The sequence below is a fragment of the Chionomys nivalis genome, chromosome 25 (assembly GCF_950005125.1).
Source record: "Chionomys nivalis chromosome 25, mChiNiv1.1, whole genome shotgun sequence".
Classification (NCBI taxonomy): domain Eukaryota; kingdom Metazoa; phylum Chordata; class Mammalia; order Rodentia; family Cricetidae; genus Chionomys; species Chionomys nivalis.
Window position 1 is genome coordinate 35664126 of NC_080110.1, and position 139378 is coordinate 35803503.

The 139378-nt window shown below is 43.2% G+C and overlaps 1 protein-coding gene across 1 annotated transcript; it reads right to left on the reverse strand.

Moving 5' to 3' along the window:
* Positions 1-15751: 15751 nt before the first annotated feature.
* Positions 15752-82215, reverse strand: Wif1 (WNT inhibitory factor 1). Its single transcript, XM_057757884.1, has 10 exons — positions 81687-82215; positions 81094-81233; positions 42039-42147; positions 35857-35997; positions 34928-35023; positions 33683-33778; positions 28675-28770; positions 23645-23740; positions 22922-23017; positions 15752-16603 (listed from the first exon to the last, which is right to left on the reverse strand). Exons 1-10 carry the CDS (start codon positions 81832-81834, stop codon positions 16482-16484), a joined length of 1140 nt encoding a protein of 379 aa, XP_057613867.1. The 5' UTR covers positions 81835-82215; the 3' UTR covers positions 15752-16481.
* Between the last annotated feature and the right edge of the window lie 57163 nt (positions 82216-139378).

The window sequence follows — 139378 nt, forward strand, 5'->3', positions numbered from 1 at the left end:
CTCTCCATGGCATTTGGGATCATCAGCCTTGACTGAGGTTCTATCTTTGATCTTTCCTATGCTGAGGCTTCCGGATTCTTGGACTGAACAGCTACGGACTTGCCTGGTTTTCTGGCTACAGATGGCGCACCCCAGCCCCCAGCTCCTGACTATGTACGCCAATCTATTTAGAATTACATGTATGGTGTATAGGCCTCATTCCTCTAGACCAGCGGCTCTCAACCTTGAATCACAACCCTTCCATAGGGGTCAGCTAAGACCATTGGAAAACACAGATATTTACATTGTTCATAACAGTAGCAAAATTACAGTTACAAATTAGCAACAAAAATGATTCTATGGTTGGGGGTCACACAGCATGAGAAGCTACACTAAAGGGTCACAGCATTAAGAGGGTTGAGAACCACTGTCTTCTAGTTTGGTGAGTAGATCCACTCCAGGACAAATACTGCGTCCTTTTTCTACATCCCCATCACTCTTATGTTTTCCCATGGGAGTTAACCATTTCTCCAAGAGTCACAGGTCTACACCCACCCACATCTCCATCATTGTTTCTGCATCTTGCATTATATGTGGAAAATATCGAGTTTCTAGACGACCTCTGCCTCTAATATGAGAGGGTTCATAATTGTAACTCTGTTCTCATAGCTTGTTGTGTTTTGTTTAGGCACCTCCTTCATCTGTTTGTTTATTTGTTTTTGAGACCAAATCTGGAACTGTAGCTCAGATTGGCCTGAAACTCATGAGGCCTCAAACTTGTGGTAATCCTCCTGCCCCAGCATCCTAGTGCTTTGACTACAACTTAAAAACAACAACAAAGAACAAAAGAACAAACAAACAAAACACCGCTTTGTTTTTGTTATAGGAGGTTGAACACCGGACTCAATCTACTTAATAACTGAAAACAGACACGCTTCAAGTCAATAAAGAGAAACAACTGATTCCCTTTTATACTATTTCCAGAAAAATATTTATCATATAGGTTTCATTTCATCCTGGTTGGGACAAAAAAAAATATGGGTAACAATTCCATGATAGTTGCAGAAAATTCGGGCTTTGGTTTGTAATTTTCAATCAGGGGCAAACACTGAGAATTCAACGTGTCAGCCTTAGTTCTAATTAAAGGATGTTTGCCACATTTAGATCCTGTCTGCTTTTCTGCTGGGAGAGGGTGACGTGAGGAAGGAGTGGGCTCTGTGCTCACTAACAACTCCAGGCAGGGCTGGAGGACTCTGCGGAGGCAGCTTCCTGTACAGAGCATCACTGCCTTCTTTTCCTGCCTTACCTCATCTCTGTTCCATGTCAGAAAGATCCTGCCTACCTCAAGGCCATGCCCAGGAGTTGGGGCATTGAAAACCTCCATCCTGCAGGAACTGCCAGGGAGTCCCACAAGAGTGACTTACTGGAACACACCTCCACAGACCTAAGAACTTGCCAGGGGTCCCAGCTTCTAAATATTCCACTGCCTTCCCAGAAAGCCAACCTGAAGACCCAGCCTGTAACACAGGTGCCTTTTGGGTCAACATCCACGCATGCTCCTTGTGAACTGTGTGGAGAAAGGTTTCCACTCCCTCACAAGGAATATCTACTTTGATTTCAATACAAATGAAAATTTAACTGAAATGGTCTCTGAATGTGTAGGACTTTTTAAAATTACAGCAACTAATTATATCCCAATACTTCCTTTTTTGATCCAACAGGTGGATGGGTAAACTGAAGGACATTTGTTTTGTGGGATTTTTAATCGTGTTTCACCTGGCTCCTCACTCTCTATCTCCCCCTTTACCCTTTATTTCTTTCTTCTTGTAATCACATTTGAATAATTTTTACATTTTGGCCAGAATGAGGTAAGAAAATGGGGAACCCTATTTAAGTTTCCAAGGCCAAACAAGGCCTGTATTAGAACGTCAAGGAACGACATAAATGGGATTTCAGTTAGTCCATTGCATATTTCTTTAGAGTTTGACTTCCGTGGAAACTGCGGTGAGGTACATGGTGGCCAGGATAGACAATTTCTGGATCTCTATTCTGTGATCATAATATCCAAAGACTCAGCTTCCATCTCTGCAAGAAGAAACTCTCACCACCTCCCTTTCCAAACCCGTGAATTTCATATAAAAACTTAATACTGTCTCTCTTTCAAAGAACCATGCCAATAGGAAATCCTCTACTTTGAAGAAACTATGAGACGATCCTACTTGCTAAAAACTCAGATAAAGATCTAAGGAGGGTGGGGGGGAACTGCAATCGGGATGAAATATATGAGAAAAGAATTAAAATGAAATAAGCAATCAACCGTATTTACAAAAGCCAAGGTCATAAATGATGGAAAAGTTTAAAAATTGGCATAACTAGAAGAATCCAGTGTATACAAAGGAGGATCTTTTATCTTTATTAAAGATCTATTTTTAGTTTTAATTATGTAAAAAAGATGACCTTAGTGGTAAACCCCAAAGGAATGTCGGGCATAAGGTTTATGGGTAAACGTGCATGATCTTCACGAGTTGGGGAAACTGCTTTAGTGTTAGCTTATCAGCACAACCGTCGGGTGCTGTTATGGTTGCTCCTGCTACCTCTTCTCCACTTAACTTCTTTGGGAATTAAGTTTTATCTTTTCTGCAGAAGGCAGGTTTAATCACCTTTCCTTCTTTCTGTTCAGGCCAGAATGAGGTATCTCATGCCTCGTGTTCCACAGTTCTTCCTCCAGACATGAGTCCCCAAATGATCCGCCTTACCTCAACCATTTGCTTCTTCATGTGTTTCTTTTTGGTCGCGAGCCTAGCCTTTCACGGCTGAGCCATCTCTCCAGCCCTGTGTCTTTTAAATAATTTGAGTTATGTATATATTTGTGCATGTGTATGCAGGTGCTGAGGCTGGAGATGTGGGATTCCCCTGCAATTGGAGTTGCAGGGCTTGTGACCGGCCTGGCGTGGGTGTTGGGAACGGAGCATGTGTGCTTCTCTGCAAGAGTAGTGTGCTTTCTTCATGGCTGGGCCGTAGCCCCAGCTCCTAGCTCATTGCTTTTCAATGCAGGAACATCATCTACAGAGCTGGAATGTGGCACAGGACTAGATAAACAGCAGCACCTCACTGCAGCAGCCTCTCCTGCTTGAATCAGACACTTGTATTGTTGGGAGACTGAGTTGCACGAAGTTTTTCTCGGGGCCTTATGAAAGGGTGTACTCTTTGCAGGAGGAAGGGCATGTTTTCTAGGAGACCGTCAGATATTTTGTGGAAATCCTATCTTTGCGTACCCCAAAGAACGTTTGCTTTGCTGTTGCCCATTGATCCATATACCCTGTGCCCCCCCCCACTACCCCTGACTCAGAACATTCCTGGTTACCAATGGCAGAAATTCTGCCACGAATTGAGTCCTAGAGGAACTTAGAAGGAAATGTGTCTCTTGGGAAATCTTCCTTCTGCCATCCCCAAGTGGGCTTCAAGTATTTGAGGACATCAGGCCCAGGCACCAAAATGAAATTTAGCAGAGTTGCCCGGAGGAGGATTGGGCATCTAAGCACAGCCTACTGGGTCCAATGAGGGAGCTAATGAGCTGTTTTACGCGATTCTGGCAAACTTAGCCTGCACTCTGAATTTTCTCTCAAGGTATCATTAAAATCAAATGATTGTCTCCTTTTGAGTATCCATTTGCACTGTAATTATCTCCGTCTTCTGTGGTGACTTTTTGTGATTAAATTAGGCAAGTCTTCTTCTGCCTGGGTAGATAATGTAATGACTTTTTAATCATTTGTTTTCTACAGCCGAATTGTTTCCATGATCCCATTAGCAATTCTTCTGTTCTGACTCCAGTGGGCTTATTGAACTACTGGGTGACGGCCATATGGGTGAGCTGCAGGCTGCTCTCTACCAATTCAACTGACGAAGAGTAAAGACCTTGTCATTGCCCTGGAACCCAGAGAGAAACTAATGACTAGGAGGGGACAACTTAGTTCCTTATATTTGTCATAGAAAACATGAAGAATGCAATGTGGTTATGATAACTTTTAGGGAAATTGCACTTACTGTTTTATTCCCATATAAAAGCAATCCATTGCTTTTGTATAAAGTTTAAAAATACAAATAAGTACAAAAATACAATCAAATACGCTGTAACTTAGCGGCTCTTAGTGATCGCACAACTGTCCATGATGTTCACTTGTTCTCCAGATACTCTCTAAGAGTCTACTTTGGGCAAGTGCAGGGTGTGCTTTAATCGTCCAGCTGTTTCTCTTGTTGTGTGAGCTTCTCAATCCCTTTAGAGTGCGTCCTAGCCTAGCTCTTCATTTCAGCCCCTGCTCCTGAGAGTGGAAGCTGGTGATGGCCTTTAAGGCTTGTCCCAGGCCTTCCTCTAGGGCTTCATCTCCTCCTGCCTCCCACTTGCTCTACTCACTCCAGCCACACTGGATCTTCTACTGTTTCTCTAATTGTCACCCCGGCTGTGCCCCTGGGCTTTGGAACAAGCTCTTCCCCATCACCACTCCAAAAGCCAAACAGCCCACTTCTCAGGTAGCTTATCTCCTTCCACGAAGCGATTTCTTCCACGTCTCCCTCTGATCATCTCACATAACCATCATTTATTTGTGGCGGAACACGATTTGAAACTACTCAGTCACTAATATACCCAGATATTAAAATCTTTATACAAATAAGCAGTCATTAGTGATTCGATTAAAACCACATTGTATGCCTTCCCAATCCCATTGTTCAATGCCTTTTGTGTGGTTTTTATGTGTTTCCAAATAGAGCAGGGTGTAATTTTGCCTCTTTGGAAAATGAAACAGACTGTCTGGCCTCTTCCACACTGTATTTAGTACTGTTTCCAAGATGGATCAATAGTTCCATAGCTGTAGTTTTTACTGCTGGATAGCATTCTCTCATGTACATATATGCCATTTATATATCCACTGCTGTGCAGATGGACAATTATTGTTTTAAACAAAAATGCCACTTTCCCCCTTATGATTCTGGAAGCATCACCCCATCTCTGAATGGTGTTTACCTAGGGGAGGAATTGCTGGGTGGTAGAGCATGCGCAGTGTAACGTATCCATCTGTATTCACATTAGCAGTGCAGGGGAATTCTCTTGCTCCACACTTAGAACAGTGCCAGAATGACCAAAAAGAAAGCAAAGCAAAGCAAACAAAACAAAAAGGACCTCAGTTTGGGTTGAATTTGTCTTTAGCCGACACCAACTAAAGACATAACGTGCTCTTTCAAGTGATTATGGGCTATTTATCTTCCCGCTTATTTTCTTTACACTTAATGACAGCCATCATTGTCACAGCTATTGTGGACACTGCGCTCTGTGTTCCAGCTGTCTGCAGGCCATTCTTTTCTTCATCCACCTTATAAAGAAATCACCAGTGTGTTTCAGGGGCCCAGAGAGGCTATTCATAGAGCATGTGTTACAAGTTGACTTTCCTGAAGTCATGATGTTCCCATTGTCCTAACACGGGACCTGAAATCCGAGATAAACCCGTGGTCCTGCTAAGCTGCAGTTTGGTGGTCGGCAGCTGGTGGCTAAAGTCCCTCTCCGGGCACCTTTAGAACTTATCCCCAGCAGCTCTCTGAATGAAAAGGTCCCAGAGTTTGTCCCTGGTGCCATTCCTCTGTCACCTTAGCGGACAAAAGAAGACTATGGCATTTCTGCTTCTGTTTCAAAATTATCTCCGTGAAAATGTCACCCAGAGAAGGCACACGTGTCTCTGCAGGGGACTGTCTTCTGGAGGAACCCAGTATAACGTGTTCAATGAATCGGTAACCACACTGGTCCCCTCACTAAGGTCTCAACTGTATATGATCATGAAGGTGATCACTGAGTCTCTCTCTCTCTCTCTCTCTCTCTCTCTCTCTCTCTCTCTCTCTCTCTCTCTCATAAAGCAGAAAGGATGATTCATTAAACACAACTATTGTTTTAAAGTCTCGTATGGAACACTCAAAGGCTTGCTGGATTGATCCATTGGTCAGTCAGACTCTGGAAAGTTCTTCCAGACAACTGTCGGCGATAGGGTCTAAACCTCTGAAAGGCCCATCAGCTTCTGAGAGGATGACCACAGGCGATGTCTTGAGATTGACCCAGAGTACCATGGAAAGACACCAGCCGATGGCCACTGGGTTGTCGCCACTGTTTGGTTGTTATGAACAATAGTGCTACAAGTATCCATGGGCAAGTCTTTCTGTGAACATAGGCTCAGCCCTCTATCATGATGCTGGCTGTGGGGTGGGGCATAGAAGTCACAGGAACAGAATCCCTAGCTTCAGGGCTTCCCCTCTTAGGATCACATCCATTTACCCATCAGCCATTCCCCATCAACCATTGGGAGTGTGATTACTACCTTTTACTGCTATTACTTGATTGCAGACTCTTTCTACCTGGGTGGAAATTAGGTACCTGATTGATATATGTGTGTGTGTGTGTACATATATGTATAAATAATAGTATATATAATTATATCTATGTATATGTACATACACTTTGTTTTCTGTTTTCTGTTTTGTCTCAGAAGATTCTGGAACCAGACTACCAGTGTTGAGATGCCAGCTTGCTGTTGACTGGCTCTGTGACTTTGGGCATGTTCTTGAGCCTTATTGAGTCTTTTATCTGTATCATGAGAATCATGATTGCACATTTTTCATGAGACTTTTGTAGCAATGGAATATTGACATTTAGCCACTGGCTGTCTATGGGAAAATGTAGCTTTTATATTAATATTTACCAATTGCTGGGGTTAAAATACTCCCTCGTTAGACAGTTCGAAGCTAGCAACATAGGATCTTGGGTGTGCACTTGGGAAGACACATAGAGTGGTCCAGCACCATGTTTGCTGCGCATAAACACAACAGGTGTAAATGACCTCAGTGACACAGATAGTAAAATAATTGGAAAGAGATTAGCTCTCAGCAGTTGTTACATTAAAAATTAATTTATGAAGTTATATCTGTAGAAATTTCTAATGACTAAGCTTAACAACTAGCTCGTTAATTTCCCTAAACTTTTTAACTGTCAACTCTCTTTCTTGAGCTGATGCCCATGGACTCCAGGTTACTTACTCTGTGTTATGAACTTTGAGCAAAGTCTTGTCATCCTTGGGTGAAGTGCAGTGCCCTAATTATTCTGTTACCGTACTGTTCACACTAGTGAGCTTTAATTTATCAAGGCTAAATGTAGATATTTTCCCTTTTCATCTATCAAGCACCAACAGAGAAGCACCCTGGCTGTTCTCCGAAGAAGACTAATTATTGTGAGAAGATACAACTCTAAGGCCATGATCGTTCAAGGGCTGTGCAGAGCTGGAAGAGTATGTCAGGAAGGCTACCGTCTCCATCAGAATGTTCATGTGACCAACTCTGCAGTGTATGGGAGGCAACTTTTACAAATACAAATGAAGCCCAGCTAGGGGGACAAGATGGTCACACCAAAGTTAAGATACACCAGTCTGAGACTCTAGGGTAGGACCCAACAGGGAGAGAATATAAGGTTGAAAGTCAGCTTTTCTTCAGAGTCTTGCATTTCTCCTGGCATGCGATCTGCTTTACTGGTTTTTTGAATGGTGACCTTTTTCCTATGCCCACCCTTTCCACCCTCAATTTAAAGTTGAATAATATTTAAGAGAATAATGATGAGGCAGAGATGAACTCCAGAAGCACGTTCCTGAGCTGGGTTAAAGAAACGTTTTTGTCAGGTAATCAATCCACAGGGCTCCTTGCAGGCTGGATGTCCTTCCTGTACTGTTGAGGTCTGGACATGAAACGTCCTCTCAAGAGTTTTGTATTAAAGACTTTGTCCCTAGATGGTGGCACTTTTGGCAGATAAGTGGTCATGCAGGTATCTCGGTAATGATCAGGGGACCATTAGGAGGTGTCCTGTAGTAAGGAACTAGATCAAACAGAGTTGTGCCTTTAAGGGTATATCTGTGTCCCAGGACACTCCTTTCTCCCCCCATTCCACAACACATGAATCTCCCATTTCTGGGCACCATAAGCTGAGCTGTTCTCCTGTGATGTCTTCCCCACCACATCCCATGCTCATGCCCACAGCAATGGAATTAGCCAGCCACAGCTAAAGCCTCTAAAACATGAGCCAAAAATTCATCTTCCTTTCATTTTTTCTTTCTTCTTTTTTTGTGTTTTCGCCCTGATGGAAATGGTGGCTAAGACATATGCTGAAAATGAATACATTGTAACGATCTATTTATCCTTGAGCTGATAAAATGAATTCCATAAATTAAAATTTTTAATCTAATTTTTTTAAGTACTTACAAACAGGATATGGAGCATAACTTCTTTAGACCCAGCACTTGGGAGGCAGAGGCAGGTGGATTTCTCTGAGTTCCAGGACAGTTTGGGCTGTAGAACAAGCTCCAGGCTAGTCATCTACATAGTGAGGCCTCCACTGAGAAAACTGTACTTACAAGAGTTAGTTTTCCATGGTTCCTATAGCTATAAAAATCTGGAATAAACCAATCAGTTTCTCTTGAATTACATAGTTGGGGATGGGGGAGTGGTGCCGAAAACCAACTGATTTACAATTCAAACCACACGTTCTTTATGCTGGAAATTACAAGGTTCAGTTCTCTTTGCGTTAGCTTCAAACAGTGTAAGAATGAAAACACTGGAGGAGAAAGTCTGCTCCTGACTCAACTTCAGAGACTTCAGACTACTGACTAGGGTGTGCTCCCCAGCATGTGCTGTCTGGAGATGCTCTCAGGGAGACAAAGGCTTGTCTCTATCAAGTAAGTTATGCACCCAGCCTGCTGGTCCTCTCTGTAGATACTCAGCACAGAGTCCTTCAAGGTCTCAGGGAGGAGCTGCTGTAGAGATGCCCTTCAGCCTAATCTTCTATTCATATTTGACCCTGGAATCCTATTTCTATCCAATTCCTGTGAACACACTAGAAGCTAGCACTCCGAGGAGCGGGATTCTGGCATCTCCCTCCACACAGTGTCTTTGGTTTCTACGCTGTTTCATTGTCTCTCACAAACCCTGACTGTCGGCTTGTCTTAGTATATCTTAGCCGTCCTCACAGAGCCGTGTGAATCCACATTTACGTACCTCTTAGAGGTCCGAGATGCTCCTTCTGTGCTGGAATAACAGGGGCAAACTGAAGCCCCTTCCCAGTTCTTCTCTTACTCCATTTGCCAGGAGTCTTAGTCACGCATGTAGCTAGAATGCCAAACCCTAGCTGACGTTCACGTCAGAACGTCAACAGATGCACGGGGCAAAAGCCAAGGAAGCGCCAACTTGCTCCACTTTCAACCTGATGGTATGTTTTAAAGGTTATTGTTTTCATTTTGCTTTCCTTCCCCCCTCCCCCCGCCCCGAGACAGGGTTTCTCTATAGCTTTGGAACCTGTCCTGGAACTAGCTCCTGTAGACTAGGCTGGCCTCGAACTCTCAGAGATTCACATGCCTCTGCCTCCTGAGTGCTGGGAATAAAGGTGTGAGCCACCACCACCTGGCTGGTTACTGTTTCCTTTCAAAGCACAACTGTAACAATTATTTCCTCTGGTGCATTTTAAAGTCACTTCCACGGAGGCAAGTTGTCACGGAATAGGCTGGGTTCCTGTCATGATTTCAAGGGCGGCTTCTATGTGGAGCCAGGATGGCTGCAGTCTGGGACTCACCTCAGCCTGTTACTCTGAAGCTCTTCCTTCAGTCTGGTTTTGGTTTAGGAGAAAGGTAGTGTGTAAGCCAAATAAACAATCCAGGACGGAATATTCAAATGACCAAAAGCAAAACAGCTTTGGGACTTTACCGCAGATCAGCTCCTTCGATGGAAGCCCAGAGTTCTCTGCTTAAGAGGGTGTCCAGGGGACAAGGACGCTCATGGTGGCTTTGTGTCTGAAGAGCATGGCTTGTGTCTTCCCAAAGCAGGCTCCACTTTAGCCCCGAGTTCAAACTCTGAGCAACTAATTATCTTGGGGGGAGGGGGAAAGGGGAGGGCAACTAATTTTTTTTTCTTTTAAGTTTTGGGTGTTTCCTTAATTTGAGGCAAGACTAATTGGGGCTTTGGGGACATTTGTTGTGGGGTTCTGGAGAGTGTCTTGTGGCTCTTCATTGAATTAGGGTTCCGTGGCCAGGATGAACTCATCATCTGTCAAAAGGCATGAGATCTCAGTTCAGCCAGGTTTCCATGCTTCTGTCTTCTAATGAAGAACAGCAGCCGGAAGCTGGAATAGTCCAAACTGATCATTTTAGGTTATAATGAATTATTCTCGGAATTATGTAAAGAATCCCCCACCCTGTGAGCTGTAAATTCAAAACTACATTTTCTTTTTCTTCCTTAAGCAGGAACCAAAGTTCGAAAACTTTCCCTGGAATGAAACCTAAAGAAAATGAGTTTGGTCCCCTTCCCTTGGCTTTTCTGATCCTTTCAGCTTTTGTCTTTGCAACATGAATCCAGAAGAAGTTTGCAGTGGTCACTGACTTAACTCACTTGACGGCTAATAAGTCTTCTGTCTCAAAACCTGGGTTCCCCCTGTCCGCCATGAAACCGAAGGTAGGGTCATCCGGCCAGTTCCTAGGCAGCGGAAGTAAACGCCCTCAGACAGGTGCAATGAAATGACTCAGAATACTTGGGACCGGAAGTACTCCAGACTTGCAAACCTTAAAAACAATTTTTTGGAGCACACATGATGTGAGATCTTAGGGCTGGAAATCAAGTCTAAACATTAAAAAAGGTTTTCTTTGTGTGTGTATGTATAAATATATACATGCATGTATAGAATACACAGATATATAGAGAGAGTATATGTATAAATATATGTGTATACACACGATATATTCTGAAGCTATTTATTTATTTGGTTGGGATCTTACTCTGTAGCCCTGGCTGACCTTGAACTCATGCTCCTCAGTAGGCTCCTGCGTGCTGGGATGATAGACATTGTGCCCAGCTGGGATGAAATTCTGTACAGCTTTTTTCTGTACGCTTTTTAATCGTGGTATGTCTCGTGGAGTCTATTGTAAGGTCTTTCCACTTGTACCATCATGGTGCCTTTCCAAAAGTTCAGATTTGGGATCTTTGAGTTAGTAGTGCCCAGACTTAAGAACTTGCTGTGGACAGGCCAGCTTCCTTTGTGATGAACCGTGTGTCTCTCTCCACAGGGCCCTGTGTTAAGCAGGACCCAGCACTAATGGTAGGGATCTCTTGTGTCCATCTTGAAGCTGCTCACCCTTTTTAAACAAGGAGATCTATGGTTTCATTTTGCTTTGGACCTCTCGAATGATGTCGTTGATCTTCCTCCTGGGTTATAGCTGACTAACTGTCTAGAGTTCTGCTTTCTTCTCGTTCTTCCCTCTGCCTCTACAGTCATAACATCAGGTCCAGCCTCAGGATCAAGCGAGCCCAGGGCTGGAGAGTTCACTGGAGCGGGACGCTAAGCGTTTGCTCTGAACTGAGTCCATTTTCAGTGACTCTCTGCTGGGCTTTGTGGAGTTTTCAACATCTGTGTAACTTTTCTTGTTACTTGCAGACATCTCGTTGCTGTGGACTTACTTTTAAGAAATGCTAGGTAATTTTAATAGCTGGACGTGATTAGGAAGGCAGATCTGTTACTTGGAAGAATACTGAAATCCCTGTGTTTATTAAAATACTTTTCATTTGTAATTTTTATGTATTTATCAATTATAAATCGGTAAACAGGTGAAGAATCAATTTAGATTTGGCATTTGAAGTAGCATTCTAAAGCAGTCAAGAACTAAACGCTTATGGAACACCTGAGTATTTTGCTTTTGTTTTATGGTGTCAGTTTCCTGTGCAGGGTTTCCATTCTTTCCATCTTGAGCCATATGGAGGACATTTATTCAGCGTGCTTATTAAATTTTTTACATTTGCACCAGTCACAAAAACGACCTAGGAGTTATTACAAAACTCCGAAACCAGAGTCTTCGGACAAGCATTGGGTGCTTTTCTTTCTTTTTTATTGCTTTCAGAAAAATCTTTTGAAAGCGCGACATCTCTCCATTACCCATTTGAAAGACTGTTCAGCCGCTGTGCACCCTTTCCTCTGTCACCATTCTAGAGAGGTTCAGTAAATTGTACCTTGCTGTGAACACTTGTGGCTTCGGAAGTCGGGAAAAGGAAGAGCCTGGTTGCTGCTCTATGTGTGTGTAAGCTCTTCAGAGTGTCGTGTAATACATGGTATCCTGACCTCTTTCAGAGAACCCGTAGGGAATGGCTGGGCATGGAGCTCAGTGGGAAAGAATTTGAGTAACACGTGAAAAGCCTTGGGGGAGCCACTAGAATCATGAGAACCCACAGGAGACATTTTTCCCCTCTCTCATTTAGAGCAGACTTAAGGCCAGCATGTCTGGGATCGTTCGGTCACAGGGAAAACTGGGTATGAACTGAGATGGGGAAGATGCCTCATAACCAACTGTCCTTTAAGGAAGACTATGATTGAGAAGAGTAGGAACCATTTGGGGTAGTGTGAGTGTGTGTGTGTGTGTGTGTGTGAATGCACGTGCGCGTGCATGTGTTTTTGTTAAGAGTTAAGTAATGTGTTCAAAAACCAAAAGACTTAGTAAATTCCCCTTGGGGTAGGCTGGCTGAATGTTACTGCAGAGTGTGGTAGAAATCGACAGTCTTGGGACAATGACTGGGAAGCAGAGACCTGAGTGAACCCTTTCTCTTTCACCTCTTCCTCACATAGCTTCTCTACAGTGAACATGGAGGACGTGTTTCCTTTAAAGGATGGCAAAAAGCAGATTTTCCACAACATCCATCGACCCTCTTCTTTCTCCTCTTTCATTTAAACATACTAATTTGTTTTGGTTTCTTGTGTATGGGTGTCTGCCTGTATGTGTGTGTGTCTGTGTTTTGTGCCCAAGCCTGGTATCCTTGGGGGCCAGAAGAGGGCACAGGGTCCCCCAGAACTGGAGTTCCAGGTGGGTGTGAGCTGCCTGCCATGGGTGCTGGGGACTGAACTCTGTTCCTCTGTAAGAGCAGCAAGTGCTCTTAACACAGATACATCTCTTCATCTCTCTTTCCTTTGCGGAAATCTTAACTGTGGCTTAATATCTGAGCAATGACTTTACCTTGTACTTATGCTCTTTGGGACTTCTTGCCTGGTTGGTGGTGGTTTCCCCTGGGCGGGGCTGAAGCAGCTTAGAGGCAGGGGCTCAGGCTTACCCATGGTACTAGCCTCGCTCCCCTCCTCACTTTGTTATCTAAGCTTCATTTTATTTCCTCATTTTCCCTCCAGACGTCATTTTGCCATACGGTCCACGTCTTTTCTGGCCTCTTGAGAGTTTCTTCCCCCTTAGTGCCTTAACTTTTCATCATGTTTACATTTATTATTTTTATATTTTGCGTGAGGAGGGACTCATGCCCCTAGCAAACATGTGAAGGTCAGAGGGTTACAGGGTTGGTTCTTAGCCACTCTTCTATGGCTGTGAAGAAACACCGTGACCAAGACAACTTATAGAAGGAAGAGTTTAGTGGGGGTTTGCTTACAGCTCCAAAGGGTTACAGTCTGCAACCGTCGTGGAGGGAAGCATGTCAGCAGGCAGACAGGCATGTTCTGGGAACAGGAGCTGAGAGCTTACATAGGATGCAGAAGCATGACATGCATTCACACATGTGCATGACCACACACACATGAGAGAGAGAGAGAGAGAGAGAGAGAGAGAGAGAGAGAGAGAGAGAGAGAGAGAGAGCTGGGACTAGTACAAGCTTTAGAAAGCTCAAAACCCATTCAGTGACAGGAGTCCTGCAACCAAGGCCAGACCTGCAAAGCCTTCCAGACAGTTCCACCAACTGAGAACCAAGCATTCAAATGCCTGAACCTCTGGAAGGCCACTGTCATTCAAATCACCACAGCTGTCTCCTCCCACCATGTGACTTCTGGGGAACAAACTTTGGCTGTCAGTTAGCAAGAGCCTTTTGCTACCCCCTAACTCTTAAAATATTTATAGAGGTATTTTATGTGATCACCTCCCTTCTCCTCCTTCCCTGCTCTCCTATTTCCCTAAATGAGTAACTCTATATGAAGAAAGATTCTTTCAGATCCTGTACAGTAACCGTTCTCAGTCACTGTCTTAAAGCCGGTCTCTACTGTTGTGGCTCTGCATACATTGACAAAGTGAGCAAAGGGACGATCTCTGGGTGGAGATTCATAAAGCACCTGGTAGACAGGAACCCTCAACGCTCAACATAAGGATAAAGGCCACGTGTAGGTGAGCAGGTAAGTATCAAAGAGTGCCGATTACATATAGAACCTAAAACCACAAGTGAATAAAACCATAGCTTGTTAAATAAAGCTTTTAGGTGTGTGTGTGTGTGTTTATCAAAAGTGTTCAATCTATAATGAGCATGATTCACTTATAACATGACTAACAATGAACTAGTTCTTGACCTTGAGCACCTCACTGTATTTCCAAGTGTCCACTAGGCATTTCCAACAAGATAATCCAATGGAATTTTAAATCAGACATCTCTGAACACCCTTCCTTCTAACACATGTGTGTTCTTCCTGTGCCCTGCTTCAGTCTGGTGTTTAGGTGTCTCCCTACTGGAAGCCTACGTTTAGCTGGTCATCTAGCCCCTGCTGAGTTTGAAATCTCTTTTGAGTCACTGACTCTAAAGTCATTTCAGTTTGTATTTCTCCACTTATGTGATGTGTCCTTTGGGATGTGCGTGTGTGTGTGTGTGTGTGTGTGTACATTTGGGGTTTGTAAATTGGATAATGAATACTATAGTTTATATTTATCTTTCTCTCTGCCATTTAAAACTTTTCTGGCTTTTATGGTGCACATGTTGGTCTCCTCCCCTTTGAGACAGAGACAGGCTTCAGACTCAGTGTGTGGGGTTAGAAAGACGGCTCACTTACTAAGCGTGCTTGCCGCTCTTGTGAAAGACCGGAGTTCAGTTCCCAATACCCATGTCAGGTGACTCACGACAGACTTCTCTCAGCTCCAGGGGATCTGACACCCTGTCTAGCCTCCCAGGGTACCCCCCCACACACTCAGACGCAGCAGCTTTCTTTATGTATCCAAAGATGACTTTGAACTTCTGAAGGAAACTAACATTTGCTTTATAGGATAGTAAATTAACACATTGTATACTTGGGGTCAGTAGGTTAAACAATGAATAGTGGTGCTTTATACTTGTGTAATTCTGAAACCTTTAACGCGTCTTAGAAGGCCTCCCTTCTGCAGGTGGGATGTAGCTAGGACTTGCAATGACCCCGCCCCCCACGCCGGAGTTCTATGGTGGAAGTGTAATTCCCAACGCAACCGCTGGAGGGGGCACCTGAGAAGCAGTGAGTGCATTCTGCAGCTCCTGCCTTCATAACCACTGGCCAGCGTTCTCACAGAGTAGGTTAGCTGTCTCAGCATTTGGTTGCTGCAAGCACAGGGTCAGCTACCTCTGGCTCTTGTGACGTCCTTCTTTGTCGCTCTTCTGCCTTCCACCATGGCCTGCAGTAGCACAAAGGCTTTAGCAGACGTTGCAGTCATACGTCTGACTTCCCCAATTCCTGAACCACGCGCGTGACTGGTCTCAGCTACTCCGTCACAGCAATAAAACAGAAGATGGAAGTGGAGAATGCTTAAGCCATCCTAGTTAGGGCAGAGTTTTGAAATAAATGACAAGGTGTAGCAGGACTGGGAAGGAGGAGGAAGGAGAGAGAGCTGAGGCCGACCTCTTCCCTTGCTTGTGATATAACTAAGCATCATGAAATAGCGACCACGTTTATTTCCATAAGCTGGCAGTCACACAAAAAATCCCACACAACACAAAAAGAATGCAGTGCCTTTTTTTGTTTCCTACATACAAACAGTATAAAACGTTTATTATGTAAGAGCCATGTTTCGTTTACAATATATTATATTGTTTCCATCCAATGAAAAGACTTCATACATTATATTCCTTATTTCGTTGTGTTTACAATATATTATATTGTTTAAATGCCACTAACACAGTGTAATTTTTTTTTACTTTGTTCCCCCTCAAAACTAAACTGTCTAGAATAATAGTAAGGGCGAAATAATATTGTATGCACCTCAGGATAAGGGAGGGCAATTGAAATATTAACTATTTCAAATATTGTCCAGATATTTGACAATAAAATTTGAAATGCTGTAGCTTTAATACTATTAACTGTTTTATCCAAACCCTTGTGATTTATGTATCTTTGCCAGTTTAACCCTCTAATATTTATTCCCCACCCTCATACCACAAATGCATTTTAATTTTCAAATATCTGCCAACTACACACCAAAAAGACAAATTCTTAATGTGATCAACTGACGTAAGATCTGTTCCAAAGGACCGACGGAGGAAAATCTATACCACCATGCCAGACATACTTAGAAAGCCTAAAAGGAAGAGTAAATATCAGCTCAGTGATTTATAACGAAGCTAATAAAATTCAGGCCAGTATTCTAAAGTGTAGTGAGCATCACTTGAACGTTCAACACATGAAAGGTTAACGAAGCCTACGAACTTAGTGTAACTTGAGCCGTTTCAGCTGGTGGAGTTCACCAGATGTAATTGGATTCAGGTGGATCCTGTGGCTCCTCGGCCTTTTTAAGGGGAGGCGTGTGCTGCTCCTGCCTGGCGCCTGCTGGCCTCGGGGCATGCATGAGGCTGGCTCCGTACCCTGCAAAATTATTCACAGCTTAGAAGAAAAGAAACTCCAAAAGCAGGCTCTTTAGATTCTTCATTAACCATTCATTTTCCTCTTTTAACCCTGAGTGAAACCATAGTGACCACACAGAGCTTCCTGAATAAGGGCAAGTGACAGGTTCCAGTCTCTGGTCACTAAAAACCCATTTTTTTTTTTTTTTTTGGTTTTTCGAGACAGGGTTTCTCTGTGGTTTTGGAGCCTGTCCTGGAACTAGCTCTTGTAGACCAGGCTGGTCTCGAACTCACAGAGATCCGCCTGCCTCTGCCTCCCAAGTGCTGGGATTAAAGGCGTGCGCCACCACCGCCCGGCTATAAACCCATTTTTTTTTTCCTAAGCCCATTAGATCTTCTTTGAACCTGCCACTCACTGTAGATTTTGGCTATGTGGAAACTCTCTGTGTGTCTTTGTCTCTCTGTGTGTATGTGTCTCTCTGTCTCTCTGTCTCTGTCTCTCTGTGTGTATCTCTCTGTGTCTCTGTCTTTGTCTCTCTATGTGTATGTGTGTCTCTCTGTGTCTCTGTCTCTCTGTCTCTGTCTCTCTCTGTGTGTGTCTCTCTGTCTCTCTGTGTGTATGTGTCTCTCTGTCTCTCTCTGTGTGTGTCTCTGTGTGTATATGTGTCTCTCTGTTTCTCTGTCTCTCTGTGTGTATGTGTCTCTCTCTCTGTCTCTCTGTGTGTATGTGTCTCTCTGTGTCTCTGTCTCTCTGTGTGTATGTGTCTCTCTCTGCCTCTCTGTCTCTGTCTCTCTGTGTGTATGTCTCTCTCTGTTTCTCTGTTTCTGTTAGTCTCTGTCTGTCTATCACAAATGCATTTTAATTTTGCAAGTATCTGCCTACTACACACAGAAAAGACAAATTCTTAACGTGGTCAACTGATGTGAGGATCTGTCTCCCTCTTTGCCTCTCTTGGGACAGTCTCTTGTAGCCCAGGTTGGCCTTGAACTCCTGATGCCGTTCCTCTACCTCGCGAGAGCTGTGGATGACAGGTGTGTAACACCAGGTCAGGATTGTTTGGTGCTGGGACTCAAACCCAGTGCTCTGCGCATGCCAGGATCACCCTCTACCGAGTGAGCGTTGCATTCTCAATCCATGACCAAACCAGCCTCACTTATGTTAAAGCAGCTCAACATAACAGCTTCATACAGACTCAAGATGAAGTTATCCTGCTCACACAACACAGGCATCCTATTGGAATAGGACCTTGCTCTGCGTGGGAGAGAGGAGCTGTGATTTGAACTGACCACTGTCAGGAGGACTTGTGAATTTTGCTCCCTCTGGTCATTTATTCATTCCCAACCCTGTTTTTGAAACTTGAGCCTTCTTTCTTTCTTTCTGTTTGTGAACTTCTGGAGGTACTGTGGGCACTGGCTCATTTTTGCCTTCCTAAAATGCGTCCAAGACAGCAATTACATCTAAAAAATCTGCCTCTGTCTTCCGGTGCATCAGAGTCAATCAAATTCAACATTCATATGTTCCTTGTGTTTTCTAAATGCAAGCATGCTGTTGAACAGCTATTGAGAACAGAGCTCTGTTGCTGGATGTGTTTCTTTGAATTGTCAGTATGTAGGCTACTAGCTCGTGGAATGGTCAAAACATGAGCTAACAATGTACTGGAGTAAATCCCTCCAGTGCCGCTTGGCTTGCCACCCATGAAGTCCAACCTCCCTGCTGGGGTGGGAGAGCCGAAGCAGAGAATTGGTCTGTCTCCAGGATCCTCCTCCCCTCCACAATGCCTGGGTGCCTAGGACCTCCCAAAGTGCCACCCCACTGGGAATCTGCTCTTTACCAGAACTCTGTGACTCAGAGCTTCCCTGTCACCTCCCTCTAGTCAAAATAAACCCCAGTCTTTCAGCTTGATTCTCTGGGTTGATGCACAAAAGAGCTGGGTGGCCGCTCCCAAACAGGTTTGTGACAGAAGTGCCAGGCACCTTCTTGAATGCAATGCCTTGCTCTGAAAGAGACACTGGTGGCAGATGAACCAGTGTGGTCTCCACTGGAGTCTTCTCGGTGGTCTCCTCAAGGACAGGAGGCTCCTAAATGTGCTTTTATTTTTGGATGGGCCCAACTCACTGGGCATGCTCCCTGGATTGTATGCACCGCCCCCTGAAAGCTGATCTAGAAAAATATTTGATTTGTATGTGATTTATTCAAATTTGTATCTTGTTATTTTGGAGATGCAATGGGATTGAGATAATTGGTTATTGAAGTGTGACATGACTCAACCCTCCTTTTCCTTCAAGCGAGGTAGGCTGTGGGCACGTGCACAGGAGGCTGTCCTAGGTAAGAGGTGGATGAAAACCCTGCCGTTTTGCTCACACGTTAATTGGCCTCCTCCCCGTCCTGGACCCTGTTCTCCACAAGGCAGGCTCTTTCCCTCCTATCTGCTCATGTAGTCCCAGTGCCTGGGTTCCTGCTTAGCAGAGAGAAAGGGCGGCCATCAATGCTGAAAGGTCAGATTTACCAAGCTTCATTTCATATATAAAATTGTCCTCTGGTTTGTCTACATTGCTCGTTTATTTGAGAGAGTCAGTAAATCTGAAAGACACAAAGACATTAGACTACTTTCCCAGGAAGAGCTTCCACTGGCCTGTCTTTTCTTTCTAAAGGACTCGTAAACATTATATCGGGGGCCATGAAAAGATTTGAGACATTGATGGAGGAAGGTCATTGGTTAATAAAGAAACTGCTTGGCCCTCATAGGTTAGAACATAGGTGGGTGGAGTAAACAGAACAGAATGCTGGGAGGAAGAGGAAGTGAGCTCAGACGCCATGCTCCCCTCTCCTGGGCAGATGCAGGGCAGCTCCTCTCAGAGGCAGACACGATGAAGCAAGCCGCCAGGTCAGACATGCTGAATCTTTCCCGGTAAGACTGGTGCTACACAGATTATTAGAGATGGGTTGATTGGGATATGAGAATTAGCCAGTGAGGGCCAGAGCTAATGGGCCAAGCAGTGTTTAAAAGAATACAGTTTGTGTGTTGTTATTTTGGGGCATAAGCTAGCCAGGCGGCCCAGGAGCTGGGGCGGCAGGAATGCAGCCCGCAGCTCCCACTACAGAATGGCACCCACGTGGATAACTGCATCCACAGAAAGCCTGAGAAAGCTTGGGAAAGAATAGAGTAAAGCATGTTTTCTTGGTAGCAGCAATTTCTCGGGTCTGCTCTGCTTGCTAGAGGCAAGCAAGCGCTCTCATCTAAGAGAGGCTTCCTGACTCAGCTTTAGCTGCAAAATCCTGCAGCTCTCTTAAGAGGTCCTGCCACGAAACACTTAAATGGTATTGATAAAAGCTGACTGCATGCTTGTTTGTTTTCAGCCATAGCAGGAAAAAAGTTGTGCTGTTTTAAAATGCTGGCTTTCTGGTCTGTCCTACCAGGGCAAACTCTGACTCTTTCAAGCAGGCGGTCCTGACTACGGAGCTTTTTGAGTGTTGCTTAATAACTGTTGCAGCTTGTTTGCTGGCAAGGACCTTGAAATGCCATAGAGTTGTGGCAATAAAGATGGCTCCAGTAGTACCTCCGCCATGAGGCTGGAAAGCTAAGGAATGGGCTGGATATAGCTGGCAAAGCCACGGCTTTAATGCTACCCATATTACTCAGTAATTTAAAGGCTCGTGTGGTCAGAAAAAGAGAGTTATACAGTAAAGAGAGATTCAAAGACAAAGAAAACCTTTAAATGATTTACAGTGTGTTTAAAAATATATGCAGGCTAAAAGTTAGAGTTCTTAAAAGTAAAAAAGGAAGAAAGAAAGTAGTTGGGTGTGGTAGTACACACCTTTAATCCCAACACTTGGGAAGCAGAGGGAGATTGACCTCTGTGACTTCAAGGTGTGGTAGCACACGCCTTTAATCCCAATGCTTGGGAGGCAGAGACCGAAGGATCTCTGAGAGTTCAAGGACAGCCTGGTCTACAGAGTTATTCCAGGACAAAGATATATAGAGAATATAAAATAAAAGTAAAAATAAACGAAATAGAGATTAAAACAAAGCTGCACAAAGATGAAAATATACAGAGAATCTTGATACTGTATATTATTATGCTCTCTTTGAATTATTTGAATGCTGAGGAAGGAGCAATAGCTGCTAAAAGATATTTGTTTACAAATGCTGCTGAACTAATCCAACATAGATATTTTCAAAATACCTTGACTTTAAAATTTGAATCTAAGGACATGATGCTTTGGAAAGGAGTTTCTTTTGTTTTCACAGAGGATGAGACTCTTTGGATTACTTCTATCACAATATGGTATGATAGACCACGCCCTCCCGAAAGGTTGCTGTGAACACCTTCAAAAAATTACTTCACTCAACTGCCAACTGAGATGAACCTAGCACACACGTTATCCCATAAAAGACCTGAATAACAGCGCCCCCATTCAGCAGGAAGCAGTTTGGAGAGAAATAACTACGTCCATATTCCCAAATATTGTTTATAAATGTTCTTTTACATTTAAAGGGAATATGATATAGGTATGAATAATTTGCATTGATATGGATTTTGCTTTAGTGATTTAAATTTAAGGTCAATTTTGTTATATGTATATGTATTTCTGATATTGATTAAGGTATTGTGATTGTGTAGCTCATGTAAAAATGTTATGTATATAAGTTGTTAATGAATAGTTATCTATAATAGTCAAGTTTGTAGTCATGTTAGATTTTCTAGATGTACATAGATATATTTTAGATAGACATTCTTCATATCTTTCAAAGACTACGGATAATGCTATTTAATGTTTTAATAATTTAGGACTTTTCATGACAATGAGACACTCTGCTCCTGGCAGCACCAGTCTACTTCAAGAAGAAGATGGGCATCGAAGAGGATCCTTATGGAGTTTGTTAGCCATTTGGACAAGAAATTGCTCTTGCCTGGACTGTTGCATAAACTGGACACAAAGAACCCACAGAGAGAGGACTGCTGAACTTGCCCAAAGGTGAGATGATCTTTCAGGGTTCCTGATTCATGAAAGAGTCAGCGAGACATTCTGCAGGACACAGCAGATAGTGACTGAACTGCCTTTGAAATTTCCTGCTTCATGGAAATGTCTGCTGAAAACTATGGGCCTGTAGGCCGAAGATGGATGCCCCAACGGTACAGAGAAACTTTGGTGACTGTCCAGGCAGCGAGATGTCTCTGTGATTTCTAGAGTTTGAAAGTTGCTTATTTCTTGTTTGCTTAGGTAATATTGTATCTTTCTGGAGTCTTTGATGGAGTTGAAGAACAGTTAGTTATAGTTATAGTTTTCCTTTGTTATGATAAAGATAAAATAGATGTAAATATTGTAATTTTTACTTGATAACTGTTTTGTTATATGTAATTTTGCTATGTTAGAGTTAAAGCCTTCCTTTTTTTTTTTGTTTAAACAGAAAAAGGGGAAATGATGGAGGAAAAAAGAAACTGCTTGGCCCTCATAGGTTAGAACATAGGTGGGTGGAGTAAACAGAACAGAATGCTGGGAGGAAGAGGAAGTGAGCTCAGACGCCATGCTCCCCTCTCCCGGGCAGAGCAGCTCCTCTCAGAGGCAGACACGATGAAGCAAACCGCCAGGTCAGACATGCTGAATCTTTCCCAGTAAGACTGGTGCTACACAGATTATTAGAGATGGGTTGATCGGGATATGAGAATTAGCCAGTAAGGGCTAGAGCTAATGGGCCAAGCAGTGTTTAAAAGAATACAGTTTGTGTGTTGTTATTTTGGGGCATAAGCTAGTCAGGTGGCCCAGGAGCTGGGGCGGCAGAAACGCAGCCCGCAGCTCCCACTACAAGACATGTGTCATGTGTTATATATAAATTGATAAAACGTGGTTTTTGAAACCAGAGGTCATTAGATATTAATGTCCATCTAATATCTTCAGGGTGACTGTAGTTTAGAGCCCAGCACACTTGCCTAGCAAGGCGCATGGTGGTGGGGTTTAGATCTCCAGCATTACCACTAAAGAAAGGGAGGGGGGAAGGAAGGAGTGAAGGAGGGAGGGAATGAGGAAGGAAGGAAGGAAGGAAGGAAGGAAGGAAGGAAGGAAGGAAGGAAGGAAGGAAGGAAGAACTTTAGTTAATCAAATTTTTCCTTCAGTACACTGAATTACTGAGCTACCCTGCATTATTAATTTGACCTAGAGAATATGTGTGACGATGTTTTAACAGATCTGGTGGCATTTTATATGCCTTCTTCTATTCCAAAGCTTAGCTGACTTTGAAGTCGCGAGAGGAGATGCACAGGGGCAGAGGCAGAGAGATTGTCGCTGATAGCAGCCACATAGCAGGGCTGAGCTGCAGGTCATCCAAAGATCTCTACTCACTTTTATTGCAGTGTCTTCCGTGCCAGCCTTCTCGACACTGGCATTTGTTGGGCTCGTGGCAGGTTCCGTGAGCTCCGCAGCCAGGCTCGCAGACGGCTAGAATCAGACAGAGAGAGCCATGCTTCCTCCACTTTCCTGTTCCTTTCTTTTAGAAAATAGCTACCTAGCTGCTTTTCCTTTAGTTCCCTAGAATATGTTAGTTTTGGCTTCTCTCTCTCTCTCTCTCTCTCTCTCTCTCTCTCTCTCTGTCTCTCTCTCTCTCTCCCTCTCTCTCCCTCCCTCCCTTCCTCTCTCTCTCTCTCTCTCTCTCTCTCTCTCTCTCTCTCTCTCTCTCTCGTATAAGTCACTTTCCAGCCAAAAGCCAGCTTTAAAGTTGAGGGAAAATCCTTCTGAATGATCTTTATACTCTGCGTCAGGCTTCTCATACACAAAGACCCTCAGGGAGATTTTGAAACTACTGCATGGTGGGCGATTACTCCTTTCAAGAAATCCCTAATAGATAAAACAAACAAAATTTAAAAATGAAAGAATTTAGCCACATGCATAAATATTTTATACTCAGGGATCCCTACGATGCCCATGGTCTAAGTAAAGGGAGCCTATGAATCAGGGGGAAAAGTCAGCTCTGATGCCCAGACGACATGCAGCACGCATGGACGTTACATCCAAAGACACTAAATGCAGTCACCCTGCATCCATATCGCCATCGTGCGTGGTACTCACGCTTAGAACAGAGGTCTCCTTGGTAACCTTTGGGACACTTGCATTTGCTTTTCCCAATGCATTTCCCTCCATTTCGGCAGGGCTGTGGGCATTTGCCTGCAGTAGAGAGGAAATTAGTTAAAGTAAGAAGGAGCCCGGGGCTTTATTCAATAGTAATTACATCTTTCAAGGGAGTGAAAAGGCTTTGAGAGGAGAAACGCCTCGAAATGACCGTCATTTCCATTTATCTTGGGCCTCCTCTGGCTTTTATATTGCTTTTGTTTCGGAGACAAGCTAATATGTTGACATGATTATACATTATATAACATAGTATTTGAATAATATTATATCCTATTATGTTATATATAATACCCCCTTTCCCACAATGAATATACTTCACAAAACAGAAAATTCAAGCTAGCCTGGCTCATACATGCCTGAAGTTCCACACACACACTGTTCTAGAATTTCACGCGTGTCTGACTCGCTACGAGAAATTTTCTACAACTTCTGCTTTTGGCAGATTACTCTTTCTGGAGGTAGGTCTGTCTGTACTCACACCTGATGACAGCCTTACTCTGGTGTCGTCTATCAGAAAGCAAGTTTGCATCTCGGTAGTTTAACCAGGGGACAGGAACAGGGGCCTGCACGGTGCAGCAGAGAAGGAGGGAAAAGACAACTCAGAGATGTGTTTGTGGGTCAGCCACCACGATGGGCAACTGGATCCTATTCTTCCGGTCTTCCCAAGAATTGCGTCAGAGTCACATGAGAGTTGACTGACAAGAGTGGAGGGGGCATTTGTTTAAGGACCTCTGATGCCCACTGTTTATTGTTCTTCTGAGAGGATTCATCACGTCCCTGGTGGAATGGCAGCTTGTAATATATAGGGACTCAGAGATGCCCCTGGTGGAAGGAACACGGATGGAACAGATCGGATGAAGGTTGCTATAGTAATGGGTGGAGTGAGGGGCTGGTCCCTGGGGCCACACCTATCCATTTCTATGGACTGTCTGAGAGCCTAAGGATGTCCTTGACTTCTTTCTGATCTTCTTACCCCCATCTTCCTGGTGCTGGGTCACAAATATACACCATTATAGACAGTTTTACTCAGTACTAGGGACCAAACACAGGGCTTGTGCACGTTGGACAAGTACTCTTGTCCCAACTAAGCTACATTCTCTGTTCTTTCATTCCCGGTCTCAAAGATCACCTTCTTATTGACCACTAAAAGTCCCAAAGAGTCCCATTTTATGAAGAACACCATTTACATGAAAGACTTTACCAATGAAGCATTGAGGTGCCATCTCGTCTGTACAAATGAAGTTTGCCTGAAGATCAGAGGGTGGAGCTAGTCACAAGCTAACCATAGAGGCCTGGAGGTCTGTACAGATAGACAGGAAGTTATATGGCTGGGCAGAGATATGGCTGGGCAGAGAGAGGAAGTAATAAGGAGGAAGGAAACAGGAACTCTGTCTCCTTTCTGCTGGGAAGTAAAGAGGTTAGGTGGCTGTGGTTTTGCCCCTTTGTCTCTCTGATCTCTCAGATCAGCCCAATATTTGACTCTGGGCTTTTATTATTAAGACCTATTAGAGCTCGTGCTACAGAGCATGTGACCCTGGCAGAGCCACAGAACTGGATCAAGGCAGCTCCAATGTGATCGTTACTCAGCAGAAGCAATCCATCGCTCTTCTGTGTGGACAAGTTGGTGAGCTCTGTGCTCCATGGGGGCCAGGGTGAAGTTGGTGATCTGGAGCAATGCAGGCTGGCTGGTGGAGCCCTCTCCCTGATTCTACTGCCTGATTGTGTTCTTGGTAAGAGGGAAAGGAAGACTCTTAGGCTCCTCTCAGCCAGGAGGGAGGGTAGGAAGACCGAGGAGGAGGATAGGAAGGTTTCCCCGCGTTCTTAGTGCCAGAAACATGACTGTAGGGATCTGTTAGGACAGAGCTGGTTCAAAGACTAAGCATCAGCTATCACCATCTGATTGTTTAGTATTCAGAACACACAAAATGACTTACTACTGTCTTCTTTTGCCTGAAAATACTTTGCAACCACATTATATTGGTTGAAAATAGATCTACCAAAACCTCAAGGAGTGTTGGCTAAGAGAGATTTCACTGAATTTTATTAGTGTTTTAGTGTAACCCATGGAGGAATCCTTGTAACAACGCCAGACCATAAGGTCTCCATAGAGTGAGGACCTCAGATGTCCCCCACCCGGGAAACTGCCGGATAACTTAATGTTGTAATTCTACATCACAGACCACAAGACGAAAGAGATGTACCAGGGTGTGGGCCTTGGAATGTTGAGTGGTTTTTTTGATTATTTTCTGCAGAGAACTTTTATAACAAGGTCCTGTTAAGTTATTTTAAAACTTATTTATCATAGGCTATAAGTAATTTGTGTGACCTTTTTAACTGAAGTTCTATTAAAGATTCTTAGGAAACCTGTAAGCCTTACATAACAAGATGTACGCACAGCTGACATCCAAGACGCCTCTCGGAACAGTCTGGCTGACCCCGTACCAGCATCTCACAAAACAGTCTCAGTGGTGTTTGAGAAGGTGTCATTACTGGCAGAAGTCAGGAGAAATGGAAGTTAGCCTGACAGACAGTAGAACACGTCTCCTTAAGAAAGAAAGGTGGGTTTTGGTGAGAGTGTGGAGAGATGGCAGTGTTGCAGATGGACTGGGAAAGGAGAAACAATCTGAAGACAGCTCCTCCGTGAACTTGTTCCCTTGTGGTCCTAGGTAAACAGCTGAAGGAAATGCAAACTTAGGTCAGCAAGATGGCCCAGCAGGGACGTGCACCTGCCACCAAGCCAGAAGACCCAAGTCCAATCCCCAGGTGGAAGGAGAGAGCCAGCTCTCAAAGAGTTGTACTCTGATCTCCACATATATGTTGTGGGACACACACACACACACACACGGAATTACAAATGCAAACCTGTCTGCATGGAGACATGCACACAAATCTTCACAACCGTATCGTTCAAATAACCCCCATGTGGGAACAACTCAGATCTTCCCCAGCTGGTAAATGAACTGACAAGTGGTGTCTATCCACACAGCTGGATGTTACTCAGCCATAGAAAGGAGCAATGTACTGGCATATTCTGTACCAGGTGTGCAGCCCTGGAAAGCAGTGATCTTTAATGAAAGAAGCGGCGGGGATGCTATATTCTGTATGGCCCCATTTATAGGAGGTGTTTAGAGTAACCAAGCTACAGAGCTAGAAAGTAACTTGCTAGTTGTCAGACCCTGGGATTATGAGGGGACTTGGGAGACTTTTCTAATAAACATAAGTATAAGCATGTATTTAGAATGGTCATAAATTGCTCTGAAATCAGACTGAGGTGATGGCAGAATCTGCAGTATGGTACACTTTAAAATGCCGCATCTTATGGTATGTGAACTATACACCCACTAAAAAATAAGTTCAACTCTGCCTTTAGTCTGTACACTCAGAGAAACTTCAACCACAGACCTGTTTCTGTATTGTTTTGTTTTATTCTAATAATGTTCTATTTTATTGAAACAGGAAGGTTTTTTTTTAAAGGAATTTGAATAAAACTTGTTGGATCTATAATGAGTTTTCAAAACTCTACATTTTTGGTCCAGTTAGAATTTTTAAAAAGACAGAAGAGAGAGGGAAGGTGAAGGCAGGAGAGGAGAGAAGAAAGAAAGAGAGAAAGAGAGAGCAAGCTGTGCCGGAGGAAAGCCCACGAAAACAAAGTCATGAAATGAGGCCACGAACAAAGACTCGTAAACAAAGCATGCCACGTCTGGGGCTGAGCTTCGGGAGAAAATTGAGGGGAGTTAACTCAAGATGTCTTTATCAGGAAAGAGTAATTAATAAGAACAGAAACCACATCCTGGCAATTAATTACATGTTCGATGGAAACTTCAGAGCGATTTCATTTGAACTCTATAAAAATGGTTACTTCATCTACTACTCATTAAAGTACAAGAACCCACAAATAAATTAGAGGTTGAAAGTTAAAATAGAAACATAGCATTATTCAATTTGGAATCTACCTCAGCTTTGGAAACAGTGGCCGCACCAAACACGGTGCTTTAGAGGCAGCGCGGCTGGGAAGGGCTGCCCTCCACACGCATCCGCATCCGAGGGGCAGAAGGGGACCCCTCAGCAGGCATGCCTGATGGCTGCTGTTCTGCCTGGACATGAACCTCCATGCTGTCTTCTGGGTCATAGTGCGGCTTGGACTGAATTGGCTCACTTCTGAGTTTCAAAGAGAGGCCTGAGCGCTGGCCAGTAGGTAGGAGGCAGAGCTGGGACCATTGCTCAGCTATTGGTATTGAAGCATGACAGACAACACAGTGTGGGTGGAATGGTGTCACTTTTAAGTTCTCAGTGCAACCTTTTTTTATCTGAGCACTCAAGAAACACTGCTATTGAAGACAGGCATTTCTAGCACCCCATAAGGTTCCTTTTGACCCCCAACAGCAACCCCAGTTTTTACCACTTCATCCGTTAGTTTTGTTTCTTGATCTTGAAAATTGCGGACTCATTTTTCCCCCCATGTCCGCCTCCTTTTGTATAATGTGTCCTTGGGAGTCACTTAAAAGGCTGGGTTATTGTTTTAATCGCTGTGCAGTGTTTACTTCTCCTTCCTTCCCACTCTCTTAGAGGAGTCAGTCTGTTCTAGGATGACAACGACGAGCAGAAGAAAACCCTCTGTGCTTGTGGGTTTGTCTTCAGCCTCTGGGACAAGGGCCACCTTTCTTAGCCTTGCTTTTAGACAAGGGAGTGCCCGAGGATTCTAGGAAAGAGACACTGGCCTATGATCTCACACGAGGTCTCCATCCTATCTAGGCTTCAGTGGCAAAAGCAGGCATGAGACAGTTTTTCAGCACCCCCCCCCATCAAGAACGTGAGATCTGTACCCCCGCAGGCCATCGAGAACACCGAGATCTGTACCCCCCCAACACCATCGAGAACACTGAGATCTGTACCACCCCCCCCAGGCCATCAAGAACGCCGAGATCTGTACCCCCCCCCAGGCCATCAAGAACGCTGAGATCTGTACTTACTCATCTCACAGTGCTCTCCCTCGAGTCCTGGAGGGCAAATGCATTTTCCTGGGTAGAAGCAGGTACCCCCATTAAGGCAAGTAGTCGAGCAGTTTGCTGTTAGAATGAATGACAGGGTGCTTCGTTAGACAGGCAGGCCTAGCAAGAATTTCACTTCAAGTGAACTATATTTCTCCAGCATATGTCTAAGACGTTCTCATCTACATAATAAACACGCCACTTTACAGTTTGAAAAAAGTTATGACCAAGCACCTCATTATTTGAAATAGCCAATTCAAATTATAACAATCAAATTACAAAGACTCAGAATATAAGAGAGAAAAGGGTATCACACTATGTATTCATTCCAAATTTTTAAAAAGGTATAATATAATTTAAAAAATAGCCTTTTAAGTAAAACTTATGTGCTAAAAAGAAGAATCTGCAAATCCAAGAAAATACCTTTCAAAAGCATCAAGTTGGAAGATAAAGGGGGAAAACTTATTTGGATTAGATAAAGGGGAGAGAGTGTCAAAGTGTCAAGGTTCAAGAAGGAGGAAGCAACTCTCAGAAGAACGGAGCTTCGTTTGAACGATCAGGATTTAGAGAGAGAGATTGTCATGGTACTTGGAGAAAGTCTCCAGTAATTGCATGCAGAGAGACCTGGGAGGTCCCTAGGAAGAGGCTGAGCAGGATGATGGACACAGTGAAAATCCAATAAAGGAGTTGTGACGCATCCTAAGCCCCTCCCTCTTGGTGTCAGTTTCCTGAATTTCATTGATCTTTGGCACTTAAAGTGGAGGATAGGGAAATGGGAATAGGAGAGAGGACAAACTGAAAAGTTGACAGCTTCGCTCACTCGGTAAAGAAGATTAAAATAAGAGCTTGGAGTAGGGGTAAGGTGTACGCTTGTCATCCCAGAATCCAGGGGAGTAGAGGCTGGGTGGTCAGGGTCATTTCTGGCTACATAGTGGTTTGAAGCTGGCCTGTGGCTATTTGGGACCTTGCCTCAAAAAAGCTGAAAACTAAAGATTAGTGCTTAGAATTTTCTTTCTTTTAAATTTCAGTCATATGTCCTGGTTTTGTACTGGTGACTTGTAAAACAGAAAACTAAAGGCTTCCAGTGTGAACGTGTGTGTGTGTGTGTGTGTGTGTGTGCGCGCGCGCGCGCGCGTGCTTTGTGGAAGTCAGTTCGGTTAAAATGTTCTGTGGACACCCGGCTTCTTAAATGCATTAAGGAGCATTGCAAATGACAAACCCTTCCCAGCTGCAGGTAACTGTGCACTTAGCATCCTCATGTCGGAATGATCAGAGTCCCCTTCTGGTACAGGATTTAGAGTTTAGGGAATCCAGCACTGTCCGCCCTCTCTTCGCCACTTGGCAGTAGTATTGTTGGGTTTTTATGAGCGAGTCCTGTCTTCCCACTTGTCCACATCTTCCCAGATTAGGAGAGGGCAAGAGAAGGTTAGGATCAGTGTTTACCTGCCCTCCCTGCCCCCTGCTGATATAGAAAGGGCAGCGGGCTAGACAGCACACTGCAAATAGAACTACTAAATCTGGCTTTATAATCTGACTGCCTTCCACCTATGCCCTTCTTCCCCAGTTAACATACAGTTATGCAGACCCCGCTCGTCCTTCTTTAACACACGATTCTGTCTCAGACACCAGAATGAGGAATTACAAGCACTGATCCCACCTCTATCCTGCCTAGTTCTACGTCAACTCGACACAAGCTAGAGTCATCTGAAAGGAGGGGTCCTCAGTAGAGAAAATACCTCCCTAAGATCCAGCTGTAGGGCATTTTCTTAATTAGCTATTGATGAGGGAGGGCCCAGTTCATTGTCTATGGGGTCCTCCCCGGACTGGTAGTCCTCAGTGCTGCTGTAAGAAAGCAGGCTGAGGAAGCCATGATGAGCAAGCCAGTGAGCAGCACTCGTCTGCGGCCTGTGCCTCAGCTCCTGCCTCCAGATCCCTTCCCTGCTTGAGTTCCTGTCCTGACTCCCTCCCATGATGATACGGAAGTGTGAGCCGGTTTGCTTTGGGTTGTGGTGTCTCATCACAGCAATTCTTAATTTGTCCTTATTCTCGGTATGTTCAAATGCTTCTGTCATCTTGACCAAAGTTTTCAACATTCCTGTCATGGTTTGGCTGTGGGTTCGTGTGCTGCAAGCTTGGTTGGCAGAACACAGCGTGGAGAAGGGTGAACCACTCAGAAGTGGGGTCAGATGGATTGTGGTTAGGTCACTGGGATCGTCCTCAGGAGTTCTTAGGGGGCTGCCCAGCGCTTGAAGGTCTCTGGCTTGATCTTGCCATGGAATCTCTCCTAGGATACTCCCACAATCGTGCTGACTTCAGCACTGTGGTGTAACCTGAGGCCCTCACCAGAGCCACACAGATGGCGCACTGAAACTCCACACTGTGAGGCTAATTGGCCTCACCTTTTTTGTGAACCCCAAGTCTCCAGATTTTGCTATCGCAACAGAAAGTGAACTAATCCAAAAGTTGTTTTGCCGTGAACCAGAGATGCTAACTAAATTTCACTGTGGCTGGACTAGACATTTCCTAAAGTTGGTGGCAGATGTCCCCAAGGCCAATGGACGTGATTCTTTAATGTTTGTTCCAAAGTACAGTGCGAAAGTACAGCTCCGTGCCAGTAATTAAACCATTTTTCATCAGCTCCATATTCTTTCGTGGATAATAAAAGAATCTTTTGTTGAGCCAGTAAAAATTAATGTTTTATGTTCCAAGATCTCCAGTGAGACCAAATGAAGTTTCAACAGATTTTCCAAATGAGTTTTTTAAGAATTACTAGAATTTTTAACATGTAGGAAACTCTTTCATTTGAAAGACAAAGCATTATGGAATATAAGATTACAAATTGTATTACAAATGTATATTTTTGCTTCGTGATTCTGAAGTATTTGTGACACTGTAACATATATGTATGCATATACATATGTGATGTATATTGTGGTTATGTGTGTATGTTTATACACAAATATAGGTATATATTTATATATATGCATACACATATACACCCGTGTGTGTGTGTTTGTGTGTGTGTATCACAATAGCCAGCGCGGTGGTGCAGCCACTTACAAGACAGAAGGATCTCTCGAGTCCAGGAGTTCTATGCAGTATCATGCTACGCCTGTTAGCTGTTTGTATTAAGTTGGGCATTAGTGACCTCTTGGGAGTAGAGAGCCACCAGGTTGCATAAGAGGGGTAAGTCAGCCAAGGTTGGGTAAAAGATCTCAGTAGATTTTTTATCATATAAGCCATGGCAATAATGGCCACAGGTGGACAGGTGTCACTAATCACTTCATTGATTCTGGGTGTGTGTCAGTACAAGTATCTGAAGATTTGCTTTACTTCCAATAGTTCTGCTAGAGTCTGAGTTTTATTCCATTCCAAGAAATGCCTGGTTTTCAAATAGTAGAAATGCTATAAATACCAAATGCTAAATTTGAACAAATAAAGATACACTCTTGAGTAATTTTACTGACTTGCTCTTAAAAATTACCACTGTCACTAGGTCTTAGTCTTTAGGAATATGTATTGAAAATATTTTAAATCTAATTTTTGTGGTTTATCAAAAAAAGAAAGATACAAATGCTTTCAGCTATTATCCCATTCCAAGAAGAAAGATAGGAGGCAAAGAGGAAAAGCTTATGACCCAAGTTATCTTATCTGCTCAAGTCTCAGGTCACTCAGGAGAGGCTGGGACCTGATTAGATGGAGTGATACAGAGGTACAGTGGAGGGGATGAAATCTGGGCCAAGTGATTCCAGCTAGATAATATTCATCAACCAACGAAAGCAACACATATTCAGAAGGACGTCCCACATCACTATGTAAACCTCGGGGCAGCTCTCTGGGAGTGAACTGTGTAATGCTTCCGGGTTCCCAACGGTTGTCAAGAATGTGACCAGACAGTCATGTGACAGTTGTTTGGATAGCCTAAGACACTCAATCACTCCTCAACTCACGCCAAGAACTTCTTGCCTCAACTTTTTTTCCTTTTTAGGAAACTGTGTACGCACACACAAAAAGCAAACCAACCAAACAGAAAATTGAGCTGCAGTAGTGCTCCATGCTGAATGACTGATCACAAGAGACACTAGTTAAAAACAGTATTTGTTATTCTGTCGAAAGCATAGTTTTTATTGATTAAAAAGTCAATAGTCTGTGGCAAATACAATTATGGATATTAGGACACCTTCATTAAATGCATATACTTTCCAGAGTAATTTGAAAAGGTTTACCCACTGAAGAGTTTTGGGCTGGCTAAGTAGGCAGGTAGTTTCAGGGCCAAGTTTGTATCCACTCTCTGTAAGTGAAATCTAATGTACCGTGGCCGTACTTAGAGGGAGGCACCTGACCTCTTGCAATTAGAGTATTGAATGAGGCCCTACACAAGGTCATAGAAACTGAGACTTTAAGTCTGGTTTACTGCTATTTTAACATAAAGTATCTAGGAAGGGAATTGTTTTTGTATGTCAGCAACCTTCTTCATAGCAAATATTAACTGTGCCAGGCCCACGTCTTGCTTCTCAGCTGGACGAGAGGCATCCCTTGTCCCCATATGGATTTTCCCTATCTTTCTACCCCGTCTGGGGACCACAGATGGATGTTGCTCAGGTCACTGACCTGTATATTCTTGCACTGAAGCACTCTGGGAGTAAAAAATAAACTTCCGCTGGGTTAAGCAATACCCCAACTGGGGTCCCACTTAGTAGAGGAGTCATCTTTACTCCACATGACATACCGTGTTTACAAAGGGATGACATCAAGAATGTATCTTTGGGAGGCTGGAGAGACCGTTCAGTGGTTAAGAACACTGTTTATTCTTCCAGAGGACAGGATTGAGTCCCACCACCCACGTGGAGGCTTATAACTCTTGTAACTTCAGCTTTAGGGGGTCCCATTGCCCTTTTCTGGCCTTCACATGCACGTGTACAAGCACACACACACACACACACAAATAAATATTAAAAATAACATAAAAAATGAAACGAAGTCCTGTTACCTTTATCACAGTTGACTCCATAGAATCCAGGTGGGCAGATGCAGAAGCCAGGAGTGACACACAGGCCGCCATTCAAACACCGAGGTATGCAGAGAGCTTACAGGGAGAGGGGACTCTGATTAAGGCCAAACAGGATGCAGGAGCAGGGGCATTTTTGCATTGTCAGTGATTTTACAACTCAGACTTTGTGATAGAGTCAAAATGTTTACTCTTTAGATACACAGTTTTGCTATATTAAAAATTGTCTCGTGGTATTAATTCAGCTATTTTTCAACTTCTCAGCCAATTTCTTAGGCAAGAATTTTCAATTTGTTCTACTTTAAATGCCTGATTAAATCTTTATCAGAATCAGGCCAGGCATGGTGGCACATGCCTTTAAACTCAGCGTTCAAGAGGCAGAAGCAGATGAATCTCTGTGAGTTCGAGGTCAGCCTGGTCTGAAATAATAGAATTTCAGAACAGCCAATTACACAGAGAAACCCTGTCTTAAAAAACAAACAAATAAACAAAAACCAAAAAAATATCTTTCTCAAATCAACTTGACTGTGATGTATTTTTTTTAAAAACTGCAAATATTTTTCTCTGCCCCATTTCCTTGATCTTTAAACTCTAAGATAAGTTCAAATATGAAAATATTCTTATCTCTTAAAAAATTACTTTTTGCTAACTCTGGTCAAACAAGTTCTTTGACTTACTTAAAGTTTGGCATTTAAAGAGCTTGTGATTTAATACTCATTTTTAACTCATCTCTTTTCATATAATGACCTCAAAAATAGTACCTCTGAAATAAATGTGCTTGCTATCCAAATTATTTTCAACCCTTCTTTCTACTTATGATATGGTAGAACCTATACTCAGATACGGATTTAATTGTGAATCGAGCTATTTTTAATTGGAAGAATTTCAATCAGTTGTGGTGTTAGAACCCTAAACCTTTCATGAGAGTATCACAACACACACTGTGCGTATAGGCTGGCCAGAGCCTTGATCACGAAGAGCGGAGACCCTAATCAAAGTTCTCTAGCCAAGGTCTGGCCACGTTTGATAGTAACAGAAACCGATCCACAGAAGTACGGCTTTCCAACTGGCCTTCTGAGCCTATTTAAAGTTTCACCGACACTTAAAATATTACCAAATAATAATGTAATTTCAAGAGATGTGTTACAAACACCAAAAGACCCACGTGGGGCATCTGTGGCTTCCACGTTTGTTGGGAAGCAAGGCCTGACTAACTCCCTTGCTTACCTTTCTCACAGTGAGGCCCGTAGAAGCCATCGGGACACTCACAGACCCGCCTTTTGTTACAGAAGCCTCCGTTCCGACACCCTCCGGGACACTCGGCTGCACCAAAGAGAAACGAGGCAGAAAGCACGCCCTTGAAGTCAGACCGGGGGAGACTTTGGTGGTCATTTCTGTTCAAGTGTTCTCAGTACAATTGATTGAAACCCACAATCTTTAACCTTCCCTCCTCACCCCTCCGTTTTCACTCAGTTCTCCCTGCAATCTTAATTACAACAGTAGGGGACAGGCATGAGGGAGTAAAGCCACTTTTACTTCTTCCCACCGCTGAAAGTCACACCCGAGGAACAAGGGGCATTGCCTCTGGTAGCCACTGCCAGAGCGCAGGTGGCTTTTTGTATGTGTTTAGAGCATTGACTGGCGCCGTAGCTTAAGCCTGAAGCTGGAAGGCAAGGAGCTATTCCCTTGTGGTTAGTGGGCACCTACGGCATGCAATGAGTTGCTGAGGCCCTGTCTGCCTGACAGGATCATGGTGTGATCGTGACTTCCTGTCTTCTGTGGCTGTGAACAACATTTGGCAGGGCATGGGTAGGCAGTGTTGCTGTGACCAGGAGAAATGTGGGTGATGGTTGACACCTGCAGGGAGGAACTGGAACAAGAAAGGGGATGTCTGTGGCCTTGGGTGAGATAAAGATGGGGGCTCCTTAAGGCTATATTAGAAAAGGGGGAAGAAAAGCTAGTCTTTGACAGCACACTGGAGTCTCTAAGGTTCCTACGTGGTGTCGAAGCCTGGGAAAACCTAAGTACCTGTAACGGACCCTGTGTGTACCACGCCTTCCCTCCAAGGTATATATAAAAAGAAAACGAAACAAAACAAGTTATAGGTATGGCTCCCCACCTCCAAAGCCCTCTCTTGAGGGACTCCCAGTGCTCACCTTGCTGACATGTTTTAAAGAAGATAGCATTTTGAGGGGTCTGAAGGATGGTGTTGCCTTCAGAGTTCATGACAATCACGTTCACTTCAAATGCTGCCACACCATCCTGTTTGCCAAGACACGGGAAACCAACCTGCACAACTGAAAGGAAAGAGAGGCTGTCAGTTTGGACAACTCATTCCGGCTTCACAGGAACCACAGGGAGACCAAGAAGAAGCAAAGAGGGGCACGTTTTTGTGATTTTCATGTATCTCCACGGGAGTCGAGAAGGTATTTTGATTACCTGGGGAATCTCGGTGGAACTCATTCACCATGCTAGGAGGTAATGGAATGAATGACTCTTGCTGATGTGTGCTCCACAAATGCAGAACTGGGAAGATTTTGTTGAAAAAACTTATTTTTCTGAGACAGGTTCTTGACTTCTATATCTTTGGCTTATATATTTTAGGCTTAGTAATCTTAGCTTGTAGATTGTTTTAAGATTTTATTTTAATTTTTGTGTGATGTGTGTGTATGTGTGCATATGTGTGTATGGGCACGTGTGTGCAGGCTTGTGGAGGCAAGAGGCTGTCAGATCTCAAGAGCTGGAGTTACAGGCAGTTGTGAGCCACCTAATACAGGAAGCAAACGTGGGTCTCCTTTAAGAGCAGTAACTGCTCTTAACCACTGAGCCATCTCTCCAGCGCCAGTTTTCACACCTTAAAAAGGTGGGTATTTTTTATTTCTTATTTTTTGGTCTGCAAATTAAAGACGCAAAAAGGAGCATAATTATATTAATTAGGGTGAGACATTTGTGATTATATTATATAATTATATTAATTAGGATGAGACAGTTACCATCCCCAAAGAGCCAGAAAAAGGTATAATATATAATATTATATCCATTAAGTAAGCCCTTGGCATAATAGCCCACTAGCTTATTTTTTATTCTTCTGATCTGAAAGTAACAAAGCAAAGTCTTTGAAGATATTCTGCAACTCAACATGGACTCCAGCAGTGGCCTAGTCAACCAGGTTGCTATTTTCTCAAGACACCTGTGATATCACAGAGTGGTGGGCTGAGCTAATGTGGCGGGTAGGCTAAATCTGGTATGTGTTTTAGCTTGCTGATGTAGAGCCACTTCCGGTGCACCTGTTGGGTACTCGGCATGTCCAAGTGTTGACAACAAGGCCACAAGGCAGGACATGGCAACTCAAATGTTTCTGCACGAAGACAATGAGGAGGCCACCAGTTTCGTAATACAAATAACGAGGAGGAATGGGCTCATCAGACATTGGCTGCTGGGTGAGAGTATGATTATGAAACTTTCCAGAATAGACTGGATTATCAGGCCACCCACTGACAGCTAGACTCCCGTTCTTCCATAAATAATAATAATAACAATAATAATAATACTGCCAGTAAGTATGTGTAGAGCTTTAGCATGGTGGGCACAGCCACTAAGCGTGGGCTTATATTAGAGCAGGACAGACCTTCTCCCTTTAGAGTGTGACTACACCTTCCTCCTAGGGTTAGAAGATGAAAAGAACTGGCGATTGCTCCCATCAGCACACAAGCTGGCCACGCAATTTTCTTAGTGAGCTTGCAAAACAAAAGTTCTTTTGCAGCCTCTGGCATTGCCGAGAGATAGGAGAAATAGAGCCGGGGACTTTGGCAGGGTAAGCCCATGGGGTAGAGGTCCACTTTTACCAAAGGCTAAATGAAAACAAGGCCAGATGCCTCGCATTCCAACGCAGCCTGTGCTGTGTAAACCAGGGTGAATGAGAACAACTTCGGAACACCAAAACAGACGAACTCACATGGCGTTCAAGACCACAGCGATGCACAATTGATTGCACATCAACAACACGTACGGAGAGGTAAATGAGCACTTATTCTAACGGAATACCCTTCCACACACAGATGGGCATGGGTTTTACACCCTGAGAGCATCCTGTCATTTGACACACTTCCCTTACAGGAAGGTAGAAAATTAAGAGGCAACAGGAGCTCAATCGCAAGGTCACAGGACACGGAATGGTAAACTGATCCCTGATTAGACGAGTCAGTAAAGTATTGACTTGTAAGGATGGAGGCTCGAGTCTGATCCTCAGAACCCAAAACGTCTGGGAGTGCACAGTGGTGAAGGTCTGGAAAATTATTAATAGACTAAGTGCTCAGCACTAAGAGGGACGTCCCTTCACTCCAGCCTGGGGATCTCCTGGGAAGAGGGCAGAAGGACGATGTAAGAAGGGCCTGGTGGGCGGCTACCAGGAAACCGTGTTCTCTCGACACAACAGGGCGCCTGTGACACCTTGAAAAAAGACCTGCGCAAGCCCATGCCAGACAAGATTCCAGCATCGAAGTGGGAGTGGGCACAAAGTTCCAGCCCTGGCTGAGGAGCTATTGGCAACTGTTAACTTTGGCAGAGGGAGAGTGGGTTTTCTTTAAAGGTATGACCCCCTGAGAGGTTGAGCATGCTCCAAGACAGGCTCTCCATCCAAGACTTGATGGACTTTTATAAAGGTTAGGAAGCAAGAACAGGAAGTTGGGTAGGTGGGAGTGGACTTGGGAGGGGTAAATATGACCAAAACATGTTGTATGAAATTCTCAAAAAACTAATACAAATAATATTTTTGTATGAAATTCTCAAAAAACTAATACAAATAATATTTTTTTAAATGCTGGGTATGGTGGCCTCTGCTTACAATCCCAGCATGGAGGAGGCACGGACAGGGGGATCCCTGAAGCTTATTGGCTGGCTAATTTGATAAATTAGCTAATATGGTGAACTCCAGGGCCGTGAGAGAGCTGTCTCAAATCAGGAGGCTAGTGTTCCTGAGGATACCAGCTGAGATGGTTTTCTGGCCTTCACACTCACACACATACATGTGTTCTAGGATCCCCTGCCCACAGGGGCATGCATGCACACATACTCATACTTGTATATAAAAAGCATTCAATGTAAGTACTCGGGACTTCAGCTGCTGTGGCATTCTGTCTCAGCAAATACTGACCATTCAGTCTGGCCTGGAGCCATGAAGAAGGGGTACACCTCCAACATAAACACATATTTAAAATCTTCTACACACTGGGTTCCTAAGACATACTGCTGTTCTATGGGTTCCGTGCAGAGACAGTGTTCAAAGAGGCCAAGCCCTGACTTAACGGAAACTAGTTATATATTTATGCATATAACTTGGTAGTTTTAGCGAGCCACTCCACAGTTTGTATTTCCTGTTTTTGTTCTCTTCAAATGCCTGAAGGCAGGCACTTCATAACTGTTAAAGATCAAGGGATGTCCGGGCACAAAGGCACCCGTGGGATAAAAGAACAGCCTAGCAGCTTGGGGGCATAAAACAGCGCCGCACAATAATGAACGCTACCTGGATGTTAAGAGCAAAGACCCAACAATTGGGTTACTTTTTAATAATTCGAGGTGCCGTCACTCTTCCTACTGCAGTGACTGAGCCACTGAGGCTAATGAATCGTGGCCCCACAGTGATCTGAAACCCCCATAAACTCTTGCACCTGCAGTTTTGCAAACAAACCCTACATCTGCTTCTAAAAGAAAGGAAAAAAAAATTCACGTACTCACCGAGGTGAAAGAACTTGAGGGGCAAAGTGGAATGTGCGCATACACACACGTGGCCACCACTTTATCTCTAAAGAAAACCTGTGCCTTTTCTTAAAAATCTCACCTTGACCCAAGTGGCATACTCTCTTCCCTCTAAATTTTATTACTTTTATGTATGTGCACGTGTGTCTGTGTGTGTGTGTTCATGTGTGTACAGATAGCAGATGTCTTCCTCAGTCACCCTCCCTCATGTGTTTTGAGACAAGGTCTCTCTGTGAACATGGAGCTTGCCAATTGACTAGACGGGCTGGCCAGCTAATTCCAGGGATCCTGTCTCTTCGGGGATGGATGACAGCTGGGCACTGCCAAGCTCAGCTCTGTGCCAGGGGTCTGTGTGGCAAACACTTTCCCAGGAGGGCCACCTCCCAGCTTGTAAGCTGTGTGTTTCTAGATTTCATAGTACTAGAAAGCAATGTGGGATGTGAGCATTCCCGTGAGGCGTTCTGTCCTCGCATGCGCAATAGGTGGCGTGTCAGGAGCTCCAAAAGTAGAATTTTAGTAAAAACCCTCTTCTAGACGCTAAAAATTGTTGAAGGTAGGAAGATGCGGGAAGTTAGAAATTTAATATGTATTGGAAATGGCAGACGTTAGTAGTACAGTCTCCATGAGGGGGCTCACTTCCTAATCACTCTACAGACCCCACTTAGCTCCGGGAGGGATTCTTATTTGATACCAGACAAGTTTCTTATCACTCCTCTAGGAGAATGAGATTAAAAGTAGGAATCACTATTACTTATTTCAAAAGCCACAGTCACAGCTGGCACCGTGCATGGAGATGAGAAGGACGAGGCAGGACAGTGAAACCTCTGCCCCTACGAGCCGATGGCTGAGCCCACCCCGGGATAGCGCTGTTCTTTCCTTCTACTGCCCGCCCCCCAGGATGATCCTAGGGTTCCAGAGGTATGCTGAAGTGCTCACGTGACGGCTTTCTGGAGCAGGGCTTAATTTTGAAACATAAAAGAAATGGGAAAAAAAAATTTTAAGGAAAAATATGCTTGGCAATATGAATTTTATTCTCCCACCAACTAAATAAATGAGCAAATGAATGGTAGCTTGAGAAAAAGACAGTAAAGGTAAGTCAGCCTATTTTGTATGCCACAAGTTTTGCGAACTAATAAGAACACTACTATCTCGATATATAAAAAAAAATAAGTCGGATGCACCGATATTCCACAGAATCTGCTAAATTCTGGGACGGTGTTCTATCTCAGTGGGAAAATTTAAAAATCAGATTAAAGGACAGTGTGAAAAGTCTGTTTTTCACTTTTTAAATTGGCAAAGTAGTTAATATAATTAGTAATCGATGCTGATGAGATTACGGTGAGCCAACCACACTCTACTCTGGAGCCAGGGTACAAATATGTATAACTTGTAAGAAAGTACTATTGGCATCTGGGCAGTTCCATAGTATTTTAAAGTTAATATCCATATCATGGTCTTTACCACAAAAATATCACTTCTGACAACCTATTATAATAAAGAAGTAGGCACCAAGAGTTTAGTATACATATTAATCCAGCAGTGACGTTCTACGTGATAGCTGTGTGCTGAGCCTTACATTAGGAGTCATGGTAAATAAGACACATGGGACCCCTTCCCTTACAGCAGTGAGCATCTTTTAGTGTCAAAGGATATTTACCATGGTATGTATAGCATGAAGCTCTACAAAAATGTCTTGTTCACAAAAAGTGATGGAACAGAGAAATAAATTATGGCATATCCATGTAACAGAATGCTATAAAAGTTTTGTCTTACAAGGGTAAGAAAAACTTTCAGAAAGACCTGTAAATGACAGGCTTGTCACGCAGTGTCAAATGTAAGAACGTAGATCCTTGACACAAGACTAGAAGGAAATACAGGGGTACTTTCTGTTTCCTACCCACCCAGAAATCCTGGGCTCTGGTCTTGACTCTACTGTGTGTTACTAGTCCTTGACTTTGAATGAAGGGGTTAAGCTGTGTGACCCTTCATTTTCTCAAGCTTGTAAGACAGAGCTGCAATTCTGGTCTTAGTATGATCAAGTTAGGTAAGGCCTGAGTGGCTATCACACATTATGAAAAGGTAGGACCAAATCACATCCATGTTTCTTCAGTCAAACAGGATGGTTACATGAGGACGTTTGAGTTGATGTCACTCCATCCCCTAAAGGCTTTCTGACACCATGCCAACTCTGGAAACTTTTTCTTGGTTATCATCTGCCCCTAACCACTTTGAATCTTTGACACATTTGTGTGTACTGTGCTAATCCACACTCACTGGCTGAATACATCCATTAGGCATGTTTATTTTCTTTTTTCTTTCTTCCTTTATTAAAAAAAAATCTAGAATCATTAATGAATGAGTCTTGTCTGGGCTATCTTGGGCTTTTAGGAAACTATAAACCCATCATTTCTTTATTGTCATCCTAATTCTTTGCCTGAAAGGACAATGACCGAACTGCCCTCAATTCAACAGCTGTCCTCAGGAAACATCCCATAATCGCTCAAATGAGTGGCATATATACCTTATATCTCCTCATCTCCATTAAGTCTTATGAACAAAGTTCTTCAAAGCAAAGGCCACCCACCTGATGCCTTGTGAGGCACTGTTCCCAGCAGAGGGACATTGACAGTTGGGTCTGCCATGATGCCTTTATCCAGGGAGCGAAGAGAGAGGAATTCATAGAAGTATTCTGCCTGCAACAAAAGGCATTGCCAGTCAGCACCAAGGAAACCACAGTGATTGAGAAAAGACTTCTTGACAAACCATCCACGCGATGGGAGAGTGACCATTTTCCCTCTGGGAAGTTGGGAGCCCCCAGCATCTAAAATATCCTGTTAGCATAATGCACTCTTTCTGATTTATACATATGGAACTAAGCCCTGCTTAGAGAAGAGAGTGCCTAAAATGCTCCAAGCATTTATTTAGAGCTTGCTCAAAAGGTCATTTAACTTCTGCAGTATTATTGGTTGCTATCTGCAGAAGGATTTGGAGGAAAAACAGAGGGTTAAGACATATCAAAACGATTAGTGAACAGCCCTTGGAAAACTCATCTCAGCATCGTGGGTCATTATTTCTTAAATCAGAGGGAATTGGTAGAGCTGTGGTAAACAATGATCAATGAATTAGAAGCCTTAAGGGCAAAGAAGACTCTTAAAGGCCAAAATGTGAGAATCCTGTCGTTAATTTTGAAAGGTTTAATAGACAGAAAAGCCCAAAAACTCAAAACAAAATATCACAATGACAACAAGCTGGAAAACTTTACAATGTAAACAGTTTCATCTTCTTGCTATGTCAGTGGTCAAGCAAAAGTTTTGCTGCTCAGGTGCCAATCAATACGGAAAATTGAGGGGGAGTCTAATCATGGAGCTTTGCTAATGGGAGTGTTTATGGGGACTGGAGAGAGAGTGGTTAAGCGCACTTGCTGCTCTTCCAGGGGACCAGAGTTCAATTCCCAGGACCCATATAGGATGGCTCACAACCACCTGATACTCCAGCTCCAGGGCATCTGATGCCCTTTTCTGGCTTCTGAAGACACACATGCTTACACACACACACACACACACACATCACACACACACACACACACACACATCACACAAAATCTTCAAAAAATGGTTTATGCTAAGAACCATCTGTTCTTGCTTAGGAATAATGGGCAGCTAATAAAGAACACACAAGGTAACATGTAAAGTAGGCAAGCTGAGTGCTCCTGCCATTATCCAAAGACATAGCTAGAGTTTTGGATGTTTTACTTATAAAAATAAGTTATAGTACATGCATGTGAACTGACTGGGATTTTTTTTTAAAACAATGGTATTTACATTCAGCATAATTTTTATTTGATAACATGGAAAGCATGAAGAATGCAATAGAAGCCATTCAAACCACTTTCTGCTTTAAATCACCGTCAAATACATCTGTCACCTAGGACTTCGTGGGAGGATAAGATGGAATCTCGGCTTCCAGGGAGATTCTGTCTACACATACAGTGAGCTAAGAAACACGCCCTGAGTTCATGGAGTCAAAATAGCACCTTCATTATTAACAAAATCTCCTTTTTTGGCAATGACTGCAAAGGTCCAGAAGACCTCGATGTTCCTTCCCTTGAAGAGTGACAGGGTTGGGTGAATTCATTTATTAAGTTCATCTGCTAACGGGAGACAGACGGTCAGTTCATGAGACAAATGCTTGCTCCCCTATGGATGGGCAGGCGGAGATCTGAAGGGAGCCCATGAAAGCAACATTGTCAGGAAAGGTAATTCAATTTGCAATGGATTCCTTTGAGATAGAGAATGAATAGGATATCTGTCCCTGCAGGAAAATCAATGGGAAAGACTCCAGTTTCCACAGATCCAGGTGATTCCAATGACTCTGTCAACTGCACACGCCACCCCCATGCTCTGCTCCATAGCCTTTATCACTAGAACGTTTTATTTTAAAACACGGTAAAGTGGTACAGTGAAAGGCCTTGGTGCTGAATGCTATCATAATTAGCTATATTCTGGTTATCGGTACCACCAAGGATAATAAAACAGCAATTAACAATAGCCCAGCAAATCCTGGTGTAATGCCCATCGTGTGTCCCAAGTCAACAGGAACACTTCATTAACAGGACCCAGATGATAGTAAAGACCTGCGTGGGTATCACGAAATACCACGAAACTAAAACTTCAAATCCTACTAAGAAATTACCCTTTGCTGCTCCGTAAGCACTTCTTTAACCTTTATTGCTTTGGAAATTAAAGCTGCCTTCCTAGACACAATACATTTAAAAGTTCCATTTGTGAATCTTTAAGACCATTCTGTAGAAGAAACTAGAGTTTTCACTTTTCAAATGGTTTTATTGGTGAGAAGAGAGTTGAAGTGTCCAGATTAAGACATTGCTGAATATAACTGATAATAACTATGATTTTCTTTTTGTTCCTGCACCTCCACATTTTCACTATGTGTCCTTATTCATTTCATAGTGAAATTTAATTCATTAACTTAAAAAAGAAGCATGGAATACCCACGGTCAGGTCCATGTGGCCAATGGCAGTCACTAAGTCTGTACACTGGAGCTCAAGTTTCTTGGATTTTATCCATAGAAGGTAGTTGTTGGAGCAAACCTTGTCTGTCTGTCCTTCTTACTGAGGATAATAATGGTGCTTAAGTCTCTAAAATATGTAATTTCCTTCATGCTTTTTTTGTTTGTTTATATAAAGTTTTATTATGTTTGAAATTTCTTTTTATTCAGTGTGCGGTGGCATGCAGTACATGTGGAGGTCAGGGGGCAACTTTGGGGAGTTGGTTCCATCCTTCCATCTCATAAGTCCTGGGAATCAAACTCGGGTTGTCAAGTCTGGCTACAGGGGTCTTTACCTGCGAATTGTCTCACCAGTCCATAGTTATTTTCTATACGTGTGTATTTTTGAAGGAATCTTTCCCACTTACTCCTTCAATTGTCTCTTAAATATTCTAACTTGAAAGTTGCTTATAAATTATCCAGTTTTGTCTGATCCTGACACAAAGAAGTCTACCCTTCACTAGCATGTAAATGGTTTTCATAAATTTATATATATCCTTCACTTAAGGACTTATGTTTAAAAGTCACAGAATGGTTGATCAAATGAATGTTAGATTTAGATTTATGTCCTATTTTAGCTTCTAGACAGAACTTTCCATTTTTATCTTATTTATAATATAATACATATTTCTAGACCCCAATCTCTTCATTGGAAAAACTTATTTGGAGGCAAATAAAACCCAAACTCAATACCAAAAAGAACAGAGAACTAGCTTTAAAGTTTGGGAACACGTTTCACAAATTACAGATTTATTACTTAGATAAAAGGAATTCAGAGCATGAACTGTAATAGCAAAGTTCTATTGGAAACTGCTATTAGGAAAAAGTACATTTCGTTTTATTAAATGACATTAGTGGGAATTCAGGTAGAGGCAAGGAGGGCAGTTATTTGGGAAAAGCATGAAAAGAGTGCTTTGTATTCGAACAAAGAATCGGTCTATTCAGAGGAATAATTAATTCACTTTTAAACTAAGTTGCTGAAAAAAATTTTTGCTGGACTGCTTTGCCGCATAGTAAAATTTGTGTGTGTGTGTGTGGAGAAATATAAAAGGCACCCAAATATTATCAAGGGAGGGGTGCTGGAAGCCGTTCATCTTGCTTCCAATGGACTTGGCTGAAGTTTGAGTCATTCCTTCCAAAGAGATGAAGACATCATTTACACAGCAAACTGGAGCAACTGAGAAGGCCTTCGGTCTGAGGCTCCTTGGAGGGTAAAAACAGAGAGGAAGAAACACAGACCCACGATAATATGGGAGGAATTTAGCATTTCTTGTCTACCTTTGATAGCCTGGGCTTGGGTATATGCTTAATCTAGTAAGCATAATAATTCAGAAACCTCTGAGTCGGTCTTTTATAAAAACCATGGTCTCCAAACCTCTCTTGAGTTCTGTCATGATGCTGACCCAAGTGGTCACGGGAGAAAAGTAACACTCTCAAGTGTCATCTTCGTTTCAAAGAAAATCTCAGACTCGTGCAGATACCAAGCGTACGACAGGCAGTGGGTGCGAATTTTTAAACAGCCCTTGCTGAGCGTTTCCTACACCCAATCCCTGCTCTCACCGCGCAGTCTGCGATGACTACAGTGTTCAAAGAGTTCAGATTAGCAGGGTACTGGGTCTGAGAAGCATAAAGCGATATAAAATAGCCCCTGTACTGTATGTGAAGGGCAGGAAGACAGCTACTAAAATAAACAAGAAAAGAAATAGTACAAGGTTAAAAAGCCCAACAAAATGAACAAGCATGCCCAATGCTTAAAATAATCTGCCGCCTGCATGTCTAGACTGAAGGCTGCCAGACCTCACACTCTTCTGAGTTCCTTTAGTTACCTTCATCCTTCAAACCCTGAACTCACTTAACCTTGGATTGTGTCCCCGCCGAGTCTCCTCCCACTGGCTTAGGTCACCGCTGAGTCTCCTCCCACTTCCTGTTTTGCCTGCTGGTCCTTATTGGCTCTTCCCCTCTCTCCTCTGACCCTAGCAAACTGCTAATAAGTGGTCTCCTCTGCGTCCACACTTCAGTGACTTCACCTCTGCTGACCCATGAGCACTTGGTCTTTCTTCCTTTTCATGTTTTGCACTAATTTTTCACCCCCTTTTAGGTGATGCCAATTGTTCTGGTTGAATGAGTGTCGCCTAAAGACAGCGGCAATGATGACTAAAGGGAAGTCTTTAGGTCACCGAGACACACCCTCAAGGAGAACCCTGATCTGCTGCCCCCCTCTTTCTGCTTCCTGGATAGACACATGAACAGTCAACCTCACCTCCTCCTGCCCTAGTATGCTGCCCTCTCTACAGGACCCAGCCATGAACTTGGCTCTCCAGAGTATAAGCTAAATAACTTCGTTTTCTTCCTTTAAAGCCACTTGCCTCTGATATTTTATGGTAGCTACGTGAATGCCCTGATGGCTCAACGTGTACTGCCAACATCCTTCGACCAGAGCACAGAACGTTTCTCCTCCTGTCTTGTATCCATGGTATACTCATGAAGCCAGGTGGTTATCTCCCTGGGCAGCTGATTTCTTCAGCCTGAGAAGGGTACCATCCTTTTCCAATAACAAAGACCCTGCATTTCGTTTGTTGTTGTTCACCGTCATTTCTTGTCTCCCTCATCTCTTCGTAGCTGGGCCCCACAACGTCACCCTCCCTTTCTTACGCTGTCTTTCATTGATTCCTGTCCTTTCACCCCCTCTTCTAAGTCTAACCCAGCCTTTTCTCTCCCATATTGGCATCACTACAAAGTCCTTGCCTTCCTTTTAAAAACATCTACTCCCGAACAAACCCATCACATCTTGTTAAAACATCATTTTGCCACGTATCAACCCGTCCCTGATGCTTCTTGTCTCCAGGATAAGGTCTTCAGCCTTGCCAGTATCTCCACAGTCTGGGTCAAACTTCCTTCATGTCTTATGTTTTAGTGGGTGTCATCCTCTGGAATTCACCTGGCCTGCTGTGATACCACAGTCACGTTCCAGTGCCTTCACCTAGCCTGACTGCTCTGGCCTTTTACCAGCATGGTCCTTAATACAAATACCATTGTGTAATCTTATTCAGCTGCTCACAAATACAGATCATTTTCTCAACTAGAGACAGTTGATGCTAGAGACGGAGCCTAGCTTTACTCATCCTAAGTAGGCTAAGAGTCTAGCCCACGGCAGTTGTGGATTCCTTATGGAAAAGAACAGGACATGGATATATTTTTCTTCAATAGATCGTTGAAGACTCATGCACTCAGTTCTTGAAATATATTTGATGAATGAATGAATGAGAAGGCTCTAGAAGCACAAACCCACTTCATTCCAGGGCACATTGTGCTGGGATTAGAAGCCGCCTGTTTTTTCAACAACCACTGACTTAGCAGTCAAAGAACTTTCCTGATGCTGCAGCATGGTCATTCTCTGCTGTTCACATAGAAAAGACAGAATCATTTCTTAAGGGCAAACAGATAAGCATTGACATTTGATATCCAGCTATTCTGTGTGTAGTTTGTAATTGTTTTGTGCTTATTCTGGAACAAACCCTTGGCAATGAGACTCCCAGAAAGAATATAAATGGATGCTATGGGCAGGGTCTGGTGTTGGAAAATAGCTGTCCCCATTCTCTTCCAGTTCACATTCCCACTTAGATCTCCAGCCTCTTTGCTTTCTGTACTTCCAATGTATAACTCTAGTCATGCTGGGAATTGTGGGATATCAACAACAGGCCTTCTTTTGCAACTGGCTTTCAGAAGTGTGTGTGTGTGTGTGTATGTGTGTGTGTATGTGTGAAATCAAAACAAGAAGAAGCACCTTTCCACACAGAATAGTGGCTTAATTAGTTCACTAACTAAGTACTTAATTGGAATTGAAAGGATTGCTGCTTAGGGAGAGGGCACCAGGCCACCAAGTTCTTCTGTTCTAATAATCATTTTTATGCACACCAAACCAGTGGGCTGGATGCAGGCAGTGAAATTATTGGAATATAATGGTGACATTAAAGCTTAAAGTTCAAGTAAACACATCTGGGACCATGCGAGTTTTGTAAACTAAAATTGGCAAGAGATCACACAGTTTGGCTTCACATAAATCTGAAATTTCTAAGACATTTTCCATCTTTTCTCCTAGCACTTGGAATCACCACTGCCTCTGCAAACCAGAACCAGACCTGGCTGTCTGACAAACCTTTGGCTAGCCGCTCTCTTTCCAACATCCTCGAGATGGGGAGCAAGAGAGCGCTGCACTGATCTTTGGTAGTAAATGACCCCAAAGTTAAGGTGTCTGTTTCTGAAGGGAAAGGCAACAGGGAAGTAGGGGCAAAAGACAAAAGGCATTGGGAGGTAGAAAAGGCTTTGCCCAGTCTGTCTCAAGCTCAAACAAAAAGAAGGAATAAGTAAAACATAGTTAAGTCGGGCGGTGGTGGCGCACGCCTTTAATCCCAGCACTCGGAAGACAGAGGCAGGTGGATCTCTGTGAGTTTGAGGCCAGACTGGTCTGCAAGAGCTAGTTCCAGGACAGGCTCCAAAGCTACAGAGAAACCCTGTCTTGAAAACAGAAACAAAACCAACCAACCAACAAAACCCCATAGTTGTTATACTCCTGTCTATGGAACGGGAGGCCTAACTCGAGGGTAGGATGCTTGCCTCACTTGGGTTGGGTCTGAGCTCCAGGACTTCAGTAACAGCAGATTGTAGCCGGGTTCCACACATGGCTTTCAGCAGACTGCCCGTGTTTGTGTTTCCAGTGCAAAGAACAAGGCAGGCAGCCTTGGACTTCTGAGCGCGTTTGTTTCTCTTTTTCCTTCAAACTTCAGCTACTTGTTACCCACTCCTCAAAGTAGGCCGGACCCAGTGTAAGGAACCTTAAAGTCAGGGTAAGCAATAAGCTATCTACAGACAAGACTTTGGGAGAGGGCACCAGACCACCAAGTTCTTCTGTTCTAATAACCATTTTTATGCACACCAAACCAGTGGGCTGGATGCAGGGAGTGAAATTATTGGAATATAATGGTGACATTAAAGCTTAAAGTTCAAGTAAACGGCACTGGGTAAATAAATAATTGGAAGATAAGGGACCTGGGAAAGAGAACTAGAAGAATGTGTGGTCTCCTCACACTTCGGAGACTAGGAGAGTGTGAACAGGAAGTGCAGTGATTTCTGACAAATGCCGGAGGCTAACGAAGCAGCATTAGCAGGTCAGTGTTTAGGAAAGAGAAAAGCAACCCCTACCGAGTTTGTCTTCTCATCTAAGGACATATTTGACAATTACTTTTCTTAATGCTTCAAAAGTAACCAGCTTTGAGGCAGAAAAAAAAGCTAATAGAAATTTCTTTAATCGTTACTGAAAACAAAAATTTGCCCTTCCCTCTCCTGAGGTATACGTGTTCTTTGCTGGTCTCATTCTCATCTGTACTTTACACATGTCACAGGGCTCACCCATCACATCCCACTCTTTAGGGCAGACTGTGTGTCAAATGTGCACAGACACTTGGATGAGAGGTGTAAACAGCCCCCAAAAAGGCAGAATAGGTGTTGCACTTTTTCTTGTTTCTGTATGATATGTACGTGTCTCTGTAGGCGGGTGTCTACTTCATTCTAGTGATGAAAAAAGTTTGAATCTTTTACCAGACTTAGAAACATCGGGAAATATGCTCAGGGATATGACTTTCACAATATTTTGAACGAGGTCATGTTTTCCTTAGTTTAAGGTCTAGGTAGTTTTCAAAAGTCCTTTAATATATTTTTATTGAATCCACATGGACAGTATTAGCTTGCTTTTTTCATTAAAAAAGTCAAAAATGACTTCTTTTCTTCTTTAGCTTTGGCTAATATTTTTCAAAGTACTTTGGAGAAAGTCATGGGATCTGTCTGAATTGAAATTTCATGTATCAAAATGTCATCTACAAGATGTGCTTCGATGATTAGCTTGTCCTGTCCCTAAAAGTCAGACAGGAAGAAGAAAATGTCTGTGACCTCATGGCTACGAAATCTGGAGAGCTACTCTTACTAGCAGGTTAAAGACTGCTCATTTACTCCACACATTTCATTTTACACTTTGGAGAAAGAAATGCCGTTTTGGAAACATTTTAAAGCCATCTATTTATCTTGTATGAGCAAGTTTGGGGGCATGCATGTGCCATGTATGCATGTGTGGGGGCCGGTATGTGCCATGTGGGGGCATGTACGTGCCATGTATGCATGTATGTATGGGGGCATGCATGTGCTGTGGGGGCATATATGTGCTATGTATGCATGTGTGGGAGCATGTATGTGCTATGTGTGCATTGTGGGGCACGCATGTGCCATGTGTGTATGTGGAGGTCAGAGGTCAACGTGTAAGAGTTATTTCTATGCTTCCACTATGTGAGCACCAGAAGCTCAACTCAGGTTGTCAGCCTTGGAGGCAAGCACCTTTATCGATTGAGTTACCTCAAATCACCCTAAAAGCCCCCTCCATCACCATTTTACTCTAGTAAGTTCTTCTACCCATGTGATATATATATATATGTGTGTGTGTGTGTGTATCCATCCATCATTCATCATGTTTCTGAAAAAAAGAAATTGATGTAGCATCAAAGCAATTTCCTGAGTAACACTAATCATGAAAATCCACAAATCTGAGATCCAGTTGGGTTTCTGTGGCTAACTCTGATTGTCCTCCAAGATCTTGGAGATGCAGCAAGATCTGTGTAGCCAGCTCCAAATGTTCCCCAAGATCCCTCAGAAACTCTGAGATCTGGCTGGATCTATGTGGTCAAGTCTTGTTGTCTCTCAGGACCCCTGTGTAATTCTTTTAAATAGCTCTGATCTCTCCCTTCTTCTACACAAGTCCCCTGCTCAATTCCCCTTCTTCCCTCAACTCAAATCTGTACCCTAGTCATGAAGACAGTGACTACCCAAAACGGATTCTCTGAGCTTCCCCCACCTACCTGCAAACAAGCCCTTTCAAATTGCTTCCAACCAACTCCCCTTTCCACAGCCCCCCGAGCCTGGCCCCCATCAACTCTGTCTTCTTTCCTCGCGCATACAAATGTGGTGAAAAGGTTAAAACGCAGATTCTGCTTCTTATTCCGTTGCTTCCAGAAGAATCTCAAGCCATGGCCTCCATGCTGTTGCTCATTAGGTTTCCCACTTACTATGGAGACCTGCGGTCTGTGAAGTCCGGCGAACGTGTTTTCATTTTCGTCTCTATTTCCTCTGAAAGTTGTTTTTCAACAACTAACCTTTCTTCCTTGACTTTATAAACAGCGGCCATCTTTTCGTTTCTTCTCTTCGGTTTCCAGCTACTTTCTTGTGATTTTCCTCTTTGAAATAGGAGTCCTGCATGTAGGTCCATGCATCCTTAGAATCTATAGCTTTGTGTCCATAGGTAAATGAATGCTTTTCTCAGAGGAATGAACCCTAGATTATTTTTTTTGTATTCTCAGAGGAGTATACAACTTAAGATAAAACTTAAGCACTACTACCTTATTTACGTTTTGCTCCTGTAGAGTTTGAAGTTATACTCTCTTAGAATAATTCTTAAAAATCTATGACCATGATAAAGAGCCTCAGAAATGTTCATGGCGATCTGAGGTGTGCACTTTGATTTATCTGTGGGGTTAGTAAAGCTTTGCCCTGAGGAAGGACTGCAGACCTGGAATCTGCTCGGTGAGTGGAGGTTAGAGGGGAGAGACAGCTGCTTCAGCAGAGGGAAGAGCTGACGGGGTATCAGCAAACCTGAAGAATCTGAGGGAAGTCTCCCGTCCCTTCAAAAAGGGGCTGCGAGGATCAAAACAGAGGAAGCATGTAGAATACTAGTGAAGGTTGGCATGTAGTAAGCATCTGACAAATGCTGCTCAGTATTGACAAGACAAAGTGCTTCATTGCCGGGGTGGGGCAGCGAAGATTCCTGTAAGATGGGATGGGGCAGCGCAGGTTCCCGGAAGACTGCTCCAGGGAGAAGGGTAGCCCGGGATTCTGGGTACCAGGGCTAGAGGTTATGGGATCAAGGGTGCCCTCTAAAGTCCTGAGTGACATCATCCTTGTGCTGGGGGTACAGCAGCAGGATTCAGAAACAGACAGAGACTTGAAAATAACCCCTAACAATCTTTTTATCTGGGTCTCAAAAATTTGTACTGTACAGTTTGAGCTAGCATATGCAAGCAAAAGTAGGATTTTCTTTAGCTTTAAAATAAGTTAGCTAACATTATCAAACTATTAATTTACAGAAAAGTTAGAAAATAGATAAGCAAGTTGAACCATACCACAGAGATACAATTAGACTACAGGAAGTAGACTCTACCTACACACTTTTTAGGGACAACCTAATTTCTTTAGAAGAATGAAAAACTTGAAGTAATTTTTTTAAAGGTGAAAGATGGAGGGGCAAACTATATCTCAAAAGAGACCAAAAAATGTGGACCAAAAGGCCAGAAAATGTGGACCTTATATAGCATTTGTAAGACATAACAGGAAATTAAAATACTAGCTATGTGTTTCATCATATTAAGGGATATTTTTAAACTCATAAGTTCTGGAGCTATGCATACACCCAAATATTAGGGATGAAATGATACTGCTATGTGAGATTGCTTTACAAAGCTAAGTATAGATGAAACAAGACTGGCCATGAGTGAGAAATAATTCATTTATTCATAGTATATTAATAATCGTATGTTTGGAAAGCTCTCTTATGGGCATCTTTGTATTGAATTAATACTCTTCAATCCAGAGAACAACACATCACAAATAATCTCTATTAGCTTATTTATTCAGCTTTGCATGCGCTTATTTACCTAATTGTATTGAGAGAAACTTTTCAAATCCCAAAGACAACAATGAAGAGTATGTTTGAAAAGCAAAAAGTAGCCGAGTGTGATAAGACACCTGTGGTGGTTTGGGTGTGACTGGCCCCATCATCTCATAGGGAGCGGCACCGTTAGGAGCTGTGGCTTTGTTGGAGTGGGCGTGGCCTTGTGTGTCACTGTGGGGGTGGGCTTTGAGGTCTCCTATGCTCAGGACACCACCCAGTGTCTCAGTTGACTTCCTGTTGCCTGCAAGATGTAGACCCTCAGCTCCAGCACCTCCTCTGCCTGCATGCTTCCTGCCATGATGATAATGAATTGAATCTCTGAACAGGCCACCTCAATTAAATGTTTTCTTTATAGCAGTTGCCATGGTTATGGTGTCTCGTCACAATAACAGAAACCTAACTAAGACACACACCTCTAATCCCAGCTACTTGGGAGACTGAAGCAGGAGGATTACAAATTTGAGATCAGTTTGGGCAACTTAGCAACACTCTGTTCCCTAAGTAAAAAATACAGAGGAGGTTAGTGATACCATGCTTCCCCAGCACAGGTAAGGCTGTTGACTCTCATGCAGAATTAAAATTTGAAAGTACAGGATTGAGTTGGCTGTGAGTGTTGCCAACAGAGGCCAGCATGGCATTAGGCAAAGGAAGGGCTGTAGAAGAATGATTAGCCCTTCATTCTGGGAAATTCTGACTGTTTCTTAACTGGACTTAAGAAAGTGAGAGTCTGTTCTCTTAAAAATACATCATCACTGGGCAGTGGTGGCACACACCTTTACTCCCAGCTCTTGGGAGGCAGAAGCAGGCAGATCTCTGTGAGTTCGAGGCCAGCCTGGTCTACAAAGTGAGTTTCAGGACAGGTTCCAAAGACAGAAACCCTGTCTCTGTTAACTTTTTCTTTTTTAATTTTAAAAAATACATTGGCATTTCATCCTGTACAGACAATTTCCTATATTTCTATGTGAACAGAAAGAAATCACATATAGATAAAATATTGTTGTAGTTAAATCGTGCCATGTTTAGATTCCCCAAAATCTGTTTCTCCCAGAATCTATCTTCCACTTTAGCCATCAGTTTTGGCCAACAGCTCTGAACAGGCAGGGATGCTCTTTAGAGACGGTGTGACGGCAGCTTACCGGAAACTGGGTCAAAGGGCAGAACGAGCCTGTGTCTGGGGAAAGGCACCTCACAGAGAGAGAGTAGTTAAACCTGGGTCTCCGGGTTGGAAACATGTCTCCTGACATGTTCAGGGAACGGCCCGGAGGCTCCGTGGACTGAACGGACGCCCTGGTTAGCAGCATCCAATAGGGGAAGCAGAGTCTCAACACAGGCAAAGCAGCCGACACTCCCAGTGGAACAATCAGAAAGCAGCCATGATTCCAAACGTCTTTCGGGCCAGAGGGCAGACACCCAGTAGCCACAAACACCCTGCCCCTGCCCTCCTGACTGTTTTCTGTGCCACTACTTAGTCCTCCAGCTGTGTGGAAGCAGAAGCAGCCTAGTGAGATTCATCAACCATGGTGCCCAGAGTCTACCGGTCACGGTCCAGGCCAGAAAGAAATATTAACTTTGAATGAAGACTTGAAGAGTTGTTAGGCCAAAATAATCAGAACATTTCACCACCTGAGGCTGATGAACAAAATCCCAGGATGGGCCCAAGGATCCACCCCAACACCCAGGGAGGAAGCAGACTGCACTGGAGGCTTCCAGGCTGACTGGGAAGGAGTTGCAAGGTTGCCAGTATGAACACACACCACGGCATTTTGCTTATTTGGTATAATGGTTTTAAGCCCACTTCAATCTTTATTTGAGGATCTTAAGAGTCGAGGAGAAGGCAGTTTCCATTCACGTTGTTAGCCAATCCCGTAGTCTTCCTGTGCGTTCAATTAAAGCATGCCCGAATGCTGGGATAGAGGGCAGCCTTCCTATGCTCTGACTCGTTATGTAAATTACACAGTCAGTCTCTCATTTCCAAGAGCTGAATAGCTCTGTAAATTCTTCCATACTTGCCATTCCTTCCCCTGGCTGTGGCCCTAATTAATCTTCACTACTCGGGTCTGGGCGAGCAGGGAATGACAGTGCTTGACAGTCTCCCCCATAGTTCTGAGTCAAATGTGGGCAGACACCCCGGTTAGTCAGGCTGATTTATTTAAAAAAAAAAAAAAAAAAAAAAAGGACGCGTTAAAACGGAATCAACTGTCATCTTCTAGTGACGACTGTTGATCTGATGTGATGAGGGAGAGTCTGCGTGCACCGAGAGGTTGATCTGGCTCCCGGATGGGTGAATGTCGTTAACTCATACAGACTGATTCTGGCCTCCGCTCAAACTTCTGAGCCTTTGTTCTCGAGGCTCAGAGGATGGCTTTGAAGTTCTAACACACCATTACCAAAGAATAACCTTTTGATTATGATCTCATGAAAGTATAATCCATAACTTACATAAGTTAAAACCATGGCAAACAGTGACGGCCCTGTAATTGGACCTTTATGAGTTCCATATGCTACAGTTGCTCCGTTAGCTTGCAGTCCTGTGCGGGAGACATAGCTCCTCCCTGAATACAGCTGCTGAACTTTTATAAAAGGCAATGAAACTTTTCACAGCTACTACCAGTCCTCTTTAGACCCCTAGTTTGGGTGTGCGGCCTTAAAGGACCAGCTTCTTGGAAAGCCTAGAAGGATAGCTATTTTCTCTCCTTGTCAGTGAATGCTCGCTTGTATAAAAGGACTTAAAAAAGCCACTGACTTTCTCATTAGTTGCATCCCCTGTGCTTTCAAAACCATTACACTGGGAAATAAAAAGACTGCGCAGTAAATAATTGTTAGAAATAATAAGAGCAAAGATGTGCTCTTATGTAAATTCTGCAAGAATTTGGACCTGACTAGGAACCTCTTAAGTAGCGATTTCGGTTTTTCTCTCTCTCTCCTTCTGCCTTTCTCTCTCTCCCTCTCCATCTCTCTCATTAAAATAAATTACCTGTATTAGTGACTCAGAAATGGGTGTGTTTGGCATAGCTCAGCTGCCTCCATTTAGGGAGGAAGGGCGGTCAGAAAGAAAGGATGTAGGTGGACAAGTGGCAGCCAGGCCCTCAGTAGCGTGAAAACAAAGCCAACGTTTCTGATTGGCAGGAACAAAAAGTCTGAGTTGCAGAATGACTAATGACAGAATAAAAGATATCTAAGGAAAAGTTAGTCTCCTAGTTTCCATTAAACCTCAGAACTTTAAAAAGGCACGAGAATAAAAAGCCAACAGCAACCAATAACAAATGGGCCAAGCAAAGGCGTTTCTTCTGCATTGGTCTCCTGCCCTTACAGCAGCTTGACTGCTGTCCTCCCCCCCTGCAATGCCACCTGGGTGAGGCTCGGTACCGCTAATCATGGATTTCTTTTTTTCTTTTGGAATACACTTAACAGTTGCAGAGGCCAATTTTGAGCAGCAAAATCAGCGTTGTTAGCAGAGCACTGGGGCTCTCTTCCGCTCCATAACCTCTCCGCTTGAAAACACCTTCATAGCTTTCTAATTAAAATCAGAGTCATTGACTTCCAATGCCCTCCTTGCCTCTGCAGTGGAAATCTGACCTTTTGGCTCCCTTCCATCCCTGGGAGCATCATTCCTAAGGGCAGGTGCAGGAGGCATCACCTCTGCCAGAGTCCCCCTTACTTCACAGAGCCAAGTCTTGCGCGGTAACAGAGTGATCAAAGAAGATGAGCGATTCCAAAGGGGCCAGGGCTTAGGCTCTTAACTGTTTTCAATTTGGCCGCTTTTAAAGAAAAACCCAGTGAGCTTATTAGGCTCCCCAGTTGTGACAGAAGATGACAGACCGTGTAAGAAGAAAGGAGATAAATGAATAGGAGAACCGATATATACAAGTCAGGGAGGCTGGTGTGACCAGAATCACAATCTGATGGGTGTAGGAAAACTAAAAAGGTGCAAATGCAATCTCTTTTGTTCATTATTTTATTCATTTTTTTAAAAGGCAATGAGAAATTTACACTGGTCAGCTTCAGTATTGGTTTTCATGGCTTTTTTTAAAAAAAATATCTAGAAGAACAACCTAGACATAAAAAAAAAAAGTCAGAGGAAGTAGAAAGTACCAGACCAAATTCCAAATTGATCTTTCCTCAAAATCAGGGTCAAGGAACAGTAGGAAGAATCGATCTTATTTCAAAATTCAGTCCGAATTCCTTCCCAGGTGGCGTGCTCACTGACAAATAGTCCAGCCTTTCCCATCCTGACAAATGCTCAGTCAGCCCTGAAGTACACAACTATGTTTAAAAGGTGTACATGCTGGATAGTGATTGCTTTAGTCCTGGAAATGGACTTAAGGTTTTTGTTTGTCGTTTGTTTGTTTTTAATGGCACAAATAGAAGGACTTTCAAAAGCCCATGGCTTTCCTTAAATATAGGAATAGGTTTAAACACTCAAGAGAGATCGACTTCCAATTGTCCTTCACCAGTTAAAATATGACATCATTAAAATTGGTAAGAAATAACATAGATCAACTATGCTTTCTTAATTGGAAGAACGGGGGAAGAGAAAGGAAGGGTTGTGTTTAAATCTAAACTAGGAGGCTTTTCAGAGAGAGAGCTCATCTCCAAGAGCTCCCAAGGTCCAAATGAGGAGCAGAAGGAGGGAGAACATGAGCAAAGAACTCAGGACCGCGAGGGGTGCACCCACCCACTGAGACAGTGGGGCTGATCTATCAGGAACTCACCAAGGCCAGCTGGACTGGGACTGAATAAGCATGGGATAAAACCAGACTCTCTGAACATGGCTGACAATGAGGACTGATGAGAAGCCAAGGACAATGGCACTGGGTTTTGATCCTACTGCACGTACTGGCTTTGTGGGAGCCTAGCCTGTTTGGATGCTCACCTTACTAGACCTGGATGGAGGGGGGAGGACCTTGGACTTCCCACAGGGCAGGGAACCCTGACTGCTCTATGGACTAGAGGGGGGGGAAGGGGGAGGAAAATGGGAGGAGGTGGAAATTTTTAATAATAACAATAGTAATAATAAGATATATATATATATATATATATATGAACCAAAGTCCTGATAAGAATTCAGAGAAAAGCAGCAGAATAGAAGGGTTAATAAATGTGTTGACATTACGACTTCCTTCCTCCACAGGTAAATACAAGACAGAGTAAATCTGGGAACATGGGCTTTGAGAAACATGTTCCTACCAGGTCAGGACAACTTTCCAGAATCATTAAAAGCAATGCTATGTTTCAAGATATGTGTTTGGTTAAAAGCATCACCTCAGTCCCTAACATCCTAATCCAAAAATGTCTGGAATGTTTAGTTGGGGGGCTTCACCCCAGACCCCTGGCATCCATTTTAAAATGTTGGGCTGAAAACTCCATTCCAAGCCCCTTCCCCTGGGAGTGGTCACAGTACAGACACCACCTCCAAGAAAGCCCACCAAATGATGACCCCTCTCCAGGGAGGGCCAAGACCACTTCCACAGGCTATTTAAACTGTCCCCCAGAGAATGAACACGTGGTCTCCTGGTTTTCCCTGGTCTCTCTGGTCCTGCCCCCCCCCCCACGGTGTTTTCCTGGGGGCCACCTGGCAGCCCTGGCATTCATTAAACCTGGGCCTTTTCTAATTGGGTCTGATTTGATCTAATTTGGATTATTGCAGTAGGCAGAGAGGTTTGTGGGTCAAAAAATACTTAACAATATGTATTATCTATCACACAATCTTATTTTTAAAAAGCTGTTGTTCCTTTTTTGACAAGGCTGCATTTGTGTCTTGGGGGATCTCAGATAGTCTTATAGACAAGACTTTCTTGACAGTCTCCCTGTAAAGTAAGACTGCAGACCATGACACCGCAAAGCTGGAAAGATTCGGGGAGGGCACGCAGGGATGGATGCTAAACTCCAGATCCACAGCCTCTCCAACACCGCTCTCATGAACAACCTCCCCTTCCACACACCTTTGTTGGCTACCTATGTTGGACTGAATAGCATAAAACAGATCAATGCGCGTCTTCATTCTACATACTGAGAAACTGCAAGGACATTTTTTCATTCCGCAGTTCATGGGATGCAAGGATATCACACTTCCTCGCAGACTAGAGTTTAAGATTGAAACAGAGTGGAGAGCTTGGCTCTGGCTGTCAGAAAGCACGCTCTTCCACCAGATGCATTGCCGGCTGTCTCTGCTACCCCCAGAAGTCTGTCATCATGTCTGATGTTTGGTTTTCTCCTCTGAAAAGTGGGGTGCTTGAACTTATTCCGAAGGTTCCTTATCTTATGGAAATGTATAAGTGCTTGGCAGTTCCCCCCCCATGTCCAAGGAAGAGTCCTGAGCTTTGCAGATATAGTTCCCCTTGAATACGTATCTATGCAGATAACTGATAAGCTCACAGTTCTTGATGCTCAGCATAGTAGCTCTGTTCTAGTATGCTCTAATGAGAAGTCTCAGAAACAAAAGCGAAGCTGGAAAGCTAGTGTGTGCACACACCCGTGGAGACTCTGGGCCTCTAACATTCCTCATGCAGAAGCGTAGGTGTATTTTAGTAGCCCATTGATGAGACAGCTTAGAATAAACTGTGAGCTGTGCTCACAGCCACCGCAGGACATGCTTCTCTTTGAAGAGACAGCAGAAGGAGGATTCGCTGCTCAGAGGCCGGGGCGGATAAACCATCTTTTGTGTCGTCTCCCTACCGGACATTCTTCCGATTCCTGATTCTACTCCTCAGAGAGTAAACTTAGTGGAAGTGAAGACTCAAAGCTGCCGCTGGTTCTGCCGCCATCGGGGGCTCTCCAGACGCTCTCCCAGGTCTGCTCTTGCCTCCGCTCAGACAGCTGGGGAGACTCTAACTGGCAGATTGGTCTTTTCTTTGGGGCACAGAGCAATGAAGAGAGGCTGAAGAGTGAGCACAGGGCCTGACTAGTTACACACACACCCTAGTCTGTCTTTCCTTTTACACTACTCCTAGATCTGTTTTTTAAATGAACTTTTTTTGGATTAGTGTACAAAACAGTAGATTTCATGATGACATCGCATATGTACGTATCATTGTACTTTTCCTTTTTTCATCCCTATCATCTTCCATTGTTCTCCGTCCCCCAGACGCCAGTCTCCTTTCCCCACCCCAGTGAGAGAAAACACGTGGTATTTGTCTTTCTACTTTCCCACTTTCTCTTACTCCTTCCCTTCTCACGTGTGTGTGAGTGTGTATGTAAGTGTGTGTACGTGTGTGTGAGTGTGCATGTACTGTGTAAGTGTGTATGTATGTGTGTACGTGTGTGTGTATGTAGGTGTGTGAGTGTGTGTGTACGTGTGTGTGTACGTGTGTATGTATGTGTGTGTGACTGTGTATGTATGTGCGTGTATGAGTGTGTGTGTGTACGTGTGTGTGAGTGTGCATGTACTGTGTAAGTGTGTATGTATGTGTGTACGTGTGTGTGTATGTAGGTGTGTGTGTACGTGTGTGTGAGTGTGTATGTATGTGTGTGTGACTGTGTATGTATGTGCGTGTATGAGTGTGTGTGTACGTGTGTGTAGGTGTGTGAGTGTGTGTGTACGTGTGTGTGAGTGTGTATGTAAGTGTGTGTATGTATGTGTGTGTATGTGTGTGTGAGTGTGCATGTACTGTGTAAGTGTGTATGTATGTGCGTGTACGTGTGTGTGTATGTAGGTGTGTGTGTACGTGTGTGTGAGTGTGTATGTATGTGTGTGTGACTGTGTATGTATGTGCGTGTATGAGTGTGTGTGTACGTGTGTGTGTAGGTGTGTGAGTGTGTGTGTACGTGTGTGTGAGTGTGTATGTATGTGTGTGTGACTGTGTATGTATGTGCGTGTATGAGTGTGTGTGTGTGTACGTGTGTGTGTGTGTACGTACATAGTTCTCTCATATTGATACAATATGCTTGGTAGTAAAGTTTGGTAAACTCATTGTACAACTGGTCCTGAACTTGTGGCAATCCCCTGCCACTCCCTCTAGAGAATGGAAAATTACAGGAGTGAGCTATACCTGGCCCATTCTCTCTCTTTTAAAAGGTTGCTATTTCAGTCATTGATGATCATGGCTCTGAACACTGAAGGTTCAAACATTACGGCAGCCCTGCTACTGCCTAGGAGCTCTGTCGACAGCCGCGGTTCTCAGCCTGCCTCCCGCTGCGACCTTTAACACAGTTTCTCATGGTGTGCTGACTCCAACTATACATTATTTTTATTGCTACTTCATAACTGTAATTTTGCTACTCTTATGAATTGTAATGAAAGTATCTGACATGCAGGGTATCTAATATACGAACCCTGTGGAAGAGTCCTTCAACCCCCAAAGGGGTCATGACCCATTGGCTGAGAACCACTGCTCCAAAGGACACCCGGAGCCTTGTAAAACAGGAGGGAAGTGCCTACCACACACTGATCACGACTGCCCCCCTACAGCGTGAAAATCCTACTGAACTAAGTTCGCCATATTGGAACAGAAACACGGTATGCGTCAACAACCACCTGAACCAATTGGAAAGCGTCTTGTGCAGGATTCTTTAAAGGCCATAAAAGAAGGCAAAAAGAACATTTCTTCCACTCTTCTGCTGCAAGTCTACAGAGCAGCCGTTGGAAGTCCAGCTTTAACGCGTGTGCCAAAAGCCCGTGAGTGGATCTGGAGGTTTTGACTCAGAAATTCCAGTTCTAGAATTTTGTCCTAAGGAAGTAATCTCAATACAGAAAAAGTTTTCTATACCATGCTGCTCTTCATGGTGTTATCTGTGATAGTGAAATGTCGCGGCCCCCCTCGTCCAGCAAGGAGGACGCGCAACACCGGAGCTCTTCTCACTGCAGTTTTATTCCAGGACTTTATTCACAGCAATCTTTTCCCTTCTCTTTTTCTCCTTCTCTCTCTTCCTCTCTCCCTCTCTCCCCTCTGTCTCCGCCCTTAAGTAGGCCTGGGCCGCCAACCTCAGATTGCCAGGTGGGCACTGCCCATAGGTCCACGCATATGCAAGCAGCTGACAATCATTGCATGATAATAGCATAAGTCAGGCCTAGTTGATATTAGGAGTTGATTATCACAGAGAGCACTCGCTTTCGGGATCGCGGAGGGCGGGAGCCAGCACCATCGGGTGCGACTCCACGCAGCTCTCTACACATAGCCATCAGGTGTGACTCCACACGGCTCTCTACAGTGAAATGCTACACACAATCTAGACAGGAGAATGCTTAAATATGGGATGCTATATAACCGTTTAAAAATTAAGTTCACAAGACCTGTAGGCAAATATGCAGGAAAGGGCTACATCCTTAAGCAACCAGCAGGGAAACTAGGACTCATTGCTTTGAGAGAAGTGGCCCTCAGAAGACTGCCATTGTATTCACACTTTGAGTTACCCACATATGAGTCCCTCCCTCGTTCTTCCTTCTCTTTTTCCGTATTTTCCAGAAGCCTTTAGGAAATGCTGTAATTTATGATGGAAAAAAAGCAATGAAGAAAAAGCTATCACGATTCATCCAAAGAAACAGTTATATCCAGGAAGTGAAAGACGGCACTCTCATGAGGGAGGACCAGTTCCTGTTCCCCGTGAGTAACGGGTTTTGCAGGTTATAATTATCACAAAGACGAGTAGAGGTGCGAACAGGAAGACAGTCTCAGAGCTCTTACTTAGTCCTTTGCTGAGAGCCAAGCCGGGGAGAGACCCGAGTGTCCATAAAGAAGATCCGATTTGGGGTGGTTTTAAAGGACGGATTTTAACTACAAGGCCCTCCTGGCTTCTTGCCTTGGAGTTCAGCTCCTGAGTCATCTCATTAGTCAAGCCGAAGGAATGGAACCAAGCTAGCACACAAGACACAGACGTCACCTGAATAGAGCTGAGGAGATCTAGTAGGCCGACTGTGTTTTGAAAAGTTACCCCTGTTTTATCACTTCACTGTCTGACTGTCTCTCTTACTGCCATCTAAGTTCAAACACAAGACTAAGAACAATGCGGAAAAGACACCAACTAATAAGAAGTCAGAGGCATCTTAGCCCAGAAAGCAAGCCCCTGCGTGACAGACGAAGTAGGTGGAATGCTTGTCTGAGGTCCCAGAGAGCGGGAGTGGGAGCTGGGCTCTAAGCCAGGTCTCCTGAGGCCGGCACAGTGTGACATTTTGAGTTCAGAGGATACGGTGGGGTTTGGGCATCCAGCCAGCACACTCCCAGCTTGGGATCTGGCAGCCGCTCTTTCTCTGGTCCCGAGCCTCCCACCTAGCTCTAACAGCTCATTAGCACAAAGAGAGGAAAGGACCTGCTTCTTCAGTTGTCTAGGGGGTGTCAAGTACTTTGTACACAGATGTGACTGCATTTTGCTGTTCACACAAGAAAGTAAATTATTAATTTCATTTTACTACTTGAATATGAGGCCCCAAGAGTTTAAGTTAATCAAGACTTAGCCTTGTTCAACTACTGTGACTTTTGAAGAGTTTATTGTTCAGGATCACTAGAGAAATTGACCTAAAAAACAAATATCTCTCTTTCTTTTTCTCTCTCTCTGTCTCTGTCTGTCTCTGTCTGTGTGTACATAATATGTATATGGTGACAGAGATAAACAGAGAGGGAGACATACAGAGACTGAGATACACACACACACACACACACACAGAGAGAGAGAGAGAGAGAGAGAGAGAGAGAGAGAGAGAGATTAACTCACATGAAAACAGAGGCCCTCAATCCCAGCATCTGGAATCGGCAAGTTAGAGACCTAAGGGACAACGACTGTTATCTAATTATAAGCAGACTGTCTTCTTGTTCTGTTTGGGCCATCAACTGGTTGGAAGGGGCCCACTCACATTAGAAAGGTCGATTTGTTTCATGTGGTCTATTGATTCAAAGGTTCCTATCACCCAGAAAAATTCTCGAAGCCATGCCTACAATAACTTTGCGCCCATATTTGTCATCTTATGGTCCTTGTCAAGTTGACTCATAATATTAGCCATTACACCTCTTTGCTAGTATTCTCAGGACTGAACTAGGTTAAAGGTAAGCTACCTGTCAGAATGGTGAAGATCAAAACCACTGATGATAGCTTATGCTGGAGAGGATGTGGGGTAAAGAGAACACTCCTCCATTGCTGGTGGGAGTGCAAACTGGTGCAGCTGCTTTGGGAATCAGTATGGCAATCTCTCAAAAAATTAGGAAACAACCTACCTCAAGACCCAACAATACCACTTTTGGGTATATACCCAAAGGATACTCAATCATGCCACAAGGACATGTGCTCAACTATGTTCATAGCATCATTATTTGTAGTAGCCAGAACCTGGAAACAACCTAAATGCCCCTCTACTGAAGAATGGATAAAGAAAATGTGGTACATTTACACAATGGCGTACTATACAACAGAGAGAAATAATGGCATCTTGAAATCTGCAGGCAAATGGATGGATCTAGAAAACATGATATTGAGTGAGGTAATCCAGACCCAGAAAGACAAATATAATATGTCCTCACTTGTAAGTGGCTTTTAGACATAAAACTAAGAAAAACCAGCCTACAAATCACAATCCCAGAGAACCTAGACAACAGAGGACCCTAAGAGAGACATACATGGATCTAATCTACATGGGAAGTAGAAAAAGATCAGATCTCCTGAGTAAATAGGGATTCTGGGGACCATGGAGGGGGGGGAGTGAGCAGAACAGAGAAAAATATATAACAATAAAACCAACAAAAAATGACTGAATTATTGAATAAAAAAACAGATAGATGTGGATTGTTTCTGTTATATTGAGTGGAATGGAAATCCATTGGATTTTCAATTAAAAGTTGTTGGGTGATTGCTTGGTAATTAGAATAATATTCATTCAAATAGACTTCTATTTATTTTTATTAAAAGGTAAATACATTTTTAAAATAGGGTCCATTGTAGCCTACACTTGCTTCAGATTCAATATATAACTAAAAGTGACGCTGAACTTCTGATTCTCCCATCTCTAGAATCTGGGAGCTAGGATTATAGGACCTGGGTCCCCTTGCCTGGCTTACAAAGTGGTGGAGGTTTGAATCTATGCCTTCCTCCAAGGGAGACAAGCACTTTACCACCTGAGCAACACTGCCAACAGGCAAGAGAATTTCTACAAAACCACAAAGACAAATATTTCATGCATCATATAAATATGTACAGCGATTAGATTTGAATTGTTTTCCTTTTGTCTAAACTCCATGATCAATTATAAATAATTATCAGTTATTCTTCCTATTTGGGTATCTAAAATTTCATGGGTGCATGGGGAAACCAGTCATTGAGAGGGCTGAAAGAACTTAATGAGATGACATACATGAAAGTAAAATTGAAACTATCACTTAATAAAAACGAGAGGTGTCTACTGTAATGAACAGGATGAGAGTTTTGTTCGTTCGTTTGTTTGTTTGTTCGTTTGTTTGTTTGTTTTTCGAGACAGCGTTTCTCTGTGTAGCCCTGGTTTTCCTGGAACTCACTCTGCAGACCAGACTGGCCTTGAATTCACTGCCTCTGTCTCCTGAGTGCTGGGATTAAAGGTGTGTGCCAGCACTGGCCAGCTGATGGTATAACCTCTTAATTGAGAGAAGTGTATCAAATTCTACCCCTAGGTTTATAAGTAAGTGCTTCCTCAGATCCCAGACATCATGTGACATGCAACAGGAACCCCCTGAGCTCAAAGATGCAGATGTTCAAGAAGCCAGGAAAGTTTATTGCCCAGTGAAAAAGAAATCTTCCGAATCAATAACAGTCATTCAACCTGGAGCTGAGTGGATCATGCATTCATTGGGCTTCTGAATTAGATCTTTTTCAGGCGGTTTGCTATCACTGCAAAGGAGGCTGACTTTTAGAGAACAACTGAGGGCTAGGGGTGAGTGAGGCTCAGCTGATAGACTATGTTCCTAGCATGCAGGAGGCCCTGAGCTTGATTCCCAGCTTTGCAGAAAACCTGGCACACACACACACACTTATAGTCTTAGCACTTGGGAGGTGGAGACAGGGCGATCAGAAATTCAGCTATATGCTGAGTTCAAGGCCAGCCTGGATTACATGAAATGCTATCTGAAAACCAAAATTTATATGGATGAACAAGTTATGCTATGTTTATATGATGATGGTGAAAAGCTGAAATAATACATACATATGACCTGTTCGTCTGACTACCAGGATTCAAACCCAAGCCCTACAGGTGAGCAATGTGTGACCTACGAGAAATGACACATTTGCCTTGGACCTCATTCTTCATTTGCATAGAATGTAAAGAGATGAAGATAAAACTTCCAATCCATAGAAGTGATTGAAGCATTCAGAGAGATAATGCAGGTAACTTGCTTAGCTCACCAACAGCTACTGCCCAATCAATGTCAGTTATCATCATGATAACATTATGTCTTATGAAACCATCGACTTTGACAGCCTGGTGAGCAAGGTGGCCTGCAGGATAAAGGCACTTGCTGCCCAGCCTGACAACATGTGTTCGATCCCCAGGTCCCACATTGAGGAAGAAGAAAATTGACTCCTGGAAGCTGTGCCCTGACTTTCACACAGGCACTGTGGTGTGCCTCCCCTCCCCCAAATACATATACAAACACAAAATATAATACATGTAATAAAAATTAGAAAAAATAATTTTGACATCCTAAAAAAGGCACATTCAAGTAAATCATAAGCCGAGATAAGAAAGTCTCTTCTGATAGTGTCTGGTCAGAATGTGTTCTTAAAACTATGCGGCATAGAGTGTGGTACCCTGTGTATGAGTACAATATAGTACCATATAATAAAAACAAAGATTCAGGAGAATATTGGTTTCACAGAGTGCACACCACAATTTCATGGGATCTGACTACCTAATTGTTTTTCCCGGCTCTACTGTCTGCTAGCTGTGACCTCAGGCACATTACCTAACCTTATGGAACTTAGTTGTCATTTTGTAAAACAGGTATAATAGTACAGTTAAAGGAAGTAAATTAGGTAATGATGAAAAATGGTTCTAAGTCATTCCTTCAGGTTTCACCTTTTTCTCCCACGGTTTCTCCTAAGTATTGTTTATTTTTATTTCATGTGTACAGGTGTTTTGTTGCATGTCTGCCTGAGGCACCATGTATGTATGTGTCTGGAGGCCAGAAGAGAGCATCATAGCCCTTGGGATTGGAGTTATAAATATTTAGGAGCTGACGTATGATGGCTGGGCCTCAAACTTGTGTCCTTTGGAAAATCAGCCAGTGCTCTTAACCACTGAACCATCTCTCCATCACCCACCTTCTTCACCACACAATGCAATACTCATGGGGTCTGTTAGACAGAAGGCACTGCACCTAAGACTCCAAAGAAGGTTGAGGTGAAAAATAACCCCCAAGAAATAACTTCACATTGCTCTCAGTAACCACAACATAAATGCAATCTTCAGTCCTAATCAGCTTCTAAGTGAAAATATAAATGAATATTATAAATTATTAATAATTAATGTTCACTAATGATAATATAAAACTGTAAAACCAAACACTGTAGTGTTCTACAAGTCTTCAGGGGACCATCTGGTTACACTGAAAGTAAAAGATGTTCCTTAGACCTAGCTTCAGAATCCTCCTAGTGGCCCAATGGTGGCCAGGAATGAAATGGTCCTTGGGAACAAGGTACCGCACCAAGTTTGTCTAAGCTCATCTTTGGCTTCCACAAACCAGTTTATCATGAGGAGTTTCAGAAGGCTTGCCTAAGAGAGCCGATTTGCTCTACCACCTAGTGATAATGGTGACCTTGGTCATATCCGTGTTCAAAATTTTATGGCAAGTAGTAGGCAGAATCCACTAGGCTCAAGGGCATGCAAGTCATGATGTGGAGCAAGCCTTGTTCCACATAGTATGCCATGGTTTTATGAAACTCAGGATACAACCCTGCAGAACATCAGGAATGCCCTGTTTAATTCACCCCCCCTCTAGCAGGCCAGTGCTCTCTCCCCAGGACTTTCACTGTGCCTTGCTTACCCTGCGATTGCAGAAACATTTAGAATGTGTTGCTGTTATTATGGGTCATGTCTGTTTCCATACTGGACTCTGACTCCATGAAAGCAAGCTTTACTTCAATTTTCTTAGTGTTGGCCATAGACTTGGGCATTAGGTAAGACCTTAATAAACACTGAACCGAGGTCAAAAGAAGGGAAGAAGGGACAAGGAAAGGACATGAAGGGTCAGCCTTCAAAACTTGGCATTTGCCATTCACATCATGTCTTAGCTCCACTTTCAAACTTTCGAGGGTCTACCAGACTTTGCCGTCTGGTGTAAAGTAGACACAGTTTCTGGACGGCCTCGAATTGTCTTCTGAGCCCCAAATGCTCCTCCGTTCCTCCGGTTACACTGCTCTCCACTAAGCCCCCCGAAGTCATCTGCTAGCCCCTCATTTCCATTAACGCCACGTGACCGAGAAAGACTGGAATCTGTCTCTTCCTCCACTGCCAACCCGGATTTTGGCCCTCCTCACCTTCTGTGACAGCTCATCAAATACTTTCCAAAGTGTCCCCAATCACCAGCCAGACTTCCCTCTGCCACTCAGACGCCACGCTGTGCACTTTTCAATTTCTAATGACTTCCCGTTTGTCATCTGGAAGATAATGGCAACTATGGCACGCGGATAGCTACCACAGCTTTTCCTAAACTCTCCGTTTAAGATCCGCACTCCTCAGTTTCTATCCTATAGCTCTATCCGTTCATAGGAATAGCCATTCTGCAAACACACCAATGATTCTCAGGTTCATGAACCTCCCTACGGGTTCTTCAGTGTAACTAGAGTACCCATCTCAACAGCCCTTGCTTTGACCACTCCCTGCCTATTATACATCTTTCCAGACGTCACTCAGATGTTACCTGCCTAGCATGTCTTCCCTAGAATGCAAATGCTTGCAAGCTTACCTGAAATATAGCAAAATCCTCTGGGGTTATGCTTTCATAGCTGTGGAAACCACCGCACCCCAATTGGACGTCCATGCAAATCTAGTGGAAGAGTTTTCTCTGAACAGGAGTAACTTTGTGTCAGAGTAGAAAGACCGAGAAGGGAAGTGTGGGCTGGATTCCAGCCTTCCCTGACCTCTCTGGTTAGAATCCCAAGTGCAAAGAAACATTTTATCCATGTTGACCCTGAGACATATCACCATTGTTATAATTGCCTCTGAAATGTCAGGGTCTTCCCTCTAGTTGGTGGCTTCTGGAAGGCAGTTGTAGCAATTAAAATTTATGTTTCCTGGACTTAGACACAGAAAGTGTTGATGTGTCCTTTGAACTGTTGATTTTTGGAGTGAGTGGAAATTCCAAAAACTATCAGAGCAGATATGAGGAAGGCCCCTGGATCACAAAAATATCTCTATAATTCTTACATGCAGAAATATGTTTAGCAGTCTGCTCTTAAGTAAATAACTTGACTTCTGTATTCCTCTATTTCCTTTTCAGAAGATCAGAAGAGCAATGGTGCCGACTTGTAATGTTTCAGTGTCCAAGTTCCCCCACAGGCTGCCGTGTTTGATCACCTAGTCCCCCTTGCGGTCCCATTTCAAGAGCTTGTAGAACTCTTGGAACTGTGGGCTAGCTAGCAGAAGTGGGTTGAAAGGGGGGCTTTGAATGTGGTATTTTCTTCTGGTTGCAACTCTACTCCCCTGTCCCAGTTGTTCCAAGATGGGGAGGCCTTCTGTCACCAGAAACCCCTCTAGGCCATCTGACCCATGAGTCATGACAAACCCTTCTCCTATAAGTGGCTTCTTCAGGAGCTGTGTCATAGTGATGAAAGCAGCAGCGAGTACAGCACCCTGGGGGTGTTGTGAGGATCCGGTGAGAGGTGATTCATAAAGGGTTCACAGGAGTGTGGCACAGAGGGTGTAACTAAGGACTGGTTTCTATTTCTCTGGGTGCTGGGAATGAACCCAGAGCTTTGGGAATGCCAGGCAAACACTCTGCCACTAAGCACATACTAGGCCACTACTGACTATTATTATTGACACAGAATAAACAAGTGAATACTCAAGTGAATACTCTGAAACCTAGCAATAAATACAGCCTTATTGGAGGAAAGAATGCTGCTGCCTTGTCTTCTAAAACTGGATTGATTGTACATTCTATATAAAGACATTACCATTAGTGTTCAGTGGCCGAAGAGGTTTACCTTAGAGACAGACTCACACTGGGGAATTTGGTAGGATTTAGATGTAACTGAAACCACACCCCTGTCAGATACAAGCACTGGAGCATGAATGGGTTGTGTCACCTCTTCTACGGCTCCAGTGTTTCTCCATCTCACCTTGTCCAAAAGTCCTGCTTCATGTCCTCCTCCATAAGTCCCTCCCAAGCCCAGAATTCCCTCTTCCATAGGCTAAGATCCAGACTCAGGCAAAATGAACTTCTCTCCCAAAATGTACTGTTGCAACTCCCTTGACTCTCCCTATTGCCAGCCCTTCTTCCTAGGTCTTCCTCTTCCCCGACTGATTAGTGGACATCACTGATCATGAACATCCTCCCCATTGCCACAGAACTCTCTTAGACAAGCCATGCCCTGTTTCTCCAGCCCAGCCTAGCTGCTTCCCCCTCTATGTTCCCAAAGCTCTATGGTTACAGTGTGGTTACAACTCTGGTTAATACTTAGACAAAGTACAAAGTTTAAGTACTTTCCTAAGGGATCTGGACCCTAACCGCCTGGGCTTGAATACTGACTCTGCTGTTTACTAGTGGTGTGATCTTTGCTTTTCTGTGTCTCGGTTGCCTTATCTGTGTAAGGACAGTAATAATTAGACATACCTCCTTTATTCATCCAACATAGCATTATCACCTGTGTGCTAGGAGCCAGGATGTTCCGACATCAGGAGATGCACAGTAAGCACAACAGAGTTCTTGCTGTCATGAACTTACATAGAACAAAGAGACAGGCGATTAAAGCCAAACATACCTGAGTACCACAGTCATTGTAAGATGAAGAGTTCTCAGTAGGGAAAGGTGTGCTGGCTGTTGGAGGAATGTCTCTCCAAGGAGGTGCTATGGATCAGAGGCAGAAGAGAGGGCAGTAACGAGAGGGCCATGCAGAATTCTGAAGTGAGTACATTATGAGCAAAAGGAATTTCATGTAAAAAGTCCTGAGGTGGGGAAGGCAAGTACTTAGGAGTGGGGTGTTAGTGTGTGTACATGCGTGCGTGTATGTGTGTGCATGCGTGTGTGTGTATGTGTGCGTGCGTGTGTGTGTGTGACAGAGAGGCTGATGGGTCACTGAGTGAGGCAGAGTAGAGGACAAGCGACTCCCTATTCTTAGAACCACAACTTCCAGATTCTTATTGCCTAAATCTTTCTCCAGTCTATTTTCCCTTCTCTTCATCCACAATCTTCTCCTGTGTTCCCAGATGTCTTTGCAGCCAAGCTCTTCTCAACCTACTACTGAGATAGTATGAGGCTGTCCAGTACTCTCTGCTTCTTCACTAACTGACCGGTCATCGTCTATGGACCAAGTCCAAGAGGCTGTTACTTACTGGAGAAAGTCATCTAGGATCAATTCCTGCTCCATTTCTACATTGTACTACTCACTTCAGCCATCCAAAGTACCAGAGACCCAGATGACCACATTTCTAGTCTGTGTGTCTCATCCCAAGCTGTTCCGTTTGTCCCAGTTTTGTTCAGTTAACACGGTAGTCAGGTGAAGCTTTACCTCTGCCCTCACATAATTCCTTGGGAATACCTCAGAACTTCCACAACATTATGTTCCACATTGAAGACTGAGTTGTCTGTCCCACCTGGTCCTGCAAACATTCAGTCCCAAAGAAACACACAGAGGCTTGTATTAACTACAATCTGCTTGACCCATTAGCTCAGGCTTATTATAGACTAGCTCTCACAACTTAAATTAACCCATAATTTCTGTCTATGTTTAGCCACATGACTTGGTACCTTTTCTCAGTGAGGCATTCTCATCTTGCTTCCTCAGCATCTGACTGGTGGACCGCGTCTCTGCCTTCCTCTTCTCAGAATTCTCATACACTAGTGACCTCACCTATACTTCCTGCCTGGCTATTGGCCAATCAGCTTTTTATTAAACTAACATACGTGACAAATCTTTGCAGCATACAAGAGCATTGTCCCACAACACCACATTCTGTGTATCATCAATGTAACCTGTTTATACTTCGGTCTTTCTAATTAGGTGTTCATTTTCTTGAGGCTTCTTGATCATGTATTTCTCCCAAAGCATGTTCTAAGTATTGGTCAAGACACAGAGATGCTAGCCTCTCTTTTCTCACACTGTTAGCTTAAGTCCTTACCTGTAAACTGTTTTGTCTCAGGCCGTATCACACAGCTGCCCATGTGAGATTTTACCCTGGGGGCTGGGTTTTAAAGGCTGCCTATTTCTAAGATTCATCAGATCGCAGTGGTTTGAATAGGAATGAGCCCCATGGGCTCATGTATTCACATGCATGGTCATTAGAGAGTGGCAATACTTGAGAGGATCAGGAGGTGTGGCCTTGTTGTAGGAGGTGTGGCCTCGTTGTAGGAGGTGTGGCCTAAAGAGTAGCTTTACTTGAGAGGATTAGGAGGTGTGGCCTTGTTGGAGGAGGTGTGGCCTCGTTGTAGGAGGTGTGGCCTAGAGAGTAGCTTTACTTGAGAGGATTAGGAGGTGTGGCCTTGTTGGAGGAGGTGTGGCCTCGTTGTAGGAAGTGTGCCACTGGGGGTGGGCTCTGGGTGTCAAATGCTCCAGTCAGGTCCAGTGTCACTCTCTCTTCCTACTGCCTGTGGATCTGGATAAGGCTCCTTCTCCAGCACCGTGTCTGCTGTGAGCCACCATACACTCACCATGAGGATAAGGGACTGAGCCTCTGAAACTGTAAACCAGCCCCAATTAAATACTTTCCTTGACAAGAATTGTCATGGCTACGGTGTCTCTTCGCAGCAATAGAGCACTGACTAAGACATCCATAAAATCCCAGAGATAAAATATGCAGCTCCCAAGAATAGCCATCCACATGTCTGACTGAGGAAAGTGGGGAAGAAGAGCAATAATTATGTGATTTTACTGTGCTTTAAGCAGCAATAAATTTTAAAAGGAAATAAAACCTTAGAAGAATCAATCACGTATTAAATAAATTGCCAGACAGTGTTCAATTTCCCATTCTTTAAATGGGAAGGCCACCTGCCAGATGATTACTGCCCCGGTTTACTTTTCTTTATATTTACAGGGTAGTTGAAAAGACAAGTCAACTCACTTGCTTTCTTTAAATTAACACACTCCTTCCATTAGGAAATTCGATTCATTTATTATGTTCAATTCCCTTGAAAAGCTGTTTTAAAGATTTGTTTGTTTTTATATGTGTGTGAGTGCTTTGCCTGTATGTATGTGTGTATGTATGTATGCATGTATGTATGTGTGTGTATGTATGTGTGTATGTATGTATGCATGCATGCATGCATGCATGCATGTATGTATGTATGTGCACTGCATGCCATGGGGAGCGGAAGAGGGTGTGAAACCCCCTGGAGTTGGGTGCATTTGTGAACCACCATGTAGGTACTGGGAACCAAACCTGGGTCCCCTGGAAGAGCAGCAACTGCCCTTAACCACCGAGCTACTTCTTCAGTCCCATAGAAGCTGTTTTTTATAGTTGCATGTCTATAACACCAAAATCAGGGCGGTGGGGAAGACAAGAAAGAAGAAAGATAGAAAAGAGAAATCGTTGCCAATTCTTCCAAAGGCTTCTAAGAGACAAGAGCTGAATCCAGGATGGAGAAGACATCAAGCATTCAACAGATAAACAAAATGCACTCCATGCATCCCCAGCATAAATGTGAGGATAATGAATACTGTCTCTCAAAGGAAGGGAAGACAGACGAGAGACAAACCACATAAGTGGTTTCCATTTTCTGTTCCTTTGCACCAAGATCCTCCTCTATCTTTTGACCTTCATCTCCTCTTCATTAGGTGCCCATGACTGCTCAGATATGAGGTAAAGCCCTACATGGTCAAGTGAAGCCTGCCTTCTCCTTTAGGACCTCCGAGTATCCGGGAATCCTAATTTTTATCAGTGACTGAACTGACTCAGCCTTCAGGGAATGAAGTCACGGAGCACTTGCTTAGAGAGCCCCACTCCTCCCCAGAAGGAAAAAGGGTGGATTTCTTTGGTGCTCTCTCCTTCAGGTCCCTGGGCATGAAACCATGTTACTCTTGCGTCACGTGAGTGAGTTAGCTGAACTACTGCAGTCAACGAGGCCCCCTCTGGAGCTCATCCCACAGAATGAGAATCACTGCCCCAAAACTCAGATCCCCCAAACTTGTCTCCTCCAAACATCGCTCTTAATTATCAGGGGTAGATAGATTAGATGAGTTTAACCAACCTAAGACGTTTCTGCGTCACCATGGAAATTTAACTTTTTTTTTTTTTTTTTTTTTTTTTGGTTTTTCAAGACAGGGTTTCTCTGTGGTTTTGGAGCCTGTCCTGGAACTAGCTCTGTAGACCAGGCTGGTCTCGAACTCACAGAGATCCGCCTGCCTCTGTCTCCCAAGTGCTGGGATTAAAGGCGTGCGCCACCACCGCCCGGCACCATGGAAATTTAAAATACCTTTATTTGCGCAAGCTATTCAAAGCCAGGAGTAAGCAGAAAGGATATCAGTGAAGCATTTGTTTGTGTACTTTTACACGGCCATGGAAGGGAGACAAACCAGAGTTTACATGTGTGCCATGTAGACTTCTACAGAGCCTGACCGTAGAAGGGAAACATACCAGCGTTTACATGTGTGCCATATAGACTTCTACAGAGCCTGACCGTGGAAGGGAAACATACCAGCGTTTACATGTGTGCCATATAGACCTCTACAGAGCCAGATGTGGCTTGCAAGGTACCTTGTAACTCATCTCCTCTAAGCTGTGAAGCCCCTCCCCCTTCTTCTGGCAAAAGTTTGAGAAACTGCTGTTTTCTATCAGCAGATGCACAGATGGCTGGCATATGCCTGCTTCGCTAAATGAAACGGGCTCTCTGCAGAGTCCCTCTTTGATCCCCAGGGGCGTATCCACAACACAGTGTAAAAGACCAGGACAGAGAGGAGTTGTAACACTAAAGGCTCAAAGTCACCCTTTTGAGACATGTACCTCCTTTAAACAAAATCACACCCATGATATGTAAAATGTATTCACATTCCATATTCGAAGTAGTGGAACAGGGGCCAGAAAACAAGCTATTTCCTTCATTCGGTGATCTAAAGACACACTGCCTTGAATGACAAATCCCGGGAGTCCCAAGACATGGAGTTAACTGGAGTTACTTAAACAATCCTAAGTCCATTAGAGAAAATGCAGACAGTGAAGATCTAGGGATCTAAATAATGGTATTATCGGAAACGTGTTCTTGTGGTGAAGCAAGGGCTAGGCCCTTTGAAGACAGAAAGGATGCTCTTGAGTTAAAATTCACCCCCGTTGCTAGTCTTTGATTTTTGTCAAGGGGGAAACCCCACTTTACTACATGCCTTTGGAATGCAGCCACTCCAGTGGGAAACTACCGCTAACATCTCTCCTGCCTTGGGAACGACTGTCTGGCATGGCCACAGCATTTGACCGATGGAATGAGACCCTCTAGTTGTTATTACAGAAACGTATCTGTGTGCTCATCCTGCTTTGTTAAAATAATTAGCCAACACCTGAGCTGGCCGTCGGAGAAGTGGCCTGGCTTTTTGTTTCTCTCCTTTTTAAATGGTACTTTTGTCCTGTTAAAACTGAATTTGGATGTGACTGACTGGACCATTATAAGGCAAGTCCATACAAAGATGCCCTGCTGTGTGTGTATTTTATCCATTATTATATTTAAGTAATTAGTAGTTTCAATAATCCAAGACTTTTTAGTTGATAGGGAGCTAATGATGATTTATTGATTTATTTATAATTAATTTTCCATGCAAGAAATGCTTCCTTTGACACACTGTGACTTTAGCATATTTATTATTTATTCTTGTTTTGGGTAGTACAGGGGACTAACCCTCCAATTTTTTGCAGTAGGTGCTTGACTCTTGAGTTGTTTATGCAGTCCAGCATTTTCTATTCTCGATGGTCATGCGGAACAACAAAGGAGAGGGCTGAGGAGACTCAGTGTGTACGAGCAATGGCTGCACAGACAGGAGGACCTGAACGCCTATCTCCGGAAATGAAAAAAAGCCAGGAGGTGCAGTTGTGTGTGCTGGGTGGAGATAAGGATCTCTGGGGCATGCTGGCTCTCAGCCTCGTTCCAGGTTCTGTGTGAGACCCTGTCTCAAAAACTAGTCAGAGAGTTGTTGTGCAGGACACTGCTGTCCTCTGGCTTTCATCCACGTGCCCATGTGTGCACACACTATATACACTTAATAATAATAAGTTAAAGAGCACAAAGGAGCATGTTTCTGCAGTTTAGCCTAATAGAGTCAAGTCCTCTGAAATATATACATCACTAGGATAGCAGACATCTTAAAACATTTTGAAAATGACTACAGCACCGACGACTAGTGGCTATGAGAACTAACACACACTCTACATTACCAAACGGGTTCTCTAAGATCTGGACCAGCTGGTACTGATGGAAAGAGCTTGCTACATGATTCAGATGATAGATTTGAAGTTCATATTGGTTAATGATCTTCACCCAAAGCATTTCACCCCAGGCCTTGTCATCCAGCTAAGAAGCTCAGACTTTTAGCCATAAGAAGAAAGGAATGTCAATGCTGGTGGCTCGGTATGATTCTATGAACTATGCCCACCCACCCCCCCCCCCCAAAAAAAAGAAAAAAAAGGGAAAAAGCAGCATCCAAAAATGTAAATAAATAAATAATAAACCTCATTAAGTACTGGATTCATAGCATCTTAATGTTTCTACAGGTGACTGGCTATATTATCATTAAAAGATCAGATCTTACCAGGCGGTGGTTGTGTACAACATTAGTCCCAGCACGTGGGAGGCAGAGGCACGCAGATTTTTGTGAGTCTGAAGCCAGCCTGGTCTACAGAACGATGTCAGGGCAGATTCCAAAGCTACACAGAGAAACCTTGTCTCAAAAAAACAAAAACAAACAAACAAAAAATAATAAAGAAAAAAAAAAGATCAAGTCTTTGCTAGCCTTATACATGAAGATCTACTCATTGGGCTACATCTATAAACATTTTGGCTTTGCACCAAATTGGTTCATGTGGAAATCAGCATCGATGTCCTAAAGTTAGAACTCAGATGTGTGCAACCAAACTTCCCATTAAAATTTTTACTTGAAAGCCTTGGGGTTTAGGAAGTGTTATTTTCCAAATAAAATGTTTAATTAGTGCCTAATTTAGAAAACCAAAATGGTTGTTTATGGTCTCTGCCTGTCTCAAATTTAAAGAACACGAATACGGCATGGGCTTGTCGAAAACTAACTGTAAGCAGTTGAACACAATCAAATAGGGGTCTTTCCCCTTCGTGACTACAAAGCCTTTGAGCCTAACCCTTTTTCAATGGAAACTCTTCTCAGCTAAAAGCTTTTAGAGAAAGCAGGCCAGAAAGTGAGTGTTTTATATGGAAGAGAAAATGGGGGCAAATGTCCCCAGACCCCTCCCCCAAGAAAGGAAATTCAGGTAGAATGATTTCAGGCCAGAAAGCCTTCAAAAGCAAACCACATAAACATTAGTAAGATCTCTGCTCTCCATAGATGATTGCCTATAAAAAACTATTTATTCTGCCATTTTCCTGAGAGATGTGTAATATGGAAATAACAAGGGATAATAAATATTAAGTATCTATAGCATAGAACATAGTACAATTTTAAACTCTTCATCCATTCACACATATCTAATATAAAATGGGTTTTTATATGACAGTTAACACATGCTCACTCTCAGGAAACCGAAATGTCACACTGTGTCTATGACAAGCATTTACACCTTAGAAGATTGGAAGTTGACCAAATAAAAATTTCCTGTGACAGCCAACCTATTCCTAATGGAATCAAACAAAATGTACCATTTCACAGACTAATTTGTTATTAAACATTAAACTTTCTCCCATGGCCCCAAATGATGCCTAGAATGTCCATGTTATTGCTTTATCGTGTATTGCTGTGACCGCTGGACCTCGAAGTGACTTTTCAGCTAAATTTATATTCACACTCATAACAGTTTTCTTAAGATTTGTTTCTGTAAATAAACGCCCCACTGAAAAAGTTGCATTTGAGCCATTCGCAAACATCCTAGTGGGACTGTCGTGCTAAGAGTCCCAGGGTCTCATCCAACCTAAGAGTCCACACAGTTCCTACCGAAAACACTTGCATGAGATTGAACCAATTTCCTGTGGGAAAACGAAGCTCATTTTGGCTCCCCTTGAACGTCTCTGATGCTGATCAGGTGCTATGCTTTAAATGGCTCTTGACACTTGAGTGACTGGACTCAAAATTTACTAGAAATAAATGATTGCTTATTGCTTTTTACTAGGTCTTGAATCTTAAGAAAAACAAACAAAAATGACAAAAAGCTTGGTCCACACATTGCTAAAACAGCCAAAGCTCAACATGTAATGAGTCAGATATGTTTTGTTTCTACAGTGTTGAAATGTCTAAATGTTTGATATCATTTGGATTAAATAACCAGATAATGGGGTTAATTTTTTCATTTTTCATGTTTTAATGTGGTTGGTTTTAGCTATGGATGCCTGTCAAAATACTTAGTTGATATTGAAGTTATTATTTTTTTCCATCTTCAAATTTCCCTGGTACTTTAAATATATATATATATATGGTGCTAGACTCACGTTATTTTTAGGGAGCAAAATTATATTTAAACAAGATTTTAAAACATAATTTTTTTTGGCATTGTGGAGTTCTCCCCTGCTATACACTCCTGCACATAAGAGGAACACACATCAGATGCCGTGTAATGGCCTGGAGTCACCTCTCCACAGAGAACAAGGTAACTTCTTGAGGTGCTAATGTTCTACCTAAAGAGATAAACCTTAATTAAAAAAGAATAAAAAAAAAGAGATAAACCACACATTTAATCAACACCTAAGTAGGAAGAAATAAAACACCAGACTCTTCATCCTTAGCTAGTTCTGCCATTTCCCCTGACCCCTCACCAGACAGTTCTGAAATTGCTGACTATGCGAGTCCATTTTATATTCAGCAAGAAGCCAGTGTTTACAAATATGCAGTTACAAAACGATAGAGCGGGCAGTAAGGAATGGAAGGCTTTGCTTCTCATTCTCCAGAAGGTGTGCAGTGTTTGTGTGTGTATGTGTGTATGTGAGAGAGAGAGGAGGGAAGGGAGAGAGAGGCGGGGGGTACGAGGGGGTCTGTGACTCTGTGTGTGTGTGGGGGGGGTAAGGGGTCTGTGACTGTGTTTGTTTGTGTGTGTGTGTGTGTGTGTGTGTGAGAGAGAGAGAGAGAGAGAGAGAGAGGTGGGGGTGCGAGGGGGTCTGTGACTGTGTTTGTGTGGGGGTAAGGAGGTCTGTGACTGTGTTTGGGAGCTTGACATTCTCTACTGTTTTCCAATTGTGCAACTCCTTCACCTGGCGGGGTGGGTGGGTGTTGAACTACTTTCTAATGCTTTTGATGGATCCATTATTATGAACAAATCTCTTTAAAATATAGACTGCTGAGTGCAATAACAAGTGATTAACCACCAGTAAACAGATTTGGGTGAAAGAGAAGGAAGCCAGGGAAGGCCAGTTATTCATCGGTGATTTCACAATATTTTGAACTAAACTGCACATAGAGTTTCTGTGAAGAGAGAGCTGCAGACAAGAAAAGAACCACTTGTCTGTGCAAGAACTTATCTGTGCAAGGGGCCACAGACTCTATGACCCGGGTCCACTAAACATCACTTAACAACAACGCACAGCGATAGGAACATTGAAGGTCTGGATGTGGTCTATTTTAAAAGAAAATTTTTTAAAAAAATAGAACAAACCGAGGGTTAAAAGGCAGCTGAAATGGTCCTGCCTGTGCTGTAATAGGCAATTACAGGGAACCAAAGTGGTTTCCTGATTTAGCATAGTTGCTTTTTATAAAGTGTTTTCTTGATTACATTCTTCTTGAAAATGGCTATTTAAGCAATTTTAGAATAAAAAAACCTGAAAATGTGCAGTTAATTATAATTACAATGGTTTTCAAGTAGACACATTTTTTTTACCAACTAATGAGCAGAATTTATTGCTTACCACTTGTCCTCTAGACAATTGTGCCACAGAAATTAAAGTCACACAGACATTTTATGCTACCCAAATAAGAAGCCATTAATATTGTCATGAAGATGTATAGAAAGTCACATAAAAAGTCTATTGCATGTTAAGTACTAAGAGGAATGCTTCATTAACATAGATTTTGTTTCTTTTTTTCATAGAAAAGCAATTTGAATGGTCACTTTAAAAAATCAGTAGTCTGGAATTTTCATTGTTTTATTTTATTTCTTTTGAGTCTATGAACCTCTACCAGAAATGGATGGCATCTTCTCTGAGCAAACTCAACATATCAGCCTTTAGAAACGCGCGCCTTTAAACTTACTTTGTTGTTAAGCATAAATAATGTCACAAATGATTATTACGTAGTATAGAAAGTATTTTAAATGTTTTGTTAATTGCTTAATACCAGTGATTATGGAAACAGTGATATGAATATTTGGGGTCTTTATATTCACAACCTCAAGACATCAAATCTTATTAAAATGGTCATCGTAGGCACATTGCCTCTTAGATTCTTCCACTTATTTGGCAACTTCAAATACATTGGAACCGATCCCTTTTTTGCTTTGGCAACCAGACAAGAACTTGTATAGAACCGTAAATGTTATTACATCATACACCATTACTATTGCTGCTCGCAGCTAGAGAGAAGAAATACCAGAGTGATTTCTCGCTCTCTCTTATCAGACCTTACCTGCCCCACCGCTTGCCAGGTAAAATTCATGGAGTGGATATTGACAGGAATGGCTGGCATTCTCTGTTGGGCTTTCCTGAAATCATGTGTGAAGGGGGCCATTTTCCCCTCTGAGACAATCAGAATATCTTCTTCAAATCCTGTTGTGTAAATAATAAACAAATGTATTAAACTAGATTCGTTTCGAAGAAACAGGCGTCTCATGCAGAAAGCAAAAACCTGGGAGAACCAGCGTAGGTCACTGCTTTTCATAAAGCACCTGCCAACATTAATAGGGTTACTTTCCGTCCGTGCGTGGTTAAGAGCCGGGCTTGCTAACACGGTGGAATCAAGCAGTGCTGATGTTGGGTTCCTGTAACAACTCTGCAATCAGGACTGGACCCGCCTGCCTCTGCCTCCCAAGGCATGCGCCACCACCTCCCCGCTAGCCTTTGCTTTTTTTGAGAAAGAAACTCATAAATGGAACGTCCAAATGGAAGACGCTGGTTTTAAAAGAAGGGTGCAGTCACCCTCGAAGTTAAGTTTAAAACACACTCGATGCATGTATGGAGAGACTAAGGATAGACTGGGAAGGGACAAGTGCAGTGCCTTACCTATGAGCACTCTCGCCTGATGGGCGTCGATCCACAGGTACAAACTCTCCTCTGGCGGCTGCCCAGCATCTGCTCGCAGGAAGAGTAGGCAAGGTAGGATGCTCCAGAGCCGGAGCGCAAAAGCTGGGACAGCGCTTCTCCGGGCCATGCTGCTCAGGACCTTCTCCCTGGTGGAGCAACTCCTGCCGCCGCAGCGACAACCTGCGCTTGTGAAATTCTCGGCTTTCTTTCTTTTTCTTTTTTCTTTTTCTGGTTGCAGCTGGCGGGGCTGGAGCTGTTGCTACTTAAAACGGCTGGACTTTCAAGTCTCCGGTCTCCAGTGCGAGTGAGCCTGGGAGTGCTGGAGAGGAGGGAGCAAGGAGGGAGTGTATGCGCGGCCGCGCAGAAGGAGGGGGCCTGCAGGGAGAGGGGACCGCAGAGACCCGAGGCTAGCAAAGCTGGGGGTGCCAGCACGTCCCGCAGTGCCAGCAACAAGACGATCACACGCTGGAGGGTGGAACCGCGGGAAAGGCTGGCACCGGCGAGCGCTAAGAGCTGGGGAGGCGCGGGCGGCCGCCACTAAGGGGCGCTGCGGTGCCGCGTGGGCGGGGCCGTGGTACCCGGGAGACCGCTCGCTTGCTCCAGATGAATGAAGTACTGCACGCCCCGGGTTGTGAAGGAAACACAACAGAGAAAATGCACCCAAAGGGACTTCAAGGTCGTCTCTCAATCATTTCTTCTGCCAGAAGAGACGTGTGTGGGAGCAGGGACGCAGTGAAGGGGAAAAAGCTGGGCTCGATTGGCTGTGAAAGATGATGATACTCCGTCTTCCATCCCGGGGGCTAACTGAACGCACCTGGTCCACCTTCACTAAGTGTATGTCTGCGTGCCTGTCTGCAAACCCTGTCTTCTCTAGCTGACAATTTAACCCTTTTCCGGGAAGTTAAATACCGAGATTCTACAGGCTTGGGGGGGAGGGAAGCTATTGCAAGCGCTGGTCCTCAGAGGGACTTTTCATTTATGCTCTGGACCGGTACCCGACAGGTGGCGTGGTTTGTCTTCTTGATAACCCAATTGCACCCAGAATAGTTCCCTCGGCCCTGGATAATAGCTGTGAGCTGTGACCGCCCCGCGTTCCTCCCCTACACAGACACACACCTTGCCCACGAAGGGAAGACTCCCCTAAAAAATTGGATTTTGGAGAAAAAAATTGAAGGCGCGTGCCCAGTCCCTGAAATCTTAGGGGTTCGGGGACGAGACGACGGGTATTTTGGGAAGAGCGCCTTGCTGGCCCTGGCTTCCAGCATTACCTCCTCATCCAGTAGTGCACGGAAGATTTTTGCCTCTTGCTTGACTCCTTGAATGTACAGAGAAAACGGAAGCAAACGGGTTTTCAAAAACACAGTAAGTTTTCAGACTCAGGAATAACTTTGCTTACTTTTTTTTTCCTCACCCATTTGCTTTTGAACCAATGCGCCCTAGGATCTTTGTGAAGCAGCGGGTGTCTCCGCAGGGAAAATCAAACAGAAACTACACACCAGAAGTCGGACGTGTGCGTGTTCAACAAATGTTAGTCACGAACAGTTTCTTTAAAAAAAAAAAAATCAAACTGATAGAAAGGATAGTATGTGCGTGTGGAGGGTACACAAGAAGACTGTCCATTGTGAACTGATGTGAACTCCACCTAAGTTCATTTTTTTAATAGTGTTTATTTCTTTTGTGGAAGCTACTGTTACTATCCTCATTTTACTGATGGGGAACTAAAGTTTTAAAAGTTAGGTAGGTTGTGCACAGATATTCAGCTGGTGAGCAACGAGAGCCAGAGTTCAAATCCCAATCGCTCTGACTTCAAAGCCCCCTCCCGTAAGGACTCCTCGTTGTCCTGAGCAATCACAAGATTGTTTGCTTGCAAAGTTTCACAGCCACTCTTCCTTGAAATCAAAACAAGTAAACTGGTTACGGTGGCACACGCTATAATATGAGCGCTAAAGAATTAGAGGCAGGGGCTCTATTGTTAATATAATCAACATGCAGTTTGAAGTCAGTCTGGGCTACCTGAGACCCTATCTCATAAAACGGAGTATCTTTCCTCAATATTTTATTTTATTGTTGCAGTGAATATTCATTTGTATAATGTTGTACTACATTAGGCAAACCTAAAACCCTTTAACATTGTAAAAACCAGCATCACTCAATCACAGGTAATAATTTTGAAACACAATAGATGTTTTCTTTGACTTGAAGCGTGTGGTTTTCATTGAAGGTTTTTCTCCCCTAGTGTTATTGCTCAGTCCTCTATGGCTCTTGGTGCAAGGACGCCCTCTACAGGTTGTTCTTGTCAAATACTAGCTGAGAACTGAAAAAGGAATAAATTCTTAAGACAGCTTTCTTGGAGTGAGGATTTTCTGTGGCAGTTGTCTTGGGTGTTGAAACAGCGATCTACCCTGCTATGAGGGCATATCCCCCTTTTCAGTAGTTCTTTTGTTTGGTGCTGTGTCTGTTACCCCAGCACTCGGGGACTAAGGCAGGAGGGTTTCTATGAAAGCGAGACCAGCTGAGGCTCGTTTGAATTCAAGTCCAGCTTGCATCATATTATCACCATCAGCTTGCATCATATTATCACCATCACCATCATCATCATCACCATCGTCATCATCACCATCGTCATCACCATCATCATCATCACCATCATCATCACCATCGTCATCATCACCATCATCATCATCACCATCATCATCATCACCATCATCATCACCATCATCATCATCACCATCATCATCATCATCACCATCGTCATCACCATCACCATCATCACCATCATCATCGTCATCGTCATCATCATCATCATCATCATCACCATCATCATCATCATCATCACCATCGTCATCACCATCGTCATCATCACCATCATCATCACCATCATCATCATCACCATCATCATCATTATTACCAGCACCACACCACCAGCAGCAGCAACAGCAACAATGGTTGCTTTCTGTTCACATTTTTCCAGCAGAAGACATTATATTTTTAGAGGTATATAAAAACATTATTTAAAAATTATTAAATATTATTTAAAAATTGGTTCTGAACAGACGTCTAAGCAGGTGAGAGCCCTTACCCTTACTGACCAAGCATGAGGACCTGAGTTCATCTCCCTGACAAACGAATAGAAAGTCAGACCAGGTAGCATTCTCCTGTGACCCTAGTGCTGAGAAGTGGGCAGGAGGGTCCCTGGGGCATACATACAGCCTAGGGCTGGGCTTAGCGAGAAACCCTGCCTCAGGAAATAAGGTGAAAAGTGACAATGTTCTCTGTGTATGAATTGCACGTGAACACACACACACATGCACACACATACACACATATACACACATACACATATGCACACCCATACATACACACACACACACACACACACTCACACACCTGAAATTTAAGCCAAGTATAGTGGTACATGACACCCCATGATGGCAGCCCTCCGGAGCCTAAGGAGAAGGACCATTGCCAGAGCTCATAGCTAACTTGGATTATGAAGTAAAATCCTGTCTCAAAGAAGAAAAAAGAAATTTGTGATTGAAAATGGGTTTTAAGAGGAGGAAGGAGCATTCTTTGTTTATACAAAGTCAGCTATTCTTAACAATTCTAGAGTATCTCTTCATAGGAAATCTATCTAAGAGCTGAATTTTTATCCCCTACCCCCTTTAAGTCAAAGATAAACTAAGTAGATTATTTGTTTAGGATAGGTATGTTTTAAAAATTTTCTAATAGAAAATATGATTGCATGATAAACGTTGGCTATATGATGTATTGGGAAGTCATTATGTTTACTTTGAAAACTCATTTATTTTCTATCCAGTATGCTTCCTTTTCTTGTGTGATCCAGCCCTACCATTTATGTTTGTAGTATCATGTATCTGCTCATTAATTTATTCACACATTCAATAAAATTTACTAAATACTCAACCCATGACAAGCACTGACCAAGGACAGGCAAAACAGCACTTGACCGCAACTCAGAGCACCAGAGTTACTGAAATGACAAAACCACACAACCATGACAGGAAGCAGAATATAGCAACTTTTGACGGAAGTTCAAAGGAGAAATCTGACATCTGGAATTCTGAACATTTTTTCTTATTTATCATTCATCCAAAACATTCTTAGGGATTTGACATGTGAATTGTATAGGCACAGGGATAGGAAGGCAGCTTAAGATGAGATGAGGGTGATTTCTCCCTGGTCGAGTGGCCTTTCTGTAACCAGGTCCCATCCACAATTATCTTCGTTGTTACAGAAGTTGAATAAAAACTTGGCACATCAGTGATACCTGAACTACATTTGTAGCATACCCCTGTGGAAAGGAAACCTCACAAAAAGAAATAGAAAAGAGCCAGATATGATGCATAGTTTGTTTTGTTTTTAGAAGACAATATACAACATGTATATAATAATACATGACTCATCTATCAATCTGTGTTCGTATTTATTTCTATACACCATCTGGAAGATGATATACCATGAAATTTCCAGTGGGCATCTACAGAGCATGAAAAAAGTAGGAATAGAAAATGATTTTCCCTTCATGTACTTGTGGGACTTTCCTAATAAGACGCTCTTTTAGTTAAAAATGTTTTTGAGAGTAGAGAGAGGTTGCTGCTTTTGTGCTTCTGCCGGTTTCTCCCCAGGCAGGCAGCTGTCACCTGCTCAGGCCTGCTCCTCCTCTTACAGACTTGATCATCCGAGATACGTCACCATACATGACAGCTCGTTACTGAAGCACACACCGCCTGAGCACCCTTCTGCACCCCACCGACATTCTTGCCTGCTTTTCCCAGGGTACCATTGCCCAGCAACCTTGCAAATCTTGTCTTCCACAAACCACATCCAGAATTTCTTGTTTACCCATGCTGCTTCATCCCCACGATAGTTAACAAAACCATTTCTTATGATAAGGGGGAAGGTGGAAAATGATTCCACTGCCTAATATCAGAGGGAGAGTAAAGCACATTAGGATAATTTTACATAAAATGCTTTAGCTTTCAAATCACATTTTTATCATTTAAAACAATTTCAAATGTAAGTATATTTTGATCATATTCTTCCCCTCCCCCAAGTCCGTCTCGATCCTCTCCCCCTCCCAAGCCAATTAATTTTAAGTTCTTTCCCAAAAACCAAAAAAAACCAATACAACAACAAACCCTTCAAAACCAACCAAGAAAACAAAATAAAACCACACTCCAAAAGAAAAACAAACAAAAAAGTCTACCAAACTGTAACCAAATAAAAGCACACAAAAGGAAGTGTGAAGTCTGTTATATGTTGGTCAATTACTCCTTACCATGAGGGCTGAACTGGAGCAGCTGATACACCCTGTGTCGTTCTGTTGGAGAAACTGGTTTCCCCTCTCCCTACAAGTTTCTTGGCAAAGTGGAAGGATGCTGTTTTGGCGTTTTCCGCTCATCGGAAACTTCTAAAGCTAAAAAGATAAGTAAATAACAAATAGTACATAAGTTAATGCTACCTGTGTTTGCTAAAAAGAAAAAAGGGAAAATGAAACAAATCTGGCTTTCTTTAAAAAAAAAAAAAAGTCAAAAAAAACCTACTGTTTCCATTCCTCAAAGCCAGGGTGCTGTAATGACTGAAAACGCAAGTGTTCTTTGTGTTAATAAGGTGTTTGTAGCTCAGGGCTTTGACTCAGCTGCTGAAGGCTAGTTGGTTTTGTTGTTTTGCCATTTATAGAGTATTATGTAGCTTTCTGGAATGGCTTTGGTAAACATTAACTTCTACAAATAGCTCGGTTATTGTAGACAATTAAAATAGTTAAGAGGGAGATTATAAAAGATTTTCATTTGGATAGCATTCAAAAATACGTGTCAAAATGATAAATTAGCAGCTCTTTAAATTGTCTTGGCAAACACTTATCAATCAATTAAGCTATCCGTAAGTGGAAGTAATCTAACATGTAAAAACTCACTGGCTGACACATATGCTGAGATCGTGTGGTTTAAATAAGTGTGCATGGCTTTCTGAAAGGAAACCAAATAAACATTAGGTTAATGAGTTTGCTTATAGTAACTGGAACTTGAATCGGGTGAAAACCAAATAACTTAAAACATAAAACCAAAATCTTCCTTTGTTGGTTGTGGTGAACTCTGGATTTCCAGCAGGATGAAGGTAGCTCATGCCGAGGCTGCAGTATTCCAACGTCTACGGCGTTTCTATGATATACACATCTATATAGAGAGGAAGGGATTTGTACAGGTATCCAAACCTGCTGGAGGCCCTGTGGGTCCAACACAGATTCCCTAACTGAACTGGAACGGAGTCGCGAGGAATAAACCGACGCAGCTTACACGGTCATCATGGAAGGGCAAGATCTCTCTCCAAAGATCTCTCGTTTATTCTCCAAACACCTTATATATCATCATATCAATTGAGCAGAAAAACACATTAGGCTGTCTCCTAGGTAACCAGGTGCATGGGCTCAAGTCACATCCGCATCTACCTGTATGCTAACAGTCAGGTAGGCCATGAATTAGCATCTCTATAAGACATCCTCCAAATTACAAAGGGAGGAAGCACCGAACCTCTTAACTCTTAAGTCATCAGCTTCAGCCAACATCTCTTCTCAGGTAGTCTACATTTATAACAAAAAAAAAACCTAGGAGCAGCACATCCTGGCTATTGTTAGACAGAGACAGCTTGTCTACAGAGTTACGTGATCAGCTCAGACCGGGCTAATGGCTCTTGCCATACAAAAATATGGGCCTACACAAACCTTGCTGGCTATGAACAGATAATTGTGGAAGTGAGACTTCCTCGGCCAGCCGTGCTGGAGGGAAAGCTTCTGTGCTCACTGCCCCCAGGAAAGCAACTAGAAAATCGGACAAATGTTTGAGCTTCTTGCTCTCTACCTAGCCTTATCTAGAGGATGTCTCTCGGCCCAGGATGACTGACTTATCTCAACGGTGACCCTTGATACAGTCCCCTGCAGATGCTCTTCCCCTGATGACCCCCATGGTAACTAGGCAACTGCTCCAGCCATTTAGACAGGGCCAGTATGCTTCCACTAATCCAGTTGTATGATAGGAGCGTGCCACTTCATGCAAGTTAGGGTTTGTCCCCGGGCTCCCCAATCCTACATGTTCCTTATACGCTGGAATAAAGTTGAGCTGATTCACCAGTCTGTCTCGTTGGTAGCCATAGCCATCTTGAACCCTGTTCCCTGGTTCTGTTCCCTCGACCCTCGTGGACCAATGCAGCCCCTGATCTGCAGCAAGAGGCAGAACCACATTAGGTCCAAGGACTTTAAAGGCACATCCCTGATTAGAGTGAGGGCTGATGGAATCGACAGAGAGCCAAGAAGTCTCTAAGGAGAACAAGCTGAGAATACACAGGCAGGAACTTCACATGGCTGCTCACGGTTGCCATACCAGAAGATGAAAAATCCCCAGAGCTTCTTCAAAGCTAGGAGAAACTGAGCTCTTAACAAGCCTGTGACGAGACCTCAGGCACTGGGAGAGACTCCAGAAGAAAACTTTCTTAAGGGTGGCTGAAGATAACCCTGTAGCAAAGTTCTCAACCTGTGGGTCACGACCCTCACAGGCTTGCATAGCAGATATTCATATTATGATTCATAACAGTAGCACAATTACAGTTATGAAGCAGCAACAAAAATAATTTTGTGGCTGGGGGTCCCTACAACATGAGGAACTGTATTAAAAGACTTCTAATTAAACTGTACCAGGAAGGCTGAGAATCACTGTTCTATAGAAAAGCTTGATATACTACATTGACCCCAACGAAACTTCAGCTTCAGAAGGTGCTCAGTGAGATTACTTGCCTACCACATGTAAGGAAGACCCTGAGTTTAAAAAGAAAAAGAATTCAAAAGCGTCGAGTTTATCTGCAAGTGAAGTGTCTCCTGAAAACAGATTCAAAGACTTTCAAGAGGGCTGGAGAGCTGACTCAGCAGTAAAAGTGCTTCCTGCTCCCCCAGAAAATCGGGGTTTGGTTCCTAGGACCCACATCGTGATTCACAACTGGCTATATAATGCCTGCTCCAGGGAATCCAACACCCTCTTCTGATGTATATGTACACACACATAAAATAAATGTAAATAAATATTTAAAGGGATATTTTAAAATCTGTTTAGAACCTAACATTTCCGATGTTTATAGTCTTTAGTAAAGTTATTGGTTATGTGGGGAAGCAGGAAAAACTAGCGCCTAAAACAGGAATCAAGCAAGTCAACAGGAAAACATCAAGAAATAACAGAAGCCATGTAATTCACAGGTCAGGACTGTCAATCACTTTTAAAAATACACTGAGGATTGTGAGGAAGACAAATATAATTAGGAGAGAAAGCAAAGAGAAGACTACACAATTAAAACCCATATCATCTGATTCTTCTAGAGCCTTTCTTGTTTAGAACATGTAATCAAGCCAGTGACACACGCCTTTAATCCCAGCACTAGGGAGGGAGAGGCAGGCAGATCTCTGAGTTCAAGGCCAGTCTGGTCTACAGAGTGAGTTCCAGTATAGCCAGGGCTACAGAGAAACCCTATCTCAAAAAACCAAAAAAAAAAAAAAAAAAAAAAAAAGCAATCAATCAATCAACAAATAAAATATGTAATTGAATGATTTTATATTTGTGAGACTGATTCTCTTCCTGGGGGTTGTGCTTCCCCCACCACTCACACCTGTTTCTTATGTTCAGTGTTCACGCCTATTTCTTATGTTCAGTGTTCACACCTATTTCTTACGTTCAGTGTTCACACCTGTTTCTTATGTTCGGTGTTCACACCTATTTCTTATGTTCAGTGTTCACACATATTTCTTATGTTCAATGTTCACACCCATTTCTTATGTTCAGTGTTCACACGTTTCTTATGTTCAGTGTTCACACCCGTTTCTTATGTTCAGTGTTCACACCTATTTCTTATGTTTAGTGTTCACACATGTTTCTTATGATCAGTGTTCACACCCATTTCTTATGGTTAGTGTTCACACATGTTTCTTATGTTCAATGTTCAAATGCAGATTGTTTCAGAAGATTTTAAAGTAAGTAGATTGTTTTCTGTTGTGAGGTCAACATTAGTAGATAAAATTGTATAAAGTGTTATCAGTTTGACTACTGACACACAACTAACATGTTTACAAATATACTGTGGTGGTGTTTTTCTTAAAGCCTTTATTCTGAAAACAGAAATACCTAAAGCAAAAATTTTAAATTTTCATTGAATTCACTTGAGTCAGTTAGATACACTAAACATCACATATCCACACTTATAATCATCAAAAGCAAGTATCAGTCTTCCAACATAAATGATCATGAAAATCTTCATACTAGTACACAGAGAAGGAGAGGTCACTGGAGTTGAAAACCTAAGTACTTAAAACTGTCTAAACTGAACCATAGAAAAGGAAAAAAGACCTTGGTGGGTGGAGCTCAGCGGTCCATCAGACATCAAACAGACTTTCTTACAGGTGATTGGAATTCCAGAACAAGAGGGCGGGAAGACATGAAGAATGCTAGAAATGTTTCCAAAGTAGAAGGAAAACGGAGAGTCATAGGTCCAGGAAGCCCATTAATCCCAACAAGAGCAGCAAAGAGAAAACTATACCAAAAACATATCACTCGAATTGCTAAAAATGAGTGAAAAAAATCTAAAACGTAAGAGGAGAAAGAAAAATGGAAGAGAGAGATTCTTTGTAAGCCTAAAGAGATCTACCTGTCTGAGGCAGCTCTCATGATACCACGTAAACTGTAAAACACCCAACCTAGAACTTTCTATGTGGAAAGGCTTTTGAAATAATAACATGCAACTACATGGGGAAACCTGTCACCAGGAGACCTGCATTGTAGAAAACAATTAACGGGAGAGGACACCAGAGGGGCACAGACATGCTGAGCAGGTGCACAGCACTAACCATCCTTTACCTTTTAAAAGTTTCCTTTAGAAGATCAGCTCTTTAAAGATGAGGACGCGTGCACTGTGACATCTACCACACATCACAGTGAAGGACGCTGCAATAGCAGGAGACTGAGAAAAACAGATGTGCACAGATGTGCGCTTCTGCAAGGTTCTCCGCCGTGTGTGACACAGACCAATGCTGCATGTGAGTGGAGTGTAAGTTCAAGAAGAATATTTTAAATCGTAGGGAGGAGAAACCAAAATATAGTAAAGCTAATAACTGGGAAATAAAAAACATGTAATTTAGTCAATTAGAGGAACAAAAAAGAAACAGCCTAGATGTGACAAAGTGTTAGGGTCAGGGTGACAATATTGCTAATGCATGAGCTTCAAGTATCTATACATTGCATTTTAAAAGAAAATATCATCAGATTAAAGTTTTACAAACGAAGATTCAATAATATTGTCTATAAAAAGGGAAAAAACCTTACTTTAATAATACTGTGTATGTGTGTGTGTTGGTGGGGTAGATTGGGGGTTTGTTTGTTCGTTTGTTTTTAAGAGGGGGTCACACTATGCAATTTGTATTGACCTGTAGCTTGGTCTATAGTTGAGCTGACCTTGAAGTAATGATCTTTCCACTTCAACCTTCACAGTGCTGCACCCTAGAGGCAAATAGTGAAAACAGTATTCTAACTATTTTAAGACTCATAGACTGACTCTTGTATTTCCAGCATTTCGGAGGCTGAGACAGGAGCATTGTGGTGAGTTTGAGGACAGTCTGGGCTGTAGTGCGAGATTCTGCCTCAAAAAAGAACAAAAACAGAAAAAGCCTCAGTGGAGTTAAAGGTAAAAGATGGGAAAAATGCACACCAGGCCAACAGAATTCATAAGGAAGCTGGATGACTGTTGATACCAGACTCAATCAACTCCGGGACAAGAAAGATTAGCAGAGACAACTGGCGTTACTGGGAAATGAATATTTGGCAGTTTATTATGCTTGTTAATTCCTTTTTTTAAAAAAGAACATCAAAAATTAGAAGGGGAAAAATATGCATTCAAACACAGGCTAGGACTGGAACCTAGGGTAGGGTCCTTGCCTCACATGTTCAATCTTCAGTACACAAAGAAACCAAACAAGTAGATAAAATCGTAGGGAGGGTAGAATCAATGTAACCGTCACTTATTTACATTCATTTTTATATAAAAATAGCTTCTACTGTCCTTTCCATGGACAACCTCACACTCTAGAGATGAGCTCTTTCGCCGTTTCTTCTTTTGCTGCTAGCCTCCCTTGTAATGATTATAATACACATGTTTTTGAAGCAGTAATCCCTATGGGCCTTTGGGAAGGTTCAGACTTCTCTCAGAATGTGGATATTGGTTCTGGAAAGCTGTGAGAGGCTCTCGGCTTCCAGAGCTCCCAGACTTACTACATGGTGAAGCTCTTTCTTCATGGTTTTAATACTTCACTGTTGTAATAGGAGCGGCAGGGCTGCGTCCCCGGCACCCGGCCGCCCGCATGGCTAGCTTATGTCCCGGAATAATTACATGGAAACTGTATTCTTTTAATCACTGCCTGGCCCATTAGTTCCAGCCTCTTATTGGCTAGCTCTTACATATTGATCTAACCCATTTCTAATATTCTGTGTAGTACCACGAGCTGGCTTACCAGGAAAGATCTTAACCTGCGTCTGTCTGGAGTGGGAGAATCATGGCGACTCCCTGACTCAGCTTCTTTCTCCCAGCATTCCGTCTGTTTACTCCACCCACCTAAGGGCTGGCCTATAAATGGGCCAAGGCAGTTTCTTTATTAAATGAAAGTAACACCTCCATCACTTCACAACATAAACCAATATTTCCTCCTTTCTCCTTCCCTCCCTTTTTTCTTCCCTCCCCTCCCCTCTCCTCTTTCTGCAAAACAAAGACACAATTTGAAAAAGATGGTTCATCACTTACATAACAATACAGCAAAAGGAAATCACAGCATGTTTGGTGGCCTTCAGCAGTTTATAAATAGATTTCAGGGCTACACTTCCATTCTGTCCATTCTGTGTCATTCTCACAATGATACAATTTATCACAGTTAGATCTCACCCTAGCCTTGGACAGTTTTCTATAGATAAGTGCTGAGCTACTGTTTTTGTATTTAGAAATCAGAAACAAAGTATTTCTATACATATTCTTTCCTGATTCAGTAGTTATCACCTAAATTTCCACCAAGAACTAAAAGATAATACTAAACAGACTTTTGTCAAATATGCATTAGCCATTCAGCATTTATTAAAACTTTAATATCGTACATCTTTATGAAACAAAATGAAAACATGGTCGCATGGTAATATGACAACATTTATTGAGCAAACAGCCTATGCTGGGCATTTTCATGGGCAGGGTTTTATTTGTTTTGTTTATAAACTGGCTTGCTTGAAGAGGGCTTTTAAGGATTCTAAGAGAGGTCACATGACTGGACTGTATATATTTTCAAATCAGGGAACAGTTTAATGTCGAAATCAGAAAACACTTCTTGCTGCTTTGCTCCAAATCTAGGGGGAGTCTCCTTTCCCAGCTAAAGAAAGGGGCTTGGTGGCTTGGCTTGGCCTCTCTCTCTCTCTCTCTCTCTCTCTCTCTCTCTCTCTCTCTCTCTCTCTCTCTCTCTCTCTCCCTCTCTCCCTCTCCCTCCCTCCCTCCCTTTCTCCTTCCCTCCCTCTCTTCTTCCCTCCCTTTTAATTAATTTATCTTCGAGACAGGGTCTCACTTTATAGCTCTGACTGTCCTGGAACTCACTGTGTAGACCACGCTGGCCTCAAACTCACAGCGATCTGCCTGCCTCTGGTTTCCAAGTGCTGGATTTAAGGCGTGCTCCACTATGCCCCGCATTTGGCTTTTCAGATGCTTGCCCTATTCACAGCAGTGGATGATGTACTAGAGTTACCTGGAGCTCTTAAACCTTGCTCTGGTCTGTCTCAGTCCCATGACAACGTCTTGGGCTGCATCAAGCTGGGGGAACTGCAGGCACTGAATCACGCCATCGCGGCTCAGAGGCTATGCCTTGTAGTACTAACCCCAGGTTTTCTCCTGTATATACTCTTCTCTCACAACACACAGCCTACCGGTCCTCTTGTTTTACATTTTCCCCACTGCTCGTGTCCTGCAACACTTTGGGTACACTCCCATCTCTAGGCCGCCAGAGCTATATTCTCAGAACCTAGGACAGTGCCTCACGCTGTCCTAAAACCATGTCTGATGGAAGCTAAGAAGCTAGAGACAGGCCTTTGGCTTGGGAGTGGGGATGATTTTAGGGAGATAGGGATAGCACAATATAGTAAAATTAACAGTAAAAAGGGATAATATTGGGAGAAGAAGGATCAATGGGGAACAAAAGGCCAGAGGAAGTCTTAACAAGAAATAAAATGTGAATGAAGAAGTTACTTGGAAACTTAGGCTCTTGCAACTCAAGAACAACAATAGAATGAAAGCAGATAGTAAAACATACATGTTAATAAAGAACTGGGGTGAGAGCTAAAGGTTTAAGCAGGTCAGGGGACAATGGGATAGGAAAAAGAGGAGTTAAAGTAGGTTAACCAAAACTAAAGAAGCCTTATGAAACCTTACTAGCTTGTTAGCTAATCAAAACACACATGTTTTAAAAAGAAGTGTGAACAGGGACTATTGGCAGCTGCTGTCTGGAGGAGGAGTGTGGGAGAGGATATACCTTTTCTTTAGGGGTATGGCCACTGCTAGGTTTCCCAAAACCTAGTGGATGGTTCCACACACATGCCCATAGAGACAGCACTGATGGGATTCATTAGGTTAAAAAATACAAACACATAATAAAAAACAAACAAACAAACAAAAAACACTGACTTTTCTACTAGGCCTTCAGATAGCTGATAGATGGTTTGGCCTCTGTTCCTTCATTTTCTCTCTGTCCCCTTTGTTTTCCTAACCCACTGGCCAGAGTCTCTTCCGGTTGCATGAAGACACACTGACTGTTTAATAAACGTTCTGTCCTGTAGTACAGGGTATACCCGATCTAACGCCTGTTGGAGCCAAGTGTGCAGCTTCTGTTCTGCCCTGTGCTTCTCATCAGCTCAACCACATAAAGTTGCTCATTCTTTTTTTGTTTTTGTTTTTTTGTTTTTCGAGACAGGGTTTCTCTGTGGTTTTGGAGCCTGTCCTGGAACTAGCTCTTGTAGACAAGGCTGGTCTCGAACTCACAGAGATCCGCCTGCCTCTGCCTCCCGAGTGCTGGGATTAAAGGTGTGTGCCACCACCGCCCGGCAAGTTGCTCATTCTTTAAACCAAGAATAAAACAGCAGGCCAGGTCATTTAAGCGAGATGACAACATAAACTGGAAGAGTAGTTAAATTAAGCAGTTCCTGGGTTGAGTCCGCCACCATCAACCTGTAACCTTGAAGGGTACCTATGCACGAGAAGAAAAACGTCTTTTGAAACCCTGACCGTGACTAAGGGACAAAGAAAAGACTTAGTCCACACGGGAAAACAGTCAGCATCGACTGCTCCCTCTGATAAGTATTCTAGTCATCTTCTAGATCTGTCTTTGCTCTCTTCTACTTGAGATCTCACGTCCCAATAAAGCCTCACCTGTCTTGTTCATAATGTATGACTTGACCTTATTTCTAGTGTTTCTCATGTAAGACCCTAATGTCTGGTATCACTGCCCTACAGATCTCTTTTTTTCCCCTAGGGTCATCTCCCTCTTGCATATGACTCTGTGCCACCAAGCATCTTGCTTCTCATTTCTGCTGCACTTCTGCATCTCTTGTCCTTGTCTTCTGTTACTCTGAACTCCACTGAAACTTCCTCCCAAGTTCCCCATAAGGAGAAAGGAAAGGGCAGCTCACACTTCCCACTGCTGGGTCTTTATTCTCCACTCAACTCTTTTCACATCAAAGTAGGTATATTAGGGCCAGAGCAATAGCTCGCTCACACCGTTCTTCCAAAAGTTCTTCCCAAATGCAAATCAAAACAACTGTGAGATACCATCTTACACCTGTCAGAATGGTTAAAATTAAAAACACCAACTATAGCCTTTGCTGGAGAGGATGTGGAGTAAGGGGTACACTCATCCATAGCTGGTAGGAATGCAAATTTGTGCAACCACTTTGGAAAGCAGTGTGGCGGTTTCTCAGGAAATTTGGGATCAACCTACCCCAGGACCCAGCAATACCACTATTGGGAATATACCCAAGAGATGCCCTATCATACTACAAAAGTATTTGTTCAACTATGTTCATAGCAGCATTATTTGTAATAGCCAGAACCTGGAAACAGCCTAGATGCCCTTCCACGGAAGAATGGATGAAGAAAGTGTGGAATATATACACATTAGAGTATACTCAGCGGTAAAAAACAATGACTTCTTGAATTTTGCATGCAAATGGATGGAAATAGAAAACATTATCCTGAGTGAGGTATCCCAGACCCAAAAAGATGAACATGGGATGTACTCACTCATAATTGGTTTTTAGCCATAAATATAGGACAGTGAGCCTATAATTCGTGATCCTAGAGAAACTAAATAAGAAGGTGAACCCAAAGAAAAATATATAGTTATCCCACTGAATATTGGAAGTAGTCAAGATTGCTGGGCAAAAATTTGGGAACTGAGGGGTGGGGTGGCATGGGGGAAGGGGGAGATGGGGAGAGAAAAGTGAGAAGGGGAGGATAGAGAGAACTTGGGAGAATGGGATGGTTGGGATAATGGAAGGTTGGATATGGGAGCAGGGAAGTATATATCTTAATAAAGGAAGCCATTTTAGGGTTGGCAAGAGCATTGACTCTAGAGGGGTTCCCAGGGCTTCAGAGAGATGTACCCAACTAGGTCCTTGGGCAGCTGAGGAGAGAGAGCCTGAAATGGCCCGATCCTATAGCCATACTAATGAATATCTTGCATATCACCATAGAACCTTCATCTGGCGATGGATGGAGATAGAGACAGAGACCCACATTGGAGCAATGGACTGAGCTCCCAAGGTCCAAATGAGGAACAGAAGGAGGGAGAACATGAGCAAGGAAGTCAAGACTGCAAGGGGGACACCTACCTGTCATAGGAGCTGCGGGCTGGCATTCCTGCCACCCAGCTCCCGGTCGCCTGGCTAGCTTATGCCCCGAAATAACAACACACAAACTGTATTCTTTTAAACACTGCCTGGCCCATTTCTATTAATGTGTGTAGCACCTTGAGGTGCGCTTACCAGGAAGATTCTAGCCTACATCCATCCTGGGTCGGAGCTTCCTCGCGTCTGCCCTGGGGAAGAGCAGCATCGCGTCTGAGCTCACTTGCTCTTCCTCCCAGCATTTTATTCTTTCTACTCCACCCACCTAAGGGATGGCCTATCAAATGGGCCAAGGCAGTTTGTTTATTGACAAATGACCTTCCTCCATTACCTACCCACTGAGATGGTGGGGCTGATCTATTAGGAGATTATTAAGGCCTGCTGGACTGGGACTGAAAATGCATGGGATAAAACCAGACTCACTGAATATGGTGGACAATGAGGGCTGCTGAGAAGTCAAGAACAATGGTACTGAGTTTTGACCCTACTGCATGAACTGGCTTTGTGGGAGCCTAGCTGGTTTGGATGCTCACCTTCCTAGACCTGGATGGAGGGGGGAGGACCTTGGACAGCCCACAGGGCAGGGAACCCTGACTGCTCTTTGGACTGGAGGGGGGGAGAGGAGTGGGGCATGGGGAGTGGGGGGAGATATGGGATAGTCCAGGCATGAAACAGTGAAGCCCACACTGAGAGCAGATCACCCCACTACAATTAAATCAAGTAGGTTTTTTGGGGCCTGGCCTGCAGAGTGGGAGGCCTTTTATTGGCGAGGTCCATGGGCGAATGGGGAGCCTGATCCTGTCCCTGAAGATCCTCCTAAGTGGGGAGAGTGTTCTAGGCCTGCGGTGGGACACAGGAAACGGAGCGGGGGCATTCCCCGACCCCCTTGACCTCCCAGTTAGCCTCGAGGGCTGGTACACTCTGCTGGAGCTGCTCCTCCTCTGCTGTGACCTCTCTCTCCCTGGCACGTCCCAGCTTGTGCCCAGGGCCCTCCTTCACTCCCCCTCCCTTCCGCGGGGCCGCCGGGTCACCCAGGATAGCCTGTTTGGGCGCTGGGTTGGGAGCTCGGGGCAGAGGACAGTGGGAGTTTCTTTGTTTTGGTGGCTGGCCTGCAGAGGGATAGGCCTTTTGTTGGCCAGGTCCCTGGAAAAAGGGGAGCCTGGTCCTGGTCCTGAAGACCCTTCTGAGTGGTGAGAGAGATCTTGGCCCACGGCGGGAGCCAGGAAACGGAGCAAGGGCACTTTGTAAGCGGGCCCTTGGCCATCAGGGAAACCTGTTCCTGTTTTAAAAGACCCATTAGATAGCATCGATAGGAGGAGATGGCCAGGCGCCAAGGCAAGAATTCACCCAACAATCTGAAAAACAACATGAAAACACCAGAAACCAATGATCTTACAACAGAAGGACTGGAACACCCTAACACAGAAGAAGTGGAAAAAATGGACTTTATGAAAGCAATAGAGTCCCTTAAACAACATGTAAAAAATGCCCTTGTAGAAATGGATGAGAAGTGTAACAAAAAGTTTGAAGAAATGAGTAAATACGTAAATGATACCCTGGGAAACCAAGAAAAAACGATCAAACAGGTAATGGAAATAGTTCAAGAATTGAAAACTGAAATCGAAGCAAGGAAGAAAACACAAACTGAGGACCAGCTGGATATGGAAAATCTAGGTCAATGAGCAGAGACTACAGAAACAAGCATAATCAATAGAATACAAGAGATAGAAGAAAGAATCTAAGATTCTGAAGACAACATAGAGAAAATAAACGCACTGATCAAAGAAAACAGCAAAGCCAACAAATTCTCATCACAAAACATTCAGGAAATATGGGACACGATAAAAAGACCAAACCTAAGAAAAATAGGGATAGAAGAAGGAGAAGAGTCACAGCTCAAAGGCCCAGAAAATATTTTTAACAAAATTATGGAAGAAAACTTTCCCAACATAAAGAAAGATATTCCTTTGAATATTCAAGAAGCATACAGAACACCAAACAGACTGGATCAAAAAAAATCCCCTTGCCATATTATAATCAAAACGCAAAATATACAGGTTAAAGAAAGAATATTAAGAGCTGCAAAGGAAAAAGGGCAAGTTACTTATAAAGGTAAACCAATCAGACTTACACCTGACTTCACTATGGAAACCATGAAAGCCAGAAGGTCCTGGATAGAGGTACTGCAGAAACTAAGAGACCATGGATGCAAACCCAAACTACCATACCCAGCCAAGCTATCGTTCACTATCAATGGAGAAAACAAGACATTCCAGGATAAGAACAAGTTTAAACAATACGTAGCCACAAATCCAGCGCTACAGAAAGTAATAGAAGGAAAATCACAACCCAAGGAATCCAACATAGCCAACACTGCCTACAATAACTCAGACATCTAGCGACCCTTCACCAGCATGACTCAAAGAGGGGAGACACACAAACTCTACTACCAAAAACAATAGGAATAACTGGAGTAAACAACCACTGGACATTAATATCACTTAATATTAAAGGTCTCAATTCACCTATAAAAAGGCACAGGCTAAGAGATTGGATACGAAAACAGGATCCAACATTCTGCTGTTTGCAAGAAACACATCTCAACCACAAAGACAGGCATCTACTCAAAGTAAAGGGTTGGGAAAAGGTTTTCCAAGCGAATGATCCTAAGAAAAAAGCAGGTGTGGCCATACTAATTTCTAACAAAACTGACTTCAAACTAAAATCAATCAGAAGAGATCGAGATGGACACTTTATACTCATAACAGGAACAATTCATCAGGATGAAGTCTCAATCCTGAATATCGACGCCCCTAATATAAAAGCGCCCACTTATGTAAAAGAAACATTACTAAAACTCAAGGCAGGCATCAAACCATACACACTAATAGTAGGAGATTTCAACACTTCTCTCTCACCAATGGACAGGTCAATCAGACAGAAACCTAATAGAAAATTAAGAGAATTGTTGGAGGTAATGAAGCAAATGGACTTAACAGACATCTATAGAACACTCCACCCAAATAGGAAAGAATATACCTTCTTCTCTAAAGCTCATGGAACCTTCTCGAAAATTGGCCACATACTCTGTAACAAAGGAAACCTCCACAGATACAAAAAAAATATCAAGCCGGGCGGTGGTGGCGTGTTGTATTAAGAGCGGCAGGGCTGTGTCCCTGGCATCCAGCCGCCCTTATGGCTAGCTTATGTCCCGAAATAATTACATGGAAACTGTATTCTTTTAAACACTGTTTGGTCCATTAGTTTTAATCTCTTATTGGCTAGCTCTTACATATTGATCTAACCCATTTTTGATATTTTGTGTAGCCCTATGAGCTGGCTTACCAGGGAGATCTTAACTTCTATCTGTGTAAGGTGAGAGAATCATGGCGACTCCTTACTCGGCTTCTTTCTCCCAGCATTCTGTCTGTTTACTCCACCCACCTAAGGGCTGGCCTATAAATGGGCCAAGGCAGTTTCTTTATTAAATAAAAGTAACTCTTCCATCAGTGGCGCACGCCTTTAATCCCAGCACTCGGGAGGCAGAGACAGGCGGATCTCTGTGAGTTCGAGACCAGCCTGGTCTACAAGAGCTAGTTCCAGGACAGGCTCCAAAACCACAGAGAAACCCTGTCTCAAAAAACCAAAAAAAAAATATCAGTGTCTACCTGTGTCTTATCAGATCACCACGGATTAAAGTTAGAAGGCAACAACAATGCTACCCCCAGAAAGCCAACAAACTCATAGAAACTGAACAGTCAACTACTGAACCACACCTGGGTCAAGGAAGAAATTAAGAAAGAAATCAAAGTCTTCCTTGAATTTAATGAGAATAAAGAGACAACATACTCAAACCTAAGGGACACGATGAAAGCAGTGCTCAGAGGAAAGTTCATAGCACTAAGTGCCCACTTAAAGAAAACGGAGAAAGCATGCATTGGGGACTTAACAGCACACCTGAAAGCTCTAGAAAAAAAAGAAGCAGACACGCCCAGGAGGAGTAGAAGACTGGAAATAATCAAACTGAGGGTGGAAATCAACAAAATAGAAACACAGAAAACACTCCAAAGAATCAATGAAACAAAAAGTTGGTTCTTGGAGAAAATCAACAAGATCGACAAACCCCTATCCAAACTAATTAAACGACAGAGAGAGAACACACAAATAAATAAGATCCGAAATGAAAAGGGGGACATAACCACAGACACAGAGGAAATTCAGAGAATCATTAGATCTTACTACAAAAACCTGTATGCCACAAAACTGGAAAATGCAAAAGAAATGGACATTTTTTTAGATAAGTACCATATACCAAAGCTAAACCAAGACCAGGAGAATGATCTAAATAGACCTGTTAGTCGCGAAGAATAAGAAACAGTTATCAAAAATCTCCCTTCCAAAAAAAGCCCAGGACCAGATGGTTTCAATGCAGAATTCTACCAGAACTTCCAAGAAGAGCTAATACCTATACTTCTTAATGTATTTCACAATATAGAAACAGAAGAGTCATTGCCAAATTCCTTTTATGAAGCTACAGTTACCCTGATACCAAAACCGCACAAAGACCCAACCAAGAAAGAGAATTACAAGCCTATCTCACTCATGAACATCGACGCAAAAATTCTCAATAAAATACTGGCAAACCGAATCCAAGAACACGTTAAAAAAAATTATCCATTATGATCAAGTAGGCTTCATCCCAGAGATGCAGGACTGGTTCAACATACGCAAATCTATCAATGTAATCCACCATATAAATAAACTGAAAGAAAAAAGCCATATGATCATTTCATTAGATGCTGAAAAAGCATTCGACAATATTCAACACCCCTTTATGATGAAGGTCTTGGAGAGATTAGGGATACAAGGATCATATCTATATATTATAAAAGCTATTTACAGCAAGCCGACAGCCAACATTAAATTAAACAGAGAAAAACTCAAAGCCATCCCCCTAAAATCAGGAGCAAGACAAGGATGTCCACTCTCTCCATATCTCTTCAATATAGTGCTTGAAGTTCTAGCAATAGCAATAAGACAACATAAGGGCATCAAGGGGATTCGTATTGGAAAGGAAGAAGTTAAGCTTTCGTTATTTGCAGATGATATGATAGTATACATAAGCGACCCCAAAAACTCTACCAAAGAACTCCTACAGCTGAAAAACACCTTTGGTAATGTGGCAGGATACAAGATCAACTCCAAAAATTCAGTTGCCTTCCTATACACTAAGGATAAGGAAGCAGAGAGGGAAATCAGAGAAGCATCACCTTTCATGATAGCCACAAATAGCATAAAATATCTTGGGGTAACTCTGACCAAGGAAGTGAAAGATCTATTTAACAATAATTTTAAGTCTTTGAAGAAAGAAATCGAAGAGGACACCAGAAAATGGAAGGATCTCCCTTGCTCTTGGATTGGGAGGATCAACATAGTAAAAATGGCAATTCTGCCAAAAGCAATCTATAGATTCAACGCAATCCCCATCAAAATCCCATCAAAATTCTTCACAGATCTGGAAAAGACAATAATCAACTTTATATGGAAAAACAAAAAACCCAGGATATCCAAAACAATCTTATACAATAAAGGATTGTCTGGAAGCATTACCATCCCTGACTTCAAACTCTATTACAGAGCTACAGTATTGAAAACAGTTTGGTATTGGCATAAAAACAGAGAAGTCGACCAATGGAATTGAATAGAAGACCCTGACCTTAACCCACAAACCTATGAATACCTGATTTTTGATAAAGGAGCTAAAAGTATACAATGGAAAAAAGAGAGCATATTCAACAAATTGTGCTGGCAAAACTGGATGTCAATCTGTAGAAGAATTAAAATAGATCCATATCTATCACCATGCACAAAACTCAAGTCCAAATGGATTAAAGACCTCAATATCAGTCCAAACACACTGAACCTGGTAGAAGAGAAAGTGGGAAGTACTCTACAACACATGGGCACAGGAGACCACTTCCTACGTGTAACCCCAGCAGTACAGACATTAAGGGCATCATTGAATAAATGGGACCTCCTGAGACTGAGAAGCTTCTGTAAAGCAAAGGACACTGTCACTAAGACAAAAAGGCAGCCCACTGACTGGGAGAAGATCTTCACCAACCCCGCAACTGACAAAGGTCTGATCTCCAAAATATATAAAGAACTCAAGAAACTAGACCGTAAAAAGCTAATCAACCCAAATAAATAATGGGGCACTGAGCTGAGCAGAGAATTCTCAACAGAAGAAGTTCAAATGGCCAAAAGACACTTCAGGTCATGCTAAATTTCCTTAGCGATCAGGGAAATGCAAATCAAGACAACTTTAAGATACCATCTTACACCTGTCAGAATGGCTAAAATTAAAAACACCAATGATAGCCTTTGTTGGAGAGGATGTGGAGAAAGGGGTACACTCATCTATAGCTGGTGGGAATGCAAACTTGTGCAACCACTTTGGAAAGCAGTGTGGCGGTTTCTCAGGAAATTCGGGATCAACCTAGCCCTGGACCCAGCAATACCACTCTTGGGAATATACCCAAGAAATGCCCTATCATACAACACAAGTATATGCTCAACTATGTTCATAGCAACATTGTTTGTAATAGCCAGAACCTGGAAACAACCTAGATGCCCTTCAATGGAAGAATGGATTAAGAAAGTATGGAATATATACATATTAGAGTACTACTCAGCAGTAAAAAATAATGACTTCCTGAATTTTGCATGCAAATGGACGGAAATAGAAAACACTATCCTGAGTGAGGTAAGCCAGACCCAAAAAGAGGAACATGGGATGTACTCACTCATATTTGGTTTCTAGCCATAAATAAAGGATGTTGAGCCTATAATTCGTGATCCCAGAAAAGCTAAATAAGAAGGTGAACCCAAAGAAAAACATATAGGCATCCTCCTGAATATTAACCTTCATCAGGCGATGAAAGGAGACAGAGACAGAGACCCACATTGGAGCACCGGACTGTAATCTCAAGGTCCAAATCAGGAGCAGAAGGAGAGAGAGCACGAGCAAGGAACTCAGGTCCACGAGGGGTGAACCCACACTCTGAGACAATGGGGATGTTCTATCAGGAACTCACCAAGGCCAGCCGGCCTGGGTCTGAAAAAGCATGGGATAAAACCGGACTCGCTGAACATAGCGGACAATGAGAACTACTGAGTACTCAAGAACAATGGCAATGAGTTTTTGATCCTACTGCACGTACTGGCTTTGTGGGAGCCTAGGCAGTTTGGATGCTCACCTTACTAGACCTGGATGGAGGTGGGTGGTCCTTGGACTTCCCACAGGGCAGGGAACCCTGATTGCTCTTCAGGCTGACGAGGGAGGGGGACTTGATTGGGGGAGGGGGAGGGAAATGGGAGGCAGTGGTGGGGAAGAGGCAGAAATCTTTAATTAATTAATTAATTAATTAATTAAAAAAACAACAAAAAAAGAATTATTATCATATCCATTTTTCTAATCAAGGTCATGTAGTCAGCAAGTGGTAGAGATTGACTTTTAAGCCAGGTGGGCTGGCACCAGAGTGTGCTCATATGTGTGTGTGTGTATGTGTATATGTATATATATATATATATACATATATATACATTTATAATATGAAAAACCTATTCCTCTTTTCAATTTTGCCACATTTTTAAGGATTACTGTCTGCCACACTGTCCAAGTGCCTTACTTACTGGGTTCACTGATTCTTGCTGCTATCACGGAGTAGCTGACACTGAGTAAAAGAACATTTCCTAATGGTTCTGGAGGTTGGAAAGATTAAGATCAAAACATGAGCAAGCTCAGTATCTGGTGAGGTGAGCTCCCTGTATCCAAGGCATACCTTTATTTTGAACAATAAAATGGAAAGGGAGCCTGGTAGTGTCTTCAGATCATTTTCTATGAATGATTATTCAAGAGAGAAGAGTCCTTTTCTAAAAATTGCCTTCTAACTTCACCCCCTTTGATGTTATCAATTATTAAGTTACAATTATTGATTTGGGGGCAACTCAGACCGTACCATACAGGTTATCTCATTAGTTCCTACAAAGTGCTGGTAAGGTGGGAAACATTACTGATGGCTGATAAAGCTGGAACCTAAGGCTCACAGACAGCAGACACATCAGCCTGTGGAGCTAAGATCTGAACCTATGCTGTACCTACAAGGTCATATTCTCTTATCAGGTTCCATGATGCCTATGTGAGCATACACATCGTCTTAACTGCTGTGTCACTGGTGTGAAGAGACACCATTGACGTTTCTGCACCCCAGTAAACCTCTCTACCAGCACAACAATCCAAACCAGACCAAATTAAACTGAGTTAGTAAACGCCCGGGTTTAATAGGTAAGTGCTCCTGGATGGTTTTCCAGACCCCTTCCCCGAGAGGAGATGAGAAAGAGAAATAGGAAAACCACATGCCTGTTGGGGTGGGCTTAGGTGTATTCCAGCTAGCTAGCTCTTACATCTTAAATTAACCCATTTTTACTAATCTATGTATCGCCATAAGACTATGGCCTACTGGTAAGATTCCAGTGTCTTTCTCCTTTGGCAACTACATGACATCCCCTTGACTGCCTATTTTCTATATCTCTTCCAGCCTGGCTAAATTCTGCCCTACCATAGACCAATGCAGCTTTATTCATTAACTAATAAGAGCAACACATATACAGAAGGACATCCCACACCAGGTGGTAAGGGTTCTGAGTGTTTCACCATTCCTCACTGATTATTAACCCTGCTCCTACCTCTAATAGGCAATGCCTGCCCTTGAGTCTCCTGATTTGAATATATCACTGGGTTTCTACTAAAATGCTGGTTGACGTAGAAATTTATTTAAAGTAAATTATCAAAGATGCAAATGTATCCCAAAAGGGCAAGGACCTTCTTTGTACTAGCAAAATCACTGGAAACAAGATACATGCTTGGCAGTGGGGACCAATGGAATATTATGCAATTATGGACTACTAACTTCATAACTGGCAAATGTTCATGATTCAGTGTTTAAACAATAAGATATAAACCCATATTTAGCAGGAGTACCCCTAACTTTATAAGTAGGTGTAAATGCTGTATATGGCTTAAGTTGAGGTAAAATTTCATAGAGAAGCTAAGTGACAATGCAACCTAGTATAGGTTGGAGAAAGATTTATTTTTCTTATTGAAAATTTTGAACTACAGATACATACCTAATTTATATTTCTTTCTCCTTTTTTTACTGCTCATTTCTGTACATACTAATTAATAAATAGAAAAATGCTTAAATATAGAAGAATTAGAATTCTGACCATAAAATTATTTCTCAGCCTCATTTTATACAACTCATATGTATGTATATATATATATGTTTTATATATATATATATATATATATCTCACAAGTATTTACTGAGAGTCTGTTCTGAAAGTTTTTACAGGCTAGCAAGGCACATGAGATGGAATGCAGGCTGTGAGAAAGAATACAGTTGGAATTATGGCACTATAATTTGAGTCTGGGCTATGTCATAACTGTGATTAAGTGGTTTGTGAAATTTTTTGCAAGGGATGTGGTGTACTGAAATTATAAAACTCAATTAAGTAATCAGGGAACTTGCATTACTGATATGGATGTATCATTTACCTATCCTTGTAAAGTTTCTCTAGTTCAGGGCAGACTCGCATGTGGTTCTCACCATGTCTACATAATTATAAATTTTATCATATTGGCGGCATGTAGATAAATATTGAAAAACAAGAACTGATGGTTAAGACAGAGGTGGTATTGTTCTTAAAGAGAAAATGAATAACCTTGCCTTAGCCTCTTAATTAGGTGGCTTCCCTACAAAGGACTAGATAGCATCTCAGGGCCTGCATCTCTGAAGACAGTGGCTCTCCCTGGCTCCTGAGATAAGGAGGAGAGAAAAGGAGGGGGGGAGAAAGAGAGGAGATCAAGAATGAAGTCAGAAGGGGGAAACTAGGGGAGACAGAGGAGGAGTTGGAGGGGAGGAAATTTGGATAGATTAAATCCAAACATATATTCACATAAAAGTAAATTTTAATAAAAAGCACTGAAAAGGCTGTTTATAAGTGTATTATTTATTAATTATGGAAGTCATGCCATAGTACATGTGAGGTTAGAAGTCAACTTTGTGGAGTTGGCTCTCCCCTTTCCACCTTTTCATGGGCTCTAGGGGGTCAAATTCAAGTAACTAGGTTTGTGCTAAAAGTGTCTTTACTCTCCACGTCATCTTGGTGACCTGCTATTGACTAAGATTTTCTGTCCCGCCCAGTCCTACAGAAGTTAAGTCCCAAAGAAATCACACAGTGGTCTACATTAGTTATAAACTGATTGGCTTAGTAGCTCAGACTTCTTATTAACTAATTCTTATAACTTACATTAGCTCATAATTCTTGTTTGGGTTGGCCGCGTGGCTTGGTACCATTTTTTGGTAAGGCAGTCACCTCTTGCTTCTTCTGTGGCTGGTTAACGACTGCAGACCAAGCTTTCCTCTTCCCAGAATTCTCCAGTTCTTGTCGCCCCACCTCTACTTCCTACCTGGTTGTCCCATCTACACTTCCTGCCTGGCTAGTGACCAATCAGCGTTTTATTAAAATACTATTGACAGGGTACAAACCATTGTCCCGCAGCAGCCACTGCTTAGGAATTTTGTTCATGAGAGGTTGAGTACAATGTGGATATGGGCTAAGGAAAAGCATAACAAAATTTACACAGTAGAAATGACACAACCAAGTCGGCAATGACCGAAGGGCTTAAATAATCAAATGTGCACATCTGGTAAAATTAGACTGTCTGAGGAAGGAGAGCAACTATGCCTGCAAGTGGAGATTTAAATTTTGTGGCTCTAATGCCGGGGATTAACATAGAACCTCATGTGTGCCGGGTGAGAGCTCAACAGCCTAGGTATATCCCCAGTCCAGCCAGGTGAGAGATCGACGGCCTAGGTACATCCCCAGTCCAGCCAGGTGAGAGATCGACGGCCTAGGTACATCCCCAGCCCAGCCAGGTGAGAGCTCGACAACCTAGGTATATCCCCAGTCCAGCCAGGTGAGAGATCGACGGCCTAGGTGCATCCCCAGTCCAGCCAGGTGAGAGATCGACGGCCTAGGTATATCCCCAGCCCAGCCAGGTGAGAGACAGATGGCCTACGTATATCCCCAGCCCAGCCAGGTGAGAGACAGATGGCCTACGTATATCCCCAGCCCAGCCAGGTGAGAGCTCGATGACCTAGGTGCATCCTCAGCCCAGCTAGGTGAGAGACAGATGGCCTACGTATATCCCCAGCCCTGCTAGGTGAGAGGTCACTGCCTAGGTACATCCCCAGCCTATCCAGGTGAGAGACAGAAGGCCTAGGTACATCCCCAGCCCAGCCACGTGAGAGACAGATGGCCTAGGTACATCCCCATCCCTGCTAGGTGAGAGATCCATGGCCTGGGTATATTCCCCAGCCCAACATTCCCACTTCTGACTTGTCTGTTCTATCCCAACACTCTTATGTTCTAGTTATCACATCATTTTACTCTTACTGGATCCACTATTTGCCCAAATAATGTTTGATTCTTTACTCTCCCTGTTATTTTAGAATATCTGCTTGTTGCAGTCTAATTTATCTTCCCACATAGTATGCCTCTATGACTGGCCTTGCCAGTGATGTATCATCGTACTGTAGCATGCTCACAAAATTGGACTCTCTTTCTACAGTGTATGAGCTTGTGTGGTCGCCTGTTTGCAAAATCTCAAGCACAGAAAACCCCTAACATCTATCTTCCTTGCTCATACTCTGAGCTTGCCATTCTTGGCTATAGAATGATATAACTAATCTTAACTAATTACAGAACGCATCTCAAAAACGATGGCAATGATACCATGAATGTTCTACTTCAAAGTCTTTCCACACGAATGAGAAAATATAGAGAATGAAGAAAATCTTCTATGAGTAATCAGTAAAATAAAAACAGTAAGATTCTGCTGAGAAACAAGACCTCCTACCTATGAAGTAGGACCTTGAAATGTGACACCTTGGCACTCAATGGTTACTTTTTGTAGAGGGCTCTGACTTGGTGCAATAGTTACTTTTTGGTTGTAGTAGTAAAAACCCTGATAAAAGCAACTTAAGAAAGGAATGGGTTCTTTCAACTTACGGTCCCATAGTGACAGAAGCCTCATGGCTAGAAAGTACAGCAAGGCAAGAGGGACACAGATTCATCCACACCCTGGCTTCAAAATTCACTAGGGAACACAGAATGACATCTTTACTTAGTGAGTTCAGGATAAGAAACACGGACACATTGATCAGTTGTTTCTTTTGCTCTTAGCAGAAACATATCTGTCAGCTCCAGTTACATGAATTGTATGTCACTTGGCCATTGTGCATAGACCTTTACTAACTAGATGAGACTATGGTTGGGTAGACCCAGCTCAGGTCTAAGGATAACATACTCACAAACCACTTCCTTCAAGCTTGTCTTTTTCAATAAAGGGATATTTGGAATTATTTTGCCAATTTCTGTAAAGAAATGCTGGGATTTTAATTACTTACAATGATCTCGCATTTAACTGTTTGGAAGAACTTCCAGACTGTTGATCAAATTAATTCTTATCATCTTATATACCACTTGCATGCGTAGATGTGTGTGTATATGTGTTATATACATATATGTACCTATATTCATTCATATGCAGTGTTTATACATACAAGATTGTGCATGTATTCTTAAGAGATATATAATTTGCAAACTTCTCCCTATGTTAGATTGAATTTTTGCTTTCTTGACAGTATCCTTTAAAGGATAAAAGTTTTTAAGTCAAATTCATTTTTTTCCTCATTTATATGATTTGTCTGGGTTAGGTTTTTATTGCTGTGAAGAGACACCATGACCACAGCAACTATTACAAAGGAAACATTTAATCCAGGTGGCAGTTTAGAGTTCAGAAGTTCAGTCCGTTGTCATCATGACAGGAGCACGGCAGTGTGCAGGCAGACATGGCAGCGTGCAGGCAGACATGGTGCAGGAGAAGTAGCTGAGGATTCTACATCCTTCAGGCAACAGGAACTGGACTGAGACACTGGGCAGTATCTTGAGCATAGGAGAGCTCAAAACCCGCCCCCACAGTGACACGCTTCCTCCAACAAGACCACACCTCCTAATAGTGACACTTCCGTTTTCTTTCAAATCACCACATGATTGTAAGGTCATACTAAAATATTAAAAGAATGAATATATACTTGATTGTTTTTCCCTTTTTACTCTTTTGGGGACCTGCCACCCAGCTCCCAAATAAACCACACAGAGGCTCATTCTATCTTATGAATGCCCTGCCTTAGCTTGGCTTGTTGCTCCTCAGCTTTCTTAAGTTATCCTGTCTACCTTTTGCCTCTGGACTTTTCCCCTTTCTCACTTTTATCTCCCACTGAGGCGGCTACACGTCTTCTCACTGGCTCTGCCTTCTTTCCTTCAGCATTTAGTTTCGTTTTTCCACCTAGCTCTACTCTACCCTATCACAGGCCAAAACAGCTTTGATTCATTAACCAATAAAAGCAACACATATACAGAAGGACCTCCCACATCAGAGAATTCTTGGCATGGTTCCCTGAGCACTGTAATTACCACAAGGATGAGGGTGAGGGCCATCAATTCCCAGGGATTTTTCTCTACAGGCTTTATTTTGGTGAACTTATCAATAGCTCTTGCTGACTCTGCTATTTGGATGATTTATGATTCTTAGGGGTGGCTGTCAGGCTCCCTTGCTAGTTTTCAAATTCTATTACAGATCACCACATAAATGTTCCCCCCAAGCACCTGGGCCTACCACATTGAAATGAAATCATTCCTAATTTCTGTTGACAGAGCAAACATTCTCCTTTTTTCTGACCTGAGAGTCTTCCACCTAGCGTTGCTTCTCCTGTCTTCTTGCCTATGCCCCTCACTATCCCACGGACTGAAGCGTGCCAGTGCCAAGTTCACAGTTGCCTTCTTCCCGCTACTGCTGCACCCGTGATATCCCATGGACCCAGGACTACCCCACAGAACCAGGACTATCCTGTGGACCCAGGACTATCCCACGGACCCAGGACTATCCCACGGACCCAGGACTATCTCGTGGACCCAAGACTATCCCACAGACCCAGGACTATCCCACGGACCCAGGACTATCCCATGGACCCAGGACTATTCCACAGACCTAGGATTGAAGTGTGCTGGTGCCGAGTTTATATTTGCCTTCTTTCTGCTACTGCTGCACCCATGATACCTTTCTCAGTCTTATGAAATTTTTTTGAAGTGCCACTTCTATTCACCTTCCTCTTTCACTGCCCTCCCCCACTATGATTTATTAGTTTTGGTTATTATTATGTATGGGTATGTCTGTGTATGGTGGTTGCCTTCAGTGGCCAGGAGATTTCCTGATGTTTGAATTACAGATTGTTGTGAGCCTCTTTATCTGGGAGCATCCTCTCTTCAACTATCCTTGCAACTCAATCCTCCTTAAACGGAAGGCCACACGTGCACTCCTTATAGTTTGTGTAACAGGCTTCTTCTTTTGAACTCTTCATTTAGCCTCCCACTCCACATCTTGTGGACCTGAGTCTAACCCACACCATCACCAGGCTGCTTCACGGATGCTGTGCCTCAGTTAAATGCACAGATTCCTTCCGGAAATACTCCAGTGCTTTCTAAACTCCCGGGCTTTATCTTTTCTTTAATATCCCCTTGATCATAAAGCTTTCTAGAATCATCTCTGCCTGTCAAAATCCTGAGTAAACTTCCAGGGTCTCCTTTAAAAGCTCTCTATCCACATAGCTTCATGCCTGACACCCCAGTCTTTTGAAAGGGCAAAGGATGAAAAATTGACATAAAACTGCGAAGTTATAAGAGAGGTGAGAAAAAAATCTAGTTTAATGGAAGTGAAATGAATAACCTTACAACATTTCTTGTCTTGACTAGGTCCCTCATAGCAGCTAGGAAACCAGTTCTGAAGCATTTATCATCTCCAGGATGTGTTTCAGTATAGGGGGAAAAGGTATAATAAGGTTATATGCTCCTAGGGGAATGCCAACTGGGGATTAGACAAGGAATAAGGCAAATGCCTGTAATCTCCGCACCCAGGAGGCTGAGGCAGGAGGGTGGTAAATTCGCAGTCTGCCTGAGTTACATAGCATTACACTGTCTTAAAAAACAAGAACAAAGAAATTAATAAACTGGGCATAGTTTAATTTACAGAAAAAAGTATATTATATACCTAGATTTTATGGTTTAAATCAATATTATTAAAATATAAATTTCATATAATAAAAATTGAAATATTTTCTTGGACATATTTGAAAAAAAAATCAAGCATAATGTATTCATTGCTCCAATCAAGATACACATTTTAAGGATCCCTAAACATGCCTCTTGGTTGTTCTCCACTCATCACCAAGGGCATTCAGCATTTTTGTACTTATAGACTAATTTTTCTTTGAAGTTCTTTTACACAGAATCATGCGATGTTTACTCCTTTATGCTGGGCTTATGTAATTTAAAATACTTTTGAAATATGCCTAGAGTAATGTTCATGTGTAAGTAGGCAAATACTTATGATTAATGAGTAGTTCAAACAAAGTTATGTTTAGCGGTTCCACTAAAATCTATTTATACATTATCCCATTGCTAGACACTGCCACCATGTTTTGCCTGCCATGAATGAAGTTGTTGTGAACATTTATAGCTAAGTCTTTATGTGGGTATCCGTTTTCACTTCTTTTGGTCAAATTCCCAGAAGCAGAACTGCGAGGCTATATAGTAACTTCCAAAATGGCGTCCAAGGTGGGTCTAGCATTTTACAATCCAACCAGCAGCACACGAAGGAAAGTATTTACTGTTCCATATTCTGACCTATGCTTGGCATGGCCACTTATTAAAACTACCCATTCCAGTTGGTACACAGTGATATTTAATAATGGTTTGATTTGTATCATTACCTTAATTACTAATGTTCATACTGCCATACGGTTGATGACCATTTGTATAACAACTTGTGAGGAGTGTTCAAATGCTCGGCTCATTTTAATTGGGCCATCCACCTTCTTGTTGAACTATTAGACATCTGAGACAGCAGGTCATTGTTATCAGATCTGTGTACTGTGAGTGTGTTCTCCAAGCCTGTGGCCTGCCTTTTCATTTTATTAATGTGATGTTGAAATGATAGAGGTTTTTCTTTCTTTTCTTCTTCTTTCTTTCTTTTTTTTTTTTTTTTGGTTTTCCAAGACAGAGTTTCTCTGCAGCCACACCAGAGGAGAGTGCCAGATCTCATTACAGATGGTTGTGAACCAACATGTCGTTGTTGGGAATTGAACTCAGGACCTCTGGAAGAGCAGCCAGTGCTCTTAACCACTGAGCCATCTCTCCAGCCCCTCTGAGAAACCTTTTCATTATTCACAGTGACTGGGATTCTTGCCTAGGTTACTCTCTAAGAACATTGCAATTCGGTTTTGTGTTTGGGTGTGTTATGTATTGGAGCTCGTGCGTGCGTGCGTGCGTGCGTGTGTGTGTGTGTGTGTGTGTGTGTGAAAGATTAAAATTCATTCCTCAGTTCTGAATATCTAGTTGCCCCTGTGTGATTTGTCACCCTTTCCCCACTGAATCGCCTTGGCAGTTTTCTGAAGAATCAATGAATCATATGTGTGCTGTAATTCCAGAAGCAGCGTTCTATTCCATTGATCTTTGCCTCTGTCCAGAGGCCAGTGCCACATGGCATCGGCTGTGTTAGCTGCTGACAGTGTCTTCAGTTCAGGTATTATAAGCCATCTAATGTTGCAGGTGATTGGATACTTTTCCATTGCTGTGATTAAACACCATGGCCAATGCAACTCACTGAAGAAAGACTTTCTCTGGGGCTTATGTTTCTGGAGAGTAACAGTCCACAAAGGTGGAGCAAAGACATGATACCAGTATCAGCTCACATCTTGAACAGTGAGCAGGAAGCAGAGAGCTAACTAGAGACAGCTGGAGCCTTTGGTTTGTTTGCTTCTTTCTTTCCTTTCTCCTTTCTTTCTTTCTTTCTTTCTTTCTTTCTTTCTTTCTTTCTTTCTTTCTTTCTTTCTTTCCTCCTTTCTTCCTTCCTTTCTTTTCTTTTCTTTCTTCTTTATTTATTTCCTTCTTTCCTCTTTTCCCTTCCCTTCCCCAACCCTCCTCCTTTCCTCTCTCCCTTTGTTCTCTCTCTCTCTCTCTCTCTCTCTCTCTCTCTCTCTCTCTCTCTCCCTCCCTCCCTCCCTCCCTCCCTCCCTTCCTTTTTAGACAGGGTGTGCCTATGTGACCTTGGCTGACCTGGAACTCACTGTTTACTGGGCTGACCTCAAACTCAAAGAAATCTACCTGCCTCTGCCTCCCAAGTGCTGGGATTAAAAGCATGTGCCACCACACCAGTCTGGCATGACATTTTGAAATCTCACATCCCATCCCCAAGAAGCATAGGACACATATTGTTTCCTCCCCAAATAGCCTCCAACTGGGACAGAGTATTCAAAAGCCCAAGACTTAGAAGGATGATGGAGGTGGTTCTTGTATTTTATCTGTTGCTTTCATTGGTTAACTAATAAAGAAAACTGCCTTAGCCCATTTATAGGCCAGCCCTTAGGTGGGTGGAGTAAACAGAACAGAATGCTGGGAGAAAGAAGCTGAGTCAGGGAGTCGCCATGATTCTCCCACTCCAGACAGACGCAGGTTAAGATCTTCCCTGGTAAGCCAGCTCGTGGTACTACACAGAATATTAGAAATGGGTTAGATCAATATGTAAGAGCTAGCCAATAAGAGGCTGGAACTAATGGGCTAGGCAGTGTTCAAAAGAATACAGTTTCCGTGTAATTATTTCGGGGCATAAGCTAGCCATGCGGGCGGCCGGGTGCCGGAGACGCAGCGCCGCTACTCATATTACAACAGAGTGGCACCCAACGTGCTAATGAACTCCACGTAAAACCTGAGAGGGCTTGAAAAGGAGAGAGAGAGAATTTAACACAGCTTTTTGCTGTTTGTGGGTTGCGTGCGGCAAAGAAATTGTCCTGACTCAACAACAGGAAAAAACTGGCTGTTTTAAAATGCCGGCTTTCTGGGCGTGCCGCCATCGTGATCTCTGTCTGGCTCCTGCGGGAGACAGAGTCTTTGAATGGGGCATTTGGAGTAAAGTGCTACGGCTTGCTTGATGGCAATGTGGACTGCTGTGTGCCTGGAACTGTGTGTGGCTCAGGGGCACCAAATGGCTCTGGGGCAGGAGCGGCTCAACTCCGCCATGCTGAACTCTGCTGGTCTCAGGCAGGAACTACCGTAATCACCATAATAACAGCGCAGTTAAGGTTTAAACTGAGCTAGACACAGGTGGTACCGTATTACCCCTACATGGTGCAACTTAAGTTTTTAAGAACTGCTTAACATTTTAAAAAATGCTCCTGAAAAAAAAAATTACAGATTCACAATAAAACAGATTCAGACATAAAAGACCTCTATGGGTCACAGTGTAGGATGAATGTACGTAGGCTTGAGAGAGAAAAAATATATATATAGAGAGAGAATAAAGTTAATGGCCTTAAAAAAGGGGGATAAAGTCTTTAAAGAGACAGAGTACAGATAGTTATAGATTAAAAAAAATAAAGGTAAATAAGCCACGTAAAAATGAAAAATTCACAGAGAGTCTGGATTCTTTGTATTATTGTGTTTTCTTTAAAATTTTTGACTGTAAAGGAGCTAAGTGCAGAGAGACATTTCATTATATGGGCTGCCAAGCTAAACCAGAATGGATATAAGGGTGTTATGATTTCAGAATATGGGTCTAAGGATATGATGCTTTGGAGAGGGTCTTCTTTTGTTTTCACAGAGGATGAGACTCTGTGGATTGCGTCTATCCCAATATGGTATGATAGACCACGCCCTCCTAAAAGGTTGCTGTGAACACCTTCAGAAAATTACTTCACTCAACTGCCAACTGAGATGACCCTGACACACAGGTTACACCATGAAAGATCTTAATACAGAGCCCCCATTCAGCAGGAAGCAGTTTGGAGAAAAAAAACTGCGCCCATATTCCCAAATATTGTTTATAAATGTTCTTTTACATTTAAAGGGGGATATGATATAGATATGAATAATTTGCATTGGTATGATTTTAAGGTCAATTTTGTTATATGTATTTCTAATCTTGATTAAGGTATTGTGATTGTATAGTTCATTTAAAAATGTAATGTATATAGGTTGTTAATGGATAATCATCGATAACTGTCAAGCTTTTAGTCATGTTAGTTAGATTTTCTAGATGTGCATAGATATATTTCAGCTAGATAGGCATTCTTCATATCTTTCTAAGACTGCAGAATATGGCATTTAATGTTTTAATAACTTAGGGCTTTTCATGATAATGAGACACATCTGCTCCTGGCAACACCAATCCACTTCAAGAGGAAGATGGGCATTGAAAAGGCTCCTTATGGAGTTTGATAGCCATTTGGGCAAGAAACTGCTCTTGCCTGGACTGATGCATAAACTGGATGCAAAGAACCCGCAGAGAGAGGACTGCTGAACTTGCCTAAAGGTGAGATGATCTTTCGGGGTTCCTGACTCATGAAAGAGTCTGCGAGACATTCTGCAGGACACAGCAGATAGTGACTGAACTGTCTTTGGAATTTCCTGCTTCATGAAAATGTGTCTGCTGGATACTATGGGCCTGAAGGCTGAAGACAGATGCCCCAACGGTACAAAAGAACTTTGGGTGACTGTACAGGCAGCGAGATGTCTCTGTCATTTCTAGAGTTTTGGATCTCTTGTTTACTTAGGTAATATTATATCCTTCTGGAGTCTTTGATGGAGTTGAAGAATGGATAGATAGTTATAGTTTTCCTTAGTTATGATAAAATAGATATAAATATTATAACTGTAATTCTTGCCTGATAACTGTTTTGCTATATGTAATCTTACTATGTTAAAGTGAAAGCCTTTCTTTTTTGTTTAAACAGAAAAAGGGGAAATGATGGAGGTGGTTCTTGTATTTTATCTGTTGCTTTCATTGGTTAACTAATAAAGAAAACTGCCTTAGCCCATTTATAGGCCAGCCCTTAGGTGGGTGGAGTAAACAGAACAGAATGCTGGGAGAAAGAAGCTGAGTCAGGGAGTCGCCATGATTCTCCCACTCCAGACAGACGCAGGTTAAGATCTTCCCTGGTAAGCCAGCTCATGGTACTACACAGAATATTAGAAATGGGTTAGATCAATATGTAAGAGCTAGCCAATAAGAGGCTGGAACTAATGGGCTAGGCAGTGTTCAAAAGAATACAGTTTCCGTGTAATTATTTCGGGGCATAAGCTAGCCATGCGGGCGGCCGGGTGCCGGAGACGCAGCGCCGCCACTCATATCTTCAACAGAAGGACATCCTCTTCAAAGCGCAACAGGGTTCCCACCACCCCCACCCATAGTGTTATTTTGAATACTTTAAGACTTTGAATTTCCAGCCACTGAGGAGGCAGAAGCAGGCGGATCTCTGTAAGTTTGAGGCCAACATGGTCTACAAGAGCTAGTTCCAGGAAAGGCTCCAAAGCCACAGAGAAACCCTGTCTTGAAAAATCGGGGAGCAGGGGGAGGACTTTGAATTTCCACGTAAGTTCAGAGTAATAATATAAACACTCAGTTAGTCAGTTTAAAAACCCACTGGGATTTTGATAAGGCCTGCATTAGCCTTAAAGGCCAGTTTGGGAAGGATAGACATTTTAGTAATATTAATGGCTTTCAGTTCATGAATAGGATGAAACTTTCAATTTAGTTAGGTCTTCAATCTCTTGGGAATACATCACAAGTTTATGTTTTAAGCTATTATTCAGGGCATGCACATATGTGTGTGTGTGTGTGTGTGTGTGTGTGTAGGAATGTGTGTCTTGAAGTACATGTGAGGGTCAGAGGACAGCTTTTCAGGACTTAGCTTTCTCCTCCCACCACGGCACTCCTGGGTTCCAAACTTGGGTTCTTCAGGCTTGGTGGCAAATGCCTCTATTGGCTAACTATCTCACTAGCCCGTCCTTGAGATGTTAAATGTACATATATTATATTATATATTTTAGAAAAATCTGTCCTTGAGTATTTCATGTTTTCTAATTATATTGTAAATGGTATTTTTAATTTTTTTTAGATTATAATTGACATTAAATCTAATTTCTAAAAGCAGTTCATTGCTTATATTGAAAAAAATTTTTTTTAATTGCCCCTATATCTTTGGACTTGTTGTCTTTACTTAGTACTTAAAATGCTTTCTGCCCTTGGGGGTACTTTATGATTTGTCATGTATAGAATCATATTATTCCTTTTTAAAATGAATTTTCTTTTTTAAAAAAATATTTATTTATTTATTTATTTATTTATTATGTATACAATATTCTGTCTGTGTGTATGCAGACCAGAAGAGGGCGCCAGACCTCATTACAGATGGTTGTGAGCCACCACGTGGTTGCTGGGAATTGAACTCAGGACCTTTGGAAGAGCAGGCAATGCTCTTAACCACTGAGCCATCTCTCCAGCCCCCATGAATTTTCTTTTAAAATTAAATATCTTACTATGCCAAGCTATGGGACTCATGATGGCATTTTCATATTTCTGCAATGCTATACTTTGCTCTTCTTAGCCCCTAGTTCTTCCTTTATTACCAATATCCTTCTTCCTTAATATACTATCTAGGATTTCCACTACTCAGGAGCATGATGTGCTGAATATGACATTCAGGACTTATTTCCATTTCTTTCTTGTGTGGCTTTCTGTAGTCAAGTAGGTGGAAAACTACACACCAAAGTTTCCAGACATTCTGTCACCATGGTTCTTGTAATGGTCTACTCTGTCCCTTTAAGAGACAAGCCACGCCCACTTCCTCCCTTGTCCACTGAGGCAAGCTGATCTTCAGCTTCCAGCATGAGTCCCTCCCTTTTCCATATCCCTCTCAGAGAAGCAGCTTCTGTCTATCTCTTCTTCCCACTTCTCCCCTTCCCTCTTCTCTCCTCTCTCTCCCTCTCCCTCCCTCCCTCCCTCCCTCTCTCTCTCTCTCTCTCTCTCTCTCTCTCTCTCTCTCTCTCTCCTCTTCTCCCCTTTCCCCTCTGTAACCCACAAGATAAATATCCAACCTCACTCTGCATGGCATGCCTAGCCATGTCTCTGTCTCTCGCCCGCCTGGGGACCAGCCACCATCAGAGACCTGCAGCGTGGTCTCACAATGTGCTCATCTGTCTGTCTCTTCTCATGGGACTGGCTGCCCCATCTGTGGGCCCATATTTTGATTTGGCACAGACGCCATTAGCCCGGTTGAGCTAGTCACATAGCTCTGCAGACAAGCTGTCTCTTCCTTAACAAGAGCCAGGATGTGCTGCTCCTAGTTTCTTTTGTTAGAATGTGGATTACCTGAGGAGAGATGTTGGCTAAAGCTGATGACTTAAGAGGTTAGAGATTCGGTGCTTCCTTCCTTTTGTTACTAAGAGGATGTCTTATAGAGATGCTAATTCATGGCCTACCTGACGGCTAGATGAGGACATGACCTAAGCCCAGGCACCTGGTTGCCTAGGAGACAGCCTAATGTGTTTTCCCCCACTGAATTGAGATATAAAATGTTCCGAGAATAAAGAGTGATTCTGGCCTTTTCCAAGATGACCTTGTAAGCTGTGTCGGTTTTATTCCTCACGACTCCGTTTCAGCCGGGTTAGGGAATCTATGTTGGACCCACATGGGCTCCGACACCCATCAAGGTCTCTCGCTCATCATGTGGCTCCCTGCCTGGGACTCATGGTCCACTGCAGCCACTTAGGGAACTGCACCATCCCTACCTGGGACTGGCTGCTCTAGGGAGCTTCCCACTGCCTGCCTCCACTTTGGGGACCTGCGGCATGATTTCATGGCCCATTGCCCACTGCAGCCTCTTGGGGATCCTGCAGCATTTTAATTTTACCATTACAGTTCTATTTTTGATAGATTACCATTACTTAGATCTACCTACACACATTCAGGACACTGCCACCCTCTTCCTCCTCCTTTTAGTTCTCTGCTGAGGGCAGGTGGAGTTGTAGGCACATGTGGTCTCAGTGTGCATGCCATAGACCCTGCAGCGGCAGCAGAAGCAGGCTCACACTTCCTGCATCGCAGCTATAGCTTTGCTGGCTTTGCTTGTTTTGAACTTGAGCAGTTCTGAGAGCAGATCCCTAACTACAGCAGAGGAGACATCTGTTCTCCAGAGAGCAGCAATGTATGAGCCATCCCTTGAGTTTGCTTAGCACCTAGTCTTCTGGAGTTTCTGGTGATTTTTGTAATGACCTAATTCTTGTTTATTTGTTTGTTTATAAATAAATAAATTTCACTTTTTATTTTTAAGTCAGGGTCTCACCATGTGGCTCTGGCTGATCTGCAACTCTCTGTGTAGCCGACGGTGGTCTCTGCCTCCAGAGTGTTGGTATTAATGGTGTGTGCCACCATGCCTGGCTAATTCTTGTTATTAAATCTGTTTTAAATAGTTCAGTTTCTATCTCCAGTATTGAATTCTAGCTAAAACAGGTGATCGGGACAGTTATTCAGCAAGTCAAGGTTGCCAATTATTAGCAGAGATAAAAATAATCAAATTGATGGAGAGAGAGATTGACCAGGGTCTCAAAGAGAAGCCAAAGCACTTTCCCAGTTACTGGTACCAAAGAACCCCATCCATAGTACCTTCGTGTTGAGGTGGGAACCCTCATTCTGGGGCTCTTAAGGTTCTCCTGGTTCCCCTGACCCTCAGAACAAGCTTAGCCTCTTAGAACACAATCGTCTCTACTGTGCTCTGGGACCAAGGAAGATTGTAACTCAGGACAAAGCTACCTTAGCAATGACAATGAGAGGGACACAGGGACTTGGAAGTGGGGCAGTTCGCAATCTGAAAAACTTATTTGAAGAGAAGTAAAAGATCAAGTTGTTCTATGAGTATTATCTATATATTTATGTACATATATTCATTATCCCATGATGTAAAATAGTTAAGAATGTCTTTTCCCACTTGGGAGGCAGAGGTAGGCGGATCTCTGTGAGTTCAAGGGCGGCCTGGTCTACAAGAGCTAGTTCCAGGATAGGCTCCAAACCTATAGAGAAACCCTGTCTCAAAAACCAGAAAAAAAAGAATTCTTTCCCTATGGAGAACCATAAATAATCAGACAAGTTATGGAACCCCTTTGTAGACACCTACACCAATAGTTCTCAACAACAGTGTTGAGAGGTGTATCATTTCACCGACCAGTTAGTCCACTGTAAAATACTTCTCCATAATTTTTCTGCTTGAGAAGAAGCACCCAGTCTCTTGCTGCTCATTTCAAAGCATGTCTGGCATCCCACACAAAACCTCGGTGACAGGACCCATAGTGACCAAAGATCAGAGAGTTGGAACTTAACTTCTGTTCCTTCAAGGTTATTGTCAACAGTTCAAATAACGGGTCAGAGAGTTCTGCTCTCTCAAGGTTATTGTCTGATGGAGGAAGGTCATTGGTTAAAAAAATAAAGAAACTGCTTGGCCCTCATAGGTTAGAACATAGATGGGTGGAGTAAACAGAACAGAATGCTGGGAGGAAGAGGAAGTGAGCTCAGACTCGATAGCTCTCCTCTCTGGGGCAGATGCGATGAAGCTCCAACCCAGGATGGACGTAGGCTAGAATCTTCCCGGTAAGCGCACCTTGGGGTGCTACACACATTATTAGAAATGCGCTAGTCCAGGTGCGAGAGTTAGCTGAGAAGAGGCTAGATATGATGGGCCAAGCAGTGTTTAAAAGAATACAGTTTGTGTGTTGTTATTTCGGGGCATAAGCTAGCCAGGCGACCAGGAGCTGGGGCGGCAGGAACACAGCCCGCAGCTCCCACTACGATTGTCAACAGGTGTGGCTAATATCCAGACCTTGTATTTCAGGAATAGAGAAGTAGATCTGTTTCTACCATCTAACAAAAGTCTAAGGATCCAACTAGGTTCTTACTCCCTTAGGGAGATAACTATGGATTCCACCCAGGGTCTGGTTTGCCTACAGAATGTTTTGGTCTAGGGTGTGAGCGCTACTTGTCTTGTTCTGGCAGCAGAATGTTTATCTAAGAATGTAGTCCACAGCCTTCAACTGCTTTGTCCATTTCCTTGTATTGTGTCAATGCAGTTTTTATCTTACTCCTACCTTTTGTGGTCGGGGTATATTAAGCGAATGGAAATTAAACATGGGTGATTTCAGCATTCACAGATCTCCCTCCCGGTACTGTCCTATGTTTTCTGTTTGTTATTCTCACTCGCATCTTCATTCTCTTTACTTATTTTCTAATCCCCATACCCCTACCCTGTGGTGTCCTTGTCGAAGCTGGTCCCCAACACCTCAGCTTTCCCTTAGGAAGTTACATCACTTCTATCATAGGGGGTTTTCATTGGAGAAGACCTGTGAGTGGTGCCTCCTGCTGGAAACCCTCATAAAACCAGGCCTGTGACCTAGATTTGGCTTGTTGTTCACTGTATTCGTCAGGAATATGTTACTGCTGGGACCGAGCAGCTCAAAGGAGGAGCAGTTTATTTTGGCTTTCAGTTTTGGGAGTACAGTCTGTTATGGTAAAAATAAAATGCCACAGGTCCCCAAGTGGCCCTGGGCCACAGGGGGCAGTAAAACCACATGGTGGTACAGTTTCCCAAGTGACAGAAGTGGGCAGTGGGCCAAGACGAGCCATGCATCCCAGGCAGGGAGCCGCATAACAGGTGAGAGACAGAGACCTATTAGGCACACCATACAGAGAAAGTGGGCATTTATTTAGTGGGTTATGGAGGGAAAGGGGAAAAGAGAGGCAGAGAGAGAAAGAGAAACAGAGGGGTGGGGAAAAGAGGAGAGGAACCACGATAGCAGCTACCTCTTCAAGGGAGAGATGGAAAGGAAGGACCTCAGACTGGAAGCAGAAGGAAGATCTGCCTTCTTCAGTGGTGGAAGGGGGAGGGAGTGGGAGGCGCTTGTCTCTTAAAGGGACAGGAAAGACCATTACATTTTCATCTCTTTTTTATAATAAAAAGGTGGGAGTCAGACATAACAGGTTAAAGAATTTGGGGCGGCAGATTCTCAAGACTGCTTCCTACTTATTTGTGGGCATCATTTTTGGGGGGAACCTGAGAAATCTGGGTGCTGGTCACATCCTGGCTCTCAGTTAAGATGGTGGTAAGGTCACCCGACCTTAGTCAAAATGGCAACAGTCACATGTTGTATGGATAAGTCACATTTTTTTTTGAGCTCAGGAGCTTTAAACATAATAACAAGAGAGACCTAGAAGCATCATCTGCCCAGTTGCTGAGCTGCTGCACCACGCGCTGCGGCAGGGAGCAAAGGCTGGAATTGATAACAGCTGCCTTGCGGATCCGACTAATCTTGTCGGTTTCTGCAGGACCAGTGATAGTGGTGGCAGGGACAGTTTGAAGAAAAGCAGGGCTGGCAGGACACAGGCAGAGCATTCACAGGTGGGTTTATACCATAGTTGAAAACGTGAAAACCTGCAAAAACAGTGAATGAACACGGCAGGGCCTGTAGAAGAGCGTTCTCTCCATAGGCAGGGTATTCTCTCTCTATAGGCAGGGCGTTCTCTCTCTATAGGTGGGGCATTCTCTCTCTATAGGCGGGGCGTTCTCTCTCTATAGGTGGGGCATTCTCTCTCTATAGGCGGGGCGTTCTCTCTATAGGCGGGGCGTTCTCTCAATAGGCGGGGCGTTCTCTCTATAGGCGGGGTGTTCTCTCTCCATAGGCAGGGTGTTCTCTCTATATAGGCAGGGCGTTCTCTCTCTATAGGCGGGGCGTTCTCTCTCTATAGGCGGGGCGTTCTCTCTCTATAGGCAGGGTGTTCTCTCTCTATAGGCAGGGTGTTAAAGCCTGACTGGCTCCAGTCCGGGCGACTTGGAGACCAGACAGGCTAGATGCCACTCTGAAGAGGTCTCTCATGATGGGGACCACTGACAAGTGGTCCAAAAGTAAAGAAAAGAAAAATCCGAGGGACCCTGGGCCCCAAGGCGAATGCACTGCTCCGTGTGTGCAGTGCTAGAGCAGGAGGACTAACCTGGGTTGTCCAGTCATGTTTTTAGCTATGGAAAACAACCAGAGATGAATGTCAGCGAAGGACTCAACCATAGCCGTGAAGGCTGTGGTTGGCTGACTGGAAGGGGAAAACTCAGCACTGAAGCCACTGGTGTGCATAGAGGTCAGTGTTCAGGCAGATACAACACAGAGCTGTTGTAAAGAAACCTGGTTCTGGAGCCCAGGGTTCCACGCATCCTCAGCTGGCCCACCCACGTATGGGAGGGATTGTGGAGAGAGCCTGGCCGAGTCACAAGCACCAAATGTTATGGTAAAACTAAACACTGCAGGTCCCCGAGTGACTGCAGCAGGCAGCTGGCACAAGGAGCTACGGTGGTAAAACACTATGGTTCCCTGAGTGGCCCGTGGGCCTCGAGGGCTTGCGGGTCCCAGGCAGGGAGCCACGCAGCGGTGAGAAACAGAGACCTGTTAGGCACACAATGCAGAGAAAGTGGGTATTTATTTAGTGGGTTATGGAGGGGAAGGGGAAATGGAAGAAGAGGGAAGAGCAGAGAGAGGCAGAGAGAAAGAGAAAGAGAAACGGAGGAGGGGAGAGAGGATAGGAGCCACAGCAGCAGCTACCTCTTCCGGAGAGAGAGATGGAAAGGAAGGAGCTCAGACTGAAAGCAGAAGGAAGATCTGCCTGCCTCGGTGGTGGACAGGGGAGGGAGTGGGCAGGGCTTGTTTCTTAAAGGGACAGGACAGGCATTACACAGTCCTGTGTGACAGGGAAGGCATGGGGTTTAGGGTCGCAGAAGTGTGTGGCTGAGACTGCTCAAATCTCACAGGACCAGGACTCAGAGAAAAGAGCAATGCTGCTGTTCAGCTTGCTTCCTTCTGTTTTTTTTATTAATTTATTTTTTTTCTAATCATTCAGGACTTCATCCCATGGGAGGTTGTGGCCCTTGTTTAGGATATATGTCTTCTCCCCGCAGTTAATCCTCTTTCAAAACAAGATAACCAACACGGGCCAAAGTTGTCTCATTAAAGTCCCGCTCATATCTCAGACTGATCAAGTTAACAATGACTGCATTCAAACTGAGAGTAGAGGGCGGTGTCTGAAATAAACAGTAACCAAGGTAACGCACACTGATTCTGGGAGCAGAAAACACAGCGATTGTCTCCTCCCCAGGGTGTGCAGGACCTCTGTGTTGAGGGGCCTCCAATTACCTCTCCAGTTTATACCACATTTTCTCAAGTTTGGGTTCCAAGATTAAAAATATCAAGAAAAGTATATGGTGACTCCTACTGGTTATAGTGGGAAGAGCTCACTTTAGCGGCAAGAAACAAGACTTAAAGCTGAAGATGCCATGATGCCAAGCAACTCTGAGCCTGAGCTTAGAGTTGGCCTGTTTTTCCTGTCTAGTTCATAGGATGTCTTGTTCTTGTTCTTGCGCCATTGTAATAATGTGATGCTGTTAGGTTTTGCAGTTAACATTGCTGTCTTCATAATCATTTTGAAATTCTAGGTTTCTGACAGTTATGAATCTTGTCTACTGTGTCACTGAGTCAAAATGTTATGATGGAGGATGGAAGAAAGGAGAGGAGAGGGGAGGAGAGGGGAATAGGAGGGTAGAGGAAAAGGAGGTAAGAGTAATCAAAAGTGAGTTCCAGTGTAGCGCGAGGAATAAAAACCAGAGACAGATATTGGGGTCCAACCTGAAGTGAAAAGCAAAGCAGCCAGTCACTAGAGAACTGTTACCTCTAGGAAATCTTCAGAATGAAAGAGAGTGAGTTCCTGTATCATCCCCCCTTATAGTCCTCTCTAGTGCTGGGGTTAAAGGGATGCACCACTGCCCAGTCTCTATGGCTAGCTAGTGTGGCTGCTGGAATTTAAGGTCTGTATGACTGAAATCACTGTCTGATTTGTATGAATGACTGAGAACTGATCCTTGCTGTGGTTTAACATTGAGAGATAGACAAGATAAGAACGAACCTGTCAATGAGGGTGACACCTAGCTGGTCCTGAGATAGAGGGAGACCAAAAGAGTGTGACATGTTAAAAGCTGCTAACTCAAAGGAAGGAGAGGAGACTAGAGAATGTTGTGATAAGAGCGGCGGGGCTGCGTCCCGGCACCTGGCTGCCCTCATGGCTAGCTTTATACGAAATAATTACACGGAAACTGTATTCTTTTAAACACTGCTTGGCCCATTAGCTCCAGCCTCTCATTGGCTAGCTCTTATATATTGATCTAACCCATTTCTAATATTCTGTGTAGCACCACGAGCTGGCTTACCAGGAAAGATCTTAACCTGCGTCTGTGTCCAGTGGGAGAATCATGGCGACTCACTGACTCGGCTTCTTTCTCCCAGCATTCTGTTCTGTTTACTCCACCCACCTAAGGGTTGGTCTATCAAGTGGGCCTAGGCAGTTTCTTTATTAATTAACCAATGAAAGCAACAGATTAATACAAGACCCACCTCCATCAAGAGAAGAGCAGAAGGCAGGGAGAACAGAGGAGGGGGAGGGGATGGGAGGAAAGGGAGGAGGGAGAGGAGAGGAGGAGAGGGAGGAGAGGCAGGAGAGGGAGGAGAGGGAGGAGAGGGAGGAGAGGGAGGGGAGGGGAGGAGAGGGAGGAGAGGAGAGGGAGGGGAGGGAGGGGAGGGGAGGAAAGGAAAGAGAGGAGAGGGAGGAGAGGGAGGAGGGGGAGGAGAGGGAGGAGAGGGAGGAGAGGAGAGGAGGAGAGGGAGGAGAGGCAGGGGAGGAGGGGGAGGAGAGGCAGGAGAGGAGAGGCAGGAGAGGGAGGAGAGGCAGGAGAGGAGAGGGAGGAGAGGGAGGAGAGGAGAGGAGGAGAGGGAGGGGAGGGGAGGAGAGGAAGGAGAGGAGAGGGAGGAGAGGGAGGAGGGGGAGGAGAGGGAGGAGAGGGAGGAGAGGAGAGGAGGAGAGGGAGGAGAAGCAGGGGAGGAGGGGGAGGAGAGGCAGGAGAGGAGAGGCAGGAGAGGGAGGAGAGGGAGGAGAGGCAGGAGAGGGAGGAGAGGCAGGAGAGGCAGGAGAGGAGAGGGAGGAGAGGAGAGGAGGAGAGGGAGGAGAGGGGAAGAGGAGAAGGAGGAGAGGGGAGGAGAGGAGAGGGAGGAAAGGGAAGGAGGAGAGGGAGGAGAGGAAGGAGAGGGAAGAGAGGGAAGAGAGGGATGAGAGGGAGGAGAGGGAGGAGAGGGAGGAGAGGGAGGAGAGGGAAGAGAGGGGAAGAGAGGGGAGAGTACCAATGAATTCCACCCTCCATACCTGTTCCCTCTCCTCACTCCACCCAGGGGTCCTGATGCTATTCACTGGACCATGGAGATTTAAAGCATTTTTATTTCATATACATATGGACAGGATCTCACTATACTGCTTGGTCTATCCTGGAAATCACTATGTAAACAAACCTCTGGAACTCACAGAGTTAGTTCCACCTGCCTCTGCTTCTGGAGTGCTGGGATTAAAGGTGTGCACCACCATGCCTGGTATGTGTTATATATTTTAACTATATGAAGCACATCCCAAATTCTGGCTTTATCCCAGATGCAGATGTTTCTCTTTTCCTCTACTGCTGTCACCCCGGCCTAAGTAGTTTTCACTCTTGCCTGGATTGCTGCAATGGCCTTGCTGGCTTGTCTGCAGGTGTTCATCTTACCTGCTCTCCCCAGCGGACTCTCAACGGAACTGCCACGGCGAGGTCTTGAAACCATGTTTTGACATGTGCCTGTTTCTCTCTCTACCCTCACCATGGCTCCCAAACCACTCAGGTACTGTCTAATGTCTTTACAGTCATCAGAAGACAGTTCTTACTCTGTTATATAGACAACACCCCACTAATTTTTATTGAGTGGATTAGAGCTTTCTTATTTTTTCCAAGTTAACACTCTAGTCCTATTGATGCTTTTCTGAGGTGGCAGGTTTCTACTCTGACCAGCTTCTTCACTCCATTTGGTTTCAGTGTCCTTAAAATGGCACCAAAACCCAAGCAGTGTGACGCTTTCTCCCTAAAGCCCTCTAGCTCCCAGCTTCAGGTTCCGTTTGCTTTTTGGCCACATTTCATGTCATGGGATCACAATTTTTCCGGCGAATGAAAATCCCCTCATCTTTACCCAGAAACTAATATTAATCTGGATTGTTCCCTTCGCTCATAGGCAGTTGGTGTTTTCAGACTATGTAAGGACTGACCCACCCACAATGATCTTGTTTCATAGAATTTTTTTTTGTTCAAGGAAATCTGCATCAATGTCTCTAGTTGCCCAGTCTTGCTACTATGGTAACACCTTTGCTTGTTCCTACTCTTTTTCAGTCATTATATTTCCCACCAAATCCTTCTTTACTTTTCAACTGATGTGTATCATGGACATTTTTATTACATTTGTAGCTGAGGCTATTTTAATGTGCCATTTTAACACTTTTCCTAATAGGACTAATTGCAGGAAGAAAAGTGAAATAGGTTTCAGTAGACCTGAGCACTATCTCATCTGCTCCTGGGTAGGATGATGATAGCTTGCGATCGTTAGTTACTCAACACCATGATGTTAAAGTTCTAAAAAGGACCACTGACATAAAGCAAAATAACTAGAGATTCAGAATTGAATCACAACCAAACTAACTTTTTTTTTTTCTGTTACGTGTGTGTGCACATGGAAGCAAGTACACCTACTTGTGTGTTCTGGTGCCCATGTTTGTGTGTGGTGTTTAAGTAAAAGGATAACCTTTGGTGTCATTCCAGAGACACTATTCTTTCTTCTTTCCTTCCTTCTTCCTTCCCCATTTCCTTCCTTCTTCCTTCATCCCTCCTTCTTCCTTCCTTCCTTCCTTCCTTCCTTCCTTCCTTCCTTCCTTCCTTCCTTCCTTCCTTCCTTCTTTTCCTTTCTCTCTTTAGGAGAAAATGGGTTTCTCAATGACCTGGAACTCTCTAAGTAGGCTAGGCTGACTGGGCAGGGAATCTGAGAGATTTTTTTGTCCTCACTTTCCTAGTGCTAAGAGGACAGACATTCCATCATGTCCTTTAAAAAAAAAAGAAGTGTGGGTTCTGAGAAAACTTCATGCTTAGAAGTCAAGCTTTTAACCCACTGTGCTATCACCTCAATTCAGGTCCTTTTCTTTACAGTAAATCCTCACAGTGTCGAGGATTGGTGAGTAAGTGGTATACCTGGATTTGAGTCTCAATAACTAGTTAAGTGAGTATATCTGGATTTGAGTCTCAATAACTAGCTAAGTGAGTATACCTGGATTTGAGTCTCAATAACTAGTTAAGTGAGTATACCTGTATTTGAGTCTTAATAACTAGTTAAGTGGAATTAGACAATTAATATAATCTAACAGGCTTTATTTTCTTAACCTAAAAAGTTGGTAGAACTTACTGACATATTGAGATACCTCTCAGCTCTTAGAATTTAAAAGAAATCTGCCGAGTCACACAAGAATATTAAGCACGTTATTTACTCATTTGTCTTCATCAGGATACAATTCTGCTGGCTTTAAAAATGGGTGAGATGTTTGTGCTGCATTGCAGATAGGAGTGGAGGTTCCATCCCTGGAAGAGAGTGTCGTCCTAAGGGAGTCCCGAAACTCCCCATTGACACCAACAAGGCTCAAACTCGCCAAACAACCATAGGCTAAAATTAGAAAGAATTTCCCCTTTACCAAACATTAATTTTTGTAGCTCAGCTCTCTGCCACAAACCTGAGTTAAAGATGATAATAACAGTCACGAGTCTCTCTAAAATGAACATAATTAACTTTTTCTTTTGAAATTTAAAACATGCAGAAAGTTTCTTCTAAGAAGAAAAAAAATGAACCATTTGAATTTCTATGTAGAAAAAAATCAAAACTCCACAAAGAGACATAAATGGTGACTGTGAGAAAAGAGTGGCAGGTGGGACATCAATTCAAGCTCATTTCTTGCAGCTTATTTTTTAATAAAAACATGATTGAACACACGAGACAATAAAAATAGATACGCTAGTCAGAACCATACTATTTTAAGTCGAAGTTTAAATGTTTTTAAACTTTTATTTCCTTACGATTGTTATGTTAGTAGTGGCATATGTGTGTATCATGGCACCCATGTTGAGGACAGAGGACAGTTTCATGGAATTGGCTCTCTACTACTTTTACGTGGGTTCTGAGGTAAAATTCAGGGTGTCAAGCTTGCCCAGTGTGCTGGCTAATGTTTTGTTAACTTGACACAAACTAGAGACATTTGGGAAGAGATGACAAAATGCGCCCACCAGACTGGCATGCAGGCAAGCCTGTGGGGCATTTTCTTAACTAGTGATTGATGTTGGAGGGCTCAGTCTTTTGTGGGTGAGGATATCCCTGGACAGATGGCCCTAGGTGTGTAAGAAAGCAAACATAGCAGCCTTGAGAGCAGACCCATAAGCAGACCAGTAAGCAGCACCCTTCACAGTTTCTGCTTCAGTTCCTGTCTCTAGTTTCTTGCCTTGAGTTCCTGCCCTGACTTTCTTTTTTGGTGGATTGTGATAGAAGTGTAAGCTAATAAACCACCCCACCCTGTTGCTTTTGCTCTTGGTGTTTTGCCAAGCAACAGAATCCTAACTAAGATACACAGCAAGTGCCTTTATCTGCTGAACTATTTCTCTGCCAACTCTTTTCATTACTTCTTAATTAACAAACACACATTTGAATTCTTTAATGTTGTGGGAGTCATCACACTTAGGCTTTGGTGGGGAGAGTTCAGTATCCACAGAATGAATACATGACTGAGGAGAGGCTTCCAAACTTTGATTGACAGCTTTTAACATGTCACACTCTTTTGGTCTCCCTCTATCTCACGGCCAGCTAGGTGTCAGCCTTATTTACAGGTTCTTTCTTGTCTTGTCTGTCTCTCAATGTTAAACCACAGAAAGAATCAGTCCTCAGTTTTCTCTCTCTCCTTTTCTTTTGGGCTTTTCAATATAGGTCTTCTCTGTGTAGCACTGGTTGTCCCAAGAATTCTCTCTGTAGACCAGGTTGGCCTCAAACTCACAGAGATCCACCTGCCTCTGACTCCTGAGTGCTGGGATTAAAGGTGTCAGGGACCAGCCTTGGCAAAAATACCACTTGCCAGGGTAGCGGTATGGGGATTAGAAATATAAGTTAAAAAGTATGAAGACATGGAAAGAATCAAACAGAAAAGATAGAATAGTACCGGGAGGGAGTTCCAGTGAGTACTAAAATTGCCCACATTTAATTTCCAATTGCTTAAAATACGACAACCCCCAAGAGGTAGGAGTAAGATAAAAACTGCATTAAAATGATACAAGGATATGAACAGACCAGTTGAAGGTCATGAGCTATATCCATAGTTAAATATTCTGTTGTTAAAACAAAGCAAGTAACACTCACAGCCTAGACCAAAACATTCTGTAGGTAAACCACCCTTTGTGTGGAATCTAATGATACCTCCTTAAGGGAACTGGAACCTTACTTAGATTTTTAGACTTTTGTTTGAGGTAGAAACTTACCTACTTCCCTATTTCTGAAATACAAGGTCTGGATATTATAGCACCTTTGGACAATAACCTTGAGAGAGCAGAATTCTCTGATCTAAATCTAGGTGGGACCTTTGTTTGAGGTAGAAACACAAACAACCTTAAAGAAATAGAGATAAGTTCCAATTCTCTGACCTTTAATCAAGGTGGAAATAGGCTCACGTGTTTGGGCCTCCACATAAAGGTATGTGCTGCCACTGCCTGACCCTTTTCTCTTTCCCAATCTTATAATTTCTACAACTTTAAAATTCCACTCTGTGATGCTGAAGCTCGCCTTACTTCCTCCCAGCTCTACACTCCATAAACAGCTGCTTCCAGAATCCCTTTATTTCGTAATCACAAGCATCACAAATCTGAATGCATCTCTTGACTGCTCAGGAAACTCACTGTAGTAGGCTGCTGCAGCTAAGTAAATAGTGTCTCTTTTTCTCCTGAGACCCAGCCTCAGATTATGTAGTCATTATTGGTTCCTTCTGAAGATGCCTGGTGTGGGAAGTCCTTCCATCTATGTGTTGCTTTTATTGGTTAATGAATAAATCTGTTTCAGCCGGTGGCTTAGCAGAAATAGAACTAGGTGGGAAAACTAAACTGAGTGCTGGGAGAAAGAGGCAGAGTCAAAGAGAAGCCTTGGAGCCACCAGAGGAGAAAGACACAAGCCGCCAGCCAGATCCTTGTGGGTAGGCCACGAGCCTGAACCTCATGGTAAAATATAAAATAATAGAAATGTGTTAATTTAATATGTAAGAGCTTCCTAGGAATATGCTATAGTGATTGGCCAAGCAGTGATTTGATTAATACAGTTTCTGAAATGGATTATTAAAAATGCTGCAGGATCCCCAGCGGCAGCAGGCAGCAGAAACACTGCAGGTCCCCAAGCAATGGCAGCGGGTCATGTGGTGGCAGGCAGTGGGCCCTGAGAGCAGCCAGTCTCCAAGCTGTGGCTAGTCTTGGGCAGGGAGACATGTGGCAGTAGGCAAGAGACAGAGACATGGATAGGCATGCCATGCAGAGTGAGGGTGGATATTTATTTAGTGGTTATGAAAGGGAGGGGAGAAGGGGAGAAAAGAAGAAGAAGAAGAAGAAGAAGAAGAAGAAGAAGAAGAAGAAGAAGAAGAAGAAGAAGAAGAAGAAGAAGAAGAAGAGAGACAGAGAGGAGAAGGGAGAGACAGAAGCTGCCTCTCTGAGAAGGAGACAGAAAAGAGAGAGAACTCAGGCTGGAAGCTGAAGATCAGCCTGTCTCAGCAGATTGGGGAGGGAGTGGGCGTGGTTTGTCTCTTAAAGAGACAGAACAATCATTAGTTTCTGAGTGACCAGGAAACAAACGAGCAGCCTCCTGGGACAGATATCCTTTCCTAGGATCCATGACCCATTTGTAAGAAGATTCTGCTTTACACTGTCTCAAAAAAAGATCTAGAGGGACACAAGGTGATCAGCGGGTACAAAGTTACAGTTGGATAGGAGCAGTGAGTTCTGCTGTGCTCCTGTACAGATGGGTAGGGGATCTGGGATAACAAATATGGACTGTACACTTGAAATGGCTGCAAGAAAAGATTTTGAATGTTTTCACTATTACGAAAAGATAAATGTTTCAAGAGATATAGATAACTTGATTTAAATACTCCACTATATACACATGCATCGAAACATCAAATGGTATTCCATAAATATGGGAACTTTGAATGATTTTATGTACCCGTTAAAAAAGCAAGCAAACGAATTGGAACTAAAGCCAGGCATGCTGATACATATCTGTGGTTCTACCACTCAAAAGGCAAAGGTAGGAGGGCTGTGAGTTTGAAATCAGCTTGGATATTATGTAGCTAGATAGATTTAGTCTCAAAAATAAATTAAAAAACAAATAAAATGAGATGAAGACATACCCAGACTCTCAAGGTCTTTCTACGCACTACCACCATGCCCTAAATCAACACGCTTTTCACAATTTTTGAGTGTTGGTTTGAATAGAAATGGCCCCCATAGAATGCTTGGTCGATAGGAACTGGCACTATTAGTAGGCTGTTGGAGTAGGTGTGGCCTTGTTGAAGGAAGTCCGGCCTTGTTAGAGGAAGTTTGTCACTGCAGAGGCCAGCTTTGAGGTCTTATATGCTCAAGCTATGCCCTGTGTGGGACAGTTCACTTCCTGTTGTCTGTAGATCAAGTGTGGAACTCTCAGCTCCCTCTTTTGCGCCATGTCTGCCTGTGTGCCACTATGTTTCTTGCCATGATGATAATGGACTAAACCTCTGAAACAGTAAGCCAGTCCCAGTTAAACATTTTCCTTTATAGGAGTTGCTGTGGTCATGTGTTGTGGGATAACCCTTTTCTACACTGTAAAGTTGCATCTCTGCCTAAGGCATCTTTTGATTGGTTTAATGAAAAGCTAAATGGCCAATAGCTAGGCAGGGGAGAACAGGCAGAACTTCTGGGGATAGAGAGAAGAACTCAGGGTTAAAATCTAGGCAGAGGGTTCACCAGCAAGACACTGAGGAGTCGGACATACAGAATGGTGAGGTAAAAAGCCATGTGGCAGAATGTAGGTTAATAGAAACAAGTTAATTTAAGTTCTACAGCTAGTTGGAAACAAGTCTAAACTAAAAGCCAAGTTTTAATAGTTAATAATAAGTCTCCTTGTCGTTATTGAGGAGCTGGCAGTCCTAAAGAAAGTCAGACAGAAAGTCTTACTACGGTGCCTTTTCACAGCAATAAAACCCTAACTAGGACAGATCCTAATATCATTTTGTAACAAGTGGCACCTTCCATAAATTTTGACTGATCGATACAGCTTTCTTATTATCTACTGAAAAGACAGTAAGTTAGAGCCAGGAAGGATGAGACTTTAAATCCACATAGAGCTGAGGGGCAGAAACAAGGCAACTACAGAAATATTCACAATGGTCAGCAGTTAAGAAGGAGCTCGCAGATGCTTTGCGTGTCTCCCAGGCAGGATAGAAATACCTGCAATGGTCAGCAGTTAAGAAGGTGCCCGCAGATGCTTTGCGTGTCTCGCAGGTATGCTGGTGCTAAATCACTGTACTTCCCCACCACAGTTTATAGATGAAAGAACCGAAAGCAAGAGATCCAATAACCCATTCTGTGCAGTCTGAGCGGACTGTGGTGGGCTGGAGCAAACAGCCAGCTGAGGGGCAGAGAACCCAAGAGTGGTTTTGGATTTTGGACCTCATTTGCTTCTCAAAGAACAAATGACAGAAACTCCCTAAGTTTTAGCTTTCCCATCTATAAAACTATTGGGTTATTTTTTTTCCTCCGAGTGGATGTAAAGATGAAATGACATAATAAGGCTTTTTGTAGGTATTGAGGCCGTATAAAATATTATTGCCGTGAGTTGTAGAACTGGAAATAGAATTCAAATCCAACACTGAGGGCCTCATCCATCATTTTTAAAGTGAAACATTTTCTAACTTTCTCCCTATGATTGAGGCAATTCACTCACTTGCATAGTTACAGTAGGATATAAATATCAACCGTGGCATATGTGTGCTGTTTACTTGAAACCCGTGACTGCTCCTCACCTGTTTGAGTTATATATAGAAAAGCAAGACAGACGCTCTCACGACAAAACTTCCTTGGCAAATTCTCACACTAACATAGGATAAGAATTTTGTCTGACATTTTTTAATACCGTGTTGCGTTTCCAGTATGTTTATTCTGGCTTCTTCCTTAGAAGGGGCAGCATTGAAACAGAAGTTGAGCAGTTACGAGGAGAAATAAATACCAGGAACTTTGTAATGAAAAACTAGCAAACACATCCGTGAGGCACTTCACGTTGGCCTTCCAGTGATAACATCGGTATAGGAGTGTGTCGCTGTTATGATGGTCTGCGAAGTGGGTGACTGTGTTTCCTGGTTTTCTTTCTCGTCGTTGCTGCGTGCAGCCACAAGACTAAAAGACAAAGCAATCGCGAACAGCTTTTGTCTTCCTCGGTGCCCCCTTCCAGATTCCTTCCTCTTTAGCGTGGATTAGAAGAGTGGGGACACCAGGCCCCCAGGCTTTCATGTTATCTGTGAAGATACTGGGGGACCCTTGAGATGGTGGGGAGAGCTCTTCTAACCAGGCTGTACCTCTCAGCTTCTAGCAGAGCCTAGAAAACTTGTTCCTCTCAACATCGGCTCAGGGACCTTAGCACTCGGGAATAACCTATTCCCAAGCCCCTCCCCCATGTGTTGGTGGACCTCACTTCCCTGTGTCCCTTGCCTCCACCCTTACTAACAACCTCACCATGGCCAGCTTTGCTCCAGGAGACTAGCAGATGTCCTTCTGGTGCTGTCTGCCTCACAATCTGTCTGAGTCCTCCCTCCCTTCCTCCCTCCCTCCCTCCCTCCCTCCCTCCCTCCTCCCTCCCACCCTCCCTTCCTCCCTCCCCATTGTTGGGGACCACTTAAGCAGCCCTCCCTATTCAGACCTAACTCTGCTGCCAGGGATCTGTTCCTAAGCCCCGCCCTTACCTTGCTGGTTTTTCCTTGGCATGAATAGTAACTTTCTACCCCATGGAGCATCCAGCTCATCCCTCTTCTTGTCACACTGGGCGCTCTTCCAGGATGAAAACTAGAAGGACTGAGGGGTGGCTGCTGTGGTACTGACACCCATTACTCTCACTCACCAGGGCTCAGAAAATCCCGAAGCAATCTCAGATCAGCTTGATCCCCTCAGGAGAAACTCTATTCTTTGGCTGTTATGGCTCTTGAATTGATGGTTCTAGCTCTCCCTGATTCAGCTAACAGAGGGATGAGTGCCCTCCTCTAGAAACAATGCCACTTCTACACTAACAAATCCAAACTGCTTCAAGAAGGTACCTGAGACTTAGGGACCTAGCTCAAAAAATAAATAAATAAATAAATAAATAAATAAATAAATAAATAAATAAATAAATAAATAAAATAAATCATTAACAGATTTCCTCTGCCAGACAGTCTCTCGGTTCCCTCCCATTCTGGCTCTTCCCACAATCATGTTTCTCCTTGCAATTCTCATCCTCAGTTTACCCAGCTTTTAGACATTTAACTGTAGCATGAATATTTAAAACCCAGAGACAGATACTAGGGTTCAAGTTGAAGATCAGAAAAGCCAAACAGCCAAGCCACTAGAAAAGTCTTACCTCTACCAAGGCTAGGTGACTGCATACTGAGCCCTCAGCCTCTGTCTCCTCCTGTCTTATATTCCACTTTGGTGCTGTGATTAAAGGTGTAGGCCACCACCACCTGGATCTGTGTCTGCATTGATCTTGTGTAGCCCAGGGTGGCCTTGAATTCGGAGGTCCAACTGCCTGTTTCCAAAATCCTGGGATTAAAGGTATGTGACCCCGATGCCTGGCCTCTAGTGGCTTAGTTTTACCTTCTGATCTTCAGGCAAGCTTTACTTATTAAAACATAAATAAAATACCACCATATTCGACATAAACTCCTCTTGGAATGCATCACTGCCGTCACTTGGTCCAGCCCACAGGATGAAGCAGAAGCAATCCTCTCAGAGTCACTCCAGGCACCTGAACTTCCAAAGGATGCATTTTCTTCCAGCCAGCCAGAAAACAATGCCCCTCCCCGCCCCCAGTGTCTGTAATAAAACCAAAACCAGGGCGATAAAAACAAGCCCCAAGGCAGCAAGAAACTTGCTGCTGCAGAAATTCTGGGAAACAGCCAAACCCCATCCCATCCCATGCCCTGGGACCTAGGGGTTAGCTTACTTATAACAATTTGCTCTCCAGGTAATTATTCTGGCCATGTTGAAAGTGGGCACTCACTCCCAGGAGAAGGTATGAATATATTCATTGGAGCTCTACGCTTATGACCCCTGCTCCTCCTGCTACCCTCCCGAAACTGAACTACCCACACTAATATAGTGAGGAATTCAATACCAATATAACCTGGTGGGAACAGACCATAGCAGGTGGTTATGAGAAATCCAAACATCAGTTTGTTACATAAAAGTAGGCTAATGTCTTTCTTTCTCCTTTCATTAACACATTCATACAATTTTGTAATACTCAGAAATTCCAATATATAGTTACCACACAATTTGTTATTCCATCCTGAAACATGTACTCAAAGCTTTGAATACCTAAAAATTGATGTTTATGATAACATTTTGAATTGTAAGCAGATGTAGAAACAATGAAAATACTGGTCCATGGATGGATAAATGAAATGTGGCATGTTCATATAATGAGATATTATCATATAAAAAGACGTTACAACATAGGTAAATCTTGAAAACACTGTGCTGGGTAAAGGGAGTCAGGTAAATGGTCACATAACTTTTGATGCTTCTCCATGGAATATTCAGAACAGTTATATCCATAGAGGCAGGAAGCTGACAATGGTTGTCCACACGTAGGGAGGGAAAGTAGGAAATGGGGAGTTCTTAATGAATCTGTGGTCCCCTTTGGAAGTTGTAGTGATGTTATGTTTGTAATCCAACAAATAAAGCTTGCCTGAAGGTCAGAGAGCAGAGCTACATCACTAAGTCTTAGAGGCCAGATGGTGGTGGCACAAACCTTTGATTTCAGCACTTGAGAAACAGAGGCAGGTAGATCTCTGTGAGATCAAGGCCACCCTGGGCTATACGAGATTGAGTCTGTCTAAAAGAGAAACAGAGCTCACACAAAGGTGATCACATGTCTTTAATCCCAGTACTAGGGAGGTGGTGATATGGCTGGGAGGAGAGAGGAATATAAGGCAGGAGGAGACAGGAGCTCAGATGCAGTCTGGGGATTCAGTCAGAGATGCAGTCTCTTTCTTAGAGCTTTCTGTCTGAGGATTCGTAGAGACAGGATCGCCCATCTTGTCTGAGCATTGGTAGAGGGAAGAACTCTCTAGGTTGGCTGCTCTGCTTCTCCCATCCTTCAGCTTTCTCCCCAGGTTTAATTATTAGAACAATTAGAATTTGCACTATAGGGAGTGACGAAAATGTTTGGGGACTAGATAGAGGTGACAGTTCTGCAGTAATATGAGTGTCTTAAATACCATTTGCATACTTTAACAAGGCTAATTTTATTTCACTAAGAAAAGGATTTCATTTCCGTAAGAAAAGCCAAAATCAAAACTAAATCTACCGATCTGGAAAAACAGAACTCTGTTTGTACCAGGGCCAGAAAGGCTAGTCTTCTAGGAAATAAGCCACAAGTGGGATCTTTGACCAGACTATTAGGTTCCAAAAATCCTGTACAAAG

Bases quoted from the DNA above. Each gene is read 5' to 3' on its own strand.
- Wif1 (XM_057757884.1), bottom strand. From the start codon at position 81,834: ATGGCCCGGAGAAGCGCTGTCCCAGCTTTTGCGCTCCGGCTCTGGAGC. The intron at 33,779-34,927 runs GTAAGCAAGGGA...TCTCCCTGTAAG, and splicing joins CGGGCCTCACTGTGAGAAAG to CTCTCTGCATACCTCGGTGT. The intron at 16,604-22,921 runs GTGAGTAGAGAT...ATAATTTTGCAG, and splicing joins CGGAAGACACTGCAATAAAA to GGTACGGAGCCAGCCTCATG.